At 38.3% G+C, this 144,179-nt stretch overlaps 5 protein-coding genes and 1 pseudogene across 10 annotated transcripts; 2 read left to right on the forward strand and 4 right to left on the reverse strand.

The window, feature by feature from the left end:
• Window positions 1-17,358: 17,358 nt before the first annotated feature.
• Window positions 17,359-18,931, forward strand: BEX4 (brain expressed X-linked 4). Its single transcript, XM_070606547.1, has 3 exons — window positions 17,359-17,494; window positions 17,908-17,988; window positions 18,334-18,931. The coding sequence occupies exon 3, from the start codon at window positions 18,339-18,341 to the stop codon at window positions 18,699-18,701; it is 363 nt and encodes a 120-aa protein (XP_070462648.1). The 5' UTR covers window positions 17,359-17,494; window positions 17,908-17,988; window positions 18,334-18,338; the 3' UTR covers window positions 18,702-18,931.
• Window positions 18,932-48,835: 29,904 nt separating this feature from the next.
• On the reverse strand, window positions 48,836-51,274 carry TCEAL8 (transcription elongation factor A like 8). 2 transcript variants are annotated; one of them, XM_070606546.1, is made up of 3 exons: window positions 50,943-51,274; window positions 50,463-50,534; window positions 48,836-49,843 (listed from the first exon to the last, which is right to left on the reverse strand). In XM_070606546.1, the coding sequence occupies exon 3, from the start codon at window positions 49,799-49,801 to the stop codon at window positions 49,448-49,450; it is 354 nt and encodes a 117-aa protein (XP_070462647.1). In that variant the 5' UTR covers window positions 49,802-49,843; window positions 50,463-50,534; window positions 50,943-51,274; the 3' UTR covers window positions 48,836-49,447. The 2 variants fall into 2 exon arrangements, with proteins under 2 accessions (XP_070462647.1, XP_008509130.1); XM_008510908.2 differs by lacking the exon at window positions 50,463-50,534 and having other exon boundaries at window positions 50,943-51,060.
• A 2,739-nt stretch (window positions 51,275-54,013) lies between these two features.
• LOC103544058 (GMP reductase 1 pseudogene) lies at window positions 54,014-54,911 on the reverse strand (annotated as a pseudogene).
• Window positions 54,912-72,842: 17,931 nt separating this feature from the next.
• TCEAL5 (transcription elongation factor A like 5) lies at window positions 72,843-75,985 on the reverse strand. Of its 2 annotated transcripts, none has more exons than XM_008542620.2 (3): window positions 75,677-75,985; window positions 74,406-74,473; window positions 72,843-73,748 (listed from the first exon to the last, which is right to left on the reverse strand). In XM_008542620.2, exon 3 carries the CDS (start codon window positions 73,719-73,721, stop codon window positions 73,098-73,100), a length of 624 nt encoding a protein of 207 aa, XP_008540842.2. In that variant the 5' UTR covers window positions 73,722-73,748; window positions 74,406-74,473; window positions 75,677-75,985; the 3' UTR covers window positions 72,843-73,097. The 2 variants fall into 2 exon arrangements, with proteins under 2 accessions (XP_008540842.2, XP_070461182.1); XM_070605081.1 differs by lacking the exon at window positions 75,677-75,985 and adding an exon at window positions 75,546-75,647.
• A 23,414-nt stretch (window positions 75,986-99,399) lies between these two features.
• On the reverse strand, window positions 99,400-101,010 carry LOC103566272 (protein BEX1). The gene is made up of 3 exons (XM_070605082.1): window positions 100,876-101,010; window positions 100,384-100,464; window positions 99,400-100,038 (listed from the first exon to the last, which is right to left on the reverse strand). Exon 3 carries the CDS (start codon window positions 100,031-100,033, stop codon window positions 99,647-99,649), a length of 387 nt encoding a protein of 128 aa, XP_070461183.1. The 5' UTR covers window positions 100,034-100,038; window positions 100,384-100,464; window positions 100,876-101,010; the 3' UTR covers window positions 99,400-99,646.
• A 23,481-nt stretch (window positions 101,011-124,491) lies between these two features.
• Window positions 124,492-126,669, forward strand: TCEAL7 (transcription elongation factor A like 7). Of its 4 annotated transcripts, none has more exons than XM_008542613.2 (3): window positions 124,492-124,645; window positions 125,257-125,328; window positions 125,687-126,669. In XM_008542613.2, exon 3 carries the CDS (start codon window positions 125,704-125,706, stop codon window positions 126,004-126,006), a length of 303 nt encoding a protein of 100 aa, XP_008540835.1. In that variant the 5' UTR covers window positions 124,492-124,645; window positions 125,257-125,328; window positions 125,687-125,703; the 3' UTR covers window positions 126,007-126,669. The 4 variants fall into 4 exon arrangements, with proteins under 4 accessions (XP_008540835.1, XP_008540834.1, XP_070459976.1 ...); XM_008542612.2 differs by having other exon boundaries at window positions 125,690-126,669; XM_070603875.1 differs by having other exon boundaries at window positions 124,500-124,645; window positions 125,217-125,328.
• Window positions 126,670-144,179: the final 17,510 nt, after the last annotated feature.

Raw genomic sequence — 144,179 nt, forward strand, 5'->3', positions numbered from 1 at the left:
TAAAAAAAATATTTCGAAACAAATGAAAATGTAAACACAACAAACCAAAACCTATGGGGTGCTGCAAAAGCTGTTTAAAAGGGAAATTTAGAGTGATAAATGCATATATTAAGAAAGTAGAAAGATCTCAAATGTATAACCTAACTTTACATTTCAAGGAACTAGAAAAAGAACAAACTAAGCCCAAAATTGGCAGAAAGAAGGAAATAAGAAAGATTAGAGCAGAAGTAAGTGACATAGAAAAAAATCAATGAAACTAAGCTCGTTTTTTGAAAAGATAAAATTGACAAACCTTTACTTAGACTAACTAAGAAAATAAGAGAGAAGACTCAAATAAATAAAATCAGAAATGGAAGAGGAGACATTACAAGTGATACTACAGAAATACATAGGATCATAAGACTACTATGAAAACTTATACGCCAGCAAATTGGATAACCTAGAAAAAGTGGACGAATTCCTAGAAAAACACAACCTACCAAGACTGAATCATGAAGAAAGAGAAAATCTCAGCAGACTAATAACATGTGAGGAGATTGAATCAGTAATCAAAAACACAAAAAAGCCCAAGACAAGATGGCTTCACTAGTGAATTTTAACAAACATTTAAAAAAGAATTAACACAAGTACTTTTCTACCTTTCAAATTCTTCCCAAAAATTTAAGAGGAAAGAAGACTCCCAAATTCATTTTACCAGGCCAGCATTACCCTGATACCAATGCCAGATAAGGACACTACAAGAAAAAAAAAAAAACTATAGAACAATATCCTGATGAATATAGATGTAAAAATTCTCAACAAAATATTAGCAAGCTTAATTCAATAACACATTAAAAGGATCATACCTTGTGACCAAGTGAGATTTATTCTTAGGATGCAACAATGGTTCCATATATGCAAATCAATAAATGTGATACATTGCATTAATAGAGTAAAGGATAAAAATCATATGACCATCTCAATAGGTGCAGAGAAAGCATTTGACAAAATACAATATCCTTTCATGATAAAAGTCTCAATGAATTGGGTACAGAAGGAACATACCTCAACATAATAAAGGCTATATATGACAAACCCACAGCTAACATCATACTCAGTGGTAAAAGACTGAAAGCACTTCCTCCAAGATTAGGAACAAAACAAGGGTGCCCAATCTCATCATTCTTATTCAGCATAGTACTAGAAGTTCTAGCTAGCGCTATTAGGCAAGAGAAAGAAATAAAAGGCACCCAAATAGGAAAGGAAGTAGTGAAATTTTCTTTATTTGCAGATGATATGGTCTTATGTAAAAAAAATACTAAAGACTCAGCTAACAAACTGTCAGAAGTAATAAATGAACTTAGTAAAGTTGCAGGACATAAAATCAACATACAGAAATCAGTTGCATTTCTATACACTAACAACAAAATATCTAAAAAGAAAGAAAACTATCCTTTTCACAAAAGCATCAAAACAATAAAATACTTACAAATCAATTTATGCAAGGAAGTGAAAGTTCTGTACCATAAAAACTACAAGACTTTGATGAAAGAAACTGAGAAGACACAGCACATGGAAAGATATCCTGCGTTCATGAATCAGAAAAATTAATATTGTTAAAATGTCCATACTACTCAAAGCCATTTATGGATTCAATGCTGTCCCTATCAAAATTCCAATGACAGTTTTTGCTGAAATAGAAAAAACAATCTTAAAACTTGTATGGAACCACAAAAGACTCCAAATAGCAAAAGCAATCCAGGGAAAGAAGAATAAAGCTGGAGACATCACACTTCCTGATTTCAAACTATATGACAAAATTGTAGTAATTAAAACGATATGGTACTGATATAAAAATAGATGCATAGACCAATGGAACAGGCTAGAGAGCTCATAAATAAACCCCTGCATACACGGTCAACTAATATTTGACAAGAGAGCCAAGAACACTCACTGGGAAAAGCATAGTGTCTTTAAGAAATGGTGTTGGGAAAACTGTATAACCGCATGGAGAAAAATGAAATTGAATCCCTTTCTTATGTTGCTGACAAAAATTAACTCAAAATGGATTAAAGACTTAAACATAAGACCTTAAACCATTAAAATCCTAAAAGAAAACATGGGGAAGAAGTTCTTTGATATTGGTCTTGGCAATGATTTTTTGACACCAAAAGTACAAGCAATAAAAGCAAAAATCAACAGTGAGACTACATCAAACTAAAAAGGTTCTGCACAGCAAAAGAAACAGTCAACAATATGAAAAGCCAGCCTACAGAATGGGATAAAATGTTTGCAAACCATATATTAGATAAGGGGTTAGTATCCAAAATATATAAAGAACTCATACAACTCAATAACAAAAAAAAACAGACAATTCAATTAAAAAATGGGCAGAAGTTCTAAATAAACATTTTTCCAAAGAAGACATCTAAATTGTCTAAAGGTACATTAAAAGATGCTCAACACCACAAATCACCAGGAATATGTAATCAAAACCACAATGAGATATCACCTCACACCTGTTAGAATGCCTATTATCAAAAAGACAAGAGATAAGTGCTGGCAAGGGTGTGGAGAAAAGGGATCGCTTGTGTGCTGTTGGTAGGAATGTAAATTGGTTCAGCTACTATGGAAGTCAGTGTAGAGGTTCCTCAAAAAATTAAAAATACATGCGGCCAACCCTGTGGCATAATGGTTAAGTTCAGTGTGTTCCACTTCAGTGGCCCAGGTTTGCAGGTTGGATCCTGGCCACAGATCTACACCACTCGTCAGCCATGCTGTGGCAGTGACCTACATGCAAAATAGAGAAAGATTGGCACAGATGTTAACTCAGGGAGAATCTTCCTCGGCAAAAAAAAAAAAAAAACTTAAAAATACAACTACCATATGATCCAACAATCCTACTCCTGGGTATATATATAAAGGAAATGAAAACAGAATATTGAAAAGATATCTGCACTCCCAATCTGCACTCCCATGTGTACTACAGGATTATTCACAATAGCAAAGATATGGAAACAACCTAAGTGTCCGTCAAAGGATGAATGGATAAAGAAGACGTGAGATATATATTACTCAGCCATGAGAAAAAAGGAAATCATTTGCAACAACATGGATGGACTTTGAGGGCATTGTGCTTAGTGACATAAGCCAGACGGAGAAAGTAAATATTGTACAATATCACTTATATGTGAAACCTAAAAAAGCTGAACTCATAGAAGCAGAGAGTAGCATGGTGCTTACAAGAGGCTGCGTGGTAAAGGAATTGGGGAGATGTTGTTAAAGGGTACAAGCTTGCAACTAGAAGATGAATAAGTTCTGGAGATCTGATGCACAGCATAGTGATTATGTCACCAATATTGTATTATCCTCCAAAATTGCTAAGAGACTAGATCTTAAATGTTCTCACCCCCAAAAAGATGATAATTATGTGACATAATAGAGGTTAGAGCTAAAGCTACGATGGTAATCATACACAATATATAAACATATCAAATCCAAACATTATTCCCCTTAAACTTACACAATGTCGTATATAAATTATATCTCAACTTTAAAAAAAGAATGAATACTTGTATCTTTACTGACATTAACACATATCCAAGACATTTTTTTTTTTGAGGAAGATTAGCCCTGAACTAACTACTGCCAATCCTCCTCTTTTTTGCTGAGGAAGACTGGCCCTGAGCTAACATCCACGCCCATCTTCCTCTACTTTATAGGTGGGACGCCTACCGCAGCATGGCTTTTGCCAAGCGGTGCTGTGTCAGCACCTGGGATCTGAACCAGCGAGCCCTGAGCAGCCAAGAAGCAGAACGTGCGAACTTAACCACTGCACCACTGGGCTGGCCCCCCAAGACATATTTTTTAAAGGGGAAAAAAAGCAAGTGGAAGAGCCGTAGATAGCATATGATTTCATTAAAACATAAATATACAGTGTGTTTTTCTATGTGCATAGAAAATAAGACTCTATACTACACTGCTTTACTTTCGACACTGTTAGTGTTTGTGTTGTTTAAAAGTTTTAAAACAGGCAATTGCTACAGATAATAGCAATAAAATAATATGTAAGGTACATTTTATACGTGAATGTAGATTTAAAGAAATGTTCATTAGGCAGACCAATAAGCATTTGTTTTTAGACCTAAGCCAGTTAGGGTTTCTCTAACTTAACTGATTTTAGAAATTGCCTGGGGTAACTTTTCAAAATGCAGTTTCCCATGCCACACCCCAGACCTATTAAATTAGCAACTCTAGAAAAGGAATCTGTGTTTCTCCTTTTAAAATTGCTCTCAATACATCCTTTTTGCTGCTATTGAATAAACTTACTGGAAATTTCATAAAGTAATAAAGTGGGAAAAAACAGAAGTATCACTAATCCTTCTGAATATCAAAATTCTGAATTACGTTGACGATGAAGAATTTCCCTAAAGCCAGAAGAGAATTCTAACAATGATTTGAAAAGTGTGTACAAATGATTCTGGTCTGCACTCTTGTTTAGGAAGCCCTGGGCCAACATTGCAAGTTTCAGAAGCCCCGTGAGTTTACTGCTCCAAGGACAGAAGGAAACTACCATGCGTCAAAGAAGGGAAAGAGGGAGAAGGGAAACCAGTCAGATGTGTGCCCTGTTGCAGGTGGAGGCCAGAGGTTTACAGCAAGTCTGGGCTAACAGAGAAAAAATGTTTCCATGTGCAAGGTGCCTAACCTCTTGGATCCTCTGTTTCTTCAGCTGGAGAATATAAGTCATATTTCCAAGCTCATAGGAGCACTAAGAGGAAAAAACTGAGACCCCAGAAGTAAAGGGGAGCTCAGTAAAGGTGAGTCATCTTAATTTAATGTAAAGCCTTCTTACGTAGCTATTTTTCCCTGTGTGACATTTTTTATTCTTCCTGATTTCCTGCCATGGTCCACTGGACTTTTAGTAAAGAATAGCAAAGACAGGTGCCATGCACTGAGTTCCTACAATGTATAAATCTTTAATGTCTACATTATGATTGCTAAAGTAGTTGGGGGTAGTAACAAGTTCATTCCCTCATTCCTTCACAATGGGGACAAAAGTATCCTTGTACCCTCTTTGAGGTTCTTGTACCTTTCTCTGACCTCTTTCTCCTCCTACATTTTCCTTCTCTGGTGGCTTTCCTTTTTCCCAGAAGCTGCAAGTGGTGAAATATTCACCCTGCCTCAACATCTATACTGTTGTTACAGAGCAGAAATCTTTAAGCTCTATTTGTAAACAGAAAGAGTTATTTCTCTTCACTGTGGGAGAAACTCAACAACCGGGTATCCAGATTTGTTTCTGGTAAGTGAAAGGGAAGGAATTGAGGAAAGAGTCTCTCAAAACAGTAGCGTGGCTTACTGTTAAGGTTCATTTTGAATGTCAAAAGTTTTGTATTAATTCTTTTTCATTCTTTAAAATTATTTCATAACAATCTTATTTCACTCTAGTCAGATGGAATCATTGGGCTAAGTGGGGAAGAGTGCCATAAAGTTGAAAGGGTACAAGAGAAATGCATAAATTAAATATATATTGAAAACATTACTACCATGATGCTGATAATGTTCTGTTTCTTTATCTGGGTATTATTTGCATGGGTATATTCAGTTGTGAAAAAAAATTTGAATGCTCACTTTACTTGTTATAGTAACATAAATTCCATGTGGATAAAACATATAACTTTTACAGAGGAACCAAGGAAGCTTAAAAAAAGAAAGCTACGTGATAAGTTTCCCATTCTTTTTCCTCCATTTCTTTTCTTCTCTTTCTTTTTCTTCTTTCTGCTTTTTGTAGATAATCTTAGACTAGAGGAGACCTCAGTATAGAAAACAACTTGGAAGCATAAAATAAATGATTGAAAATTATTTACATGAAAAAGTTTTTTTTAAATCTGCAGTTAAAAATAAGCAAAGTCAGAAAAACAACAACTACAGCAGAACAACAAGAAAAACACCCAAGAAAAGATGAAATATGTATTCAATAATTCACTTTGGTCAGTTTTGTGCATTACAGTTAGCATACTAATTAAAAATGTACGGAAAAAATTTTATTATGACATTTGTGTATACACTCCACAATATTGATTGCTGGTATACTTGGGCACAATTTTACCGTATTCAAAATAGCATGAATCTTAAATAAAACTAACATGATTATTAGTAACTTAATCTAGCAAATATTTTTATTGTGATTACATCACGTATGTTGCAAAAGCTCTATCTAAAAGTTACTAAAAATTTATCTGAAACTATTTAAATGAGATTCTTTTAAAAAATAATCGCAAGTGGAAATTTCAGTATTTTTCTTTGCATTTCTATATGTAGCAACTTACAACATTTCCTCGAAACTCGTGGGTAAAACCAAGTAAACAGCTCCTTTACAGCGTTATTTCTTTAAAAGAATTATTTCTGCTTGAATTAGATACACGCCACATAAGCATCAACTGCTCCATTGATCCACCACTTCTCCTTAATGGTAAAAGATCATTTATTGCTGCTAATGCAATGAACCTAGAACATAATAGGAACTCAGAAAATCTATAATAAAATAAATCTACATGGATATAGTTAAACTTAATAATACTTACGTTTACAGAAGTTGGCAATGTTTTGTGGCGCCAAAGAGATGTTTCCTGTACAGTCCTTCAAAAGCCTCAATAGCAGTCACTCTATCCCCTCTTTCCAGCAAACTGGACTTTTGAGGGCAGTGTAAAGACACTACTCAATGGTACTATACAACTCAAAAGATCAAGTGAAAATAAAAAGAGCAAGGGACTTGATTCTCTGAGTTGTACTAAACCTTGATTGCCATGGATCACTAAAATTGTGTCATCACTGGATGTTATTTGTTCACTTGACAGGCACATCTATTCCATTCTCACCAAGATAATTTCCCTCCTGCCCTCTTGCTTTCTCACCCTCTTCTCTCACCCTTATCAAAATTCAACCTATTTTGAAAGTCTCAATTCAAGTCGTGCCTCCTCCTGATTTTAAAACCTCAATGACTTCTCTAGTCAACAGATACTGATTATCACCCCAGCACCTGTTGAGGATATAGTTTAGAGCACATAAATACAAAAGTTGCTTTAAATAACATTTATTTCTTAATATGATTGAGGTTGAGCACTTATTCATATAGTCAAAATAATTCATATTTTTTTCTGTGAGCTATCTGTTCTTGCTCTTTGCCCATTCAAAAAAATTTTGTTGCTCATTTTAAAAAAAAATGTTTGTAGGAGTCTTCCTATGTGGATAAGAACTAGTCCTTCACATATGTGTCTCTACTTTTAGGTTATTGTGAATAACGGTGCCATGAACATTCGTGTAAAAGTTTTTGCATGGATGTATGTTTTCATTTCTCTTGGATATATACATATAAATGGAATTGCTGCATCATATGACTACTCTATATTTAACATTTTGAGGAACTGTCAAATGTTTTCAAAGGTGGCTATACCATCTTAACAATCCCGACAGCATTGTATGAGGGTTCCAATTTCTCCACATTCTTACCACAACTTGTCTACCTTTGTGATTATAGCCACTATTGTTGGTGTCTAATGATGTTCACCATATTTCCATGTGCTTGTTGGCCATTTGTATGTCTTCCTTGGAGAGATGTCTATTTGAATCCTTTGCCCATTCTTTACTTTCCAAGTGCTTTCATTTCTCCCCTGTTTCTGAACACCTGGTAGAATTGCACTTCTTGACCCCCTTGGTTAGGGTGGAGTGAAGGCATAAACTCAATACTTTGTATTAATTATCTCTCCTTTTCTTTTTCACTCCTCCAGTCCCTCCATAGTGTTCCCTGGGATCACTTCCCAAATAAACTACTTGCACACACGTCTTCATGCTAAGATATTTAGGAAATATTATTCATAATCACAATCATAATCAAAATTATAGATACCTTTTAATGAGGACCTTCCATCAACTGTTTACTTTGTATTCAGAGAATGAACAACAGCCCTGGAACAGACAAGTTAATTGGCACTGGGAGAGGTTACATGAAAGGAGTGCTGGAGATTAAGTTTTAAACCCAGATATGTTGGAGCTCCCACTGCCTCTCAACACTGCCTTGTATGAAACACGGTCCAGTAATACTCCAAAGACATCAAGTGTTTAGAAACCCAAAACACTGCACTTCAAATTAATCTTAAAGCAAGGCTGTCAAGCTGCTTCCTAGTGACAACAATAAACACTGCTGTTTACTGAGGGTTTACTATGTGCCAGTCTTTGCGCACTTCTACAATCTCATTTTATCTTCACAATAAAACCATGAGATAAGCCAGGCACTATCGCCCCAGTTTTGTAGATAGGCTATCTGCTCCTACCACACTGCCTGCCAAATAAGACACTTACTACACATTGAATGAATTGAATGGAAATACATTTAGAAGATCACAGATCTATTCCATCCTCCCATTTCCTTTCAGAAAAATGAAGTATGCTCACAGATTTCCCGAGAAAGTGAATTCCATGTTGATTTTTTGCAACATATTCCAAAGCCTCAAAAGAATAGAAAAACATTTTCAAAACACAAGGTAGTATCTTTAAACAGAGCAAAACTGGTTAATTTATTCAAAGAGATTAGTATCATGGAAATACCAGGTTATAGGCAACCTTAGCAAATTTTCTACTTTATAACCTTACCATGAGGTGAAACTCCTGTGTATGCTTAAAGGTTAAGTCTCATTATAACCCGTGAAAATCTAAATCCTCAAATGATAAAATGATTCCCCTGATCCAAAGATAGGCCAGATTGTTTCGATAAGGCAAGAAACATTTTAATGGACCACAATATGAAAAATAAATTAATAGGAGATTTTTCTTTAAAAAAGCTAGGTCAAGGCCAAAGACACCAGGAGAGTTGATTTGCATCAATTTTTTTAAAAAATCTTTGTACCTGGAAACCATGAACCTCAAGTAGAATTAAAGGAAAAAGAAATTTCAAAACTATAAAACCTCTACTACACTAATAAGGCAAATACTTATTTCATAAAAGTGAAGTAAACAATCATAATTACATGTGCATCTTTATTGGATTTGAAAGTATGATATTGTTCAAGAGCCCCTAGATGTAGTGTAAAATGTGAACAAGAAAATGAAGAGAAGAATAATATGTTGAAGCATCTTCTAACGCAGCAAGTGTGGTTTCATATACACTTTTTTTAATTTAGAAACACAAAGATGATGTAGGAAAATTAAAAAACATAGGATTTAATGTGCATACTCCATTATAAACTCCATTTAGATGGGTTTACATGTATCAATTCAAGCCGCCTTCTCCAAAACATTTCAACTACATCCGGCAAAGTACCAAAGGCGTTTTCCTGCTATATCTGGTTTATTAAAGCATATAATCAAGTGTCTTTAATTACTACCAGTGAATGTATTTTGCCAAATGCAATAAAAGTAATTTTTAAAAATGTAATATAATACATTTAAATAAATTAATTTTAACAAGAATGGCTTTGTTGCTATTGTGGATAAATATGCTACTTTTGTTGATAGTTAGCTATATAGTGGCGGTAGAAATGGGCTTTGCCATAATGTGTAAGTATAAACATAGAGCATTATATCCCTGTTGTCACATCATGCCTGGGACCCACCAGCAATTCCAACTCTGCCTCATTGTTTCTTAGACCAGGGCATTGGTGAGTTCAATGTCATGTTTTCCGTATTCCCTGGGACTCTGCCCATTCTGTTTGTGGCCATCTTTAGTTGAGCCACAGACTCAATCAATGGTCAATTCAAGCTTCAGGAAAAAAATCTCTTTTATTGTAAATTCCTAGGACATGCATCTTCTGCAAGCACTACCAAAGCTGATGAAATACAACCTTAGATGATGTTCAGCTATTTCAAGATTCAAGGAATCTTCTAGTCAATTCAAAGGTTGCTTCAAAGGTTGCTGTAGGTCAAATCAATGTGACTACCCTCCCATCTTTGCTGCCTATTAAGGTAAACAGCATTCACTTTATGGGAAAGGAGTGTCCTCTGAGTCCCTAACAGCAGCTGTTTGGTCCACCGACACATTGACTTCAAAGGCATTTCAATTCAAGTGAACACAAGTGATAACCTTGGCAACTCTTTCACCATTGCATGCTATGGAATACTAATATTTCATCCTCTAATGTCAACTGGATCTTTAGTATCTTCAGATCCACCTAGGTCCCACAATCTATCCCAGATCCCGATTTCCTTGAGGGCCCTTTGCCTACAACCAATTTTCATGTCAAGCACTCTAGTAATCAAGGTTCCCACTTGCCAACGCCAGAATTCATTCTAAATATTTTATTAAAACAAGACATCTTTAATGAAATATATTATACAACTTACAAAAACTCTGTGAGGGCCTGGAAAGCAGGCTTGGATGCCGCACAGCTAGGTTAAGCCCATGTACACTATGGGATTTTTATAACTGAAACACCACTGCTGCCTGCACACCACTTGACATGTATGACAGAGACTGAATTCTAGGTGTCGGCTATGGCAGCTCCGCAAAACCCAGAGACCTCTCCCATCACACATAACTAACCACGTCATTGAGCCATATGTGGCTCCCACGTCATTCAGTCACACCTCCAAGTCTCAGGATGGTGCACTTGCTTGATACAACCAAGATCTCATTTGGGACCCTAGCTGTAAGCGACTCTGGTAAATGTGTATGTGTGTGTGTGTAACACACATACTTGTTTACTTTCACGCTTTTAACTCTCCAGTATCTATAGTACAGGAAAGCAATAGAAAAGTTGGAATAGGTTCCAAGTGAGACAACTTATAGTATATTTCACAATACCTTATATTATTTTTGCTATTGTAGACTGTATATTCTCAATGGAAAAGATATTTTTTATTTGTTATGATTGCTTTGTGCATATTAGTCTTACACTCAACAAATTTATCTCTATTTTTAATTATAATTTTTAGTACATTCTCTTTTTAGGTGAAGATAAGAAAACCATATTGACAGTTTTATTTCCTTTCATACACATTTATTTATTTAGGCTTATCGCACTGCCTATGAGTTGAACAGAAGTGCTTATACAAGTCATCCTTCTTTTCTGATTTTAAAGGAAATGCTTTTGACATTTCACTATCAAGTATGGTGTTTTCTGTAGTTTTTTTCTTAAATAAACATTATCAGTTTAAAGAAATATCCTTCCATTCCAAGCTTGCTGAGAGTTGTTATTATTGTCTTTTAATTTCAAATTATTGTTTAATTTTATTGTATACATTTTTTCTGGATCTTTTGAGCTAGTCATCCTTTTCTCCCTCCTTTAATCTATTAATATGTTGAAATACATTATAGATTTCCTAATGTTAAACCAATGCTGCATGCTTAAGAGAAACACAATTTGCTTATGCTGTATTATCTTTTATACCCATCATTGGATTCCATTTGCTATTATTTTATTTAGATTTTTTACATTTATATAACTAATTGAGATTGGCGAATAGTTGTGCCTTTTTATTCACTCCTTTTTCAGAATACTTTTAATAATATTAAGGCTTTCCATTTCTTCTTGAGTCAGTTTGAAAAGTTAAAATTTTTCCTGGAACTTTTCCATTTAGTCTAAGTTTTCAAATAGTTAACACATATTTCATATTATTCTCCATTCTTTTAAACCTTTGCTGTAATTACAATCATGATACCCTCAACCTTCCAGATTTCCAAATTGTACCCCTTTCTAATTTTCTTGATTCATCTTGCGGAATGTTCCTTTTTTATTTTACCTTTTCAAAGCACTGACATCGAACTTTTCTGATTAACTATTTTGATCTGTAATCAATTCCATTAATTTATGCTATTATTTCTAAAATTTCTTTCCTTGACAAGAGTGGAAAGATGTAAGATTGTTCTTCACTAAGTAAATAATAATGGAACAATCTCTTCAACTACCATCTGATTTTATTTTATAATTTTTACTCTGGAATACAAAGGATATCAAATTTTCCAATACCTTTACTTGTTTGTGTTAAAAATGATTACAGGCAATTTAGGCGATACAAAGAAACTGTATTTAACACTCATGAAGTGGGCAGTCTCTGTTTCCAAGAGTCCAGAGAACTGCAAAATGGGGCAGAAGGCAGGAAGCTTCCATAGGATAAAGAATAAGGAACAAGGAAGAGAAAAATAGAAAATGAAAGAGGAACAAGGAAGTAAGAATAGAGCCAAGAGTTGGCTTGGCATTTGGGGATTGGCTGATTGGATAAACTGCCTTTCTGGTCAAGCAGAGCATTTACAGGGACACAAAAGTTATCAAAGTTTTGGCTTGCTGATGTAGCACACTGGGCACTAACAGCTCTATCTTGTACCTAGAAATTTATTTCAACACTTGGAACACATCAGCAGTGATCAATTTTGGAATATCAGATAATTAAGGAAGAGAGAATTACAGCATTGAAGCAAAAATAGTTTCTATTACATATAATCTTCACTTAAGAGAATAGTATACAATGTAGAAAGGAATCAGAGTAGAAAGAAACTTGGACTTTGAAATCATACACATATAGATTCTGGCTCTGTCACCTACTGTCTGTGTGATTGTAGGCAAGTACTTTCTCTCTCTGAGCTTCAATTCCTTCGTGCGGTAATCAGTGCTACTGTTTGCCAAGTGTTTCCATTTCTCCCCTATTCTTATTCTCCCCTAAATCCAAATCCTATAGGATTACACTTCTTGACCTTCTTGTTTTGGGCAGGACCATGTATGTGACTAGTTCACGGCCAATGGCTGTGCATGCGCATAGTTCTGGCCAATGGCCAGAGCACATATTGTTGGTTTGTGCTAAGGACTGAATCGTCTCCCCCTCGAATACGTATGTTGAAGCCCCAAGCTACAATGAGATGGTACTTTGTAGATGTGGTCTTTTCGAGATAATTAGGTTTATACGAGGTCATGAGCGTGGGGCCCTCATGAAGGGGTCACTGCCCCCATAAGAAGAAAGAGCAGAGAGCTTGCTCTTTTTCTGCCACATGAGAACACAGTGAGAAGGTGTTTTAATATGCAAATCCTTCTTTCATTTTTGAGGTTGGTAATTTCTGGATAACTGCAGAGTCTGGCTCGTGGAGCCAACACATTTGTATAACATGCTGGTTTCTGTGTGTGTGGGAGATGTTGCTGTTGCAGCATGGATAGGGATTTTAAATGTTGCCAGGACTAATTCTCTCTTATAATGATATATTTTGGTCATTTTGGATCTTTTATCATATGTCGTTATTTTTTTCACTGATCTTTTTTTCTGGTTACTTTTAAGAGACTCGAGAGAGGGAATGTTTCCTCTCAGCAGATGCAGTAAAAGCACGAGGTAAAAGGGGAGAAAAAGTTTACTAGTAACCTTTTAAATGTAAGAAAATATATTTTGAACAGAAATGATTTTTTAAATTATTTTATTGAGATCATATTGGCTTATAACATTGTGTAAATTTCAGGTGTACACCATTATATTTCAGTTTCTGTATAGACTGCATTGTGCTCACCACCAATGGTATAGTTTTTATCTGTCACCATACATATGTGCCCCTTTACCCCTCTTGTCCTCCTTCCACCCCCTTCCCCTCTAGTAACCACCAACTGTTCTCCTTATCCATGTGCTTGTTTACTTATCTTCCATATATGAGTGAAATCATAAGGTATTTGTCTTTGTCTGATTTATTTCATTTAGCATAATACCCTCAAGGTCATCCATGTTATTGCAAATGGCATTATTTTGTCTTTTTTTTACAGCTGAGTAGTATTCAATTGTGTCTCTCTCTATATATATAGATGCACACACCATATATATATATATATATATATATATATATATACACACACACACATACACACATACACACACACACACACACACACACCCCCACATCTTCTTTATCCATCCATTCATTGACAAGCACTTGGGTTGCTTCCAAGTTTTGGCTTCTGTGCATAATGCTGTGATGAAAGTAGGGTGCATATATCTTTTTGAATTATTGACTTCATGTCCGTTGGAAAAATATCCAGAAGTGGACTAGCTGGATCATATGGTATTTATATTTTTAATTTTTGAGAAATCTCCATACTGTTTGCCATAGTGGTTGTACCAGTTTGCATTCCCTCCAGCAATGTATAAGGGTTCCCTTTTCTCCACATCCTCTCCAACACTTGTTATTTCTTGTCTTGTCTTATTAATTATAGCCTCACAGGTGTGAGGTGATATCTCACTGTAGTTTTGATTTGCAAGAAATGATTTTTTAATTGCATTATTTATAGTTTGTAGAAGCACTCAAACAGTACTCAAATAGTTACTACTCAAAATACTAACAGAATTTACCTTTTGATGTTCAACCGTCATTTTTAACCTTGTATATAACTTTTAAACATATTTAGAAATATGAAATTTCCACAGCTATATTCCAGAAAGCAACTAAAAAAGGATGTTTTTTAGACAGTCAAATATATCAAATTTATTTGTGACAAAGTACCAAACATTATAATTAAGCACATATCCTATTTAAAAATTCCTTAGAGAAAGCAAGCATAATATTGTACTGTTCTATTATAGAGGATAATTTTCAAAAATAACTGTATGCTGCCTTACATTGTAGAAAATTTTAAAAACATACCTAGAGAAGACATCACTAAAAACGGCAAGGTAAGGAACTCAAAGGTTCCATGCCAAAAACTGTCAGAATCAATTTTTGGAGAACTCTAGAATCTAATCAAAAACTTAAAACCACCAGAGCTTTCCAGGAGTGAGTGGCTTTTGCCAAAATCATTTAAAGGCTTGGACATTAGCCACAGCAGCCTGGGGCAAAGGACAACACTCAGGAGAAACAATAAACAGAACGAGACTCCCAGGAGGAAGAGGCTGGGAAAGGAGATGCATGGGGGAATGAGGGCTTTTGAAAGTTCCCCAATATATAGAGGGATTGAGAAGGCCCTCCATATGCCCAGGGTGAGACACGTGTGCTTTAAAATCCTGAGGAGACTCAATGCTTTCACCTCTGGCTCTCCTTCGGACTCTGTGCAAGTAGGAAGTGAAAACTAATGCAGAGTTGCAAATGGCCTAGCCAAGCATTAACTGAGCTCCCCAGCACAGACAAATCTGCAAAGACCAGAAGAGTATTTCTTCTTCTTCTTTTTTTTTTTTTTGAGGAAGATTAGCCCTGTGCTAACATCCACCACCAGTCCTCCTCTTTTTGCTAAGGAAGATAGGCCCCAAGCTAACATTTGTGCCCATCTTCCTCTATTTTATATGTGGGATGCCACCTCAGCATGGCTTGATAAGCAGTGCATAGGTCCGCACCCCAGATCTGAACTGGTGAACCCCATGCTACTGAAGCTGACCGAGCAAGCTTAACCACTACCCCTCCAGGCCAGCCCCCTTATTTTCTTTTACTGGCTCCAGGTATTTAAAGTATCTGTCAAAACACCAGCTGATCACTAAGCTAAGGCAACACAGACTTCAGTGGACACACATGATAAAGAATACAGACTTTACAAAAATAGTTTAGAAAAATCACTAAACAAACAACAACCCACAACATCCAGCAACAACAAATCCTGAGGAGAAGGAAGAATGTGATTCCTAGAGGAAACACATCATAATATTCAAAATGTCCAGTTTCAAAAACAACAACAAAAAAATGAGGCATGCAAGGAAAGTATGGTCTATTCACAGAAAAAAAGAAATTAATAGCAACTGTCTCTGAGGAAGCCCAGATCTTGGACTTACTAGGCCAAGTCTTTAAATCAACTCTCTTTACTATGCTCAAGGAGCTAAAGGAAACCATGGACAAATAACTAAAATAAACCAGGAGAATGATGTCTCAATAAATAGGAAATGTCCAAAAACAGGAAGAAATTATAAAAAAAAAAGAACCAATAGAAATTCTGGAACTGAAAAGTAGAGTAGCTGAAATGAAAACTTCAATAGAAAGGCTCAACATCAGATGTGAACAGGCAGAAGAAAAAATCAAGGAACTTTAAATCAATTGAAATTATCCAGTATGAGGAGCAGAAAGAGAAAACAGAGAAAGGAGCAGATAGATTACTTGAAGAAATGATGGGCCAAACTTTTAAAATTTAAGGAAAGTCACGAATATACACATCCAAGAAGCTCAACAAACTTCAAGTATGATACACTGACCAAGACAAGTTATAGTCAAATTGTCAAAGTCAAAGCCAAAGTGAGTATCTTGAAAGCAGGCATTATCAGCATACTAGGGTATTATTACTCCTTATTTGGATCCTGATCCAAACAAACTGTTTAAAAAAACTATGACAGAATTGGGGATTTAAACAAGGATTGGACATAAAACAGTATTAAGGAATTATTAATTGTTGCGCGTGATAATGGTATTGTGGTTATACTTCAAAAAGAGTCCTTGTAGATATGCACTTTGAATTACTTATGTAGAAAGCGATATTACGTTCGGGATTTGCTTCAAAAATAATCTCTAAGGGCGGGAAGTGGGTAAGGGTATAGATGAAATAAGACTGGCCATGAATTAACTGTGGACGCTGGATGATGAATGCATTGGCTTTCACTACACTATTCCATTTCTGCATGTTTGAGGTTTTCCATAATAAAAGTTAAAGTTAATACAAACTATAAAATGAATGACTTTTTTTTTTTAAAGATTTTATTTTTTTCCTTTTTCTCCCCAAAGCCCCACGGTACATAGTTGTACATTCTTCATTGTGGGTCCTTCTAGTTGTGGCACATGGGACGCCGCGGCAGCGTGGCCTAATGAGCAGTGCCATGTCCGCGCCCAGGATTCGAACCAACGAAACACTGGGCCGCCTGCAGCGGAGCACACGAACCCAACCACTCGGTCACGGGGCCAGCCCCCAAATGAATGACTTTTTAATCAAAAAGGGAACAAAACAGAAAAGTCCTAAGAAGAATTAGAGAAAAAATTCCATCTTCTTGACTCATTTCCTGTCCCCCCATGCATTTTGGTACAGAAAAAATGGTGGGCATCGGTAGCAAGAAGGACCACAGGTTGGGAGTGGGGCGGGTGGGGCGGGTGGGGCACCTTACTCATCATAGATATTCTTCCATTAATTCTGTTTTTAAAAAAATATTGCATTGAAATTCGATTTATCTTCACTACTGAGGTTTTTTGCAGTCCTTTTAATTTGGGGCCTGAGTCCTGGCAGGGGGAGGGGCTTATCCTGGGAGCAGAGGAGGGGAAGAGGCAAGTCCCCAGAGAAGTGGCCATGGCCAACAGGCCCCTGAGAAGACCCTGCCCTTCCAGCCTGGGAGAGGCCCAGGAATTCACAAAGGAGGGAGCGCATCAGGGCATCAAAGCCCAGGCTGGCGCTGTTCGAAGGGACGTGGGGTGCCGGCGAGCTACGCGGACCCGCAGACCCGGCGCGGCCGCTGGGCGGGGCTGCTCCCGGCGACGGAGGCCTCACGTGACCGGCGCCGCCGACTCGCGCGCCTCGCTCCCGCGTCGAGCCCGGCGTCGCTCGCCCCCTTCTCGGTCCCTGCTGCCGGGGGCGGCCACGAAGAGTAGGAGGCGGAGGGGGAGCAGGTAAGGGACCCGCCGGGGTTCCCTGCGGTGGGTGCGGGAGGGCGGCCGCGGCCTGCGGACCCTCTCGGGGTCCAGCTGCCCCAGGCGGAGGTGCGCAGAGCCCGCAGCCCCCACGCCCCCCGCGGCCCCGCGTCGGGCCGCAGACCTTGCGGGGAGGGCTGCGCGGCCCTGAGGCGACAGCCTTCGGAAACCTGCCTCCCGCATCGCCAAAAGCTTTTGCGACACCCCGCCGCCCTTCCTCCTTGCTGTAGAAAATGGTGGTCCGCGTCGGGGTTGGGGGGGGGGCGCAAGGGGGAATGGCTGGCGCGGGTGGCTGGTTGGGGGCCAGGGGGAGGCGGCCGGGGGTGGCGGGGGGCGCCGATGGCTCGACTGCCGCAGCTCCCGCCCCGCTGCCCCCACCCGGCCCTCTGCAGGTCTGCAGCTCTGAGGGTCGCGGCGGCGCACTCGCGGCGAGAATCGGACAGAGGAGGAGACGACGGCAAGGATAGGCCCAGGTCTGTGCGGGCGCGGGCGCGGGGAGCGTGTGGGAAGCCCTGAGACCCCAAGTCCTCCCCTCAACCGCGTCCTCCATTTTGGTGTCGCAGGGGCCTGGGGAGGGATCGGCAGGGAAAATGGTGGGTTTGGGGCGGGGGAGGGGAGAGGAGCGAGAGGGACGGGGGAGAGCTCGGGCTGGGGGCCCCCTAGAGGGCGCAGGGAGCCGCTCAGGTGGGAAAAATGAAATTTCGAAAACTCTTGGGACTCCTGGGCTCTGAATTGCGCAAGGTGCATAGTAGGGCCTCTGTCCTCGGTGCTGATCAGCGCTCAAGAAAATAATCCCTTCTCTTGTCTCCTGCCCCTAGGAGCAATGGCGTCCAAAGAGGAACAAGCAGTAAAAAACCTCAACATGGAAAATGCCCAACAGGAAAACGAAGAAGAGGACCGCGCCCCTGTACAGAGTGGAGAGGAATCATGCCATTCCGGAAAGGGTGAAGGGCACAAGCCTGGAGGAAATGTTAGGCTGGGGCGGGTTAGGCGATTTGTCCCTAATTTTCGATGGGCTGTACCTACCAGGCATATTGATCACAGTGAAGTGGGAGATGATGTAGAAAAGTTCGCAGGGCAGATGATGGAAATCAGAAGAAAGACTAGGGAGCAGCAACTGAAGCATCATATGCCTTTCCAAACTCCTGAACCTGATAATCATTATGAATTTTGCCTCATACCTTGAATGCTAAGGTTTTCCCTGAGGTTAATAATGTGGCCTCTGCTCTACAAGCTTATAGTTTTGTGATTTACTTTTTCTGTAAACTTTTTGGTGTTTCCACTTTCATAACAGTTTCTAGTTGAGTATTGTTTTGTTTCAGTGTAAACCTTTCTGTCCAGCGGGGCAATTTCACCTAGTTTTAGGAAAAATATTCCTTTCATAATATGAGATTAATAAAGCGGTTTAAAAAGCAATCTTTCTTTTCCACCCTAGTCTTTATTTTTGTTAATATTACTTTTCCTCTCAGCTACCTGGGCTCAAAATCTCGATTATCTTTGACTAGTTCTGCTTGCCCCCAACCAATCAGTAAGGAAGGATTGTGCTCATAATTCAACATCTGATACCATTTTAAGAATGCGTGTCCTACTGTTTGTCAAAGAGTGAGAGTCCATCATCTGCATAAAAACACCTTGGCGGGGAGCTTTCTGAGAATGTAGAATCTGTGGCTCTTATCCTCCAGACCAACAGAGTGGGGCTCCAGAATCTCTATTTTTTAGCAAGCTTCCCAGGTAATTCTAATGTATACTGAAGTCTGAGACCACTATAGTGTGTATGTATGTATCTCTTTATGCACATATGTGTGTATATGTCTACATATGTTCTGTGTATCGTGTCATATTAAGTGTAAGCAATAAGGTAGAGTAATATAGGGTGAATATCTGAATTCAATGGGCAAAACCATTAAAAAGGAAAAGTACAAGGCCTTAAAGTTGACTTATTATAAGAGTGGTAGGGGACAAAGGTGGATGAAGGTACTAGAGTTTAGAGATGGTAAGTAGCAAGGCTACCCCTGCTGTATATCTTGGGAGGCAGGGGATCTGGCCTGGGCCATTTTCTATAGGACTTTGCCATCTGTAGATGCAGAATATTTGACTTTTCGTAACTGGTAAGAAGCTGAGGAAGGTCAAAGAGACTCAGCAAGACTGAGGCTGCTTTTTTATGTTTTGCTTTTCTGTACAGTATTTTCATTGCAGACACTTGAATTTTTAGAATAGAGCAGAAAGAAGTCTTGAAAGACCCTCCAGTGTTCTTTAGAATGAGAATTGCCACCCATTATGGTTCTTGAAATCAGTTTTGTGGGTCAAAACAAGCAGTTTTTTTTTTTTAATATTGGCACCTGAGTTAACAAGTGTTACCAGTTTTCTTTTTTATTTTCCTCCCCAAATCTCCCCAGTACATAGTTGTATATTTTACTTGTGGGTCCTTCTAGTTGTGGCATGTGGGACACCACCTCAACATGGCCTGATGAGCAGTGCCATGTCCGCGCCCAGGATCTGAACCAGCGAAGCCCTGGGCTGTCGAAGAGGGGTGCATGAACTTAACCACTCGGCCATGGGGCCAGCCCCACAACAGTCAGTTTAAAAAGGAAAAGGAATAGGACAAAAAACATCAGAGTCCATCACCCATGAGTAGTGTTAAGAATTATTTTGAGAAACTTGTTTTAGTTTTACATGAGGCAATATTGTCGCCTTAGAAAATGAATTTCTAACCGTAGGTCACAGGGTAAAAAACAGTTGAAAGTCACTGCAGTCCAAACTTCATTTCACAGATGAGGAAACTAGGTAGGAAAGTGATTTTGCCAAGGTCACACAGCCAATCAGTGGTAGAGCTGAGACCACAGTTTCCAGTTCCGGGTGATTTTCTCCTCACCGTGCTGCATGATTTGGAAATTTTGGCAGTGTGTACTGATTGCTGGTGGTTTGTGTGAACAAACACATACAACTTAACGCAAAATCACTGTTTACTTGATGTTCACACTTCAGTCATCAGAGTCCTTGCATGTTCAATTGAAAAATATGTTTAAGGAGAAGTCAGCCTCTTAGAACATTTTGGAGCTGGAGTGATCTCTCATCTTTCTGGAGGAAGGGGATGATGGAGAGTCTGATCTGAAAATGAAAGGTGGTGAACTCATAGGCACTTCATAAAGGCTAGCTGATTGAGTGGTGTTCATGAATGGCCTTTTGGTCCCTCTTAAAGTTAATACTGTATCTTCTACACCAATCCTAGATTTCCAAAGGTAGTCTAATTTTTAAAAATCTGGGGGTGGTGGGTGAGATAACTTCACTGGTGGAGAGAGAATTGAAGGAATCTTCCTCACTAAGGTTTTTTGGGGAGGGTGGGGAATGAGGACAGGCTTTCTGGAAGAAATAAGAGTCAATGTTGGAGTTGAGAGTATGGTCTTTTGAAGAACTGAAATAAATTCCCTCCCCTTGGTATTTCTGAGGGAGTGGAATGATGAGGTCAGAACTTTCTGAAAGTGGTGAAGATCAGAGAACATTGTGACCCATCTGAGGGTTTCAATGTGATTGGTTGAAGGAGAACCAAATTAAGTCTCCTCTCCTGGGAGTTTTTTTTTTGGGGGGGGGGGCGGGGCTGAACACAAAACTTTCTAGAAGCAGTGAAGTTAAGGGACCATAATCAGAACATGATTGTTTGAAGGCGAACTGAAGGAAATACCCTCTCCTGGGTGTTTCTGCAAGTAAGGAGTGAGGACAGACCACTCTAGAAAAAGTAAAAGTCCGGAGTCAAGTCAGAAAGAGATTGAAAGAGAACCAAGTTACCACAATGAACATTTCCATTAATTTATATATCCCATGGGAGGATCGACTTTTCCTGATCTTGGTGGGCAGTACATTCTAACTTTTTAAGGTAATAATGGAGAGATGTCAGTGGGAGTATCCTTAAAGAGGCCAGCAAGAAAATAAAATGACTCTTATGAAAACAAGAGTGAATAATCCAAGAACAGTAAAAGGGAATGACACATTCATCCCTATCAATTATTTATACATTCTTGTTTATAAATTTTTAGTTTTTGGAGGAAAATGTATATTTTCATGGATTTTGGAGCTAGGCTTGGGATAGAAGCCTAGTAATTAAGGAGAAAGAGAGCGAGGAGATCTCTTGAGAAGAGAGTCAGCCTTTCAGCAGCATATGCCCTTGTCTTCAAATTAGAGAAAATGGAGATATTACTGTAGGAGTCTTTAAAGAGGCCAGCAAGGAAAAAAATGAACTTACAACAAAAAAAGCAGAAACAAATAAACTAAATATCACAACAATAATATGCCAAAACAGGTTATCACTTTCAGTCCTTTCAGTCTACCTACACGAGTAATTATTTTAGCTTTATTCAGATAAAGTTTTTAAAGTACCTAAAATATTTAAATTGATCTGTTTTACATATATTTAAACCTACGAAACCATAACCACAATCAAAATAGCAAACGCTTCCATCACCTCCGAAACTCTTTCTTCCCATTTGCAATCCGTCGCTCTTTGCACCCCCATTCCCAGGCAACCTCTGACCTGCTTTCTGTCACTATAGTTTTCATTTTATAGTACTTTTTATATAAATTGAATCATAGAGCATGTGCTCTCTCTCATTTTTGTCTGGCTTCATTCAGTAAACATAATGATTTTGCATGTAATAGTGGCACATTCCTTTCTGTTACAGAATAGTATTCCATGATATGGTGAGTGTCTATCCATTCATCTGTTCGTGGGCTTTTAGGTACTTTCCAGTTTCGGGCTTTTACAAATAAAGCTGATGCGAACATGCACATACAAATTTTTGTGTAGGCATGTTTTCACTTTTTTGGGGTATATACCTAGGAATGGAATGGCTATCTTTTATGGAAGTTGTAAGTTTAATTTTTTTAAGAAGCCACCAAACTGTTCTCCAAGGTGGCTTCACTGTCTTATGTTCCCATTAGTAGAGTATCAAAGTTCTAATTTCTCCTCATCCTCGCCAACACTTAGTATAGCTACGGTTTTTTTGTTAATATTTTCAAGTTTTAACCATTGTAAAGGGTGTGTAGTGGTATCTTGTGGTTTTAATTTTCATTTCTCTGGTGACTAATGATGTTAAGCATCTTTTCATGTACTCATTAACTATTCACATATCTTCTTTTGTTAAATAATTTGTTCAAATATTTTGTTCATTTTTCAAACTGGTCATTTGTCCTCTTATTACCGAGTTGCAAGAGTTCTTTATAAATTCTACATTCAATTTCTTTGATGTATATGTTGTGAATTTTTCTCTCAGTCTTGGCTTGCCTTTTCATTTACCTAATGGCTTCTTTCACAGAAGAAAAGTTTTGAATTTTTATAAAGTTCGTTTAATCCACTTTTTCATTTATATGTAATTGTGTTCTATTTAGGAAATGTTCTGCCTAGTTCAAGGTTACCAAGATTGTCTCCTATATTTTCTTCCAATGGTTTTGTGGTTTCAGGCTTTTGACTTTGGTCTGCGAACCATTTCAAGTTAATTTTTGTGTAAGGTGTGAAGTAAACTCTGGTGTTCATTTTGTTCCATGTTAATATCCAGCTAAACAGCACCATTTGTTGAAGAGACTCTACTTTCTCTATTGTATAGCCTTTATACATTTGTCAAAAACCAAGTGCTCCTATATATGTGGGTCTATTTCTGTACTCTCTGTTCTTTTCCATTTATCTATATGTCTGTGTTTTCACATAGACATATATCTATGTTTCAACTGTCTTGATTACTATAGCCTTGTCGTAAGTCTTGAAATTAGGTAGGGAAAGTCCCACAATTTTGTTCTTCTCTATTAAAATTGTTTTCAATATTCTAAGTCCTTTGAATTTTCATATAAATTTTAAAATCAGCTGGTTTTCTACTTTTTTTACCCTGTAGGAATTTTTATTGGAATTGCTTTGATTCTGTAGATCAATTTGGTGAGAACAGCTATATTAATAGAATCATTCAATACATAAACATGATATAACTTCCATTTATTCAGATCTTATTAAATTCCCTCAACAGTGTTTTGTAGTTGTCATTGTGGGGGTCTTGCACATAGTTTGTTAGATTTACTACTAGGTGATTTATGTTTTTTGTTGCAGCTGTAAATGGAATTTTAAAATTTAATTTCCCAATTGTTCACTGCTAGTATATAAGAATCCAATTGATTTTCCTACATTAGCCTTGCATTCTATGACATTGCTAACTTCGTTTATTAGTTCTAGTAGCTGATTGTAGATTCCTTGCAGCTTTCTACATAAGCATTCATATCATCTGCAAATAGGGACAGTGATTTTTGTAAGGAAAAACACAGAGAAAGGAGCATTGTCACAGTACTCAGGGGCAAGGACCAGGCCCCTAGGCTCTTCCATAAATTAAAAGAAACTGAAAACTCTGTGACAGTGTTTCACATAGGGTGTCCTCTCTCTTTTTTTCATTTTTGGAAGTTTCCCACACTCATCACAATTAGTCAAGTATAGCTTCATATAAATAACCTATTCATATCCTGTCTGAAAGGATGCCAGGGCCCAGGAATTGCATTTGGAAGGCAGCAGGACATGTGTGGAGAACAATATAAAACGTGAGTGGCTTCTGATCACTAGGCCAAATATTTCCAAGTAAATAGCATTGTCTAGTTCAGAAGTAAAACAGTCAGGAGGATCAGCTTCTGCAGAAAGGTTAGACAAGAGCAGAACCACGGGGGATGTGCCCCTTAGGCACTTCACACCCACTTGCATGACTGTTATCAAAAAAACAATAACAAGTCTTGATGAGGATATGGAGAATTGTAACCTTCATATATTGCTGGTGAGAATATACGATCATGCCGTTGCCATGGAAAACAGTTTGACAGTCCTTCTGAAAGTTATGCATAGAGCTACCGTGTGACCTAGCAATCCCACTTTTAGGTATATATTCAAGAGAATTGAAAACATATACTCACAAATGTTCATAATAGCATTAGTCATAATAGTGAAAAGTGCCAACAACCCAAATGTCCATCAACTGACAAATCTATAAACAAAATGTGGTGTATCTATGCAATGGAATATTGTGCAGCCATAGAAAGGAATGAAGTCCTGATAAATGCTATAACATGGTTGAATCTTGAAAATATGTTAAGTGAGAGAAGCCAAACACAAAAGAACACATGTTGTATAATCCCGTTTATATGAAATGTCCAGAATAGACAAATCTGTTGAGACAGATAGTACATTAGTGGTAGCTAGGAGCTGGAGGGAATGGGAATGAGGAGTAACTACTAAGGGGTATGGAGTTTCTTTCTGGTGTATTAAAAAGGGGAACATTAATAGCCAGACAGGATAATTTACTATAAATAAATAAAACAGTTTGGTCATCTCCAATAATACAAAAGTATGTAAAGAGTAGAATGGAAAGCATAGACATATTTAAGTATAAGAAGTCTTTTAATATATGATAAAGTTGGTATGTCAAATCTGAAAAGAAGAGCTGTATCATTCAATACATTTTCTGATTTCTTTACATTATGCTAACTTGGGAACCAGGAAATTAGTGAGGCTCCCAGAACTTGGCCTCTCAGCCTAAGAGGGAAGCATTTTATCTCCAGCATCCCTCCCTATTAAGTGGTGTTGCTGAATGAATTCTCATCCCTGCGTGACAAGGCATGGGTACCATATAACAAAAGTGTGTAATAACCAGTCTCATCATCTAAGAATTAGGAATATAAGTTAGAATCCCAGTTCCGTCATTTACTAGGTATGTGATCTTGGAAAACTTTTCTAAGTCTCAGTTTTCTCATCTATCAGTTAGGATCAATAATATTTAACTGTGGCTGCAGGACCTTTGGGGAAGAAGAATATTCACAGTACCTGCTTGTGATGTTATTGCAAGGTCCTTCCTTCCTCAAGGGGCTCTGGGTATAGTATTTGAACTGAATTAAGAGAGAACCTATATAGTTAACAAGACAGGGAACAACGTGTTGGAGAGGATGTGGAGAGAAGGGAACCCTTGTACACTGCTGGTAGGAGTGCCATTCCACTGCTGGGTATTTATCCAAAGAACTTGAAAACACAAAGGCATAAAGATGCTTGCACCCCTATGTTCATTGCAGCATTATACACAATAGCCAAGACTTGGAAGCAACCCAGGTGCCCATCAAGGGGCGAATGGATAAAAAAGATATGGTATATATACACGTAATGGAATAGTACTCAACCATAAGAAATGATGAAATCCGGCCATTTGTGACGACATGGATGGACCTTGAGGGTATTATGCTGGGTGAAGTAAGTCAGAGGGAGAAAGTCAGATACCATGTGATCTCACTCATAAGTAGAAGATAAAAACAATGACAGACAAACACATAGCAACAGAGAGTGGATTGATGGTTACCAGAGGGGAAGGGGGGAGGGAGGAGGGTGAAAGGGATGATTAGGCACACACGTGTGGTGATGGATTATAGTTAATCTTTGGGTGGTGAACATGATGTAATCTACACAGAATTCAAAATATATTACGATGTACACACAAAAAATAAAGTGAAATACATATGAAAAAAAGAGCGCCTAGACTATGTAGCGGCTCGTATTAGGTCTCTGTTTGCCATACTTAGGGTTTTAGGGTAAGCTAAATCAAGTAGAAAATTAGTGGGTCACCTATCCATGTCTCTCCTAGTAATACCTATATGTCAAGATAGGCTAACTGCTTTAAAAATCATTTCCCAAATCTCAGAGGCTTAGCAAACTGAAATTTTATTTCTTTTAACAGTTCAGTGCATGTGGGAATGAGTGGGATCTGTTTGATGCAGTCATTCAGGGACCAAGGTGGCAGGAAGCCTCACCATCTTCAACAACATGTGACTTCCAAGATTGCCTTGGGTGTTTACATCTAACTGAAAGATAGAAGAGAGAGGGCTCATGGGAGGTTATGCTGGAGTTTTCTGCTCACATACCAATGGCCAGAAATCAGTCACCCAACTGGGAAAGGCAGTTCATAAGTGTGAACCTAGGAGGAAACATAACAGAATTTGGTTAACACATATGCCGTCTCTGCCATAATATTACAGGATCGATTAGCTACTGACAAAAACTCCTAACTCAGACTATTCTGTCTACCATGACATTCCTGATGCATGTAAATGTGACTAGGCCTTCCTCGTCTTTGGTGGCTAAATGTAATTTCTTAGTTTATCCTACCCTGAGATCCTGGCATCACTACTGAAATCAAGGGGCCATGCCAACTTTAAGAGTCACTCCCAGCATCCTCAGCCTAAGGCTAATAGCCATTATAAGATTTTTAAAATATGCCTGCCTATTGCGCAATTTTCCATTAAAGATAACATCTTCTGGCTCCTTCTGCAGACATAGTTAGGGAGTAAATGAGTACATAATACATAATAAGCACACGCCAATATTCCCTTTTCCATAATTATTTAGATTGTTTACATCACACTAAGCTATCTCTGGTACACCAACTTCATTTAGTGTGACCCATCAGAAGGCCATATTTCAGTCAACCACCTGAGTGAACAATTAGAATCCAGCTGCATGAGATAACACATTGAATTTAGAATCTCTGCTGTGTGCACAAATATTGATAAATTCAGCTGGATTTAATAATTTAACCAGTTATTGGGCACCTACTACGTATCTGGTGCTGTTCTAGGTATTGGGGAATCACAGCACTGAACGAAACAGAAAAAAAATCTATTTTCATGGAACTTGCGTTCTTGTCGAAGAAACAACAAGAGAAGACTCATGAGGAAACATCTGCAGGAGGTAAAGGAGTGATCCAGGTGGGTATCTGAGGGTAGAGTTTTCCAGGCAGAGGGAATAGCAAATGCAATAGCCCTGAGTTGAAAGCAAACCTAACAAAGGTAGCTAAATTATTTCCCTTCCTACCTTTGTCTAATATTCTCAGAACTTATTCTCATAGATATTCTCGAGATTGTTTCCAATATGGCAAATACATTGAACAAATAGGATTTGTAGGATGCAATAATAAAACAATTTTTTACTTCCTGCTATCCATGCAAACCTGCCCTTTGGCACTAGTTCTTCTCTGGCCCTTGGGTAAAATCTAGGGTATGTCCCATCGCTTTCCTGCTTGCTCTAGTAAAGTGAAAAATCCTCCTGTCAGTTCTAGTCACAAAATAGTTTCCATTCAATGAGGGCAGAGAAAAAGTAAGAAGAAATTAAAGTTTCATGTAACTAGTACTGTTCTGGCCATCTATTATTAGCACTTTCTACACTGGAAAGGTATTTAATGTTGACTCCTTTCCTCGTGTGGTTCTTTTATGGGTCTATAGGGAGTCTCCCGTTGTTGAGAAGCTCTCACCTGCTGTTCTCTTAAAATGGGCAAAGATGTATCCCTGGGCTAGTCACTTTTGACTCCTTCCTTAGCCTTTAAGCTTCCAGCAGTGTATCTCCATGCTGTTTCTGTGACGGTTTCCTTGCTCCCCCAGAAGACCATCATGAGCTAGATCTATGTCATCCTCAAACTAGTTTTATCTCCTGTATGGCCCGTGCTATATCTACGGGAACCGCTCACACATCCTTTGCCCAATTTAACTCTCAAATTCAAGGAGTCCAGTCTGTCCCCAAACTTTCTTCACTCTGGTGTCAAAGTAGCTGGCCAGTCAGTCTCTTGCCTTTTAGATTTCTCAGGGTTGAGTTAGATACCTACTCTGTTACCAAGTTCCAGGGGCTCTGACTAATCCTGTTGAGGCTTTTTGCCTTAGGCTTGAGGAGAGAGAGAGGAAGCCCTAGTCCTCTATGGTGGAAGCACTCATGGAATGCCAGTAGTTCTCATTAGAAATCCTCTTCCAATCTCCAACAATCTTCTTGGCCTCTCAAAAGTCTTTTGCAGGCTGGAAGTGGGTGGTCGTCTAAGGGTATCCAAGTCAGTACTCATCCAAGATTTTGCAAGAGGTTTTCATCACCTTATTCTACACTTTGGAATTTGGCAGTAGTTGACACCTATTGTCTTGGGACCTCAACCAAAAATGAGACTGAAATAGGCAATGTTTTATATCCTATTATAACAATATACATATTTAAAAGCTTGCAATTCATCTGGTGTGTGAACTGTCTATTTGGTTTTTCTAGTTGCAGTATCCTCCTTCCCCTGCTGACACGCTGGGATTTGGTTCTAGTTACAGATTAAGAAAGAATGAACGTGTCTGTGAGGCAATGGGGAGGGAATAGGGACAATTGGTCTCCCTTGCAACGTGCCTTCAGGAAGGTTGTTACAGATCTTCAAATGAAGCAAGAACACTCTCGCCCATACAAGGAATGAGGAGTTAATTGGGCTGGTAAGAAAGACCCAGTAAGGGTTGAAAGTGGGGGCACTGTGTGTTAGAGTTCCGTTTTCCCCTTCCTTCTTTTGGTTTCCTCTTCCTCCTAGATTCTTGTCCTGCTCATTCCTTGAGGCCCAGCTCTGATCACACAACATCTGAGACCATGCTAGCTGGAAGTGATCTCTCCCATCTCTGTCATTGATGCACAGCACATGGGGCCTCAACCCCTCTTATGGTCTTTGACATGGGATTGGCTGTCCCTTTCTGCTTTCCAATGTGTGGGAGGAAGGGCTGTCTTTTCAGGAAATTAGGTGCCAGGGTAGCAGACAAGTGCCCACTCTCATTCTGCTTCAGTGACTTCTGTTAATATTTAAATTGTGTACCTCCAGAAATCTCAAAGGCTTAGAAAAAGTTATTTGCTGCTTGGCTCATGAATATACCTTCTATCTGCCCACATAAAGTTGGGAGCAGAGATTTTATTGACTCCTCCTCTGCTAATTCTGCTCAACTGGGCGTGAAGGTGGTGATCTATTTGTCATCAAGTGCTGTTTTCCGAGCAATTTCACAACACATAAGCTCTATTTACCTTTGAATTTAACTTAAACACAATATATTTTATATTTTTTATCTTGGTAACATATTCACATAGTTCAGTCAAAAAACGGAATTAGGGGCTGGCCAGTGGCACAGCAGTTAAGTTTGCACTTTCTGCTTCTGCGGCCTGGGGTTTGCCGGTTCGGATCCCAGGTGCAGACCTATGCACCACTTATCAAGCCATGCTGTGGCAGGCGTCCCACATATAACGTAGAGGAAGGTGGGCACGGATGTTAGCTCAGGGCCAATCTTTTTTTTTATTTTTTTTTATTTTTTTATTGAGTTATTGATAGGTTACAATCTTGTGAAATTTCAGTTGTACATTAATGTTTGTCAGTCATGTTGTAGGTGCACCACTTCACCCTTTGTGCCCACCCCCCACCCCACCTTTCCCCTGGTATCCACTAAACTGTCCTTAGTCCATAATTTTAAATTCCTCATACGAGTGGAGTCATACACAGATTATCTTTCTCTCGCTGGCTTATTTCACTTAACATAATTCTCTCAAGGTCCATCCATGTTATTGCAAATGGAATGATTTTGTTCTGTTTTGCAGCTGAGTAGTATTCCATTGTATATATGTACCACATCTTCTTTATCCATTCGTCTGTTGCTGGACACTTAGGTTGCTTCCACGTCTTGGCTATTGTAAACAGTGCTGCAATAAACATTGGGGTGCATAGGACTTTTGGTATTGCTGACTTCAAGCTCTTTGCATAAATACCCAGTAGTGGGATGGCTGGATCGTATGGTAGTTCTATTTTTAATTTTTTGAGGAATCTCCATACTGTTTTCCATAGTGGCTGCACCAGTTTGCATTCCCACCAGCAGTGTATGAGGGTTCCTTTTTCTCCGCAACCTCTCCAACATTTGTTGCTGTTAGGTTTAGATATTTTTGTCATTCTAACGGGTGTAAGGTGATATCTTAGTGTAGTTTTGATTTGCATTTCCCTGATGATCAGCGATGATGAGCATCTTTTCACGTGCCTATTGGCCATCCGTATATCTTCTTTGGAGAAATGTCTGTTCATGTCTCCAGCCCATTTTTTGATTGGGTTGTTTGATGTTTTGTTGTTGAGTTGCGAGAGTTCTTTATATATTATGGATATTAAGCCTTTGTCAGATATATGACTTGCAAATATTTTTTCCCAGTTAGTGGGTTGTTTTTTTGTTTCAATCCTGTTTTCATTTGCCTTGAAGAAGCTCTTTAGTCTGATGAAGTCCCATTTGTTTATTCTTTCTATTGTTTCCCTTCTCTGAGAAGGCATGGTGTCCGAAAAGATCCTTTTAATACTGATGTCAAAGAGTGTACTGCCTACGTTTTCTTCCAGAAGCCTTATGGTTTCAGGTCTCACCTTCAGGTCTTTAATCCATTTTGAGTTTATTTTGGTGAATGGTGAAAAAGAATGGTCAATTTTCATTCTTTTACATGTGGCTTTCCAGTTTTTCCAGCACCATTTGTTGAAAAGACTTTCTTTTCTCCATTGTATGCCCTCAGCTCCTTTGTCAAAGATAAGCTGTCCATAGATGTGTGGTTTTATTTCTGGGCTTTCAATTCTGTTCCATTGATCTGTGCACCTGTTTTTGTACCAGTACCATGCTGTTTTGATTACTGTAGCTTTGTAGTATGTTTTGAAGTCATGGATTGTGATGCCTCCCGTTTTGTTCTTTTTTCTCAGGATTGCTTTAGAAATTCGGGGTCTTTTGTTGCCCCATATGAATTTTAGGATTCTTTGTTCTAATTCTGTAAAGAATGTCATTGGGATTCTGATTGGGATGGCGTTGAATCTGTAGATTGCTTTAGGTAGAACGGACATTTTAACTATGTTTATTCTTCCAATCCATGTACATGGCATGTCTTTCCATCTCCTTATGTCGTCATCCAATTCTCTCAGAAAGGCCTTGTAATTTTCATTATATAGGTCTTTCACTTCCTTAGTTAAATTTACCCCAAGGTATTTTATTCTTTTTGTTGCGATTGTGAATGGTATTGTATTCTTGAGTTCTTTTTCTGTTGGTTCATTACTGGAGTATAGAAATGCTACTGATTTATGCAAATTGATTTTATACCCTGCAACTTTGCTGTAGTTGTTGATTACTTCTAACAGTTTTCCAATGGATTCTTTGGGGTTTTCTATATATAAGATCATGTCGTCTGCAAACAGCGAGAGTTTCACTTCTTCCCTCCCTATTTGGATTCCTTTTATTCCTTTTTCTTGCCTGATTGCTCTGGCCAGGACCTCCAGTACTATGTTAAATAAGAGTGGTGATAGAGGGCATCCTTGTCTCGTTCCTGTTTTCAGGGGGAGGGGTTCAGTTTTTGCCCATTGAGTATGATGTTGGCTATGGGTTTGTCGTATATGGCCTTTATTATGTTGAGGTAGTTCCCTTCTATGCCCATTTTGTTCAGAGTTTTTATCATAAATGGCTGTTGGATCTTGTCAAATGCCTTCTCTGCATCTATTGAGATGATCATGTGGTTTTTATTCCTCAGTTTGTTGATGTGGTGTATCACGTTGATTGATTTGCGGATGTTGAACCATCCCTGTGTCCCTGGTATGAATCCCACCTGATCCTGATGTATGATTCTTTTGATGAATTGCTGAATTCTGGTTGCCAAAATTTTGTTTAGAATTTTTGCATCTATGTTTATCAGTGATATTGGCCTGTAGTTCTCTTTTTTCGTGGTGTCCTAGGGCCAATCTTCCTCAGCAAAAAATGATGAGGATTGGCAGCAGATGTCAGCAGATGTCAGCTCAGGGCTAATCTTCCTCAATTAAAAAAAAGTTTAAAAAAAAATTTTGTTTAAAAAAACAGAATTAAAAAGCTATTTGTTTTCCTTTTCCTCATCCCTTCCCTTCTCTTCTCGAACAATTCAGTCCTAACACCATTAGATGGGAAAGAGCAAAATGGGTGCCTTTGCCAGAGGAGAGAAGAGAGCTGTGTCGACCTGTTGTCCGCAGCCACAAAGGGCAAGGAATGACAGTCACCACCAAGGCCACTTGGTTGTTTAAGCAATCAAAGCTTATTGATAAAGGGAAACAGAATGAGGAGCAGGGATAAAGGGGAACAACAAATCGGTACTTAGAACATCCACACCACAATCAGCTGGGGAAGTGCGAACAGTTTGTATAGCGGGCAGAAGTGCCGATTGTCTGGGTCTGAGGCAAACCGTCCTTTCCTCAGTGAGACTTCCAATTGTTCTATGCCTGTAACTACCTTTTATCCTAAGGTTTCTCTAGGTTCTGACTCAGGGTTTCAGACATTTGGATATTTTGAGTTATTTCTTCTTGTTCCCACGGATGGGGTGCTTCTATCTTTTTTGTTCCCACAGATGGGAGGTTTCTAAAGTCTAATCAGGTGCCTGTCGGGGGTGGCCAGCCCAGACAAGGAACATGACGCAGGGCATATTCTTTGTAACTTGTGGCTTAGAGTCAGGGCCGAAGTGGCCATCTTTGGCTCCAAGCCCAGACACATTCCTTCACGTAGGGCCCAGGCCCAGTGTCCTTGGAAGGCAGGGAGGTCAATGAACTCTGTACATGACCTTAGCTGGGTGAGGAAGGCATCCATCCTGGGAGAGTGGCTCCTTGTAGAGACAGTTCCTAGGATGTGTGAGGAGGGCTTCCTGAGGGAGAGACAGCCTGGTGCGTGGTGTTAGGGTTCTATTTGATTTAAGAGAGTCTCCACATAGAGGCAGTGTGTGGTAAAGTGGAGCAGGATTTCAGAGTCTGAGCAGGGTCAGAAGCATGTCCATGCAGAGGGCTGCCAGCAATCTGAGAAGGGCACTTGTATGGCTTTAAATAGATATAGATGTAAATGTGTGAATGCATATATATGTGAGTACCTATGTCTGTGTGTATATGTATATACATACAATACAATACAATACAATACAATATGTACATACAATATTGCCTAATTCATTCCACTGAGACAGCCTGGGAGCTCAGCACCCCGATAGCAATAAGCACACCTAGTGTCCATATCTTGTCTTTTAAATACCATTATTCAATAAAAATAGCAAGGACTCCTTGGAGAAATGGCTGATTACATGGATGGAGCAGGTAAAGAACACAATGAGCCTGGAACATTTTGCTGTACCAGAAAGTAAAGTGCTCGAAAAATGATGGGGGCATACCAAAAGGATACAGAAGCCAGTCTGAGGAGGCTCCTGCAAACCAAATAGAAGACAATGTGCATATCAAAATAAATAATGATAGAACATAGTGTCAAAAAAGGATGAGTCAGTATCTAAATAAATAAATACACAAATAAATATTTACATAGTTTCAAAATACCTTCCCATAAAATACTTAATAATTGCAAAGGGAAAAAGGTCACTGGAATAGCCTGGAAAGCACCATTTTAAACAAGTGTCAAAGAGGACATTGTAAGTAATGGGACATATTGCAATTGTGTACCATCTGATAGGATAGAAAGAGAATACTACAGCAACACTTCTGTGATATTCCTCAAAAGATGCATACCCTGAATCCATTCAAATAGAAATACCAGGCAAACACAAATTGAGGAACACTGTGGAAAGTAACTGGACTATAACATCATGAAAGTCAAAGGAAGACTGAGGGCATATTCTATACTGAAGGATAGTTAAGAGACATAACTAAATGCAGCAGGTGATTCTGAAATGGATCCTTTTGCTATAAAGGACATTGTTAGGATAACTGGTAAAAATCTATTGGGGTCTAAGTTTAGATGGCTGTAATAGATCAAAGTTAATTTTTTTATTTTGATAATGTATTGCAGTTATGTAGGAAAATGTGTTTGTGGGAAATGTGCACTAAAGATGTTTGGGGTTATATTCATTTTCTGCTGCTATGTAAGATATCACCATAAACTTAGCAGCTTAAAACAACATGCATTTATTAGCTCACAGTTCTGTAGGTAAGCAGTCTGGGAGGGCTTGGCTAGTTCTCTGCTTAGGGTCTCATGAGGCTGAAATCAAGACATTGGCTGGCCTGAGCTCTTATGTGGACGATCAGGGGAAGAATCCCCTTCCAAACTCATTCAGGTTGTTGGTAGAACCCAAGTCCTTGCAGCAAAGGACTGATGTCCCCATTTTCTTGCTGGCTTTTGACAAGGGGTTGCTCTCAGCACCTAGAAATTTCTCTCCAGTCTTTGCACTTGGCCCATGCCATTTTCAAAGCCAGCAATGGTGATGCATCCAAGCCTTATCATGCTTTGAATTTCTCTGACTTCCTCTTCTGCCAACAGCCATATAAAACTTTCTCCTTTTAAAGGGCTCATGTGAGGGGCCGGCCCGGTGGTGCAGCGGTTAAGTGCGCACGTTCCACTTCAGCGGCCTGGAGTTCACCGATTCGGATTCTGGGTGCAGACAAGGCACCGCTTGGCAAAAGCCATGCTGTGGTAGCCGTCCCACGTACAAAGTAGAAGAAGATGGGCACGGATGTTAGCTCAGGGCCAGTCTTCCTCAGCAAAAAGAGGAGGATTGACAGCAGTTAGCTCAGGGCTAATCTTCCTCAAAAGATAAAATAAAATAAAATAAAGGGCTCATGTGATTAGATTAGGCCTACCTGGATAATCTCCCTTTGCCACATAATGTAACATAATTGTAGGAGTAACATCAAGAGGTGAAAGTCATAGGGGCCATCTTAAAATTCTGTCTACTATAGGATGGATGGGGCATTAGACTATTAACTTACTCTCAAATAATTCATGGAAAAAATTCTCTGCAGTTCTGGTTCCAAGTAAGATGGAATAAATACATTTTAACTTTCTCTAGCACTGAACACAGCTTTGAAAACCAGACAGAATGCATGGTGCAGCTATTTGAGGTCTCTGTAAATATTAAATAGCAGATATATTGGGGAAGAACACCAAAATTCCAAGTTCCACCAAATTGGTAGATTTAAACAAGACCCAAAATTTCATAACATAATATTCAATGTCCAGTATATAAACCAAAATTAAACAGCATATAAAGAAGCATGAAAATCTCAAAAAGCATGAGAAAAGGCAATCAACAGACACCAGTGATGAGATGACAGATGCTGTAAATATTTGATAGACTTTAAAGTAGGTAGTACAAAATTGCTCAAAAGAGCTATCACTCTTGAAAATCTAATTAAAACTGAAATTGTCAGAAAGTAAATAGAAAATATAAAAAAGAATTTAATGGAAGTTTCAGAACTGAAAAAGTTAATACCTAGATTTTAAAACTCACTTGATGGACTCGGTGGAAAGATGGACATGACAGAAGAAAGAGACAGTTAACTTGAAGATAGATCAATAGATATCGTCCAATTTGAACAACACCCTAGACAAAATCAATAAGCTTAATAGCCCTATAACTATTAAAGAAATTGAGTTCACAAGCTTTAAACCATCCAAAAATAAAACTCTAGGTCCAGATGGTTTCACTGGCATATTCTACCAAACATTTAAAGAAGAAATAGCACCAGTTGTACACACTCTCTTCTAGAAAATAAAACAAGTGGTAGGCAAAATAATGATCCTCCAAAGATCCATGCCCTAATCCCTGGAACCTATGAATATGTTATGCCACATGGCAAAAGCTATCAGCTACATTTGCTGATTTGATTAAGAGTTTGAACCTTGAGATGAAAAGATTGTCCTGGATTATCTAGGTGGGCCCAATCTAATCCTTAAAAGCAGAGAACATTTCCTGGCCTGGTCAGAGAGATGAGATGAAATAAGGAGGAGGAAAGATTCAAAATGTGAGAAGGACTTTACCAGCCATTGCTGGTTTTGAAGATGGAGGAAGAGGGTCATGAGCCAAAAAATGTGAGTGGCCTCTGGAAGGTGGGAATGGCCCTTAGCTGACAGACAGTAAGAAAACATGGATCTCAGTCCTACAACCACAAGGACCTGATTTCTGCCAACACTCTTTGTCAGCAAAGAAACGCATGTTCCCCCTAGAGCCTCCAGAAAGGAATACAGCTCTGCCAACATCTTGATTTTTGGCAAGTGAGATCTATGTTTGACTTATGATCTAGATAATTATAAGATAATATATTTGTATTGTTTAAGGACATAAATTCGTGGTAATTTCTTCCTGCAGCAATAGAAAACAAATAAAGAGGAAGAAGTATGTCCCAGATCATTTTACAATGTCAACATTACTCTGATACCAAACCAAAGAAAATATAGTACAAATAAAGAAAACTAAGGGGGCCAGCCCCATGGCCGAGTGGTTAAGTTTGTGCATTCCATCTTGGTGGCCTGGGGTTCACTGGTTTGGATCCTGGGCACGGACCTACACACCACTCATCATCTATGTGGCAGCATCCCGCATAGAAGAACTAGAAGGACTTACAACTGGGACATACAACTATGTACTGGGGCTTTGGGGAGAAAAAAAAGAGGAAGATTGGCAACAGGTGTTAGCTCAGGGCCAATCTAAAAAGAAAGAGAAAACTAAGACCAATATCCCTCCTATTACCAGATTGAATTTCTTAATATATAAAAAGAATATCTACCACAAGTAGTAGAAGTGGGAGTTTATCCCAAGAATGAAAGTCTAATTCAATATTTGAAAGTCAATCAATGCAATCCACCACATTAAGAATCTAAACAAGAAAAACCACACCAGCATAGCCATAGATGCAGAGAAGTCTTTTGACAAGATAAAACATCTATTAATGATAAAAACTCTCCACAAACTATAAATAGAAGTCAACTTCCACAACCTGATAAAGGGCTTCTACAAAAAACCTCCAGCTAACATATTTAACTGAGAGATCGAATATTTTCTCTCGAGACTGGGAACAAAGCAAAGATACCCACTCTCAGCACTCAGATTCAACATCATAATGGAAGTTTTATCCAGTGCAACAAGGCAAGAAAAAGAAATATAAGGTATACAGATTGGAAAGTAAAAAATAAAAATTTTCCTATTTGTGGATGACATTATTGTCTATGTGGAAAATCCCAAGAAACATATGTCGGAAAAGAAGAAATAAAACCCAAACAATTGGATGTGAATAACCAAAAAAGATGAACTTCAACACATACCTCACAACTTAGAGAAAAATTAACTCAAAATGCAACATGTACATAAATATAAATTTACATTTAATTATATGTAAATGTATTAAATATAAGTGTAAAACATAATGTAAATCATAAAATGTAAATATAAAACATAAAAATATCTTGATAACTTCTAAAAGAAAACATAGGAGAACATCAATGTGATCTTGGCTTTGGCAATGAGATTTCAGGTATGACACCAAAAGAGAAGTTTTCATGTATGAAATCTATATAAGAAAAAAATGATAACTGGACTTTAACAAAATTAAAAGCTAGCTTTTCCTCTGTAAAAGACACTGTTAAGAATGTGAAAAGACAAGCCATACTGGAAGAAAATATTTGCAGATCGCATATCTCATAAAAGATTTATATCCTGAATGTTTAAAACTCACCAAAAGAAAACAAAACACTGGATTAAAAAATTGTCCGTGGGGCTGGCTTGGTGGCGTAGTGGTTAAGTTTGCACACTCTGCTTCAGGGGCCCAGGGTTCAGCAGTTTGGATTCCGGGCATGGACCTATGCACCGCTTATCAAGCCATGTTGTGGAGGCATCCCACATATAAAATAGAGGAAGATGGGCACAGATGTCAGCTCAGGGCCACTCTTCCTCAGCAAAAAGAGGAGGGTTGGCAGCAGGTGTTAGCTCAGGGCTAATCTTCCTCAAAAAAAAAACTGTCAAAATATCTGAACAGTCACTTAACCAAAGAAGATAATCAAATGGCAAATAAGCATATATGAAAATATGTTTGATATTGTTAGTCATTAAGGGAATGCATATTAAAATTACAATGAGGTACTAGTGTACATCCATTAGAATAGATAAAATTGAAAAAAAAAACTCCAAAATTGCAAGAGCTCATGAGGATGTCGAACAAGAGGAACTCTCATTCATTGCTTGTGGGAATGCTAAATGATACAGCTACTTTGGAAAACAGATTGGCAGTTTAATATACAGTTAAATATATACTTATCATATGCCCAGGAATCCCACTTGTATGTATGTGCCCAAGTAAATTTCAAACTTTCAAGGCAAAAAGCATCAAATGGGATAAGGCCACTTCCTGGACTGTGTTTGCTTCCAACACATTACTCGAAATTTATTTCTTAATCTTTTTATCTCTTTCAGACACCTTTCTATCTTATCTCCTGCTCCTCCTCTTAGCCTTATACCACCACCACCAGCACAGAGTTCCTGGTCCAGTTGCCCACAGAGACCTGCTTTGTTCCAGGGAAGTACGTTCCTCCTCCTCTGGACCAGAGGCTAACTGACCTCAACGCAAAATGGAAGTGCTACAGAGAAAAAGACCTGGACAAGAGGGACTTATGTAAACCTTGGCTCTTGGTCATATGAGAGCCTTACATCACCACTGAGCTCGCCCTCCCCTCACAATGAACCCCTGGGGCCCACCCCCCCCCCTCAGTTGGCAGACAGTGCAGCAGGAACCCTCACCATATTCCTGCCACATACACACTCACAAAGACACCCCCCGCCGCCCCTCTGTGCAAGGAGCCCCATCACACACTGCCCTGTCATTCATTCCAGCCCTTGCCAATCTGAGGGGCTATAAGTGACATCACAGCCTTAGGTTGGAGTTTGCCCTTCTCTGGTTACTAGTGAAGGTCTCCATTCGCTCCCCACCCTACTCCCGCCAGACCTTGGCCTTTTCTGCTTTTCTCTTCTCTGCTTCCTGGTTACCTGCCTCTCCTGCCACCTCCCTCCCTCCTTCTACCTTCCGCCCCAGCAACCAACGCCCACTAAGTACCTTGCTTTTGTCATGCAAGGTGGCAGAGATCTAAAGTGTCATTTTTACTAATTCTCAGTGTATTTCTGCATAGTTTCTTTCCCTTTCTTTTTGAATTTCTTTTTTTGAGGAAGAATAGCCCTGAGCTAACATCTGCCGCCAATCCTCCTCTTTTTGCTGAGGAAGACTGGCCCTGAGCTAACATCTGTGCCCATCTTCCTCTCCTTTATATGTGGGATGCCTGCCACAGCATGGCTTGCCAAGCGGTGCCATGTCCACACCGGGATCCGAACTGGCAAGCCCCGGGCCGCCTCAGTGGAACATGTGAACTTAACTGCTGAGCCACCAGGCTGGCCAATGAAATTTTTTTATTTTATTTTATTTTTTTGTGAGGAAGATTGGCCCTGAGCTAACATCTGTTGCCAATCTTTCCCTTTTTGCTTGAGGAAGATTTTGCTGAGCTAACATTTGTGGCAACCTTCTTCTATTTTATGTGGGATGCTGCCACAGCATGGTTTGATGAGCAGTGCTAGGTCAGCACCTGGGATCTGAACCTGCGAACCCCAGGCCACCAAAGCAGAGCGAGTGAACTTAACCACTATGCCACTAGGCGCGCCCCTGCATAGTTTCTTTTTAAATTATAAATACAATAAACGTATTTTCATTTTGGAGGAGACAAGTTTGTTTTTTTTTTTTGAGATCTTCAAGCTTCAGATTCAACTTTATCATTACATTTTTCTCATTTCTTGGTCATTGGTTGTTTTAAATTTTACTTTAGAAACTTCAGGAAGATGCAAGAGATTTGAAAAAGAGTTCAAGTTTATGCTCCTATGAAGAGGTAACATCATTAACATTGTAACCATAATTCACTTCCATGTAAATGATACCTGAAAATTTTAAGGAGATCAGGAAGGAGAGAGATCTTAATAGAGAGTGTGGCATTATTGTCACAGTCATTAAGTAACTATTAAAGTAAAAAAGGGTTTGCTGCCATCGCATATCCTTAACAAGGTGCATTTTGACCTGTTTGTTCCCACAAGTATGTATGCAACACACACATCTACATACAGCAGTCCAGATGGACCCATTCTTCATTAACAGTGCAGACTTTGACACCAAGCTTCCGTATCGTCTCTTACGCTGTTGAATTGAGCTGGACAATCCAATACAACTCCTCTAAAAAAAAATAGCATTCAGTGTTGGTTCATTTCCACATTAAAAAAGTTTATTAACTACACAATAATAGCTGTAGATAATGCTTACACAATGGATCTCCAAAACTGCCATTTATGAAGTACTTGTTATATACCAGGTGCATTAATTGGATATTCACCTTTAATCCTCACAAAAATCCTTTGAGGTAGGCTTTTGTATCATCCCAATTTTACAGATAAACTTAGGTATATAGTTTAAATAACTTGCCCAAAGTCACACAGCTAGTAAGTGTGGAGCTGAATTTGAATCCAGATCTGTTTGGCACCACCACCTGTGGTCATAGTCAATACGCTATATTGGAGGCTCCCAGAAATATTGGGATCCTTCAGAGCTCTTTCATAGACCTTTTTTCCTTCTCAAAATGTTGTATTGCTGCTGTAACAAATTACCACAAGCTTACTGCCTTAAAATAACAGAAATGTTACAGTTCTGGAGGCCAGAACTCTGGATTTTGAATTTTATAGGGCTAAACTCAAGATATTGACAGGACTGGTTCTTTCTGAAGGTTCTAGGGGAGAATCCATCCCTTTCCCCCTCCAGCTTCTGTTGGCTGCCAGCATTCCTTGGCTTGTGGTTGCACCACTACAATTTCTGCTTCCATTATCACATTGCTTTTTCATCTTCTGAAGTCAAATCTCCCTGAGCCTCCCTCTTATGAGGATATTTTCAATTACATTTAGGGCCCATTTGGATAATCCAGGATAATCTCCTCATCTCAAAATCTTTAACTTAATCACATCGGCAAAGTCCCTTTTATCATATAAGGTAAAATTCACCTGTTCTAGGGCTTGAGGACCAGGATATCTTTGGGAAAGATATTCAGCCTACCACAACAACCAAATGGTCTTATGATTTTCACTTTCATATAAGCATTGACTCCCAAATCTGTGCCTCTAGCATATATCTCTCTTTTGGGCTCCATACTGTTTTATCCAACTTACTTTTGGACTTTTACACCTAAACGTCTTACCTCGAACTAAATATGTTTTCTCTCTCAGTTTGTTCTCCACACCCAAAATCTCTCTCTGGAGTCTCTGTCTAAATTAATGACACCAGGATTCAACCAGTTCCCTAAGCCAGACTTTCTTTCTTAGTGTCTACATCCAATCAGTCAGCAAGACCTGCTGTTTATACCTCCCTTAAACTACTGCAACGGCCTCCTTTCTGGTCTCCCAGAGACCTGAAGTATTGCCCTTATCCCGTAAAAGGGTGATTCCAGAATCCCATATAGGAATATGTTACATTCAATAATCCTAAAACAGCCCTGTGAAGTTGGCGTATCTTTGGGAAATCTACATTTCGCTTTTGTGGAATTCTCAAAGACAAGAAGAACCTGACATGTACAGAACATTTTCATGTATTCTCATATCAGCTTTTAGCTATTATTAGAGATGAACTCCACTTGTGGGATGTTTAGAAGATGGAGTAAGATGTGGCTCTTGGGGGGCAACTTTATGTGCTGAGAAACCATTATGCTACATCCCTGATATAGTTTTAGTCTGGATCCAGTTTCTCCTATGGCCTTTGTGTAAATACACATTACATTACTCTTACTTGGATTTTTTTTGCTCTGCTCTCATCCTTGCTACCTCCTCACACCCCCTGATATTCTATTCCTACCATTCCTATGTTTCCTTCCACTCAGTCTCTGGACACTTGCTCTGGGACTGGATCGTAGTTGAATGAGACAGGGCCAACCTCGTTCTCTGTGACTCTTTCTGATACTTCAATTCTTGCAAATTTGCTCACATAGTCTTTCCACATCAAGATCTGATACAATACATTAGGTTTTTCTTATTAAAGTACATTCTTCTTTTTGTCTTAACTCCCTAAGTCTGCTCCCTGTCCACCTTAATTAGATACTTAGATGTTCTCAAGCTCCCTAACTCTCACCCTCCCACAGGAGTCTGATCATATCTATGCTGTGTAGATATTGCTATTTTAACTCTCACAATAGAGTCTTGGTGACATGTGGTGGTCTGTCCCAACAAGTTGGCCCATGGAATGATTTCTTAAACTATTGCCAGAAGCAGAATTCAGCCTGCTGTCCTTGTCTTGGTGTTCCTCTTAAGTTGTTTGTATAATCTATCACCACATGCTTGCAGACAATCAAATTTTTCAATCTTGATTTTAGATTCTCATTCAGTCACCTTTTCTTCTGGAGGGCTGACGAAATATCTCTGCCCTCCCCCCACCCACCGCCCCCACCACCACTACCACCAACTCTCAATTTTGAAAAAATTAAAACCTACAAAATATTTCAAGAATAAAGTGAATACCCATATACTCTTAATTCCTTTATCTAGATTAGATTCACCAATTAATATTTTGCCAATTACTTTCTCTCTCTTGCTATTTATTTATTTGCCTTCTTTTTTCTATTGCTGAACTATTTTAAAGCTAATCATAGACAGTGTAATACTTGCTTCCTAAAAGCAAGCACAGTCTCCTAAACAACCACAATACAATGATCACATTCAGGAAATTTAGCATTGATATATTATTATCTAATCTACAATCCTCATTCAAATATTATGTTTAGTTGCTATGTCTTTTAATCTCTTTTAATCTAGAACAGTTCTCTAGCCTTCTTTCTTTCACAGCATTGACATTTTGGTGAGAATGTGGAGCAAGTGAAATTCTCATACATTGCTGGTATGAGTACAAAATGGTACAACCAATTTGGAAGACTGACAATTTCATACAAAATCAGTCACCTTTCCAATCCTCAGCAATTCTACTCCTAGGTGTTTACCCAAGAGAAATAAGAACATATATGCACAAAAAAATATACAACAACGTTCATAGTAGCTATATTTATAAAAGCTTAAAAAATGGAAACAACTCATATGTCCAAAACATCTGAATAAATAAACAAATTATTGTATGTTCACACTATGGAATAATAATTTAAAAAGAATAAACTGCCAATACACACAACTATAAGGATGAATCTTAAAAGTATTGTATTTTGTGAAATGTGTGAAAGACACTAGACACAAAAGATTACATACTTTATGATTCCATTTATCTGAAATTCTACAACAGATAAAAGTAACATAAATTGATAAAAAATAAGCCGAATGGTATTTGCAGGGAGGAGGGTGGCTGGGAAGAGGACAGGAAAATTTTTGAGTGATGGAAATGTCCTATTTTACACTCATTTAATTGTATACGCTTAAAATCTCACTGTATCCAAATTTTATCTCATTTTTTTTAGAGAGTGTAAATCAGAAGATAAGCACCATGAAGGCAGGAACTTTGTTTTCTTCACTGCTGTGTCTCAAGACCTAGCCAAGGGCCAGGGAACTTAGCAGGGGCTCAATAAACACTGGGTAATAAAGAAGCAGACCTTGGAAATCAGCTACATTAATGATTGTCAAATGTATAATGGAGATTTTAACTCTCAACCCTAGAAAGCATAGGTATGTGTTGTGTTTGAAATGTGATATTATTAATTCACTTCCTGGGTTACTAAGAATCCTTTTAATAAATAACAAGGGCTCTGAAATAAGAAAATGGCTAGTCCAACAAAAGTGTTTCCGACTTTAAACCTACTCTTTTCCTGTGTTTTTCAAAATGCCTCCATTTTCCTTGGTAAGCCTCCAGGATTAATGAATAAACTGCCTAAAAGTGATGAGTACATGTCCATGAAGGGTTATGCCCATATGGCTGGATGACATTTATCTTAGTCCAAGTGGTCAATATCAGCAGGTGGCTTAATATAGTCTTAGGAGAAAAGTCTGGGATGGGTAAATTGATTTTGGCTAGCACCACCTGACACATAGTAGTCATCCAGTACGCATTTGTTGAATGCGTAAATAAATGAAATGTAGATTTGGCAGTCTCCAGCAAATGCAACTGAGGGTATATCCTTCCAGTATTTTTCTATACCTGTGTATTTACTAAAGAGAATTAGGAATCAGTTTTGTAATGTTTTTGAAAGTTATGTTTGTTGCTATTATATTTTTGAAAAATGAATATCAATTTATGGGAGAATATTTAGAAAATAGCTATGAAATGCCACCTTGTGACCAAAGACAGAAATACAGCATAAATTTAGCTGACAAGGGAGAGTGGCAAGGAGGTAGCATAGAGAGGGGAAGCTTCTCAGCCAGGACCCGCAGAGGTCTGACACTTATACCAGGTTCTTCTCAGAAGATGCAACAGAAAGCAAACAAGGAACTAACTGGAAGAGCTAACAGCCCCTACATTAGCTAAAGAGATAAAAGAACAGAATTATACTATTTTGACCTTTATGACTTTTTTCTAATTATAGAAACTCCACATACTCACTGAAAAAGTTAAAACTGGAAATACAGTGAAGGATAAAGATGAAGTTATAAATTTCCCATAATAACACCATCTAGAAATATTCACTTCAAGTATTTTGATATTTATCCTTAACCAGTGTGTGTGTGTGTGTGTGTGTGTGTGTGTATTTGTGTTGCAACTGGCTTTTTCACAAAACGCTATGTCAGGAACAGCTTTCCATGTCAATGATATATTTCTACACTATATTTTGTAATTCATGACAGTAAGATTTTCCTCATGATTTCAGATTTTCTGGCAAGTAACTAAATAAAATGGAAATGTGGAGAGAATTTTTTTTTCTCATCCTACAATACAGAAACAGCACCAGAATGCATAAATGATACAACTGTATAGAGAATTCAATTATTTCTTTTATAATTCCAAATGAATTACAGTTATTCCATTTAGTTCCTGTACTATTTCCTTCTTTCAGGCAAGGGAGGAGGGAGGATGAAAGGAACGAGCCTAGGCTTTTGCTTTCTAAGGGTGGTATAGAGTCAAAGAAGCACTGATTTTTTGAGTTATCTCACCATCACCTAATGGTGAGAATGATGATGATGACGACAATATTGATGATGATGATAATCAAAGATCTAGCATTCTCTGAAGGCATATTATATGCTAGGAATTTCATATAGTGTTCTGCAACTACTTCACAACTACTTACAAGACTGTTGTCTTGTGGGTTAGACTCATTTTACAGATGAATGAACCAGTCTAGCCTCACACTTCTTACAAGCAGAAAATCCAATTCTAGCCAGTGCTTTACCTTTATACTGGGTCCACCCTTTCAGATGATGGGCTTCCAGGGCTTTGCCACTGCTTGTCACAAACCTTCACAGTATGTGGCCTGTGCCCAACAGGGATCCATTGAGTATTCACTCAATACCACCCATTGATCATGATCATGATGATGATAATTATGATGATGATAACAGCAATGACGGTGGTAGAGAGGAAATTTGCTCTTTGGTTCTAAGAGTTTTATATCTGCAGACCCCACGAATGGCCTAGTCTCCAAGATAGTAGGTGTCCTCCAAGAAAGAAAATAAGTGATTTGTGCAAGGTCATATACTGCAAGGGGAAAAGCCGAGATTAGAATCCAGGTTTATGTAGCTCTAAGGCCATATACTTAACCACTTTGCCTTCTTAAACCCAAGAATTTGAATTTCATCTTCACCTTATTGCCCAACTAGTCCTTTAGGATGTCAGAAAAAATGATAATGACTCCTCAGGTGACAGATCTAAAGAACAAGGGTCATTATGGCATTGCTTCCTCCACCATCAATGCCTTCAAAAGCATCTTCACACCAATTCACAGCTTGACTGTCCTGGCCCCCAAGTCGTGGGCTGGGCCTGCAGTGCACAGGGGTGTTCACACATGAGGTGAAACCCCTTTTCTCTTGAGCTGCAGGACCACGTGCCTTTGCAAGCTCCCTTTCCCTGGGGTCTCCTGTGCCTCTGGGCCTGGGCTGGCGCAGACAGCAGAAGCATGCATCAGGCACACACAGAGCTAAAGTCACCGCAGAACCACCCAAACAGGCTGGGGCCCATCTGAGGCCCTTCTGGAAGTCTGAGAAAGGTGGGCGGGAGAGAGATGAGGGAGGTCTTATCTGATATCTATCCCCATTTTCACCCCAATTGTTTTGGGAGCAGCTTCACTGGATTCTGAGAGAAGGGTCAGCCGATTCTGCTTTAACTCCAAGTTACCCAGTCAGACCCATGTCAGACAACTGATTGGCCAAAGACTATCATGACCAATGTTTCCAGTTAGGAATCCTTGGGGCTTTATCTCCTCCCCTACAAAAGGCTCCCAAAAGAGGAAGGGAAAAAGGGGGAAGGGCAAAGGTCTCTGACCTGTGATGGGGACAGTCCCTGTCCTACAGGTATGTCCAGGACAGCCCAGCCATCAGCCTAGGAGGGTCTGTTATGTTTTTCCTGCTGCAGGCTGGAGCAGAGAAACCAAAGTCAGACCTCCCTGCAGAGGAGTGTGGCTTGGGTGAGGCCTTCCAAATTCTACCTGAGCACCACCCCTCAGGGCACCAGGGAGCTGGATTCATCCGTCTTGTAAAACTGCCACAGTGAGCCCCTGGACCTTCACCGCATTCCAGCCAGAATCCAGCCCGACCGGCATCCATCAGGCTGCCATAATCTTGAACACTGGTCTAGAGATGTGAAGATCCCCCAAGATGACATCATACAGTGAAAAAATAAAAACAGACGAAGCCAAAGGGCACAGGGCTGGCTCACTGTTTTGTGAGCTGATCACAAAAAGAGAACTTGGAGATACTTTACTCATATTGGAAGGAGTGAATGCATGGCCAAACGTGGTGTTCAGTCAAGAACATCTTATATTACCTTCCCTCCCTTTGCTTTTTATTTTGTCTTTCTTTGTTAACGGGAATCTTTTAAATTTTATGTATAAATCTGTCAATCTTTTCCTTTGAAAGTTCATACTTAAAAAAAATAAACACTGTTACAGGCTTCTACTTTCTGAATTTCAATAAAAATTCAACAATATTTTCTTCTACTTATTTTATGGTTCATATTTGTAATAATGGAAAGCATACCCTATATGCCGGTTGTCCTCAAGCTTCAGTGTGTATCATAATCACCTGGAGGCGCTTGTTAACTGTAACTTCTACAGTCCACCTCCAGTCAATGGGTCTTAGGTGAGGCTCAAAAATCAGTACAGATGTTCCCCAGGTGATGCTGATGCAGGTGATTATGCAAGACTAATAAAACATTTGGAATGCAACCCACTCCATGCATTGTTTCTTTTCGTAATTGCTTGTCATAATCCTAGAGAAATAAAGAGTTATGGAAGATTGAGTCCATAGCAGAATTCGGAGAAACCTACTGGTTCCTTAGTAATAATCAGTCAAGAAATCAATTAAATATTAAAATATGATGTGTCTGTTAAACACAAGTATGTGGGGATATCAGAAGGAAAAGATAGTCTTTGTTTCCTCTGTAAGGGAAATATAATTCCTAACATTTACATAGTAGCCATTCTACTTCAAGTGCATTTATAAAGTTCTTAGTGCCTTTGCAAGTTTTTTTTTCCCCACATTTCAACTGGAGATGGGATGGGGTGAAGTGGACTATTCCTTTAGATCTATTTCTTGCATCACTCTGTGCAACTTGCACATGCCCCTCAAGTCTTCTGAACCAGTAAGGGAGGGGTGCTAGGAGCCTTCAGAGAGAAATCAACTCACAAGAAAAGGAAGACAGGGGCCACCCTGGTGGCACAGCGGTTAAGTTCGCACGTTCAGCTTTGGCTGCCCCGGGTTCGCCGATTTGGATCCCAGGTGCAGACCTATGCACTACTTGTCAAGCCATGCTGTGGTAGGCGTCCCACACATAAAGTAGAGGAAGATGGGCACGGATGTTAGCTCAGGGCCAGTCTTCCTCGGCAAAACAGAGGAGGATTGGCAGTAGATGTCAGCTCAGGGCTAATCTTCCTCAAAAAAGAGAAAGTCAAGGAAGACAAAACCTGAGTCCTTAGACTTAGAGAGGCAACTCTGACTACAGCATGACATCTTTCAGTCAAACTTGTACCCCCGTCCAACTCCCAAAATGGATTCATCATGCCTGACTCCTATGGAGAGGAGGGTTCCTGCGATTGAAAACGGAAGGGGCCGTTTTGTTAAGAACGCTGAAAAACATTGTGGCTCATGCAATCCTGCAACAGTCCCCACCTGTGTTCAGTGTTACACAACAGCAGAGAGGCTTTAGAAGACAGAGTGGGGATTCAACCCACTAGGGACTCGAGGAAACTCAGTGCATTTTCGCACTCGAGAACTCCAGTGCACCAGCCACAGTGGGGGCCAGCAGAGAGCAAAGGACCCAGCAGGAGAGGCAGCAGTGCTCAGCAGGCATGGCAGGACCCAGGGGAAGAGACAGGGGTGAGGCTCAACAGCAGAGGACTGACAAGGAAGCCCCCACCTCCCTGCCTGTTGGACTTGTTCCTGAGCAGGCTGAGTCAGGCCAGGGCCCTCCCTCAAACAGCTGATGTCCGACAGTGGGTTGGGGTTCAGTATGCACAGCCAGGAGCAAGAGCCCAGCAAGCACAGCTCAGTCACCTTGGTTCTTCCCCTCAGCAGGCCCGTGAAGCAAATGTTTTCCCCACGAAAAGATCAAGTCTTAAGCAAGTGCATCTGTAATAATTGCCAGTTTTATTCCTCTGGCTGAGACATCCAGAGGCAATTTGAGGTTTACATTTTTTAATAGTTCTTTCATCAAGAGTTTAGGTGCCCCCATTGCCCTTATAAGCTGGTTGCAAATTATTTGATTGACTCTTACTTATAAAAAAAATTTTAATTTTTTGTTTGTGTGACACGTGTTCATTAAAAAATACATATAAGCAAAAAGAAAAACTCACACCACACAGAAATAAGCACAGTTAAGTTTTTGATATATGTATGTATGTATGTATGTACACACGCACGCACACACACACACACAATTTGGGATTTTTATCCTACATATGTGAGCTGATACTAAATATGCTGCTTTGTAACCTGTTATGTTTTACTTTACAATATGGAATGAACATATTTTCATGCATATATGTGAAACTTCCCAATTGAAAAACAGACCTAGAGAATGGTTTAAAATACAAAATCCAGTGAGATGCTGGTAACAAAGAAACTACCTAAAACAAAATTCCACCAGATGATTAAAAGTAAAACGAAGGTCAAAGATACATCAGAAAATGCTAACAGAAAGAAAGCAGGGGCCAGATTTTAATATCAGACAAAAAAAGAATTCAAGGCCTAAAGCACACAGGATAAGGACGGCTGCGTGAATGTCTTTGCTTCCAATGCATCATCACAAACTTGTTTCTTACTCTTCTTATCTCTTCCCTAAGCCTTTCCAACTCATCTACTCCTCTAATCATTTCTTCAGGGTCCAAATGCCTAACGGGAGTGTCCTCTTTAAATCCCTGGCCAGGTTGAATCAGCCCTCCTCTAAGGTTTCCTTCTGCCTCCTGGCTTACACCTTCTTCGGAAGGTTGAGGATTTCCTTCTCCCTCCTGTGGTACATCTTCCGAAGGGCGGTCTTCCTCAGCCTTTGGCATGTTCTGTGGTTTTCCTTCATTTTCTTCACAAGACTTTTGCATGTTGATTCTTTTTCTATTATTTCCTTTTTGAATAAATTAATCCTAGAAAACAAGGAAACAAAACGACTAGATGCCAGGCAAACAGACCAGCAGCCAGAGTATAGGTTCCCACAGAGACTGGTCTTTCCTCATTCACGTCACTAATTGTCAAAGTTTTCCAAGTAGAAAAAGGCTAGATCCTCAGGCTCAGAACTCCCCTGACTCCACCCCTTCCTCCACCTCCCTTCCCTCCCCCTCTCGCTCCAGCTCCATCTTCTCTCCTCCGGCTCCAGCCCACCATTTCCCAGCAGGCCCTGCTACAGGCCTCTCCTAGCACAGAAATGGGAGCAGCGCGGAAGCAATTAACCCCTCCCTCGCCGCTGGTGTCCAACACTCCCGCCCTTTCGGGCTTTCCCAAGCCATCCCAACCTCCTGCCTCTCACCTGAGACCGGCTGGTCCAGTCTCTGGCCTCCCCTCCCCTCCCCCTTCCACGTCTCTCCAGCCTCCCCCGCCCCCGCCCCCGCCCCATTTCCGCTGCAGGCTCGGCACAGGCCTCTGGCGCTTAATCCCGATGGGGAGAGGCTGCGGCGACCCCCGGATGTACTTTGGTGTCATCCAAACTCCCACCCCCACCCCTACCCCCACCCCAAGGGCCTAAGGCAATTGCACCCTTACACTGACCTGCAGGGATCCAGGGGATTTTCCTCCCTCTTCCCTCACTCGATTTGTGTCGCGCCCAAAAGACCAAGAGTCCTGCAGACCGACAGGAGTGCTTGGTGAGCAGGCCAGTACCTGAATCACGGGTCCCTTTCACGATTCTAGGCCTTGTTCGTCTAAAGTTTCCCCACGTCCTCATCCTCTCCCTCCTTTTAAGGCAACCCCACCCTCCCTCCCTCCCCAGTGCCCACTGGTTCCCTGCAAGCAGGGAGCGGGAGACGCAAGTTCTTTCCAAATTGTTTCTGTTTCTCTCTCGGGACCCTCAATCGGCTACCTTCTCCCTTTCTACCCCTACCCCCCTCCCACTAAACAACCCAAAATTTCCTGCACAAAAATGGGAGTTCGGCAGAACTGTAGTGTTGGGGAAGCAGTGCCTCCCTTGGTTTCTGCTTTCTGATTCCTAGACCCCAGGGTCCCCAAGGCAGCGCCCACCTTTGTACTGACCTGAAAGGATACGGGGCACTTTTCTCCTTCTCCAGCTATAAGGAGCTGCTACAGGGAAACAGGCCCTGGACTATAAGGACTTCTGCACACGTCGACTCCTGGTCACGTGACGGTCGCGTCATCAATGAGCTCGAGTCCTCAGTTACCCCTCCCATTTAACACTGCAGCCCGCCCCTTACATTCCCTCCACTTGATACTGTCAATCTTTTTTCGTATTTGCCAATCAGAGACAATAAAACCGGTATCTTCTCAGTGCTGTTTCTTTTCGCCTTTCTCGGATTACCAGGGCGATCAGCTTCTTGGCGTTAATCGACCATTTCTCTTTCTTCTTTGGGCAGTCATCTTTCTCTCTCTTGCTTCCAATCCGCCCACCTCGCCTCCTCCCCCAAGACCCTACAGTTCACCATTTCCCCTGGAGTCGTAACTAGCATTAAAATGAGTGAAGGTGGTAGATACGGGAGAGCTAGAAAAGAATCTAGGAATGAGGGTGTGGGATTTTTTTTTTCACTAGTTCTCTTGAATAGTTTCCTGTTTTGTTTGTTTTAAACAATCAGCATACTTTTTAAAAATGATCTTTAAAAAAAGATGCCACATAAGCATTGACACAATATGGAGGACACATTTACTTATATCCATTTTTAAGACTTTGGAAAAGTTTTCTAATGGCTACAAATGAAATGACAGTTTTCACAACAAAGTGATGTATTGGAAAATTTTTTAAAATTCTTAATAAAACAGCCCCTTTAAAAACTGACTCCCAAATTAATCTGTGGAAAGAGGCACAGTTTTCTCTTCTTAGCAATTTGATGAAAGGAATCTACTACTTTTTCTCTTTCTGGCTGAATTCAAGTCATCAAGTATTAGATGTCTGACCTTTTCATTGATGACTGCTGGATGGTTTCCACCTGGGTTTCAAATGGAGGCTTCAGACACACCTCTTATGTCCTCTGTAGGATCCGGTGCCTTGTTAGTCAGATGAGTCCATAGAAAAGCCTGCTTTCCGTGAGCGAACTTTATTTTGGAACTCAAATATGTTAGAAAATAACTCCTACACTCATGAAACACTCAGAAAAGAGAGAGTTCCCTGTATCTCACCATTGGTGTAAGGCTTATTAACAGGTGGAATTTTCATTCATTTATGGCACTCGAGATATTCTGGTATCATTCACTTTGTTCCATTAAAAAGAGAACCATGAACATGCATAATTGTTTTGATCAGATTGCAGAGAGAACAGCATCACTGTAAAAAAATTAGTTAAAGAGGAAACTGATTTCCTTGCAATCCAGAATCCACTGGTACTTGGAGGTATGTTGGTCCTGGGAATGGCAATCTGGCCGGTAGAGCAAGCCGGAGAGTCAGGGGAAGAAGGCAGAGAGAGGCCTCTTGCCTAGGATGGCCACAGTGGGATGTAGAAGCCAGCAACAGAGCCCACTATGGGGAAGGAAATGTTGGAAAAAATTAGTATTTTTGCTGGCTTAATGTGTTATAATTTATATTTAAGCATGAAGAATTTATTCCACAGTTGAGGGATACATTTTCTGTGATTTGAGGGAGAATTTTTAATACGAATATAGCTAGTGAATTATAAACATGTAATCATTAACTATCACAACATGTTTCCATTCTTTCAGATGTTATATTTAATGGAGGACAACTCTAATATATTTTTTAATTACTATCATACAGCAAAATTGACCCTTTTGGGGTGTACAGTTCTATGAAGTTTAGTAAATGTATAGGTTTGTGTAACCACCACGACAAGCAGGATATAGATCAATCACCCCCCAAAACTCCTTCATTCTACCCCTTTGTAGTCGTATCTTACCCCCTTCCCTGAACTCTGGCAACGACAGATCTATTCCCAATTCATATAGTTTTGTCTTTTTCAGAATGTTATATAAATGAAATCTACAATATGTCACATTTAGAGACAGGCTGCTTTCACTCAGCATAACACCCTGGAGATTTAAGTTGTTTCACATATCAATAGTTCATTCTTTCCTTTTTGTTGAGTAGTACTCTGTTATATGGATGTTTCCGTTTATTTTTCCATTTACCTACAGAGGACATTTGGGTTCTCAGCTTTAAGTAATTATGAAAAGAGCTGCTGTAAACATTTGTGTACAGGTTAGGCCCTTGTTGCTTCACACCGGATTATAGAGTAACCCCTTCTCTGACCTATGCGCCTTCAGCACCTCCCTCACCCTTCCAATTTACCTTGCATGTTACCATCAAATTAAACTTCACTCTTCCTTATTTTCAAATTGTCATTCTGCTGCTTGAAGGCCCTAGATGACTACCTCACCATCTGTGAAATAAATCCTACTTTCTTCATCCTGACATTCAGAGTTGATCAGAATTGAGGCTCAGGATGCATGTTCCCAGCCTTGTTATCCACTTCTCTGCCCCATCCAAAAGCAATTCTCATTCACTGTGCCCCACATATGCTTTCTTCTCTCTCTTTGTCCTTTCATGCATTCTCTTCCTCTGATTGCCCTCCTCTTTCTGCTAGATCCTGGCTCTCAGACAAAACTTTCTGCCTGCACAAAAATTGGAGAAGTTTCATTGTCCCTTCCTTTGCTTATTCTGCTCACGTGTAGTCAGAGCAACCCTAACACCATTTTTATGGAGCTATTGACAGAGGATATTGACCCTGTTTTCCTAAATACTCACGAGAGAGATCAGTCAACTCACTGGTGCATATGCGACAAAGAGCCAGGTGATACAAACCTTCAACTTCATCCTTGTCCCTGAGCAATTTCAGTGCATCAATATATCACTCAGCTACCTTTAAAATTAAGTTAATCACAGTACGTTTTAAATGTAAGTTGATTTTTGAAGATAATAGCATTATATTAAAGTAAAAACTATTTACCTTTAGAAAGGAATGAAAAAGGTGCACATACTAATTTTAACAATGAAGACATGAGTTCTGGACAATAAACACCCTGAGCCTCTGACCCGGTCAATGTCTTGTTTTTGTGCACCAAGAGGGCACTAGGGATAGCTCCAAAGCCCCGAGTCCTTCAGATGGTGTGAGGGGAGGAGAAAGGAGGCAGCATTTTACCATTCAAGAGCTCTTATACAAGACTATGATATCCAGAATATTGTTTTTTACATTCCCTTTAGAAGTCACTTCCATGGTTCCATGGTTTTGTGTTCTGGGGCTCTATATTCAGCAACTCCTCCTGCATATTTCTTCATTGCTGTTTCAAAGCTCATCCCATAGAAGAGCTTGAGATGGCTGTTCCTCTCCCTCACTTCTCTAGCATGCTGTGTATGGCGTAAAAACATCACTTCCAATGTGGCAAAATCTACTCCAGATCCAAAAGTTTGGCTGCATAGCGTGGACTCAAGTGGCCGCCATCTGAGATGATTTGCCCCTTCAGAGCGCAAACAGACGCAACACATTCCATCACTCTGCTCAACTTAGGTAGTCCACTCATGTTCTGATGTGAGTGGTGTGCACAGAGCCTAGGCTGATTTCCACTTAGATTGTATCTGCTTCAGAAAGTAATGTCTTTAACCATCCCTCCTGTCACTGCGCATCCTGACATTTGGAAATTTGACATGGATAAGTTTCAAAAGTTCCACAAACTGTTCAGAATACCCATTTGCCATGTCCAAGCAAATGAACTTAGCTTGAAGCGCAACTTCTATGATACTTCTCATCTCTTCCAGATAATTCTACTCACTTCTTGAACTCACAGCTAAATGCTGCACACATTGTGGATTATTGTGGCAAAGAGTTTCTAGTTATCCAGGGCATAATGGTTATGAATTGCTGTGAACCTGAAGTGCTGTGTCATAACCACTGCCATTTTAAATGTCCCCATGGTGTCCAGGTTAGCCACAGTGATAGGAATCCCTGAGTTGATCTGCTTAGACTTTTAATATGTGACAGAATGCTCAAGATCCCCTTCAGCTGGGTTCTTGAGATTGCTTTGCTTAAGCCTTGAGGTCCGCATCTATGCAGAGCATCTTGCTAGGTTGCTGGGAGGCACACTCCAGCTGTACTACAGCTTGGGCCAGGCAACTTTTTCCACTGGCAGAAGCAGAGTTGTTGGGGAGAAAGTGCTGTTGCTGCTGGCCGGATTCTTTTAAAAATTAAATTTATAAGGAAAGAAAGTCTTCGCTGACCTCTTGATTCTGCCCTAGTTGCCTGTGCTACATTATCCTTTAGACCTTGTTTTTACCCATCCTAACACTTGCACCCTGTTCTTTTGGCTTTCTACTTGTATCCCTCACATATCTGAAAGTGCCATAAGGACAAAAACCTTATCTGCTTCAACTTTGTAACCACTCCAATGTTGAAACATCAAGTTGGTAGAAACAATTTAAATTTCCATTAATATGGGAATGGTCACATAAATTATTCATACTGTGGAAATTGTGAAAATATAAAAAGCAATGAAATAATGCACGTATAGTGACATAGAATTATATTAAAATTATATTTTTGAGTGAAGAAAGTGGCCGAACAGTATTTAGAAAGTACTGTTCCAGGCACATACACATAATACATACATATATATGCACACAACTAATTTATTAAGTAGTTCCAATTTTCTGGTATAAACGTGGAATGATTTTGTCCTTTTCAGTAATTGTTGTCAACTGTGGTTTGTCAAATCTTCCCTTTCTCACTGAATAATAAATTCATTTAATGACATTTCAGTTTGTTTCCTCAACTATTCAGTGGCTTTCACTCCTTAAGACAGTTGTATTTTGAGTGCTTGAAACCATCTGGTCTATTTTTTAAACTTTTTGTTTTGAAATAATTTTACTTCTAAAGACATGTAGTGCAAACTTTCTGTATACCCTACACCCATATTTGCCTAATAATTATGATACATTTATAAAAACAAAAAAATAATATTTGTGCAATATTATTAACTAAATTGCAGACTTTATTCAGATTTCTCCAGGTTTTCCACTAATGTCTTTTTTCTGTTCCAGGATTCAATTCAGGATACAATCTTGCATTCAGTTAATGTCTCTTTAGTCTACTCTGTGACAGTTTCTCAGTCTTTCCTTGTTTTTCATGACCTTGACAGCTTTGAAGAGTGAAGTATTTTGTGGACTGTTCCTCAATTTGGGCTTTTCTGATGTTTTCTCATCATTCGATTAGGGTTATTGATTTGGGGGAAGACTAACACAGAGGTTAAGTGCCTTTTTCATCACAATGTCAAGGTTACATGATAACAATGTGACTGAACATTGGTGATGTAACTTTGATCATTTGCTTAAGGTGATGTCTGCCAGGTTTCTCCACTTGTAAAGTTACTATTTTTTGCTTTTCGTACTCTATTCGTTGGAAGCAAGTTACTAAGTCTAGCCCATATTAAAGAGGAGGGAATTAAGCTCTACCTCCTGAAGGGAGGAGTATCAAAGAATTTGTGGATATATCCTTGAAAACAACCACAGTAATTAATAAATATTTGGGGTCAGATAATTTGAGACTATGCAAACATTCTGTGGATTTTGCTTGGAGTAATTATTACTTTGAGGCTCTGATGTTAATTTTTTATATCCCTCATTTCCTTCTACATTTAATATTTCAAATTATTCTGTAAGGAAGATTTCCCCCTACCCCCATTTGTTGATTGATACAATTATTTGTTTCTATCAGTATGACTCACAGATTTTTAAATCTTTGGGGTTATAATCTAATACGATCATTATTTGGTTTTTTGCCCAAGTTGTTCCAACCTTGGCCATTGTCTATTTAAACCTAGTATATAGTTAAAGTAGTTTCAGAATTTCCATTATATACTCTTGTAAGAAACAAATATCCCAACCAGAACACAGCATTTATGTACAGTTCTTTCTGTCTTGAGCCTTATACTATCCAGTTAAAACACTTTTCCAGAGCAACTTAGGTCAGTTCTTTTTTTCCCTACCCTTTCCAGTGAGGTTATGGCATACATCTGTAACACAGTGAGATTCATTTGCCACAGTGTGCTTTCTATTTAGGGTTCCCCCTACATCTTGATTTATATATATTTTTAATTAGCACAGAGCAAAAGTCACACTTTGTGGTGTGCAGTTCTGTGAACTTTGACACATTCATATAGTTATGTATCAACCATGACAGTACCACACAGAAGAATTCTATCACTCTAAAAAATTTCCCTCGTGTGGCCCATTTTGTAGTCAACTGCTCTCCTCATCCCCATCCCTGAAGCCTCTTTTATATCCCTATGGATTAGCCTTTATATAATGTCGTATAAATGGAATCACACGATGTATATCCTTTTGAGTCTGGCTTCTTCCACTTAGCAAAATATATTTGAGATGCATGCACATTGTTGCATGAATCAGAAGTTTGTTTCTTTTCATCACTGAGTAGTATTCTATTGTACAAATGTACCGTAGTTTCTTTATATATTCACAAGTTGTAGAACATCTGGGTTGTCTCCAGCTTTCAGCAATTACGAATAAAGTTCCTATGAACATTTATGCACGGGTTTTTGTGGAACATAAGTTTTAAATTCACTTGAGCAAATACTTCAAAGTAGGATTGCTGGGTTGTATGGTAATTGTATGTTTAACTTTATAAGAAGCTGCCAAAATGTTCTCTAAAATGGCCGTGCCATTTTGCATTCCCACCAGCAGTGAATGAGAATTCCATTTGCTCCCCATGCTCACCAGCATTTGCTATTGCGTTGGGGTCTTTTTGTTCATTTTATGCCATTCTAATAAGTTTATAGTAGTATCTCATTGTAGTTTTAATATGTATTTCCCTATTTACTAATGACATTGATCATCTTTTCATGTGCTTATTTGCTGTCTGCATAAATTCTTTGACAAAGTCTCTGTTCAGATCTTTGCCCCCTCCCTTTTGGGGGGTTATTTTTCTCTTGCTGGATTTTAAGTCTTTTCTATCTTCTGGATGAAAGTTCTTTATCGAATATATGATTTGAAAATATGTTCTTCCAGTCTGTGGCTTGTCTTTTCATTCTCTTAACAGTGTCTCTCACAGAATAAAAACTTTTAATATTTATGATGTCAAATTTTTCACGTTATCTCTTGATATCATACCTGAAAACTCATCATCAAACACAAGATCATGTAGACTTTCTCCTATATTTTCTTCTAGAAATGTTATCATTTTACATTTAGGCCTATGATATGTTTGTTAAATTTTGTGTAAGATATTATGTGTGGATTGAGGTTCATTTTTTTTGCATATGGATATCTGACTTTTCCAGTACAGTTTGTTGAAGAGACCATTCTTTCTCCATTGAATTGCCTTTGTACATTTGTCAAATATCAGTAGACTATATTTGTGTGGGCTTATTTCTTGGCTTTCAATTCTGTTCCATTGACCCATGTATCTATTATTTCTCAGTTACCACACTGTCTTGATTAATGTAGCTTCATAGAAAGTCTTGAAATTGGATAGTGTGAATCATGCGTTTTTACTTCCTTTCATAATATTTTAGTTATTCTAGTTTCTTTGACTTTTCATTTCAATTTTAGTGCTATCACTAAAAACTCTATCAAAAAAAGCTTGCTCTAATTTTCACTGGGATATACACCACATTGAAGAGTTCGACTTCTTAACAACGTGATTTCTTCCAATCCATGAACACGATGTATGTTTCCCTTTTCAATATCTTCTTAAATTTCTTTTGATCAGTGTTTTATTGTTTTCAGCAAGCAGATCCTGCACATATTTTGTTAGATTTACACCTACATGATAAATTTTTTTGGTGATATTGTAAATGGTGTTTTTAAATTTCAAAATCCAATTGTTCATTTCCAGTATATAGGAATATAATTGACAAGTTGACCTTATATCCTGTGACCTTGCTAAGCTTATTTATTAGTTCTAGAATCTTTCAAAAATTCTTTAGGATTTTCTACATAGACAATCGTGTTGCCTGTGAACACAGGCAGTTTTATTTCTTTCATTCCCATCTGTATGCTTTATACTTCTTTTTCTTGCCTTACTGCATAGACTAGGACTTCCAGTACTGTGCTGAATGACGGTGGCGGGAGAGGACACCCATGCCTTGTTGCTCGTTTTAAAGAGTCTCTTGCCGTTCAGTATAAGGGTAGCTCTCCATTTTCTTACAGGTGCCCTTTTTTTAAGTTAAGGATTCCCTTCTATTCCTAGTATGCTAACAGGTTTTATCATGTATAGATGTTGAACTCCGTAAAATGCTTTTTTGGCATTTATTAATGTTATCATATGTTTTTTATTATTTAGTCTAACATGGTGAATTACACTGAGTGATTTTCAAATGTTAATCTAGCCTTACATTCCTGAGATGAACCCGACTTGATCATGATGTATTAATCTTTTTATATATTGCTGGGTTTACTTTGCTAATATTTTGTTAAGTAGTTTTGCATCTAAGTTCATAAGGAATATTGGTCTGTAATTTTCTTATAATATCTTTGTCTGATTTTGGTATTAGGGTTATGTTCGCCTTATAGAATGAGTTAGGAAGTTATCCCTCTTCCATTTTTTGGACGTGATTGTGTACAGCTAGTATTACTTCTTCCTCAAATATTTGTTAAAATTGACCATTGAAATAATCTGAGCCCGGAATTTTCTTGGATAGAAGACTTTTAACTATGAATTTAATTTCTTCAATAGATATATGGCAATTCACATTTTCTATTTCTTCCTGAGTAATTTTTCATATTTTTTGTCTTGTAATTAATTGATCCATTCCATCTAAGTTGTCAAATTCATGGACATAGTGTCTTTTGTAGTATTCCCTTACTGTCCTGTTAATGTCTGTGAGGTCTATAGTAATGTCTAATTTGAGATGTATACATGTTGTTGCATGAATCAGATGTTTGTTTCTTTTAATTACTTATTAATATTCCATTGTACAGAGGTACTATGTTTTCTTTATGTATTTACCAGTTGTAGAAAATCTGGGTTGTGTATGATGTCAGGTAAGGATCCAACATCATTCTTTTGTATGTGGATATCAAGTTGTTCCAGCACAATTTGATGAAGAGACTATTATCTTCCCATTGAATGGTCTTGACAAAAAATCAATTGACAATAGAACCATGGGTTTATTTCTGGACTCTGAATTCTATTCCACTTATCTGTATGTTCATTCTTATGCCAGTACCTCATTGCCTTGATTACTGTTGCTCTATATTAAGTTTTGAAATCACAAATGTGAGTCCTCTTTTTTTTTTCCAAAGACTTGTTGGGATATTTGGGGTTCCTTTCCTTGCAAGTACGTATGAATTTTAGAATCAGCTTATCAAATTCTAAAAAAATGTCCAGCCGGAGTTCTGATAGTGATTGTGTTGAATTTGTAGACCAATGAGGAATATTATCATCTTAGCAATATTAAGTCTTCCAATCCATAAACATGAGTTGTCTCTCCTTTTACTTAGATCTTCTTCAATTTCTTTCAACAGTGCTTTGTAGTTTTCACATTATAAGTTTTGCACTTCTTTTGTTAAATTTACATCTAGCTGTTTTGTTTTTTGATGCTATTGTAAATGGGATTGTTTTCTTAATTTCATTTTTAGTTTGTTCACTGATCCTGTATACAAATACAATTGATTTTTATATATTGGTCTTGTATCCTACAACATTGCTGAACTCATGTTTTAATTTGAATAGTTAATTAGTCTATTCCTTATTGTTTTTCTACGTACAAGATCATGTCATCTCTAAATAGAGATAGTTTTTCTTCTTCCTTTCCCATCTGATTGCCTTCTATTTCAGTTTCTTGCCTAATTGTCCTGGCTAGAACATCTAGTACAATGTTGAATAGTGGTGAGAGCAGACATCCTTGTTTTCTTCCATATCTTAGAGGAAAAGCATCCAATCTTTCACAGCTAAATATGATGTTGGTTCTTCATTTCTTCCAGGCGATTTTAGTTACCTTCTTCGTTCATTTCTTTAGCCCAGTACAGCTTTGCTCCCACCCATCTCCTTTGTGCTTTTACTGGCAAATATATTTATTTTCTCTATGTTACAGGCCCAACAAAACATTAGCAATGTATTGTTTTAAACAGTTGCTTTTTAAAATCAGTTAAAAGAAGGAAAGGGAAGAAATATGCATTTGTACTGCCTTTTATAATTACATAATTACTTTTATGTGTGATTTTTTTTGTGGATTCAAATTACTGTCTGGGGTCATTTGCTTTCAGAACTAGAGAACTTCCTTTAGTATTTCTTGTAAGATGGGTAATGCTAGCAACAGATTCTTTCAGTTTTTGTTTATCTGGGGATGCCTTTATTTTGCCTTCATTTTTGAAAGACAGCTTTGGTAAATACAGGATTCTTGGTTAACAGTTTGCATCTTTGAGCAGTTTGAATATGTTGTCCTGCTTCCTAATGGCATCCATTGTTTTGATTATATTGTTAATCTTATTGGGATTCTCTTGTAAATTAGGAGTCATTTTTCTCTTTCTGCTTTCAACATTGTCTCCATGTCTTTGGCTTTCACCATTTTTACTACGTTGTGTCTGTTTGTTGATCTCTTGCATTTATCTTACTTGAAATCCACTGACCTTTCTGAACATGTAGATGAATGTTTTTCATCAAATTTATGAAGCTTTCAGACATTATTTCTTTGATATTTTTCTGCTCCCTTCTCTCTCTCTCCTCTCATTTTGGTATTTCCATTGTGTATATGTTGGTGCAATTAATGATGTCCCATATTTCTCTGAGACTCTGTTCATTTTTCTTCATTCTTTTTTCTGTCTCTTCTTCAGATTACACAAAATCAATGAATCTTATAGTTCACTAATTCTTCCTCCTAATAGCTAAAATTTAATGTTATGCTCCTGTGGTGAATTTTTCATTTCAATCTTTGTACTTTTCAGAATTTCTACTTGTTTCTTTTTATAATATCTGTCTATTTTTTTTTCTATTTTATTTTTGAGGAAGATTAGCCCTGAGCTAACTATTGCCAATCCTCCTCTTTTTGCTGAGGAAGACTGGCCCTGAGCTAACATCCATGCCCATCTTCCTCTACTTTATACGTGGGATGACTACCACAGGCATGGCTTTTGCCAAGCAGTGCCATGTCCGCACCTGGGATCCGAACTGGTGAACCCCAGGCCGCCAAGAAGCAGAATGTGCGAACTTCACCTCTGTGGCACCGGGCTGGCCCCTGTTTTTTTCTATTTGATGTGACCATAATCAAAGGTCATCAAACCTGCCTTTCCTTCTTTAATCACAGGTGTTGTTTTTTAATTCTTTGAACATATTTATATTGGCTATGTAGGGGAGGAGGAGATTTCCTCTCCCCAGATGTGGGTTCATCTGGCCGGAGAACGAATTAAATTCACATGAGACAGAATAACAAGAGAAAATTAAACAAAGCTTTATGAGGAACCATGGCCCAGGGCCTTTCTTCCCGAAGGAAGAAAGGGCACCAAAGAAGTGGGGTGCACACAGTTATTATATACCCCCAAACAGGGTGTTTCACATGTGATTGAAATGTCCCTTTTACAACAGTCATGAGGCCGCTCTGTCAGCACAGCACTTGATGGAGGCAGATAGGTCTGCTGTCTCACTGAACGCCGCAGGGTGGCAGGTGTGTTGCCTCGGGCTGGGGGGGGGCGGGTCACAGATGAGCGCCGCAATGGGTTCCCAGCCCAAAGAAAGATGCTTAATCTTTAAGGAGACGCCAACGTTGGGAGGGGGAGGGAAGTCAGTTACAGGAGGTTACCAGAGAAGCACAATAAAATGCAGATTTAAGTCCTTGCCTTTGGTATTGATTAAGAGTTTCTAGAGAGAAGGTCATCGCCTTTCTTCTTCCTGGTACAGAGAGGGAGGCACCTTTACAGATAGAGATTTACCCTACAAATGTAAACGTGTCCTAACAAAGGGCAAGTTCCATTCCTCAGAGCCTCCTTCCCTGTCCCAGTTTATCAAAAGCAATCAGCCTCAAATAATCCTGATGCCAAAGAGACATATCTTGGGGTGGCCAATTCCAGGTCCCCACAGCTACTTTGAAGTCTTTGTTAAATTCAACATCTGGTCACTCTTATAGGCAGTTTCTGTTGCCTGCTTTGTTCCTCCTATGTGGGTCATATTTTTCTGTTTCTCTGCATGTTTTGCAATTTTTTAAGATAATATATTTTAGCAACTCTGCGTAGTGGTCCTCTCCTTCTGGGGCTTATTATCCTTATTTGTGTGTTTGTTTAGTTACTGGCTGGATTATTTTAGTGATGTCTATTTCCTCCCTGCTATGTGAAGCCTCTTATGATGCTCCTCAGAGGACACAGCATTGGGTGTACCCACATATTTACTCTGGGATGACAGTGGTTTTGGCAGTTCTCTTTACTCTTTCCCTGAACACACTTGGGAGTTAAGCTCCACTAATAGCTGGTTGATTGCTCTATTGTTTTCAACAATGCACTGGGGCATAAATTGCTCCACACATTCATGGAATTAAATTTGAACTCCTTTTCAGAGATAGTTTTTGAGGTCATTGTTTGACATTTGTTTTAACCCCAAGAGAATTCTACTTAGCTGTCTCTTCCCCTAATTCTCTGGTAAACTAGCTGGCCTAACATTTCGCTTGTATCTCTGCTGAATCTACTGATCTCCTCTTAAATTGATTTTCACTACAGCCTCCATTTTCTTCTTGCACCTTAGCCTTCAACTTCTCCACACTGTGTGACAAATGAAGTCAGTTCCTTGGGAAAGAGATTTGGAGCTCTCTGTGTTAAAGCCCGGCTTTCCCCTTGGGAAAAATCTTTGATACAAGGCTCTGGATGGAGACAGTGGCACAACTCTCTTTGAGTGACGCTTTTGCTTTAAGAGCTGTGCACTTGACTGGAAATGGGCAGTACCTTCAGATCTTTTTGGCTTGCTTCTCCCAGGCAATTAAGGCCCCAGTATTCTTAGAACCCTGTGCTGGGACTAAAGTCTCCTTCCAATGAATGGAGGCTGGGCAGAAGTGAGCCCTACCTTTCAGCTGCACTCACCTAGAACTTAGCCTGAGCAACAGATAACTCAAGGCAGGGGGAGAAGTTCTGTCTCTCCTGGGAAGATACTGTGACCCTCCAAATATGAGCTGGGAGGAGAAGGAGACCTGTGTTCTTGGATGCACCCTTCTGGAGTGGAGTTTCCATCATGCTGAGCTGGGAGAGGGGAGGAACGGAGAGAATCTTGGTTCAAATGCCACAGATTCCTATTGTTCTTATTGTTTTAAAAATGTTTCTGCATTTGCTGTATGCCCTTAAGGCCATTTCCAAAGAATTTAAGTTGTTGTATTTTTTTTAAAACTTGCAACAATTTCATTGGGGAGTGGATCCTCAGAGTTCCTCATGGTGACATGACAAAAGTGGAACATGAGCCATAGTTATTTTAAGTTCCCTGTCTGATAGTTTCAAGATCTGTATGATATCTGATTCTGGTTCTAATTATTGTTTTATCTCTTCAAAATGTTTTATTTTCTTGTCTTTTTGTATATCTCATAACTTTTACTAGAAAACTGGATCTGTATAACACAATAATTACTGAGATAAACAGTTTATGATTGGAGATGAGCATGTCTTTCCTGCTAAGCTTTTAGTGTGGTGGTTTGCTTTAATCTACTTAGAAGTTGGGCTGAGTTTGGTGTTTTCTTCCCTTTCGGCTTTGAGTCTTTCCACTTGGCTTTGCAATTTTCTTTTGTGCTTCTCCACAGAAAGAATCTGTTTCTTGCTGTCCTCCACTGTTATTTCATTTATTATTTATTTATTATTTATTTATTTTTGCTGGGAAAGATTCACCCTGAGCTAACATCTGTTGTCAATATTCCTCTTTTTTTTTTCCCTCCTCAAACCCCAGTACATAGTCGTATATTCTAGTTGTAAGTCCTTCTAGTTCTTCTATGTGAGCTGCCACAGCAAGGCTACTGACAGACAGGTTGTGGGGTTCTGCGCCCAGGAACCGAACCTGGGTTGTCAAAGCAGAGCACACCGAACTTTAACCAGTAGGCCATCAGAGCTAGCTCCACTGTTATTTTTACTCAGTGTTTGTTAGCATGGTGTTAAGGAAGAGGATGGGCATTCTCTGATGTTCTGATCAGATCTTCATCTTAGGCAATCACTGTCAACCTGAGTTTTGGTGGTATAACCTTCACATGTGTTCATGCCTCTCCTCCAGATATAATGCTGAGCCTACCCAACATGCTTGCCCTCTCCCCTCACAGAGCTTTTCGTTTTTCTGTTTCCTTCGCTGGGGTGGGTTTCCTCCAGTGCCTTCAGGGTATGGGTTTTGTTGTCCTTATTCCTGCAGATTAAGTCTTTTGTTTAGCCAACAGACATAGGTCTGATTGGAATTTCGGCAGTGACTGCTAGCTGCCTCTCTTAGCTGGCACCCTGGCACAAACTTTCTCAGATTCTCCTTTATCTTCCCTGAGAACACCTAGTGGGATTTTTGGAGTAAAGCCTAAAAGAGAGTGCAAGCCCCTTTATGTCTGTGGCCCTGAGGGACTTCACACTCATGCTAGCCCTTCCTCAGTCTTTAGCAATTCATTAGTAATTTCTAGCTAAATTTTCTTACTGGTCTACATGGTGTTTGGTGGTGTCTATTCCAGATAAGCAAATACTTAGGCCCTGTTTCTCCCTCCAAAAGTCTCTCTAGATTTTGGAATAATTGTTTGCCCTATGACTTTGAAGCCAGGTACCTGAGGATTACTGTAAGTATTCAATAAGAAGATGGTTACACTTCAGCCTTGTTCCGAACACAGACACAGATGAAAAGAAGTTAATCCATGCGTCATTATAAGCTTAATTTTCTGTTTTCTTGTTTTACCTGAGGGATGACTCAAGAGTCATAAGGATCTATGAGCTTGTTTTGCAGAAGAAAAAGAATGCCTTTAAGGAAGTTATGACCACCAGATAACCAGCCCCCAGCTGCCACTGATGCACAGAAGTCTGGTTACTCAAGGGCTCATCTGGAGGGAAAGAAACACGGATTTCCCCTTTATTTCTCTGAAACTCCTCCTCTCAAGCCCTTTAGCTCTATAAAGACCCCCTGCTTTCTTCTTTCATTAAGACAGATTTGAGGGGCCCCGCCCTGTGGCACAGCGGTTCGCACATTCCACTTCTCAGCAGGACAGTGTTTGCCGGTTCAAATCCCAGGTGCGGACATGGCACTGCTTGGCAAAAGCCATGCTGTGGTAGGTGTCCCATGTATAAAGTAGAGGAAGATGGGCATGGATGTTAGCTCAGGGCCAGTCTTCCTCAGCAAAAAGAGGAGGATTGGCAGTAGTTAGCTCAGGGCTAATCTTCCTCAAAAAAAAAAAAAAAAAAAAAGGACAGCTTTGAGAGAACCTAGCCTTCCACCTTGTGTTTTGGCCAATTTGAATAAACCTTTCTCTACCTCCAAGCACCAGTTCCTCAGTGATTGGTTTACTGCACATCAGACACACAACCGTAAAATTAAGAGGTTTGGTATCAACCTCAGTCCTCTAATGGTTTTTAAAAACTTTGTTATTTTGCAGTTTATCCAACTTTTTTCTGTTGTAAGTGTGAGTGGCATTCTTTTCAGCTCTCCATTTGGAGCTGAAACCAAAAATTATCTTGTTCATTTTACAACTTAAATATAACAATTGATTTAAAGTTCCCCTTGGTTCCCATAACCAGTACAAACTCTTTAGCTCTAGTGACTTGCAGTGGACAGGCAATTGGGGCTTATTCTCTGGAACAAATCTCCTTATCCCAGAAGCATTTCTTGTGTTTGGGAGGATACTAAGGGAGAAGCAAAGTAGATATCTCTTATTATATGACTGTCCTTAGCAACATTGGCCATTGTCTGTTGGCTCAACATGAACAGGTAATAGGTTCAATAGTCCCTATTTACAGGATCTCTCTTTATTGTTAGTCATAAAACTTTGAATTTTTTTCCTGTCCTCTTTCCCTTGGGGTATGACAAACAAAAATGGCAAGTAATAGGATATATTGGAATATATGAGGAAGCCATTTGGTGTAAACCTAATTCGGCCTGACTTTGTTTTTTTTTTTTTTGCAAAAGAAAGGGCCTGACTGGCTATTGAGCATGCATTGCATATCTGCTTAGACATTTCCTATGGCCAGAACAAAGGCCCTTGAGATAAAGGTGCAACTTCCCCCCACATTAGCATTTCCTTAGGGATAAGCATTTTTCCTTAGGCTAGGAACTGATTGCTGCACTCACCTTTGACCACCCAGCTCACCTGTGACCACTCAGCTGGAGACAACAGACTGCCACCCTGCTGTGTTCACTGAGACAGAAGACCCACTACCTGCTGTGTCCATCAAGTGCTGTGCTGACAGGGCAATCTTGTGACTATTGTGGGAGGGACATTTCAATCATATGTGAAACACCCTCTTTGAGGGTATACAACCACCCTTATACCCCCACTTCTTTGGAGTGCTCTGTTCCTTTGTGGAAAGACTCTCCCAGGTTATAATCCTCAGATTTAAGCTCAGAATAAACTCACCCAAATTTTCATTTATAGATTGGTTATGGATTATTTTCGTCGACAGGTTTGAAGGAGTATTTCGTAGGGATGGAAATAAAACTTCATAGCATAAAAATTTAAAGCATTGCTCCCTTTCAGAGCCAACTACAACCTGGGTTTGACCAGATAATTTGGGTTTGAAGTAGAAGAGTGAAACCCTTCTCTCAGAGTCCAGTGAAATATCCCTCAGAACAATAGGGATGGGGATGCAGTTAGGACAATGACTCCAACCAACCCCGCTCAGACTCCCAGAAGGGCCTTGACTGTGCCTGTTCTGGTAACCTTGTGGTGACTTCAGTCCTGTATCTGCCTGGAGCAGTGCTTCTGATGTTTGAGCCAGCCCAGCCCAAAAGTACAAGACCCCAGGCAATGCGAGCTTGCAAAGGAATGTTGTCTTCCAACTCAGGAGAAAATGGATGTTATCATCTGTCTGAATACCCACATGCACTGTAGGCACCGCCCATGATTTTGAAGCCAAGGCAGTCAAGCTATGAACTAGCATGAAATGCCTTTTTAAAGCATTAATGGTGCAGGAAGCAATGCCACCGTGAGCCTTGCTCTTTGGATCTGTCATCTGAAGAACCATTGCCAGTATTCTAACATCCTAAAGGATTGGTTGGGCAATAAGGTGCAGATAAAATTAAAATCCTTGAGTTTAGGAAAGCAAATTAGTTAAGGATTATTGTCTTAGAGCCAGATAAACCTAGGCTCCAATCTATGTTCTTCCGCTCACCTATATGTGACCTTGCATAAATCACACTCTTTGAGCCTCAGTGCAGTCAACTATATAAAGGACATAATAACAACTCTCTCAGAATTGCTTGTCAGAATTAAAAGAGACAGAAATGAAAAAAAGGACTGTGAACAGCAGTGATTTATGCCACTTCTAGACTACAGTGTAGAAAAATGAGTGTGAGATCTCCAAAGACTCTTTTTCTCTGCTGCAGTGGTATTGATGCGGGATCGGTGAGCCGAGGAGTCGAAAGAAAGATTTCTTAGACTCTCAAGATCTGGCAGTAGTGCTCTTTTATTTAGAAAATAGTGTGGAATAGCATGGGGACAGGACCCATGGGCAGTCAGAGCTTCTGCTGCTGCCGCTTCTGCTGCCCCCGCTGGCATGGGGACAGAGCCCATGGGCAGGCAGAGCTGGTGCGTGGGGACAGGACCCACGGGCAGTCAGAGCTCCTGCTGCTGCCGCTTCTGCTGCCCCCGCTGGCATGGGGACAGAGCCCATGGGCAGGCAGAGCTGGTGCGTGGGGACAGGACCCACGGGCAGTCAGAGCTCCTGCTGCTGCCGCTTCTGCTGCCCCCGCTGGCATGGGGACAGAGCCCATGGGCAGGCAGAGCTGGTGCGTGGGGACAGGACCCACGGGCAGTCAGAGCTCCTGCTGCTGCCGCTTCTGCTGCCCCCGCTGGCATGGGGACAGAGCCCATGGGCAGGCAGAGCTGGTGCGTGGGGACAGGACCCACGGGCAGTCAGAGCTCCTGCTGCTGCCGCTTCTGCTGCCCCCGCTGGCATGGGGACAGAGCCCATGGGCAGGCAGAGCTGGTGCGTGGGGACAGGACCCACGGGCAGTCAGAGCTCCTGCTGCTGCCCCGAGTTGAGGGTTAGGGCTAATTTTATAAGGCATAGGTATATGATTCATCTCTTTACAAGACAAAGGAAAGAACATGAAAAAAAGTTAAAATGGTATCAGTGCGGGTGGGGTCTGGTCATTGCGTGATCCCATGACTTTTAGACAAGAATCAAATCGGATTAAGTAAAGGTTAGAAAGGTTAGACACCACCACCCTAAACCAGTTACATGAGATTGCCAGACAGCAACCAACTTAAGTTCTTGCCTCTGGCATTGACCAAGAGCCTCTAGAGATAAGACCATCCCCCCCCTCTTCCTGGCACAGAGAGGGAGGCATCTTCACAGATAGAGGTTTCCCTTAGAAATGTAAATGTTTCCCAACAAAGGGGCAAACAAAGTCCACTCCTTGGAGCCTGAATCTCATCTGTAGTTTTAAAACTAACCAGCCTAAAAATCCTCATCATAAGCCATTTTAAAATTAAGCAGCCTAAAAATCCTCATCAGTATCATGATTAGTCTGGATCTCTGGGAAACTAGGGGGAGCAGAACCTCTCCATCCCCAATCCTCATGAAGTTTGAGAAATAAACTTGTTGTGTTAAGCACTGATATTTTGGAGGCGGTAGCTATCTTAGCACAAGCTTAGCCTAACCTGACAAATGCACAAATGATCCTCAGAGTTAAGCAACAGAATCACCAGAATGCTTGTTAAAATACACATTATATGTGGTAAAGCTATATTGAGGGGCAGGCAATGGATAGTGGGAGTGACAAAAGAGAGAACTACTCAATTATCATATCATAAAGTCAGTAAATAATGACTAACGTTAACAAGTCAAGAAATCACAGTTGCAAGTCATGCATCTGATAAAGGACTTGTGTTCAGAATAAACAAAGAATTCTTACAACTCAACAATAAAAAGATAACCAACTCAATTTGAAAATGTTTAACAGATTTGACTACACATTTCTCTAAACATATATAAATGGCCCAAAAGCACATGAAAAGATGCTCAACATCATTTGCCTTTAGGGAAAGGCAAATGAAAACCACAACAGGATTCCACTTCATACCCACTAAGATGGCTATAATAAAAAACACAGTCAATGACAAGTGCTCGTGAGGATGTGAAGTTGAAAACCTCATACACTGCTGATGGGATTGTCAAATGCCACAGTTGCTTTGGAAAACAGTTTGGCAGTTCCTCAAAAAGTTAAACATAGAGCTACCATAGGACCCAGCAACTCCACTCCTAGGCATATCCCCAAGAAAACTGAAAACATATTTACATGCAAAAAGCTAACACTGCTGTATGATATATGTGAAATTTGTCAACAGAGTAAATCCTGAGTTCTCACCACAAGGAGAAAAATATTTTTTTCTTTTTCTTTTTATTGTATCTCTATGAGAAGATGGGTGTTAACTAAACTTCTTGCAGTAATCGTTTCACAATATACATAGGTCAAACCATTATGCTGTTCACCTTAAACTTATGCAGTGATTTTTGTCAATTGTATCTCGATAAAACTGGAAACAAATTTTTAATCAAAAGAAAGAAAAATTGAAAAAAGTTTTCTTTTCTTCTTCCAGCAGAAATGATTAACTAGTGGTATAGTGAGTTATGGTATAATCTGTCTCCTGCTGTGTTCCTTTTGGAGTGGCAAGTGTCAGTGGCTAAAGAATGACATTACATGCTCAAGGCTATGTATTCAATCAGGGACAGAACCTGAGCCAAGAATTAAGGCCTTCTAACTTGATAATCTGACTTGATAACTAGTGTATAAAATATTACACACCTGTGTTTTCTTTAAACCAGACATGAAACAAATACATTAAATTTAGAGTGCCTCTATATAAAAGGAATCGAAGCATTCAAGTGAAGTTAAAGCAACTTTGGACACAAACATTAGCATACTCTGATGTTATCTACATAATAAACTAAGGCAGAACCATCATTTCTGTACATGTAAATTTTACAGTTTGAATTTTCAATAAAGTTTATGTTAAAAGGCAATAAAAAACCCAAACATATACATGAATGTTCAGTACTGATGCATGCTAGAGTATGGATGAACCTTGAAAACATTATGCTACATGAGGAAGCCAGACACAAGAGGCCATATATTGTAAGATTCCATTTATATGAAATGTCTAGAATAGGCAAATCCATAGAGAAAGAAAGTAGATCAGTGTTTGCCATGTGCTAGGGGAGGAGAGAATGGGAAGACTGTCATGTGCAAATGGCTATGGAGTTTCTTTTTAGGGTGATGAAAATGTCCTGGAACCAGAAAATGGTGATGGTTTCAGAACTCTCTTAATATACTAAAAACTGAATTGTACACTTTAAAATGGTGAATTTTGTGTTATGTGAATTACATTTCAATAAAGCTGTTAAAAAAGTAGCAGCATAAGCATATTATTCAGAAATATCAAGGTAAATACCAGAAGAAAGCAAAAGACATCTACGGTAGTTGCCTCTGGAGAGTGGGAATGTGGAATAGCAAGGAAGACTGCAGTTTTTAATAATAATTCTTTTGCACTATTGGACTTTTAAATTTTGTACATATATCCATTTTGTACATGTATCCAAAAATAAAAATGAGCTAAAAAAGGACACACACACACAGACAAGTCAAAAGGGACTCCAATACAGTGAATCTGAGGTGGGATCCAGGATTGTGCATTTTCAACAAGATTGCTGGGTGATTTTGATGCAAGTGGTCTACCAGTAGCTAACAAACTTGAGAAACACTACTATAGCCAATGTTACAATCGTTTAGCAATGAATTGTAGTATAATCCCTCTCCTGCTGTGTTCCTTTTGGAGTGGCAAGTTTCAGTTGCTAAAGAATGACATTACATGCTCAAGGCTATGTATTCAATCAGGGACAGAACCTGAGCCAAGAACTAAGGCCTTCTGACTTGATAATTAATGTATTGATTTTTTAAGCTTCTATTATGTGTTCTAAGTACCAAAATGAGTAAGATAAATTCTTTGCTTTGAAAAGGGCAAGTCTAGTGGGGTAATTATGACGCCTGGAAAATATATTAAGATTTTACAAAGCATTTTTCTACCTTTCCTGTCAGGATTAATAAAATTTGACTTGAGTGGAGGGACCTTTTCCACAGTTCAGTAGGGAAGATAGCGGGGATTCAACTCACCAGGGACTCCAGAGAAACCAAAGAGACTTTGTTACTTTAAGGATTCCAGCCAACCAGCAACAGTGGGGCCCTCAGGAGGGTGCAGAGCCCATGAGAAGAGGCACAGTGCCCATCAGTCATGGTATTACCCAGGGGAGAGTGACACCCACCTTTCTTCCTGGACACAGGTGAGAGCTCCCTCAGCTCTTCCCCAAACATCTGATGGAGTTCTGGTCCTGCAAGTGCAGGGGAGAGGGCAGGAGCCAGCCCGACACAGTTCACACACTCAGGACCTCATCTGATCCTCTCCATAGCCTTGCAAGGAAAGTTTTATCCCCATTTCACAGATGACAAGACTGTTCCTTACAGCAGCGGATCTGTAATAACCACCAGATGGATTCCTCTAGCTTTGAGTCCCAGAGGTGATGTGAGTTTTATACATCATTTTACATCCTGACACCAAGAATGTGTCGCCACCGCCTTCATAAGCTCACTGAACAGTTATTTTGATTGCTTGGTATGTATTTTTCTATTTTTTAATCTTTTTAAATTTATTTTATGACAAAAGTCATCTGTGCTTTTTAGGGAAAAAAGTACAGATCAGAGAAAGGATAATCTCCTCCAATGCCAGCACACAGAGAAAACCATCATTTCTCTTTTAGTCTACTCAGTTTCATAGTTTTCCCTGTGCATGGATGTATTATGCAACTTTTTTTTTCCAAAAATGGGCTGATGCTGTACATGCGGTTCTGAAAACTGTTTTTTCTTTATTGTTATTTTACAGTGTACCACGAACAACTCTTCCATGCACATGGGTGAAAATCCCCCACTGACAGACAGAGCACTGTATTTGGATCAAAAGGCTGCTGGTAACAAGAGTGACACCTAAAGCAAAGTATCAGCTTAAGGTTAAAGCACATAGCCTGGCAAATGCCTGCCAGGGAAAGCAGGGTTGGCAATATTCCCATCAGAGAAATCAGAATCAAGGCCACAGGCATTAAACATATGGAACGTCTTCTAAGTCCTTCTGGCCCCGACCTCCACCCCTCACTCCCCTGACACCTCGTTGGCCCCTTGGGGCGAATGGATCCTGTACATCTCTTTGCATCCAATGAAAACCACCCATTTTCTGCTTTTTCCTTAGCTCTTCCTGAGCCCTTGACATATCTCCACATTCTCTCATCATCTCCTCACTGCCCAAATGCCTTTCCTGTAGGTCCTCCTGATAGTCCTTGGGGGAGTCGTCCGTCCCCCTGTCGGTTTTCCTTTTTGCTTTCCGGGGCACATAATCTTCAGCCGGGCGCTTTTCGGCAGCCCGCCGCTCGCTCTCTGGCTTTGCCTGGGATTCTCGCTTGCCCTCGCCGCCCTGTGGTTTTCCCTCATCTTCGGACTTGCCCTGCTTGTCCTGCTTTCCCTCATCTTCTGGTTGTGCCTCATCATCTGGCTGTCCCTCATTCTGGGGCTTTCCCTGGTGCCCTGGCTGCCCCTCCACTGCCGGCTTTCCTTCCTCATCTGACTTTCCTTCATCTTCTGTATCTACTTCATCTTCTGGCTTTCCCTCATTTTCTGAGTTTCCTTGATTTTCTGGCTTTCCTTCATTTTCTTTGTCGACCCTTTCCATGTTGAAATTTTCCCTCCTTTGCCTGACCTAGGAGACAAAGAGGAAACAAAAGAGATTGAGGACTTAGGTGGTAGAATACGGGTCCTGATAGTACTTGCCTTTATGATTTGAGGTTTTCCCCACTCTTTCCCAACTTCCAAGTGCACTCCCACCCATACATTTTTTTCTTTCCTTTTCACACATGTTTACATGAGCTAACCTTGCAGAAACTTCCACAGATGCTTCTCCCTACATTTAAGTGGGGTGTGCTGAGAAGTGTATAAGAGTAGATTTGTCCCTAAACTTTGCTCTGACCTTGTCTATGCCCATAACAATTTTAACTGAGTAGTCTCAACTTACACTGACCTACAGGAACCCTGGCCAGTTCCTTTTTTCCCTTGCCTGCAGTTGTAAGACTTATCGAACTGCAGACACAGCAGAACAATGGTCAGTTCTCAGATTTTAGGGCTACTCTAATATCCTCAAGAGGCTTCACAGAGTCTCTCACTTCTTTGTTCTCCCCTCTATCCTCACCAGCCATCAAGCACCATGTTTCCTTAGCATCTAGACAGAGGCCATGTATTCTGAGACTGCAATAGAGAGGCTTGGAGGAGGGGTGGCAGCTAGTGGCCTCTCCATCTTCTGCTCAGGCGTAAGTCACTCCTACTCCTAGGGATCCTCGGGCAGTTGCCCTCTCCCACTGACCTGCGCTGATCCTGCAGGTCTTTCCTTTTCTTGTCTGGGTTGGTGCCTACAACCACAGACCCGAAGACCTGTAGAGAGACGGGAAACATAGTCAATGAAGGACTGAGATGTGAATGAGTGGCAACTGGGACACTGATTCTTTTCGGACTCTAGTTGTCAAAACAGCCTCCATTTTTCTACCACTGGGCAATGGCAGAGAAAGATTATTTCCAAAGTGTTTCTAAATCCTCCTTCCAAATTTCTATCTCGCTTTTGCTTGCACTAAAATGAGTGAGGTTCAGGACAGGGATGTTCAGAAAGCACAACCCCCTACCCCCACCTCAGGGTGCCCAGATTGCACAAAGCCTATCCCTTCTCTTAAAATGGTGATGGTAGAGTCAGGGGCCAGGGCAGAAATGTCCAGAGCATTCCTGCCACCCCCTCCCTCTCCATATACACAGAAAGACCACATTTTTCTGCAACACAACAGACAAATTATTTCCAAACAGTAAAATTTTTTGGTCCATGTTACCTTGTCTCAACCCTCCCTAGTTCAGAAGCCACTTTTCCACAATAGGGAACTGATCTCCAGACAGAACCTCTGCCCCCCTCCTTCGCCCTTCCTCCCTCCACTCCTCTGCCCCCCACCCACCCCCCAGCCCACCATTTCCAGCTCCAAAATGGATGGAAGGTGGAAAAGAGATATAGAGAATACAGGCCTAGCCAGGGGTCTCCCCTCTCCATCCCAGGCTCACAGGCTGTGCCCTCCTTCTGCCGCCCTGCAGGGATCAGGCCATGTCCTCACCATCCCCCGCCCCGGGGCCCTCTCTCTCCATCAGACATCCCGATAGCCTGCCTGCCTCCTAGGAGATCCCAGCTGGTACCCATTCTCAGCCTCTGGCCCCTCTCCATCTTCTCCCACAAAATCCTTCATTTCTTGCACCAAAAGGATGGGCATTGGAGAAGGGGTAGAGAGAACCCACTCCTGGATCTGCTCTAGTCTTTTCTCTCTGCCACCCCCACCCCAGGGGTCCGCAGGCGGTGGTGGATTTGTAGCCATCCTGGGGAGATGCTTCCTTTTCCTCACATTTCTTTCCGCCGTAAGCCTGCACTTATCCAGGGAAATAAGAGATGGTACCCAGATCTTTCCCCAACACTCACGCAATTTTCTGCGCCAAAATGAATGGGGATGGGAAAGGGATGGCATCTGGAAAGCAGACCAAATTCTGTGTAGCCTCTGGCTGTTACCACCACTAACCCAGGTGTCCCCGCCCCCTCCGGCTTGCACCAACCTGCAGGGCTATAGGGCAGTTGCCCCCTCAGTCTCTCAGTCCGAAATCTATCTTCCTCCACGGAAATACGGAGCTGGTACCTGGAGGAGAGGGACTTGTGCACACGTCGGCTCCTGATCACGTGAGGGAAACGTCACCAGTGGGCTCGGGTCCCTAGTTCCCCTCCCGCCCGTAGAAAGTGCGTCAGGAGCCAGCCCACTTCTTCCCTTCACTAGCCCCCTTCCGCCTCGCCCCCCTTCCGCCCTCTCCCCTCACTGCCTGAGGCTCTGTCACTCATTTTGGTTTTTGCAAATAGCAAAGGTCAAATGTGGCCCCTTCTCCCTGTGGTATGTATTTGTTCTGTCTTATCAGGGAGGTGCTGCACCTTTTCCTGGGATTACTGGTCATTGGTACGTTCTCAGAAATGTTTTTCTTTCTCACCTTTGATCTCAAAGCACCTATCCCCTCAATCTACTTCTCCGCTCAGCCACTGCTCTTACCTCCTGTCCTGCATACCTTCACATAATAAGTGTAGGGTGGATTATCAGGTAGGAAAGCAGGGTAGTTGAAATAGGGATTTTATTTTCTTCTAAATAATTTTTTTTTCAGTTTTATTTAATTTTCTCCCCTCAGCATGGGTTATTCTTATAAGCAAAAAACTAAAGCTATTTCCATTTGAGAGACAGACTGTGTTTAAGATAGAGGAAAAAACCAAGATTCCCAAATTCTGAGACCAAATTAAGTTAATAACATTAAATTTTACTGTATAGAAAGTGGATTCAATTGGCTACATAAAAAAGAAATTATTTTTTAATTTTCATAAATAGCTGGTTCTGTCATGTTCTACTAAAAACCATGTATTTAATGTTCCCAAACAATTGCTTAGTGCTGAGCAGACTTACTGGAATTTGATGGCTGACACAATATCAGTCCTGAAAATTTGGCCATGGCTATTTTCATTCAGAGATTTAGCTGTAGACAAAGGCAGCTGAAGATCTGAGGGATGCAGACATGGTCTGATCTTCCCTGCCCTGTCAAGAGGAGAGGAATATGCTGTTTCCTGACCCCTTCTCACTTTCCAGAGCCTCTCATCCTTTGCGTTCAAGCACCTGACTGTTGCTCACTCCAAAAATATACATGGAGAGGTGACCAAGTTGGTGACCTGAGTAAATGCCTTTGGCTCCTTCCCTCCCTCTCGCAAATTCCCACAGGGGTAACTCAACCCCAACTGAGATAGGAATACTGTTCTGACAACTGGAAACCAGAACGGATCCTCTCCAGACCCCTGCAGCAGTGGGTTTCCATAGAGCCTGGAGAAGTGGTTGTTGAAAAGAGAGCCTCCAGACCTGCCGGCCCTCTGCCCTTAATTCACAGTGCCTAGTGGAAGCTTCCTTGACCTTACCTGCAGCCTACCACCTGACATAGGAGGTGCAGCCTGCTGGGTGTCTCAACTGCCTGTCCACACCCACCCTCATGGCCTCACAGCCAGATTTAGGCCAGTGTCTAAGGAACTCTTACATGCTGACGATACTGATTGACCTAGACCAGGTATTCTCAATTGAAGAAGTCTGTGGACCACCTGAAATGGTATGCAAGATTGCATACATTTAAGAGATAGTAGAGTGTGTACACTAATGAAAAGAAGATCTGCAGCCTTGGAATCTGGGAAACACTGATATCATGAAGAAGCAGAAGCTACCAGGTAGAGAAAAGACAGAGAGGAGAAGGAGAGGAAGCTGCTTGGAAATGAGACTGGAAGGGGAAGAGACAAATAGCAGCTGAGCTATGTTAAAAAGAGAGCACTTACTTCTTGAATCAGGCATTCTTAACCAAAGAAACCTATGGATCCCCTGGAATTATGTTCAAAATGTGCGTGTGTGTGCTGGGGGAGGGATAGGATATGTACATTTTTACTGAGTGCGTACATTTACCTGGGATAAGATCCGTTGCTTTCATGAGATGCTCAAAGGGGCATGAAATATTAAAAAAAATGGAAGGCCAAATGGCCTGGAGAATGTACTTTTATATACATCTTTTTTCAACTAGGACTATATTTTTTTGGAGAAATTAACATAACGTAGAAATTAACCATTTTAAAGTGCACAACTCAGTGGCACATAGTACATTCACATTGTTGTGAAACCATCACCTCTACCTAGTTCCAAAACATTTCATTAACTCCAGAGGAGACCCTGTATCCATTAAGCAGTCGCTTTCAGTTCTTCCCTTCCCCCAGTCCCTAGCAATAACTAATCTGCTTTCTGTCTCTATGGAATTATCTATTTTGGATATTTCTTATAAATGGAACCCTACAATATGTAACCTTTTGTGTCTGGCTTTTTTCACTTGGCATAATGTCTTCAGGGTTCATCCACATTGTAACATGTACAGTATTTCATTCATTTTTACAGATGCATAATATTTCATTGTATTTCTATATCATATTTGGAGTTTATTCATTCAAACATTGATGAATACTTGGGTTGTTTCCACCTTTTGACCGTTGTGAATAGTGCTGCCTTAAACATTTGTGTGTAAGTTTTTGTGTTGGTGTATGTTTTCTTTTCTCTTGGATAAATATGTAGGAATGGAATTGCTGGGTTACATGCTAATTCTATGTTTAAGTTTCTGATGAACTGCCAACCGTGTTCCACAGTGGCTGCAAAATTTTGCATTCTTACTAGCAACGTATGAATGTTCTAATTTCTCCACATTCTTGAAAACAATGGCTAATTTCTTTTTTTTTTTTTTTTTGTAATTCTGTTGGGTGAGAAGTGGTTTTGATTTACATTTTTCTACTGACTAATGATATTGAGTACCTTTTCATGTGCTTATTGGATATTTATATATCTTCTTTGAAGAAATATCTATTCAAGTCTTTTGCCCATTTTTGAATTGGGTTGTTGTTTTGTTACTGTTGAGTTGTAGAATTTCTTTATATATTCTGGATATTAATCCCTTATCATATATATAATTTGTAAATATTTTCTCCCATTCCATGGGTTGCCTTTTCACTCTTTGGATAATATCCTTTGGTGAACAAAAGTTCAGTTTTGACGAAGTCTAATTTGTCTATTTGGGTATTTTTGTTGCCTGTGCTTTTGGTGGCATATCCAAGAAATCATTTCCAAATTTAATGTCATGAAGCTTTCCTCTTATGTTTTCTTCTAAGAGTTTTCTATTTTTAGCTCTTGCATTTAGCTCTTTGGTTCATTTTGAGTTAATTTTTGTATATAGTGTAAGGTAAGAATACAACATTATTCTTTTGCATGTGGATATCCAGTTTTCTCAGCACCATTTGTTGAAGAGACTATCCTTTCCCCATTGAATGGTCTTGGCATCCGTATCAAAAAACATTGGATCATATATGTGAGGGGTTGTTTCTGGGATCTCAATTTCATTCCATTGGTTTATATATCTGCCTTTATGCCAGTACCACATTGTCTTTATTACTGTAGGTGTTACGGAAAGAATGTTTATGTCCTTTGAAAATTCATATACTGAAGGCCTAAACTCCACTGTGGCTGTATTTGAAGTAAATAAATAATTGAGGTTAAGTGAGGTCATAAGAGGGGGCCTTGATCTGATAGGCTTAGTGTCCTTATAAAAAGAGACATGAAAGAGCCCTCTCTTTCTCTCCCTCTCTCTGCATGAGCACAAAGTTATGTGAGCACATAGTGAGAAGGTGAACATCTGCAACCCAAAAGGAGAAGGCCTCACAGACATCAATCCTGCTGGCACCTTGATTTGGGATTTCCAGTCTCCAGAAATGTGATAAAATATATTTCTGTTGTTTAAGTCAACCACCCTAAGGTTATAGGGAGTACCATTTTTAAATTTAGTGGGATTCCTAGAAATAACTGTCATTTGAACCCCAGTATAGATTAAATCCATGAAGCTTTGTCAATTGATCCATTTTGCCAAATGTTAAAGTTAATTCAGAACCTGTGTTGTAGATGGACAAAGGCAAATCTGTGCACTTTTAACCTTTTTGTTAAAGGTTCTGCGTCTTCACACAGGGAAAGGGCACGGGAGCTCTCTGGGCCCTCTTTTATAAGGGCACTAATCCCATCATTAGGGCTCTACTCTCATGACTTAATCATCTCTCAAACACCCCACCTCCAAATACCATCACATTGGAGATTAAGTTTCAACATATGAATTTTGGGGAAATACAAACATTAAGTCTACAGCAATATAGCTATATATATATATAGTATTATTTACTTATTTACTTAATTTCTTCCTCCTACATTTAGGGTTTTTTATTCTTTTTTTTTTTTACCTTCTCTCCTTTCTTTTTTCCCTCCCTCTCTTCCTTCCTTCCTTTCTTTCTTTGGTTTTGGGCTTCTAACTGTCCAAAGCCATGGTTTTTAGTTTTTGCATCTGTCTGATAACTCATAATGAAGAACTTCTAGAAGTTACAAGGAATGGGAGGAGGGGCCTGCTGGCCTGCCTCATAGGCAGCTGTTTCTCCTTCCAAGGCTTCCTAGTCTACCTCCCAGGGATTAGGGTTTAAACCTAGAGAACTGTACCTTGGGACATCGCAGTTAGCCCTCCTTTCTTTAGTATCAGTTTCTTTGCATGTTGATATGCACCAGCGCTTACTAAGTTCCAAGCACACTGGCTAGGGGTCTGACATTATTTAAGCAATTGAGTAACTTCTGCAGGTGTTCTAGATATGTGTGTAGGTATGACGTATTTGTTCCCTTCTCCCAGAGAACCCTTTGGATTAAACATTGAGCTACTGTCTCCATGGATAGAGCCCATGATACCCCTGAGGGTCTAAAGAGCTTGAAGTTCACTGGTAATAGCAGTGAGTTATGCAGCAGCAAAGGAGACAGGTAGGCTGCTAACCCCTTTGAGCAACATTGACATTGTGACCAGGCTGCCATTTCTCTACTGTAGGGGAGACCAACCTACACCTTATTCCACAAGGGTTGCCTAAAACACACAGGCAAACTAGGGTTCTGTCCCAAATAATAAGCACTATTATCAAAGAAGTGATGAGACCCTGCAACAAGCCTCTGCCAAAAACAGGCTATGACTGGAAACACACTGGAACACCTGATCCCAGAAAGTGTAGCTCAAGTGGCCTATCACTCCTGTCGTCCTAGGTTAGGCCCCCACCCAGGGTAATATCCAGTCCCTGAGTTTAGCCAATTAGCAGGGTTTGTTTTAGAAACTCTGATGCTGAGGAAATTTGGGTAAGGAGAGATGTGGCAACCACCCACAGACGCAGCAGCAAGCAACAAATCTAAAGTGCATGCTTGCCAACAGGCAGCAGTTCCATTCCTTATGCCAGTACCACACTTGCTTTGGTCACTGAAGCTTTGTAGTATATTTTGAAATCAGGAATTGTGAGTACTCCAACTTTATTCTTCTACAACATTGTTTTGGCTATTCCAGGTCCCTTGCAATTCCACATGAATTTTAGTATTGGCTTTTCTATTTCTGCAAAAAAGGCCATTGGGATTTTAATGGGGATCGCCTTGAATTTGTAGATCGATTTGGAGAGTATCACCATCTTGATGATATTAAGTCTTCTAATTCATGAATATAGGAGGTCTTTCCATTTGTTTAGGGTTTCTTTAATATCTTCCAGAAATCTTTTGTAGTTCAGTGTATAAGTCTTGCACCTCTTTGGCTAAATTTGTTCCTAAGTATTTTATTCTTTTTGATGCTTTTGTAAATGGAAGTGCTATTTTTTTATTGAGATATAATTGACACATAACATTATATTGGTTTCACGTGTACAACATAATGATTTGATATTTGTATATATTGTGAAATGATGACCACAATAAGTCTGGTTAACATCCATCACCATACACAGTTAAAAAAATTTTCTTTTCTTGTGATGAGAACTTTTAAGATCTACTCTTTAAGCAACTTTCAAATATGCAATACAACATTATTAACTATTATCAACATGCTGTACATTCCATCCCCATGACTTATGTATTTTATAACTGGAAGTTTGTACCTTTGACTCCCTTCACCCATTTTGCCCATCTCCTACCCCCTGCCTCTGGCAACCAACAATCTGTTCCCTATAATTATGAGCTTGGTTTTCTTTTTTCTTTTTTTAAGATTCCATATATAAGTGAGATCTATGGTATTTATCTTTCTCTGTCTGACTTATTTCACATAGCATAATGCCCTCAAGGTTCATCCTTGCTGTAGCAAATGGCAAGATTTTCTTCTCTTCTATGGCTGAATAATATTCTATTGTATATATATATATACCACATCTTTATTCATTCATCCATTGATAGGTTGTTTCCAAGTCTTGGCTATTGTAAATAGTGCTGCAGTGAACATGGAGGGGCATATATCTTTTCAGGTTAGTGTTTTCATTTTCTTCAGATACATACTTGGAAGTGGAATAGCTGGATCATATGGTAGTTCTATCTTTAATTTTTTGAGGAACCTCAATACTTTTTTCCATAGTGTTTGTATCAATTTATATTCCCACTAGCAGTGTATGAGGGTTCCCTTTCATCTACATCCTCACCAATACTTGTTATTTCTTGTCTTTTCGATAATAGTCATTCTAACAGATGTCAGGCGGTATCTCATTGTGGTTTTTATTTACATTTCCCTGATGATTAGTGATGTTGAGCACTTTTTCATGAACATAATGGCCATCTGTATGTCTTCTTTGGAAAAATGTTTATTCAGATCCTCTTCCAATTTTTTAACCAGATTGCTTTTTTGCTGTTCAGTTGTGTGAGTTCTTTACATATTTTAGATATTAGCCCCTTATCAGATATATGATTTCAAATATTTTCTCCCATTCAGAAGGTTGCCTTTCCATCTTGTTGATGGTTTCCTTTGCTGTGCAGAAGCTTTTTAGTTAGATGTTGTCCCACTTGTTTATTTTTTCTTTGTTGCCTTTGCATTTGATGTCAGATCCAAAAACAATCATTGCCAAGACTAATGTCAAGGAACTTACATGTTTTCTTCTAGGAGTTTCATGGTTTCAGGTCTTATGTTCAAGGCCATTTCAGGTCTTACACTCAGTCCATTTTGAGTTAGCTTTTGTGTATGGTATTGGTGGTCCAGTTTCATTCTTTTGCCTGTGGCTGTCCAGTTTTCTCAGCACCATTTATTGAAGAGACTGTCCTTTCCCCATTGCATATTCTTGTCACAGATTAATTGACCATATATGTGTGGGTTTATTCCTGGACTCTCTACTCTGTTCCAATGATCTCTGTGTCTGTTTTTATGCCAATACCATACTGTTTTGATTACTACATATTTGTAATACAGTTTGAGATCAGGGAGCATGATGCCTCCAGCTTTGTTCTTCTTTCTCAAGATCGTTTTGGTTATTTGGTTTTTTAATGATTCCATACAAATTTTAGGATTGTTTGTTCTATTTCTGTGAAAAGTGCCATTGGAAGTTTGATAGGAATTGCATTGAATCTGTAGATTTCTTTGGGTAGTATGGGCATATGGGCATTTTAATATATTAATTCTTCTAATCCATGTGCATGGAATAGCTTTCCCTTTATTTGTGTCTTCTTCAATTGCTTTCATCAATGCATTAGAGTTTTTAGTGTACAAGTCTTTCACCCCCTTGGTTAAATTTATTCCTAGATATTTTATTCTTTTTGATGCAATTGTAAATGAGATTATTTTCTTAATTTCTTGTTCTAATAGTTCATTATTAGTGTTTAGAAATGCAACAGATTTTTGTATATCGATTTTGTATCCTGTAACTTTACTGAATTCTTTTATTCTAGCAGTTTTTTGGTGGAGTCTTTAAGGTTTTCTTTATGCAATATCATGTCACCTGCAAATAGTGACAGTTTTACTTCTTCTTTTCTGATTTGGATGCCTTTTATTTCCTTTTCTTGCCTAATTGCTCTGGCTAAGAATTCCAATACTATGTTGAATAAAATTTGTGAGAGTGGGCATCTTTGTCTTTTTCCTGATCATAAAGGAAAAGCTTTCATCTTTTCAGCATTGAGCATGCTGTTAGCTGTAGGCTTGTCATATTTGGCTTCTACTATGCTGAGGTATGTTCCCTCTATACCCACTTTGTTGAGAGTTTTTATCATAAATAAATGTTGAATTTTGTCAAGTCCTTTTTCTTCATCTATTGAGATAATATAATTTTTATTCTTTATTTTGTTAATGTGGTGTATCACATTGATTGATTTGCAGATGTTAAACCATTCTTGCATTCCCAGAATAAATCTCACTTGATCATGGTGTGTGATCCTTTTAATTTATTGTTGAATTTGGTTTCTTAATATTTTTTGAGGATATTTGCATCGATATTCATCAGGGATATTGCCTGTAATTTTATTTTCTTGTGATGTCCTTGTCTGGTTTTGGTATCAGGGTATGCTGGTCTCGTAGAAGGAGCTTGGAAATGTTCTCTCTTCTACTTTTTTGGAAGAGTTTGAGAAGGATTGTTGTTAATTCTTCTTTAAATGTTTAATAGAATTCACCAGTGAAGCCATCTGGTACTGAACTTTTGTTTGTTTGAGGGAGCCTTTGATTACTTATTCAATCTCCTTACTAGTAATCTATCTGTTCGGATTTTCTCTTTCTTCATGATTTAGTCTTGGTAGGTTTCATATTCCAGAAAATGGAATTTATCCATTTTCTCTAGGTTGTCCAATTTGTTGGCATATAAATATTCATAGTATTGTCTTATTATCCTCTGCAATTCTGTGATATCAGTTGTAACATCTCCTCTTTCATTTCTGATTTTATTTATTTGAGCTCTTTTTTTTCTGAGTGAATCTAGCTAAAGGTTTGTCAATTTCATTTATCTTTAAAAAAAAAAGCTCAGTTTCACTGATCATTTCTGTTGCCTTTTTAGTCTTTATTTCATTTATTTCTGCTCCGATCATTGTTATTTCCTTCCTTCTACTAAATTTGGGCTTCTTTTTTTTCTAGTTCCTTGATTTGTAAAGCTAGGTTGTTTATTTGAGATTTTTCATGTTTCTTGATGTAGGCATTTATCACTATGAACTTCCATCTTATAGCTGCTTTTGCTGCATCCCATGAATTTTGGTATGTTGTATTTCCATTTTCATTTGTCTCAAGGTATTTTTTTATTTATTCTTTGACACATTTGTTGTTCATAGAATGTTGTTTAATCTCCATATTTTTGTGGATTTTGCAGTTTTCTTCTTGTACAGTCATGTCCTGCATGATGACGTTTTGGTCAATGACAGACTGCATATACAATGGTCCAATAAGATTAGCACCATATAACTTAGGTGTATAGAAGGCTATACCATCTAGGTTTGTGTAAGTACACTCTATGATGTTCATACAGTGATGAAATCTCTTAATGATGCATTTCTCAGAACATATCCCCATCATTAAATGATGCATGACTGTAATTGATTTCTAGTTTCATACCACTGTGGTCAGAAAAGATACTTGATATGATTTCAATCTTTAAATTTATTAAGATTTGTTTTGTAGCCTAACATATGATCTATCAAAGTATCTTTTCTTATTACAATGGCATGAAACTAGAAATCAATGGCAGAAAGAAAATTGGAAAATTCACAAAAATGTAGAAGTTAAATTTTAAAACACCAATCGGTCAAAGAAGAAATCATAAAGGAACTTAGAAAATATCTGAGACAAATGGAAATGAAGACACAATGTACCAAAACTTATGGGAGGCAATGAAAGCAATGCTTAGAGGGAAACTTATACCAATAAACACATTAAAAAAGATCTCACACCAGCAAGCTAACTCTGCACATAAAAGAAGTAGAAAAAGAAGAATAAATTAAACCTAAAGCTAGCAAAATGAAGGAAATAATAAAGATTAGAGTAGATAAATGTAATAAAGAATAGAAAAGCAATAGAGACAAATCAATGAAACCAAGAGTTGGCTTTTCAAAAAGATCAACAGAATTGACAAACCTTTAGTTAGGTTGACTAGGGAAAAAAGAGAAGATCTACATACCTAAAATCAAAATGAAAGAGAGGACATTACCACTAGTTTTACATATATAAAAAGGATTATAAGAGAGGATTATGAACAGTTGTATGCCAACACTTTGGATAACCTGGATGAAATGGACAAATTCCTAGAAACATAACCTACAAAGACTGAATAAGGAAGAAATAGAAAATATGAACATAGCGATAATGAGTAAGGTGATTGAATCAACAATCAAAAATCTCTTAACAAAGAAAAGCCAAGGACTAGATGGTGTCATTGGTAAATTATATTAAACATTTAAAGAAAAATTAACACCAATCTTTCTCAAATGCTTCTGAAAAATTAAAGAGGAAGGAACACTTCATAACTCATTCTATCAGGCCAGCTATAACCTAATACTAAAGCTAGACAAAGACACAACAAGGATTGAAAACTATAAACCAATATCCCATATGAATATTAATTCAAAAATACTAGCAAATTGAATTCAACAGCACCTTAAAAGGATTATACACCATGACCAAGTGGGCTTTGTTCCTGGATGTAAGAATTGTTTAACATACAAAAATCAATCAATGTAATAAAGCACATTAACAAAATGAAGGGGGAAAATACATGATTATCTCAATGGATGCAAGAAAAACATTTGACAAAATTCAACCCTCTTTCATGATAAAAACACTCAACAAACTAGGAATAGTAGGAAACTACCTCAACATAATAGATGCCATATATGAAAAGCCCACAACTAACATCGTACTCAGTAGTGAAAGACTGAAAGCTTTTCCTTTAAGATCAGAAGCAAGAGAAGGGTGTTACCTTGACCACTTCTACTCAACATAGAACTGGAAGGCTTAGCCCAAGTAGTTAGGCATAAAAAAGCATCCATATGGAAAGGAAGAAGTAAATATTTTTTTTCACAGATAATGTGAACCTTATAGGTTGGAAACCCTAAAGAATCCTCAATAAAACTGTTAGAACTAATAAATAAATTCAGCAAAGTTACAGGATACAAAATCAACCCATAAAAATTGGTTGTGTTTCCAGGGAAAAGTGGGGGTGGGGGGACGGCACTAAGGGTGAAGTGGTGTACCTACAACATGACTAATAATGATGTACAACTGTAATTTCACAAGGTTATTAACTATCATAATCTTAATTTAAAAAATTGGTTGTGTTTCTATACACCAATGTGAACAATCTTGGGAAAAAAAATTAAGAGAACAATTTCTTAACAATAGCTTCAAAAACAATAAAATATTTTGGTATAAATGTAACCAAAGTCACAAAACACTTTTACACTGAAAACTACAAAACATTGCTGAAAGAAATGAAAGAAGCCAAATAAATGGAAAGGCATCTTGTGTTCATGGCATGGAAGACTATTGTTAAGATGTCAATACCCAAAGCAATTTACAGATTCAACTTGGTATCAAAATCCCAATGAAGTTTTTTGCAGGTATAGAAAAATCCATCTTAAAATTCATATGGAATCTCCAGGGACTCAAAATATCCGAAACAACCTTGAAATAGAAGACCAAATTTGGAAGACTCACACTTTCTGATTTCAAAACTTGCTACAAAGCTACAGTAATCAAACAGTGTGGTACTGGCATAAAGACAGACATATAGACCAATGGAATGGCATGGAGAGCCCAGAAATAAACTCTTGCACATAAGCCAAATGAATTTTGACAAGGGTGCCAAGACCATTCAATGGGGAGAGGGCAGTCTTTTCAACAAATAGTGTTGAGAAATCTGAATATCGAATACAAAAGAATGAAGTTGGCACCTTACTTGACACCATGTACAAAAATTAACTCAAAATGGACTAAAGATCTAGACATCAGATCTAAAATTATAAAATTTTTAGAAGAAAACATAAGGAGAAAGGTTCACATCATTGGATTTGACAGTGGTTTCTTGTATATGCCACCAAAAGCACAGGTAACCAGAAAAATGGATAAATTGGACATCATCAAAAGTGAAAACTTTCTGCATCAAAAGACACTATCGATATATATCAAAAAAGCAACTCATGGAGTGAGAGAAGATATTTACAAATCATACACATAATAAAAGATTAATATCTAGAATATAAAGAAATCCTTCAACTCAAAAGCAAAAAAACAAACAACGCAATTCAAAAATGAGGAAAGGATTGGAATAGATAGTTATCCAAAGAAGATGTACAAATGGCCAATAAGCACATGAAAAGTGCTCAACTTCACTAGTCATTAGGGAAATCCATTCAAAACCACAATGAGATATAACTTTGCACTACTATTATAAAATAAATAAATAACAAAAAATAACAAGTGTTGGCCAGGGTGTGGTAAAATTGGGACCCTTGTGCTTTGCTAGTAAGAATATAATATGGAGTAGCCACTGTGGAAAACAACATGAGGGCTCCTCAAAAATAGTTATGTATAAAATTACCATATGATCCAGTAATTCCACCTCCAGGTATATTCCCCAAAAACTTGAAAACAGAGACTCAGATATTTGTACACCAATATTCATAACAGCATTATTCACAATACCCAAAATGTGGAAACAATACAAATGTCCATCGACAGATGAATGGATAAAGAAAATGTGGTATACACATGCAATGAGATATTATTCAGCCTTAAAAAGGAATAAGAGTCTTACACATGCTTCAACATGGATGGACCTTGAAGATATTATGCTAAGTGAAATAAGTCAGGCACAAAAAAAAACAAATATTATATGATTTCTCTTATATGGGGTACTTAGAATAGTCAAATTCATAGATACAGAAAATAGAATAGTGATTACTAGGGGCTTGGGGTAAGTAAGACTGGAGAGCTATTTGATGGGTACAGAATTTTAGTTTGGAATGATGAAAAAGATGTGGAGATAGATAATGGTGATGGTTGCACAACAATGTGAATGTACCTAATGGCACTGAACTATACACCTAAAAATAGTTAAAATGGTAATCAAATTATGTTATGTATGTTTTACCACAGTAAAAAGCAAAAATAAAAAAACGTTCAAAGCATCCTAATAGTCAATTCTAAAAAGAAGATATGCAAATGGGCAATAAGCCCATCAAAAATAGCTCGACTTTATTAATCATCAGTAAAATGCATAGCAAAACCATGAGGAGATGCAACTTCACATATCCTAGGATAACTATAATAAAAAAAAGTCAGATAATAGCAAATGTTGACCAGGATGTGGAAAAATCAGAGCCCTCATAGAATGATGGTAAAATGTAAATATCAGATGTAAAATGTTAAAGCCGCTTCGGAAAATGGTCTGGCCATTCCTTATAACTTTAGACACAGAATTACCGTTTGACCTAGCAATTCCACTCTTCGCTATCTACCCAGGAAAAATGAAAATAGGTGTCCACACAAAAACTTGTATATGAATGTTTTTACCAACACTGTTCATAATAACCAAAATGTGAAACAATCCAAATGTCCTTTAACTGATAAGTGGATAAACAATATGTGCTATAGCCATACAATTAAATATTATTCAGCTATTAAAAGAAATGAAGTACTGTACATGCTACAATAAAGATAACCTTGAGCTAAGTGCAAAAGGTCAATCACAAAGACCACACATTATATGATTCCATGCATATGAAATGTTCAGAATTGGCAAATCCATAGAGACATGAAGAAAATTAGTGGTTGGTTAGAACTTCAGGAGGTGAGGGTATAGGAATCACAGTTAAGTAGTAAGACGTTTTTATTGAGGTGATGAAAATGCTTTAAAATTTATGGTGATTTTGGTTGTACATACCTGTGAATATGTAAAACGTTTTGAATTCTACACTTTAAATGGGTGAATTTTGTTGTATATGTGTTATATCTTAATAAAGCTGTTATTAAAACAAAAATGAATACCATAGAGATCCCTTGTACCATTTGCCCAGTTTCCCCCAATGGTAATGTTTGCATAACTATAGTAACAATGCCACAACCAGGAAACTGACATAGCTATAATCAGTTGACCTTATTCAGATTTCACCACTTCCACATGAACTCACTTGCGTGTGTGTGTGTTTATGTATTTAGTTCTATGCAAGTTTGTCACATGTGTAGATTTGTATGACTACCACTACAGGCAAGATACATGAGTGATCCCTGATTCTACCCTTTTATAGCCACAGTCACCTCTTTCCCTCCTCCCCTCCTAACCTCTGGCAACCACTAAACTCCATCTCTATAACTGCTGTTTAAGAATGTTATATAATTGGATGTACCATTTGAGAGGGTTTTTTTTTGGACAGCACAATTTCCTTAAGATCTGTCCAATTGTTATGTACATCAATAGTTCATTCATTTTTATCGCTGAGTAGTATTCCATGATATGGATGTACCACAGACTGTTTAATCAATCACCTGTTGGAGAACATTTGGGTTGTTTTCACCTTTTGGTTATTAAATATAAACTTGTTTTGAACATTTGTGCACAGGTTTTGTTACCGAACCAGGTTGGTTTTCACCCATCGCCCAGAAAGCCAAACACTGAGACAAGACTGCAGCACAGAGAGAGTTTAATCACAAGGCAGCCAAGTGAGGAAATTGGAGAGTGAATCTCAAATCCGCCTCCCCGAAAATGGGGACTCAGGGATATTTATGGGGTGGGGGGCAAGGTGGTCCGAAATGTGGAGATAGACGATTGCAGGTGAGAAGAGGTGAGGTAATCGATGATCTGCGCAAGTGTAGTCAGACTTCGTGCCTCTTCATAAGACATGTTCACAAAATGGTGGCGTTAGCATGATCGGAGGGTGGAGTTTTTAGCCTCTTGATGTCGAAAGGTCACTTGTCGGACATCTGCATGGGCCCAGTTGATGGGTTGGTGGTCTCAACCAGCCTGAAGTGGACAAGGGGTTCTAATTCCTGAAAAACAGCTCAAACACCCATTACCATGGTGACCCAGGCATCAGGGAGACATTATCTATAGGAACCTAGTGGGAGTCAGATAGCATAGTGCCTAAACAGCACAGTTAAAAATGGGTGGGTAAACAACTAAAAGCTATAATCAGTAATTGCAAAAAAACGTTAGTTACTAGCTACTTAATCATCAGTGGCTAACTGTTTACCGTTTTCAGTCTGAATATATGCTGGACACTTTGGTTATTATGGGACTGTGGAGCCTATTTGATCATATTTCTCACAGGCAGGTCCCCTGTTGAGGTGTAGCATCAGCACTGGGAGGGTGTGTATGTTTAGCTTCACCCTGGGTCCTGCTGACCTCACCGCAGCAAAAATTCAGGGCTGGTTCACACTGCATCATTGCAGATGTGTGGCACGGAAGTTCAGCTTCCCCTTTGGCCCTGCTGACACTTTCTTGGCAAAAGTGGGGCATCCAACTCAATACAGGGTAATTCTTTTTTTTTAGTGGATTTTTTGTTTCGGGTGAGCAAGATTGGCCCTGAGCTAACATGTTACCATCAACTGTGGGCATCAACTGTCACCATCTCCTTAGCCTCCAAGTAGGGATATAAGATGAGCTCTCTGCTGGGCTCAGTTTCCACCAAGGATGGTGCTACGAGAGGGCTAACTGACACCGGCTGATTGCTGCAGGGTGGCTCAACTTCCTGTTTGATATTGCTCACACCAAGGGAGGAGAAGGGGAAAGCTGGGTGCCAACCAACTCCACCTCCCACCCCTTGAATGACTCCTTGATGCCAGGTGGAGGTACAGACTCAGCTTCCCACTAGATCCTGTGGAACTGAGGAGGAGATGAAACCTAGTGGTGACTGGCCCAACCTTGCATAGCCTCATTAAATCTTGTTGCTGTTGGGTAGGAGTAGAGGCTCAGTTCGCCATTGGACCCATCTGACACTACTCTGGAAAGGTAGTCAGGGCACCGTCTGCGTCCTCCTGGCAGAGGTTAACTAGCTCTTTCAGTTCTGCCAACAGTATCTGGGCTGGAGAATCAGAGAGACGTTACCTGCTTCCACATGGTAGGTAGTGGAATGAGATGAAAGATCAGCTCTCTCTTGCCCCTGCCCCCAGCCCCCAGAAAAACTGCAAGATTGGGAAGGAGTCAGTTTTTCTTTTGGCATTTTTCTAGAATATGGTACTTATTGCCAAAAATGTTTTCTCTTCTCTTAACCATTTTCTTGGTCTGTGGTATGGGAAACAAGTTTTTCTCGGAGCTTTTATTGCCCGTGACTGTTGGATGTTTTTGATTGGAGGCTTTTTCAGTGAGTGCCATGTCCAGGATATATGGGAGATAATAAGGAAACTAAAGGGATTCGCTGCTCTGTCGTTCAAGCAAGCCTAAAGGTCTCTAGGCAGTCCGTCTTTGTCTTTCTGTCTTCCAGTGTCTGCGTATACTTATTTGTTGTCTTGTGTCTACAGTTTTTCAGTTGTAAGAAGAAAGGCATGGAAGGGATGAGGTTGCTCCATCTTGTCCAGAGCTGAAAGTCTGCAGGTCAGATTTTTGCTGTTTGATAAATTCAGATACAGCTCAGGTCTGGTTGTGGCCCTGAAGCTTCTCAGCTGTGTGGCTTTCAGGCAAGACACTTGTACTCTCTTAGCATGTGTACTTATTTATTGTTGGAAATAGGAGTCTTGAGATTTCTGCCAACTTGTCTCTATCCATCTCTGATAATCAAAAGTGTCTTTCTTTCTTTCTTTCTTTCTTTCTTTCTTTCTTTCTTTCTTTCTTTCTTTCTTTCTTTCTTTTTTTGGTGAGGAAGATTCGCCCTGAGCTAACATCCATTGCCAATCTTCCTCTTTTTTTGCTTGAGGAAGATTAACACTGAGCTAACGTCTATGCCAATCTTCCTCTATTTTGTCTGTAGGATGCCACCACAGCATGGCTGATGAGTGGAGTAGGTCTGTGCCCAGGATCTGAACCCAGAGAACCTGGGCTGTGGAAGCAGAGCGCACAGAACTTTAACCACTTGGCCACGGGGCTGACCCTCTCAAAAGTGTCTTTTGAAGAGAAAAAAGGCTACATTTTGATAAAATCCAGTATATTGATTTGCTTTCTGTTAGTTGTGTGTTTGGGTTCTAATTTAAAAATTTTTTGCCACCTTAAGGTCTCTAAGAGTTTCTTCTATGTTTTCTTCTAGAAATTTTGTTTTACCTCTTACATTTAGGTCTATGATACAGTTTGACTCAACCCTTGTATATGATGTAAGATACAGTTCTTCTAATTATGATGATGATGATGATGATCATTGAGAAAGGATCAACTGGAACCAATTACTCCAACACCAATTGCTGAAAAGAGTGTTTATTCTTCCATTGAACTGCCTTGGAATCTTTGTCAAAAGCATATATGTATTTCTATTTCTTGACTCTCTATTCTATTCCATTGATCAGTTTATCTATTTTACACCAATACCACACTGTTTTGATTACTGTACCTTTAAAGTAAGTCCTTCAAAAGGTTCCTCTTTTCAAAGTTGTTTCTGCTATTCTCAGTTCTTTGGACTTTTTAATATAAATTTTAGAATCAGATTGTCAATTTCTATAAAAAATACTGGGATTTATTTTATGTCAATGTTTTGTGGTTTTCAGTGTGCAAGTTTTGAACCTCTTTTGTCAAATTTATCCCTAATTATTTCATATTTCTGATGCTGTTGTAAATGATATTGTTTTAAATTTTAATCTGGCTGTTCATTGCTCATAGAAGGCTGAATATTTTCTCCTAAAATTCATGTTCGCCCAGCACCTCAGAATGTGACCTTATTTGTAAATAGAGTCTTTACAGATGTAATTAGTTAAGAATTGAGATGAGATCATACTGTATTAGGGTGGGCCCTAAATTCAATGAGTATATCCTTTGAAGAGCTAGAAAGCACACACAAAGAGTCACACAGAGAAGCAGAAATTGGAGTTATGCTTCCACATGCCAAGGAATGCCTAGGGCCACCAGAAGCTGGAAGAGGTAGGGAAGGATTCTTCCCTAGAGCCTTCAGAGAAAACATAGCACTGCTGATACCATGATTTGGACTTCTGACCTACAGAACTATGAGAGAATAAATGTATGGGTTCTTTTGAGTCACCAGGTTTATGGTAATTGTTTACAGCAGTCTCAAAAAACAAGAAATACAACTAAATTTGTATATTGATCTTGTATCCTGCAACCTTTCTAAACTCACTTATTAGCTCTAGTAGCTTTTTGTATGTTACATAGGATGTTCTACATAGACAATTATGTTTTTTATAAAAAGAGATTGTTCTATTTCTTCCTTTGTAATCTGTATGACTTTTCTTCCTTTTCCTATCTTATTGTACTGGCTAGAACCTTTAATACAATGTTGAATCTAATTTGTTCAGTTTTTGCCTTGTTTCTCATCTTAGGCGGAAAACATTTAATCTTCAGGCACACATAATTATGTATGCTTTTTGTAAATGAATCTTATTAGGTTGAGGAAGGTCTCTTCTATACCTGATTGCTGAGTATTTTAATTGGTAATGGATTTTTTAATTTTAGCAAACTTTTTGTTCTCCATTGAGATGATCATATCGTTTTTCTCTTTCATGTTAATGTGGTGAATTACAATGATTTTCAAATGTTAACCATACCTTGAATCCTTGGGATAAACCTTACTTGGTCATGGCACATTGTATTTTTCATATATATTTGGATTCAGTTTTACTAAAGTTTTTTTAAGAATTTTTACATATCTATCCATTAAGAAGATTGGTTTGTAGTTAACTTTTCTTGTAATATAATTGTCTGGTTAGATATCTGGGTAATTCTAGCCTTGTAGGGTGAGTTGGGAACCATTCCCTTCTCTTAAATTTTCTGAAACAGTTTGCATAGAATGGGTGTTAGGTCATTCTTTTCTTTTTTTTCTGAGGAAGATTAGCCCTGAGCCAACTACGGCCAGTCCTCCTCTTTTTGCTGAGGAAGCCTGGCCCTGAGCTCACATCCGTACCCATCTTCCTCTACTTTATATGTGGGACGCCTACCACAGCATGGTGTGCCAAGCGGTGCCATGTCCGCACCTGGGATGCGAACCGGTGAACCCCAGGCCGCTGAGAAGCGGAGTGTGCACACTTAACCGCTGCGCCACTGGGCCAGCCCTATGTCATTCTTAAATGTTTGGTAGAATTACCAATAAAGCAATCTCAACCTAGAGTTGTCTTTTGAGTAAGTGTTTTGAATAAACATTTCATTTATTTAATAGCTATAGGGCTTTCTTCAATTCTAATATATATATTTAGTGCTATACATTTCCCCTTGAGAACTTCTTTTGCCACATCTCACAAATTATCGTATTTTGAATTTTCATTTTCACTCAGTTCAAAGTACCTTACAATTTCTGTTTTGATTTCTCTTTTGGGTTATTTAGACATGTGTTATTTGATGTTAATTTAAATATTTGGGTATTTTCCGGAGATCTTTCTGTTATTAGTTTCTCATTTAATTTTATTGTGCTCAGAGAACATGAATTTTATGATTTGAATCCTGTTAACATCTTTGAGACTTATTTTATGGCCCTAAATATGGACTATCTTGGTAAATGTTCCATGTGCATGTGGAGCAAATGTACATTCTACTGTTGTTGGTGACAAGTTCCACAACTGTCAACTAGATAATTTGGTTCATAGTGTTGTTCAAGCCTTATATGTACTTGCTGATTTTCTGTCTACTTGTTCTATCAATTTTTTAGAGAAGGTACTGAAATCTCTGAGTGGTAATTGTAGTTTTGTCTGTTTCTCCTTGCAGTTCTATCAGTTTTTGCTTCATGTATTTTGAAGCACTGTAATATGTGAATGCTTAGGATTGTTCTATGCTCTTGACAAACTCACCATTTAAGATTATGTAATGACTTTCTATAATCATAATATCCCTGGTATTATTATTTGCTATGAAGTTTATTGTATCTGACATTGATCTAGTCACTCAAGTTTTGTTTTGAGTGATGTTAAGATTATCTTTTTCGGGGCTGGCCCCGTGGCTGAGTGGTTAAGTTCACACGCTCCACTGCAGGCGGCCCAGTGTTTCGTTGGTTCCAATCCTGGGCGCCGACAGGGCACTGCTCATCAAGCCACGCTCAGGCAGCGTCCCACATGCCACAACTAGAAGGACCCACAAGAAGAATATACAGCTATGTACTGGGGGGCTTTGGGGAGAAAAAGGAAAAAAAAATAAAATCTAAAAAAAAAAAAGATTATCTTTTTCCATTCTTTTACCTGTAATCAATTTGTATCTTTAAATTTAAAATAGCATTCTTATAGGCAGCATGTATTTGTGTCTTCCCTTTCTATACAATCTGACAATCTCTGCTTTATAATTGAAGTGTTTAAACCATTTAGATTAATGTGATTATTGATATTGATAGGTTTGGGTTTAAATCAACCATTTTGCTGTTTGTTTCCATTTGTCTCATCTATTCTTTGTTCTCTTTTTCCTCTAACATGTTTTGATTGAGTATTTTGAAGATTCCATTTTATCTCATATGTTGGCATATTAGCTACGACTTCTTTCATGGTTGTTTTAAGGTTTATAATATACATTTCAGAATCTACCTTCAAGTGATATCAATATGTAGACGAAGAACTTTAAAATTGCGTCCTTCCATTCCCTCTCACCTGGCCTTTGTGCTATTATTGATACACATTTTGCTTCCACATGTTATAAATCCTAAAAGACACAGTGAGCTGGGGGCAATCAGAAGGCTCATGTATTTGTTTCCCTTTCTCAGGGAACTTTGCCCTCCACTGTCTGATGTTCAATAACTGAAAACTGTTGTTTCATATATTTTGTCCAAGTTTTAGTTGTTTCAGTTAGGGAGGTAAATCCAGTCTCTGTTACTCCATTTTCATTTGAAGCATAAATGTGGCTTGATGTTTTAAATGATGATTCATCATGAAGGTTTTATTTCACTTCTAACCAAAGTGCATTTCCTATGCCACCTGGACTTCCTGGAAAAGTCCAGTGTCTGTGTACTCTCCATGCTCTGCCTCTGACTAGAAAGTTCAAACTGCACTGTTTTCTTTGGTCACAAAGTGGCCCTTAAGTTTATTTTCTGAATTTCCTTCAATGGACTTGAATTTTTTAAGAAAAAAAGCTAATTATTTTTATTCAAAATCATGAGATATTATCTGAATTATCTCAATTTTGTTAGAAATACATAAGAATTCAAATATGTATATTTGTTAATCATTTGCTGAATACCACTAGATCCATACTTATCTTATTCAGTTTTTCATTCACTAATTATCTACTAGATGAACATGATATGCCAAAGTTCCAATGGTCCAATCCATAGCTACAGCTCAAACCTCTTTCTTGAACATCCTTTTTCTTTGACAAGCAGGGCACACCCCCTTATCTCATTGCCTTCTCTTTGCTCGACTTTTAGGTATTTATGGGAGGAATTTGTCTATCCTTTTGTGGAGAATGGCTATTCTGAGGAAGAAAAGGAGGCTCACCCCTAACATATAGAAATGACATAAATATGCAAATGCAGCCAGAACCAAAAATATGGCTGCTCCCCCCAAGGGAATCTCATGCCCTGTTCCCTTACTGACTTTTGTTCACATTATGCTGGTTGCTTTTTGCCTGCGCATTTTACGTGGAGCCTGACCACTTGCATACTACTCCCTCAGATGCCTTTTCAGATCCAAACATTCTGTTAAGAACCAAGGGAAGCCGGTTAGTAGAAGGCTTTCTCTCCAGAAGCTAGAATCCTAAACCCATCCTTCTCTGAGGTTGACAGGGCAACTTGGATCAGCCTAGACTCAAGAGATGTACATTTTTCAGGGCATATGCATGTCTAATCTTCTATCACGATATGCCACGGATTCACATGTGACCTTCCAGTTTCTCTTCATGAAGGAACTGCTAAATGTCCTTAGGCCAATGAAGCCAGAATACTTCTGTTTTCCATAGAAACTGGTGCTAACACTGGCAGTTGAGAGTAAGAAGTATGGTAGGGCATAAGCTTCTCTGTTCATCTGTTTTCCTGCCTTTTCAACTTCAGCCTTTCTCTTTACAAACCTTTGTTTTGCATGAATGTGCCTTGTGTCTCAAGCACCTAGAGGAGGGAGGGCTTTGGAATTGCTTAGGCATTTTATTCATGATATCTGGAGTTTGCTGTGTTACATGATGTTTTCACCTGCCTATCCGCTTTTCCCTTTGGTTTCCTAAGTGCTATTGTGATGTTATAGTCTAGAACAGGGGTTGGCAAATTTTTTGTTAGGGCCAGAAAATAAATATGTAGGCTTTGCAGGTGGGCCATACTGTTTCTTTCACAACTACTCAACTCTGCCATTGCAGTGCAAAACCAGCCATAAATATTATGTAAATTAATAAGTATGGCTGTATTCCAATAAAACTTTATTTATGGACACCAAAATTTGAATTTCATATAATTTTTACATTTCACAAAATATTCTTCAGTTTTTCAACCATTAAAAATGTAAAATTTATTCTTAGCTCATTGGCCAATAAAATAATCAGTAGTTTAGTTTTGGTTCATGGGCTGTCGTTGGCAAATTTTGTTCTAGAATCCTAACTTCTAAGTTTATTTCTACAAAAAACTGTCTTCATACATGACATTTATTTCACCTACTTAGCACACTCCAAGGCAACTTTATTTCCCAAGTTCTAGTGGGACACTTAAACCCAATAGTCCTCCCATGGACTTCTCATAAATCTCTCTATATCTGAGTATCCACTGAATTCACTGACATGATCTTCTGGCATCCAACTCAATACAGGGTACTTCTTTTTTCTTTTTTAGTGGATTTTTTTGTGCGTGTGAGGCAGATTGGCCCTGAGCTAACATGTTACCAATCTTCCTCTTTTTTTCCCTCTCCCCAAAGGCCCAGTACATAGTTGTATATTCTAGTTGTAAGTCCTTCTAGCTCTTCTATGTGGGATGCTGTCACAGCATGGCTTGATGAGTGGTGTGCAAGTCCACACCCAGAATCCAAACCAGCAAACCCCGGGCACCAAAGCAGAGCAAGTGAACTTAACCACTATGCCACTGGTCCAGCCCCTTGGGTAATTCTTTACATTCACAGGTTTCAGGGGGCTGGTGTGAGGTGAGACTTTCTCAGATTGAAAGTGAGCTGTGTTCCTCACACATCTTGTCTAGTCTAACGAACCAGGGAGGTTTCTTGGAAGAGAACTACACCTAAGGAAAGAGAGAACCAGAGAGACAAGGTCTCTCCATGAAGCTAAACAGGGAGAGGGGGTTTATCCACACTTTTATAAAAGAGAGTAAAGATTCAGTTTATTGGGAGTTCCAGAGAAATCAGTGAGACTTTCCTCACCTTGAGGATTCCTGAACATCAATACCTGGGGTAGGATGGGAATGGGGCACAGCAACAGACGAATGCAAGTACCTACTCCTTAGCCTACTGGACTTGTGAGCATAGGGAAGACCTGGCTTTGGGAACTTCCCCAAATAGCTGACGGGAATATCTGAAGGGTTGGGTCATGCATATGCCAGTAGGAACAAGAGTTTGGTGAAAGCTCACAAACCTAGTGCCTCAAGCACACACAGTGACCCTGGGAGGTAATTATTATCTTAATCTTGCTAATAGATACGATTTTTAAAGAGATTTGTCTCTTAACATTAGGTTTATACTTTTAAATAAGAGACCCAGGAGAAAGCTAAAAAGGAGATTCTGTCACAGTGTTTGGTAAGTGCTCACATTACTGTTATCAGGTGATCAAGCTCCTTCATTAAATAATGTGTTCAGTTTTGAAAAAGAAAATATAAGTCAAAATTATTCATCTTACTATCATAAAGAGATGAACACTTTAACTTTATGCTTTATATACTCTTACACTGTGTCCATATATAGAATATATAAGACGAAGTAAAGAATACAGAGAATGTTTTTTTTAAACTGCTTTATTAACTTCACAATATATAATGAGCATCTTTCCATGCAATAGGTAAAACTTCCCTGCTGACAGAAACTTACAGACTGGGTCAAAAACACAACATTCAGTTAGAAGCTGGTAATAGGAGACCCACCAGAAATGAATGACACCAAAAGGTTTACAACAAAGGTACATCACGAACATGTAAGTTTAGGAAGCAGGTGTCTCCCTATTAACGTCAGGGAAAACATCAGGATTCAAGGCATAAGGCAAAACTCATCATGATGGTCATGGTGAGGGGGGTCAATGCTAACTGCCCGCAAACTATGACTCAACTGCTTTTCCCTCAGCTTTTCCCTCAGCTGTCTCACCTCCTCCCCAATTCTTTCCATATTCTCTTCTCTCATCCTTGCCTGTGGCTCTCCAAGCCTCTGGGTCATGTCCCATCTATATTGCAGGATGGGCTGCCTAACACGGAACCGTCTACGATTTCCTCTAGGCACACAGCATTCACCAGCTTCCAAAGGGAGGGCCAAGGGCTCTCCTTTACTAGCATCGTGTTCCTTTTCATCCTTTTTTTCATTTTCCTGGTTGGCATTTTCCATGTTGAGGTTTTTTACTGCTTGTTCCTCTTTGGACGCCATTGCTCCTAGGGGCAGGAGACAAGAGAAGGGATTATTTTCTTGAGCGCTGATCAGCACCGAGGACAGAGGCCCTACTATGCACCTTTCGCGATTCAGAGCCCAGGAGTTCAGAGAGTTCTCCAAATTTCATTTTTCCCACCTGAGCGGCTCCCTGCGCCCTCTAGGGGGCCCCCAGCCCGAGCTCTCCCCCGTCCCTCTCGCTCCTCTCCCCTCCCCCGCCCCAAACCCACCATTTTCCCTGCCGATCCCTCCCCAGGCCCCTGCGACACCAAAATGGAGGACGCGGTTGAGGGGAGGACTTGGGGTCTCAGGGCTTCCCACAGGCTCCCCGCGCCCGCGCCCGCACCGACCTGGGCCTATCCTTGCCGTCGTCTCCTCCTCTGTCCGATTCTCGCCGCGAGTGCGCCGCCGCGACCCTCAGAGCTGCAGACCTGCAGAGGGCCGGGTGGGGGCAGCGGGGCGGGAGCTGCGGCAGTCGAGCCATCGGCGCCCCCCGCCACCCCCGGCCGCTTCCCCTGGCCCCCAACCAGCCACCCGCGCCAGCCATTCCCCCTTGCGCCCCCCCCCAACCCCGACGCGGACCACCATTTTCTACAGCAAGGAGGAAGGGCGGCGGGGTGTCGCAAAAGCTTTTGGCGACGCGGGAGGCAGGTTTCCGAAGGCTGTCGCCTCAGGGCCGCGCAGCCCTCCCCGCAAGGTCTGCGGCCCAACGCGGGGCCGCGGGGGGCGTGGGGGCTGCGGGCTCTGCGCACCTCCGCCTGGGGCAGCTGGACCCCGAGAGGGTCCGCAGGCCGCGGCCGCCCTCCCGCACCCACCGCAGGGAACCCCGGCGGGTCCCTTACCTGCTCCCCCTCCGCCTCCTACTCTTCGTGGCCGCCCCCGGCAGCAGGGACCGAGAAGGGGGCGAGAGACGCCGGGCTCGACGCGGGAGCGAGGCGCGCGAGTCGGCGGCGCCGGTCACGTGAGGCCTCCGTCGCCGGGAGCAGCCCCGCCCAGCGGCCGCGCCGGGTCTGCGGGTCCGCGTAGCTCGCCGGCACCCCAAGTCCCTTCGAACAGCGCCAGCCTGGGCTTTGATGCCCTGATGCGCTCCCTCCTTTGTGAATTCCTGGGCCTCTCCCAGGCTGGAAGGGCAGGGTCTTCTCAGGGGCCTGTTGGCCATGGCCACTTCTCTGGGGACTTGCCTCTTCCCCTCCTCTGCTCCCAGGATAAGCCTCCTTCCACCTGCTGTCTTTTCTGCTACGAATGACCTCCATTTTCCTTCCACTGAAATGCATAGTTGTGATCTAGTGGTTGAGATTTCACACGCTGGATTCCACGGTGCCCGCCAGTTCTTTCCCGGTCAGGGAACCACATCACCCGTTTGCCCTCTGTTGGTTGGCGTACTGTGGCACTGGGTGTTGCAGTGATGCTGAAAGCTATGCCATCGGTGTTTCAAGTGCCACCGGGGTCACTCATCTTGGACAGATTTCGGGAGAGCTTCTAGACTAAGCCAGACTAGGAAGAAGTCATCCACTTCCGAAAATATTGGCCACGGAAAACCCAATGAATAGCAGCAGAGCATTGTCTGCTACAGTGCCAGAAGGTGAGAGGATGGCTCAAAAAGCCCTGACAGGGTTCAGCTCTGTTGTACACAGGGTCTTCGCGAGTCAGAATAGACCCCATGGCACTAGCAACAACAAACATGTGTAGGAGATATGTGTCAGAAAAAGAGCCCAGGAGAGTGTATTTTTAATAATATGTCTCTTTTGTTCCTTTCACATTAAACCAAAAAAAATCAATGTACTTTTTTAAAAATGAAAAAAGAAAGTTATTTTTATTTTAAAAACAAGATTATAGTTGGGAAAAAAACCCAACCACCTGTCTCTTCTAATAAGTCATTATATAAATATAGACTCTACAGGCAGCTACGTTTTTAGAACTTGGGAAAGGACAGGGCAGCTGATGGCTTCTCTTCGGAGGGGCCCTCAGATTCACGAGGCCCTTCCAGGAGGTGAGCCGGTGAGTGTGAGGCGCAGCAGAGCCTTGTTGGATTTTCCGAACTAAAAGAACAAAAACTCCGTCACAACTTTCTGGTTCAAAAAGCAATAAGTATGTCTTTATTTGCAGATAGCATGATCATGTATTTAGAAAATCCTAAGAGATCTACAATAAACTTGTAGAACTAAGAATTTAATTTAGCAGGGTTGCAATTATAGATATATATACAAAAACTCAATTGTATTCATGTATGCTAGTAATGACTAATTGGAAATTCAAATTGTGTGTATATAAATATGTGTACATAATTTATGATAGTTTCCAAAAACATGAAATACTTGGGAATAAATTTAAGAAAATATGTAGAAAACATATATAGTGAAAACTACAAAACACTGCTGAAAGAAACTAAAGATCAAAATAAATGTAAAGATAAACCATGGTCCTGTATCAGGAAATCCAGTACTTTAGGATATCAATTCTCCTCAAGTTGATCTATCAATTCAGTGCAGTCAAAATCAAAATTGTAGCAAGCATCTTGCATAACTTGACAAACATACCCCCAAACTTATGTGGAAATACATAGGATCTAAAACAGAGCAAACATTTTTGAAAAAAACCCCAACAAATATAGAGAATTGCATTATCTGATTTCCAGAATAAAGATGTAGTGGCGGAGTAGTGAAGCACACGTAGATATTGGACATACCAAAATTAAAATCTTAGGCTCCTTGAGAGATATGGTTAAGAAAATGAAGTGGGAAACTTGGAGAAAATATTTACAATATGTGTAACGGAAAAAGGTTTGTATCCAGAAGATATATAAAGAATTCTTAAAATTTAAAATAAGAAAGCAAACAATGCAATAAAAATGATCAAAAGATTTGAACAAACATTCACAAAAGTATGCATACAAATTGCTAATGAGCTCATGGAAAAATGCTCAGTCTCATTAGTCATCAGGGAAATGTAAAAAAAACAGAATGAAATACCACTACACACCCCTCAGAACTGCTAAAATTAAAAAGTCTGACAATCTCAAGTATTTTTGAGGATATGGAACAACTGGAATGGTCCCATTTGTTGTTGGTGAAAAGGCAATCACTTTGAAAGACTTTCTGACAGTTTCTTGAAAAGTTAAAATTATACTTACCACATGTCCCAGAAATTCCACTCTTAGGAATTTTCCCAAACAGAATTCAAAACACATTTCCTCAAAAAGATTTGTCCAGGAATGTTCATAGTAATTTCGTTTATAATAGACCCAAGGTGGATACAATACAACTGTCCATCAACAAGTGAATGAATGAAAAACTTGTGATGTATTCATACATTAGAGTACTACTAAGCAATAAAGACGAACAAACTACTGGTACAAGCAATAACACAGATGAATCTCAAAAAATATTATATTCAGGGAAAGCTAGTACATACAAAAGAGTGCATTCTGTATGATTCCATTTATAAAATTCTAGAAGAGGCAAAACTAATTTATATTGATATAAATTGGATCAAATGAGTGTTTGCCTCACTTGAAGGCTGAGATTTTTCTGACTATAAAAGGGGCATAACAGAACTTACTCAGCTGAGGGAAATGTTCTGTATCTTGATGGGGTGGTGTCTCCTCTGGCGAATACATTTGTTGAAATCATTGAATTACATAGTTAAAATGTATGTACCTTTTTATATGTAAATTATACCCCAATAAAGTTGATTAAAAATTAATTATCTAGGAATAAGTCCAATTAAATACTTTCAAGACCTACACTGAAAATTATAAAATAATTTTGGGAAACATTAAAAAAGACCTAAATAAGTGTAGAGATATACTGTGCTCATAGATTGAAAGACTCAATATTTTAAAGTTGTCAATTATTCCCCAATTGATCTATAAATTCAATGCAATCCATATACAAATCTCAACAGGTTATTCTTTGTTGGCAAGCAGATTCCAACTATATATATTAAAATGCAAAGAGCCGGATATAGCCAAGAGAACCTTGAAAAAAAGGAGAGCACCAATACTTCCACTACTAGATACCAAACTTAATACAATGCTACAGTGAGTAAATAGTGAATAAATAGTATGATATTGTCTCAAAGGTTAACATACATGTGTACACATTACATGTATATGGATCTGTGAAACATACCTACACATACTGTCACCTGATTTATGACAAAGATGACAGTGCAGTGAACTGGGGAAAATATATTTTTTCCAAAAAGTAGTAGCAGATCAGTTGGATGTCCATATGTGAAAAATGCATGTTGACTCCACCTTAAATAATAAAAAAAAACAAACTCCCAGTAGATTGCAGATCTAAATGGGAAAGGTGAAAATGTCATTCTAAAGCAAAATACACAGGAGATCATCTCCGTGACTTTGGAGGTAGTATTCTTAAAGAGGACATAAAAAGCACTAATTATGAGGGACAAAAAAGAATATAAATTGCACTTAATATCAAAAACTTCTGTTCGTGAAAAGATACCATTAAAAGAATAAGAAAGCAAGCCACAAACTAGAAGGTATTTGGAGCACATATATTTGACAAATGATTCATATCTATAATGTATAAAGAACTGTTACAAATGAATAAGCAATGAAAAGAAAAAGACAGACAATCCAATCGAAAAATGGGCAAACACCTTAAAACAGACCTCCAAAAAGCAGAATATCAAACTTCCTAATAAGTTTGTGAAAATATGCTTGTTTATTAGTTTGCAGAAAAATGCAAATTAAAACCAAAATGTGATACCACTATACACCTCCTAGATTGTCTAAAATAATAGAGACAGCAACATCAAGTGTTTTACGAGGATGTGGTACAACTAGAACTGGTACTACCACTTTGGAAACTGTCTGGCAGAATACATAAAGGTAAACATATGTATACTCTATGGCCCACCAATCTCACTCTACATGTACTCATAATAAAAGTGTGTGCATTGGTTTACCAAACATTTACACATGCAGGCATACCTCAGAGATACTGCAGGTTTAGTTCCAGACCACTGCAATAAAGCGAATATCACAATAAAGGAAGTCACGTGAATTTTTTGTTTTCCTAGTGCACATAAAAGTTATGTTTACATTATACTGTAGTCTACTGTGTGCAATAACATTGTGTCTAAAAAAATAGTGTAAATATCTTACTTAAAATATACCTTTTTGTTAAAGAAAATGCTAAGCATCATCTGAGCCTTCAGCGAGTTGTAATCTTTTCGCTGGTGGAGGGTCTTGTAAAAAATGCAACGTCTGCGAAACACAATAAAACGAGGTGTGTCTGGATAAGTTCATAATAGCACTTTGTAAAAAGCCAAAAATTAGCAAATATCCAAAAGTTCCTCATCAGAAAAATGTATAAGTAAATTGTATATTTACACAGTGGAATATTATTCAGCAATAAAAATGTACAAATTACAACTACATACAGTGTGGATGGATCTTACAAACATAATGTGGAGATAAAGAAGCCAGAGTGAAAAAGAGTATGTATATGAGTTTATATGAGTTCAAACACAGGGAAAACTATCTATGATGTTGCAAGGGAGCGGCAGCCTAGGGTAGTGACTGGAATGAAGTTTCTACAGTTTTGGTGATGTTCTGGGGTTTGGCTTGGTTTGGCTTTGAGTGCTGGGTAAATGGTTTTAGTTTGCAAAATTTCATTGAGCTACGTACTTATGATTTAGACACTTTTACATATGTATTTTATACTTTATTAAAAAGTTCCCTAAATGCAAAACAAACTGACATCATTCTTCTCATAGTCAATTGTTAAACTTTAAAAAAAATTCTCACACTATTGGTGGATATGTAATTTGGTACATTCTTTCTGGAGGGCTATTTGATAGTAATTATTAAAAGTCTTAGAAAGAGTCATACTGTTTGATATAGTCATTTAATTTTTTCCGTTCTATTCTACAGAAAAAAATCGTAAATGTTTGGAAAGATTTAGTCATAAAGGTATTCATTGTAGTAAAACAAACATAAGCAGAACAATGGAAAAACCAAAATATGCAAATATAGATTGACTTAAAGAAATTATTGCCTATTCATATAATTGAGTCTTGTAAAACAATGAAAATATGCTGTAAAGGGGTATTTAATGATGAAAACTTTTCATGACTTACACTTTAAATAATAGAAAAGTAGATTAGAAACAGTATGCTCAATGAGATTCTAATACACATCTATATGCATATATACACATATAAACATAGAATGTAATAGATAAAATATAATCAATTCTTATTTTTGAATATACTTGTATAATCAATATTAAAACAAGCTATTTATATACATAAAACCACCAGAAACAAAAATAGCAAATAGCAAACTAGGAAACGTGCACAACATATATCTTGAACTCATTTTAAGCTAATTTTCCCACATCAGAAAAAAGTGACGTAGAAAAATTCTTCCTTTCCCTTTATTTAGGATACAGGATAAGCCACTATAACATAGAGTCCCCAAAAATACAATGGTTCAAACAAAAGAAAAATGTATTTCTCTCATACAAATTAGTCCAGAGATAGAAAGGGACTTTGGAGGAGGTGGATCTGTCTGCTGTATGAAGCCAGGTGCCTTCTGTTTCGTTGACTGCTATCTCCTAGAGTGTTGTCCTTACACTTGGTCGGAATTCTAGGACACAGGAAGGAGGAAAGGGAGAGTAGTGGTAGGCAAACTGTTCCCTTTTAAAAAGTGATACAGAAATTGCACGCTCTGCATCTGCTCATATTCCATTGCAGAGAACTTATAGAGATGCAATTTACATACAATAAAATGTGCACGTATCAAGAGTATATTTCAAAGGAGTGGTGAACGTTGCCTAGTGCACACTCCCAAATAATCATCACTGCATTTAAGATATGGAACATTTACGTTACCCCAGAAAGTCATGCCTTTTTGCAGTCAAGACCCCAACAAATTTCATTCCAGTAAACCACTAATCTGATTTCTATCACTATAGATAAGTTTTACCTGTTCAAGAATGTTGTATAAATGGAATCATATTGTATACATTATTTTGTGCCTGGCTTCATCCATGTTATTGCCTGCATCAATAGTTTGTTCTTTTTTATTATTCGACTGTATGTGTTTAGTTATCTATTGCTGCATAACAAATTACCCTAATACTTAGTGACTTAAAACAACAAACATTTATTATCTCACAGTTTCTATGGGTCAAGAAATGAGGCACAGCTTAGCTGTGTGGCTCTCCCACAAGGTCTTTCACAAGGCTACAATCAAGGTGTTGACCAGGGCCACAGTCTCATTTTATAGCTCAACTGAGAGAGTGTCCACTTCCTAATTCATAAGGTTGTTGGCAGGATTTAGTTTCTAGAGGGCTTTTGGACTGAGGGTCTCATTTCTTCTGCAGCTGTTCACATGTTGATGGATTGTGTCCAATAATAGGCTTTTATAAACAAAATTGCAATGAAAATTCATGTACAAATATTTTTGTGGAAGTATGTTTTCATTTATTGTAAGTAAATACCTAAGAGTAGAATGACTGAATCTTATAGCAAGCATATGTTTAGAATTTTAAGAAACTACCAAATAGTTTTCCAGAATGGTTGAATTTTGGAAATTAATACAGATAAGTGTAAAAAAAATTCCCACCAGCAAAATTTGAATTCCAGTTGCTCCAGATCCTCCACAATGCTTGACATTATTAGTCTTTGTAATTTTAATCATTCTGTTAGGTGTGGAGTGGCATCTCAACATGGTTTTATTTTGTATTTGCCTGAGGACTAACAATGTTGGGCATCTTTTCAGGTGCTTATTGGCAGTTTGCATATCTACTTTTGTGAAATTTGTATACAAATATTTTGTCCATTTTTTATTGCATTGTTTATCTTATTCTTTTGAGCTTTAGGAGTTCTTTATATATGTTCTGGATACAAGCTAGTTGTCAACTATAAGCATTGTGAATATTTTAACCCAGTCATTAGCTTGCTATTTTATTTTCTTAATGGTGTTCAAAAATCAGAAGTTTTAAATTTGTTCAAGGCCAATTATGAAATTGTTTTCTTCTGTGATCTGATCTCTTTTTTTGTCTAACCTAAGAAATCTTTGCCTACCCCAAGGTTGTAAAGATTTTCTGCTATGTTTTATTTTAGAAGTTTCATAGTTTCAAATTTTATATTCGTGTCTATGATCCATTTCAAATTATTTTTTGTGTATGATGTGAGGGAAGGATCAAGGATCCCCAGTGAGATACCTTGGTACCTGTGTTGAAAATCAATTGACCACATATGTTTTGGTCTATTTCTGGACTACGGATTCTGTTCCATTGATCTACATATCAATTCCATACCCTACTATTGCTGTCGTGGTCACTGTAGCTATATCATATCATAAAATAATTTGAGTCCTCCAGACTTATTCTTTATTTTCACAATTGTTTTAGCTATTCTAAACCCATATAAATTTGAGAGTCACCTTGTCAATTTCTACAAAAATGCCTGCTTGGATTTTGATTGTGATCGCGTTAAACCTATAAATCACTTAGGAAAGGAGGATTGACATCTTAACAATATTGTCTCTTAATCCATGAACATGATATATGTCTATATTCATTTAGATTTTTTTTCGTTTCCCTCAACAGTGTCTTGTAGTTTTTAATGTACATTTTCTATGCACATTTTGTTAACCCCATCTCCAAGACTCACAAGCTATTATAAATTAGGTTGATTTTATTTTAATTACAATTTTCAGTTATAATTTCAATTGTTCACTACTGGTATATAGAAATACAATTGTTTTTTGCATATTGACCTTGCATCCCACAATGATGATAAACTCAATTAGTTCTAGCAGCTTTTTTGTAGGTTCCTTAGAATTTTATTCATGAAAAATCAGGTCGTCTGCAAATGAAGCACAATGTTTAATAGGAGTGATGAGTGTAAACATCCAGCCCTTATTCTCAATCTTAGGGGGAAAATGTACACTATTTCACCACTAAGTATACTCTCTGTAAGTTTATCATTGATTCCCTTTATCACTGGGGAAGTTTGCCAAGATTTTTTTTAAATCATGAATGAGTGTTAACTTTTGTCAGATATTTTTATGCATCTATTAAAATGATAATATGTATTTTTCTCTTTTATTCTGATATTAAATGGAATGCATTACTTGATTTTTGAATGTTAAACCAGCTTTACATTCCTGGGGTAAACTCCGCTTGGTCCTCATCCTTTTTATATATTTATGGATATAATGTGCTAGTAATTTGATGAGCATTTTTGCATGTGTGTTCACTAAGGTATTAGTCTATAATTGTTTTCCTGTAAAATCTATATCAGGTTTTGGTGTCAAGGTTATTCTGGGCTCTTAAAATGAGTTGCAGAGTGTTTTTGTATCCTCCAATTTTGGAAGGATTTTGTATAATGTACGTGTTACTTCTTTCTAAAATGATTGATAGATTTCACCAGTACAACCTTTTCTGAAAGATTCTTTTTTGGTTATGAATTTATTTATTTTATAGATACAGATCTGCTCAAAATTTGTTTCTTCTTTAATTAGTTTGGAAAGTTTTATTTTTCAATAAATCTATCCATTTCATCTATGTCATTGACTTTATTGGCATAAAGTCATTCATAATTATTTCCTTACTATGTATTAATGTCTGTACATTCTGTGATGATGTCCCCTATTTCAGCCCTGATGTTAGTAATTTGTGATTTCTTTATTTTTTTCTTGATTCATTTATTAGAAGTGTAATGACCTTATAATATTTTCAAAGAACCAATATTTGTCTTTGTTAATCTTTCCTGCTTTTTTTAAAAATCAGTTTTCTATTTCATTGGTTTCTACCTTTATTGTTACTATTTCTTTCTTTCCATTTACGTTGAGTACAATATCCTTTTTTTCTTTAACTTCCATACATGGAAATTTAGATCATTGATTTTAAATTTCTCTCCTTTTCTAATATAAGCATTTAAAACTACAGATTTTCCTCTAAACACTGTTTTAACAACATCCTCCAAATTTGATATGTTGTCATTGAGTTTGAAATATTTCTACTTCGCCTTGTAGTTTCTTTTTTGACCTATGGATTACTTATAAGTGTTACTTAAAACACAGGTGTTAACTTAACCACTCAGCCAAGCTAAAAAAAAAAAAAAAAAACCACTGGTGTTTTTTTCTAGATATTTTGTGTTTCTCATTTCTAATTAATTAATTTTTTGTAGTCAGAGAACATACCCTGCAAGTGTTATTCACACAAGTTCAAGTAACATAGAAAATGCACTCTGGTTAGAGCAGGAATAAGGCCTTCATATCAAAATATTAAGCCAACAAAACTATTTTTTCTCATTGTTCCTTCCCCACGGTAGGCTCCACTTTTGAACGAGACGTTATTCTTAACGTTTCTGTGAGAGTGTTTTGGGGTGAGATTAACCTGTAAATTGGGGGACTTTGAGCAAAGCAAATTGTGCTCAATAATGTGGGTGGGCCTCACCTAATCAGTCATAGGCCTGAATAGAACAAACACTGACCTCCCCCAAGCAAGAGGGAATTCTGCCAGCAGATGGCCTTCAGACTTGAACTGCAATGTTGGCTCTTCTTGGACCTCCACTCTGCCAGCCCACCTTGCAGATTTTGGACTTGTCAGCCTTCATAATTGCATGAGCCAATTCTTCAAAATAAATGAATGAACAAATAAATAAATCTCCTATTGGTCCTGCTTCTCTGGAGAACTCTGACTAATACGGGCATGTATTTGTGACTACCCCAGACAAGAGGGCCCCTCTGCCCCCTTCTTATGATTCTCAAAATGGTTCCCGTGGCCAACCTTAAGATATTTTTTTAAATATTTATATATAATTCAACTTAAAATATTGCAATTCAAGTTCTATCAGGAACCCCAGGCTTTCATGTACTCATGGGTACTCACTCACTCAGTATCTATTTTCTTATATGGTTGGTGACCATCAAGGAGCTATTAAGAAGCCCAGATATGGGCTCCACAGGAACCAGCTGATAATTGAGGCAAATGGGCATGGAGGAAAGAACACAGGCAGGTGAACTGTTCTTTAATCATGGACAAGCATCAGATTCCTTATGTGTAAAATGTAAGAAACAATCTTTACTTCACAGGCTGGCAAGAAGTCACATGGGATAGCCTACTGGCCTACACTAGCTTTGGGCACTGTGTTTGGCACATAGCAGAAAATCATCAAAGGTGAAGTTCTCAGAAACCTCTAGAGGGCAAATACCATGTCCTTGTGGTTGGCTTTTACATTCTCTCCACCTGCCCATCCACTTCCAAACTGACACATGCCAGTAGACATACAATAAATCATCGTGACTGCCTTTCACTGAGTTCTGAAGGTATAAGGACCCATCATTCCTCTAATTCCATTACCCAGGGGTAAACATGGTTGACAGTATGGTATATATTTTTACATTTTCGCATATTTTGTGTTCTTTTATAGCCTTTTTACTGTTAACAATGTATCTTGGCAAAATTTCACTTTAGTATGTATTAGATCTACCTGATCCTTTTTAATGCCTACATACTATTCTATTGTATGGATAACTAGGTTTTATTGGCTATTGATGAACATTTTGGTTGTTTACAGGTTGTTGGTTTTTCTATTCTAAAGTAAGCTTACTTTTCACCAACAAAGCTTGTGTAAAGAAATTTTTAAAAATTGTAGTGAGTAATCTTACACTATTGTTTTTTAACATGTTCCCTATTGTTTACTTAGTTAAATTCTTAGCTGTGCTAGATTTGACTTCAGAGTCATTGTACCATTTTATATCCCCAGCAACAGTACAGGAAACTTCCTATTCATCCACACTTGCATAAAACTTGAATTTTCATGTTCATACCATCTAGTTGTTGAATACCTTTTCTTGCCTTGTCAGTCCTTATTGATATGTTTTTTAAAGTTTTCTTAATTCCGCAAGTATATTTAAGTTAACTTTTCCTTTATTACTTATTCCTAGACTTTTGTTGCTTCGTTTTTTTTACATCTAAAGGTTTAATTCATCTGTATCTCTTTAGGATTAGGAAAATTCATACTATCCTAAAGTGTTAACCAGCTATCTCAACAGCATTTCCCTTAATCATTAAATTGTGAACTATAGCACATCTATAGAAGTGCATAAATCATAAATGAATAATTATAAAATAAAAACCCATGTGACGTGTAACCAAATCCAGGTCAAAAAATAGAATTTTGCAAGCACCTGTGCCCCCTCAGGTGATTTTTTACTAATCACAAAAATCCTCTCTTCTTATCAAAGGTAACCACTGTCCTAAATTTTACAGTAATTATTTCCTTGCTTCTCTTTATAGTTTTATCGCCTATATGGGCACCCCTAACCATTCACTTTTGCTCGTGGTTTAACTTTACATAAATTTAATCATAGTGCTTTTACTCATTTGGTCTTTGTTTTTCTTCCTCTTCTTTTTTCTTTTTTTTTTTTTTTTGAGGAAGATTAGCCCTGAGCCAGCGTCTGCTGCCAATCCTCCTCTTTTTGCTGAGGAAGACTGGCCCTGAGCTAACATCCGTGCCCATCTTCCTCCACTTTACATGTGGGATGCCTGCCACAGCATGGCTTGCCAAGCGGTGCCATGTCTGCACCTAGGATCCGAACTGGCGAACCCCGGGCCACCAAAGCAGAACATGCACACTTAATCACCGCGCCACCGGGCCAGCCCCTGGTTTTTCTTATAGCACTCAAATTATGTTAGTAAACCCCATCTATGTTTTCATGTATGGATTTGATTAATTCAATCTTATTGCATATATTAAACCATTGCATGAATATGATAAAATGCATTTGTTCATTTTCATCTTTATGGGTATTGTTTCCCAATTTTTGGCTACTTACAAATAATGCTTCCATTAACATCCATGTACATCTCTGATGCATATACATTAGAAGTGGAATAACTGAGTCATGGGTATCCGTACTTTCACCTTTAGTAGATAATGCCAAAATGTTTTCCAAAGTGATTGCATCAATTTACACTCCTATCAGCATATTTTATCTGGATATGAGTTCTTCATGATTTATATGAGTGGCAAATACCTCTCCCACTCTATGGCTTGATTTTTAAATTTTGTCATAGAATTTTTGAAAACTTTTTATTATGGAATATTGCAAATATATTCAAAAGTAGATTAGAAAAATATAATGTATTTTTCCTCATGTACCCACCACTAAGCTACGATAATTTTCAATTCATGGTCAATCTGTTTCTATTCCTACCCAGTCCTTTCCTATCATATTATTTTGAAGCAAATTCCAGACAGCATATAATTTCATGTTCATATTTCAGTACACATCTCTAAAAGATAGCTTTTTAAACCTAATCACAATATCATTATTACTCCTAAAATAATAACTGTTTAATTAAATATCTATTCAGTGTTCAAATTTTCATTTGCCCCATTTGTTTGAATGAGGACCCACTAACGCACACACGTTATCTTTGTTTGATATGTCTCTTAGATCTCTTTTAATCCAAAGGTTTACCAATCATTGCTTTTTAAAATATTTTTTGTTATGGTAAATATATATACATAACATAGTATTTACCATTTTAACCATTTTTAAGTGTACAGTTCAGTGACGTTAAGTACATTCACATTGTTGTGCAACCATCACCACCATCCATCTCCAGAACTGTTTCATCATGCCAAACTCAAGCTCTGTACTTGTTAAACAATAACACCACTCCTCCCTTCCCCCAGCCCCTGGCAACCACTATTTTACTTTCTGTCTCTATGAAATTGCCTGTTCTAGGTATCTCATAAAAGTGGAAACACACAATATTTGTTCTTTGTGCCTGGCTTATTTCACTTAGCATAATGTCTTCAAGGTTCATCCATGCGGTAGCATGTGTCAGAATTTCATTCCTTTTTAAGACTGAATAAGATCCTATTGTATGTATATACCACATGTGTTTATCCATTCATCTGGGGATGGACATTTCGTGTTCTGAAATCTACTTTGCCAATATTAATCTAATCACCCCTGCTTTCTTATGATTAGTCTTTTCATACTATTTCTTTTTCCATTTCTTAACCCATCTGTGTCTTTATATTTAAAGAGTGCTGGCATTTTTATCCAATCTGTCAATCTCTCATTTTTACTCGGAGTGCTTAAAAGATTAATGGTTGATGTAAGTATTAATATGATTGGGTTTAAACCTATTTGCTTTCATATTCCCATCTTTTCATCGTTAGATTTTACCCTCTTTCTCTGCTTTAAAAAAATTGTCAATTTTTTACTATTTATTTTATTTCCACGTTTGGCTTATTAGCTATAACGTTTGGATTTATTTTTAGTACTTGCTCTAGAGTTTACAATATGCATCTTTAACTTATTGCCGCTTATTGCCAAATAATACTATTCAGGTAAGAATTAATTCATGTAAGAACTGTACAATGGCATACTTCTATCTTCCACTTCCTGCCCTGTCCTGTGTACCTTGTGTCGATGTTATAAACTCCATAATACATTGTTATTACTGTTCTTTTGCACAGTCTACTGTCTTTAAAATTGCTTAAATGTCAAAAAAACCCATGTATATACTCACATATGTGCCACTTTCTGTGCTCGTCTTTCTTTTGTGTAGATCCACATTTCCACCAAGTGTCATTTTTCCTCCATCACAAGAACTTTCTTTACTATTTCTTGTAGTACAAGTGTTATGGTGGCAAATACATTGACCTTTTGTTTGTTGGAAAAAGCTTTTATTCATCTTGGTTATTAAAGGATATTTTCACTGAATATAGAATTCTCAGTTAACAATTTTTTTCTTTCAGCTCTTTAAGGATGTCATTTCATTGTCTTCTTTCTTGTAAATTCTGATGCTATGTGCAATCATTCTTACATTTATACCTTTGTATATAACATGTCCTTTTTCTGTGGCTGCTATTCAGATTTTCTCTTAATAACTGCTTCTTAGGATTTATTATAACGTACTTTGATGTGGCATTCTTTTTTTAATTAAGATATAACTGACATAACGTTATATTAGTTTCAGGTGTACAATGTAACGATTGGATATGTGTATACATTGCTAAATGGTCACCACAATGTCTAGTTAACATCCATCACCACACATAGTTACAAATTTTTCCTTGTAATGAAAACTTTTAAGATTTACTCTCTTAGCAATTTGCAAATATACAATAATTATAATATAGTCACCATGCTGTACATTACATTCCTACAACTTACTTATTTTATAATCGGAAGTTTCTACCTTTTGACTCCCTTCACTCATTTTGCTCACCCTCATCCCTTTCCTCTGGCAACCGCCAATCTGTTCTCTGTATCCATGAGTTTGTTTGCTTGTTTTTCATATTCCACATATAAGTGAGATCATACCGTATTTGTCTTCTTCTGCCTGATTTATTTCACTTAGCATAACGCTCTCAAGCTCCATCCATGTTGTCACAAATGGCAGCATTTCCTTCTTTTTTATGGCTTAATAATATTCCATTGTGTTTTTTATATATATAGAGAGAGAGAGACACCACATTTTCTTTATCCATTCATCTATTGATGGATATTTAGGTTGTCTCCATATCTTGGCTACTGTAAATAATTCTGCAATGAACATGGGGGTGATGTGACATTCTTTTTGTTTATCTTGCTGAAATTTCATTGTGTTTCTCGAGTCTGTGATTTTATAATATTCAAAGTCTAGAATTACTTCAGCCGTTATATTTTCAAATATACTTTTTGTCTCACACTCTTTCTTTTTTTGTCTGGGAGTCATATTACTAGTTATACTGCTTTACATTGATCCACAGGTCACCGAGGCTCTCTCCACTTATTTTTCTCTGTGATTCACCTTCAGTAGTTTCTATTGCTATGTGTTCACTGATTTTTTTTATAACTTTATTGAGATATAGTTCACATATCATTTAATTCTCCAATTTAAAGTGTATAAGTAAATTGGATTTTTTTTTAGTATATTCACAGAATAGTGCAACCATTACTACCATCAGTGTTAGAATGTTTTAATTACCCTTAAAGGATACCTACTAGAAGTATCTCCCTATTTCCCCCTCAAGCTCCCAAGCTTAAGCAACCAGCAATCTAATTTCTATCTCTGTAGATTTGTCTATTCTGGACATTTCATACAAATGAAATCATACAAAATGTGGGGTTCTTTCACTTACTATACTGCTTTCAAGGTTCATCCATATTGTAGCATGTATGAGTACTTCATTTCTTTTTATTGTCAAATAACATACCATTGTATCAACATACCACATTGTATTTATCCATTCATCACTTGATGAACATTTGAGTTGTTTTCAACTTTTGGCGATTATGAATAAGGCTACTGTAAACATTCATGTACAAGTCTTTATGTGGACATATGTTTTAATTTCTCTGTATATATATCTAGGAGTGGAATTGCTGGGTCATATAGTAATTCTATATTTAACTTTTGAGGAACTGCCAAGATGTTTTCCAGAGCATCTGTACCATTCTATATTCTCATAAGCAATGAATGAGAGTCCCAAATTTTCCACATCCTAATCAACATTGGTTATCATCTGTCTTTTTGATTATAGTTATCCTAGTGGGTGTGAAGTGATATTTCATTGTGACTTTGATTTGCATTTTCCTAATGGCTAACGATGTTGAGCATCGTTTCATGTGCTTATCAGACGTATGTATACCTTCTTTGGAGATATGTCTATTCAGATCATTTGCTCATTTTTAATTGGGTGATTTGTCTTTTTATTATCCAGTATAATAACTCTTTATATATTTTGGATACAAGTTTCTTATCAGATATATTATTTGCAATTTTTTAAATATTCTGTTGAGTGTCTTTTCATTTTCTTGATGATATCCTTTGAGGCATGAAAGTTTTTAATTTTGAAGATGTCTGATTTATCTATTTTTTCTTTTCTTTCTTGTGCTTTTGGTGCCATATATGAGAAACCATTGTCTGATTCAAGGTCACAAAGATTTATGCTTATGTTCTCTAAGGACTTTAGAGTTTTATTTTCTACATTTAGATCTGTGATTCATTTAGAGTTAATTTTTGTATATGATGAGAGGTAGGAGTTGAGCTTTATTCTCTTGCATGTGGTTATCCAGTTCTCCCAGTACCATTTGTTAAAAACTCTATTTTTCCCCCATTGAATTATCTTGGCACCATTGTCAAAAATCAAATGACCTTAGTATATGGGCTTATTTCTGGAGTCTCAATTCTATTGGATTGATCTATATGTCTATATGCCAGTACCACACTGTTTTGATTATTGTAGCTTTGCAGTAAGATTTGAAATCAGGAAATGTGACTCCTCCATCTTTGTTCTTCTTTGGCAAGATTGCTTTGGCTATTTGTTCCAAGCTCCTTGCAATTCCTTGTGCATTTGAAAATCTATTCTTTTATTTCTGCAAAAAAAGGTCACTATAATTTTGATAGGGATTGCACTGAATCTGTAGATGTCTTTGAGGAGAGTTGCCATTTTAACAATTTAAGTCCTACAATCTGTGAACATGGGGTGTCTTTCTACTTATTTAGGTCTTTATTTCAACAATGCTTTGTCATTTTCAGAGCATAAATCTTGCACTTCTTTATTAAATGTCTTCCTAAGTATTTTATTATTTTCAATGCTGTTGTAAATTGAATTGTTTCCTTAATTTCTTTTTCGGATTTTTCATCACAGTTGTATATAAACACAACTGGTTTTGTGTGTTGATCTTATACTCTGCCATTTGCTAAATTTATTAGTTCTGGTAGCTTTCTTGTGGATTCTTTAGGATTTTCTACATATAAGATCATGTCATCTGCAAACAGAGATAGAATTACTTTTCCCTTTCCAATCTGGATGCTTTTGATTTCATTTTCTTGCCTAATTGCCCTGTCAAGAACCTCCAGTACAGTGTTGACTAGAAATGGCGACAGCAGACAACTTTGTCTTGTTCCTGATCATAGGAGAAAAGCATCTAGTCTTTCACCACTTAGTATGATGTTAGCTGTGGGCTTTTCTTATATTCTTTTCATCAGGTTGAGGATATTCCCTCTATTCCTAGTCTTTTGAGCTTATCATTATTATTATTATTATTATTATGAAAAGCTGTTGTATTTTTTCAAAATTGTGTGCAGTTCATTGAAATAAATTGATGAAATGAAATGATGATATGGTCTTTTATTCTATTAATACAGAGCATACATTTATCGACTTTCTTGACATTAACTCCTTTCCGTCATGGTGTGTAATTCTTATTATATGTTGCAAAATTCAGCTTGCTAGCATTTTGTTGTGGATATTTGCACCTATATCATAAAAGGTATTGATCTATAGTTTTCTTGTGATGTCTTTGTCTGGTTTTGGTACTAGGGTAATATTAGCCACTTAGAATGAGTTGGAAAGTGTCCTCTCCTTTTCTACTTTTTGGAAGAATTAGTATTATTTCTTTTCAAATGTGTGGTAGAATTCACAAATGAAGCCATCTGGGATTGGTCTACTCTTATTGGGAAGCTTTTAAATTATCAGTTCAATCTCTTTACTCATTACCAATCTGTTCAGGTTTTCTATTTCTTCTTGGGTTTGTGTCTTTCTAGGAATTTGATCATTTCATCTAATTTATTTAACTAACTGGCATACAATTGTTCATAATATTCTCTTACAATCCTTTTTAAAAATTTCTGTAAAGCCAGTGGTAGTGGCTGGTCTTGCATTCCTGATTTTAGAAGTCATCTTCATCTTTTTCTTAATTAGTCTAACCAAAAATCTGTCAATTCTGTTGATCTTTTCCAAGAAATAATTTTTTATCTTGTTGAATTGCTCTATTTTTTTTCTTCTCTATTTCATTAACTTCTACTCTAATCTTCCTTATTGTCTTCCTTCTGGTTGCTTTGGCTTTACTATTCTCTTCTTTTTCTCATTTCATAAGGTAGAAGGTTATTGTTTTGAGATCTCTCTTTCTTTTAATGTATGTGCTTGCAAATATAAATTTCACTTTAAACATTACACGAATCTCATAAGTTTTGATATGTTGTGTGTTAATTTTCATTTATGTCAAAGTATTTCCAGATCTTGTGATTTTCTGTCACATTCACTATTTTAAACTATGTTGTTTAATTTCTACATATTTTCAATTTCCCGTTTCTTTCTATTATCAATTTCTAATTTCACTCCATTGTGATCACAGAATATACTTTGTACAATGTCAATCTATTTAAATTTATTGAGGCTTTTTAATTGCTTAGCATATGGCATATATATGGTTAGGTCCAGTTGGTGGGTTCTCATTTAAATTTGCCTACTTATTCTATTATTGAAAGTGATGTGTTGAAATTTCTGACTATTGTTGTGTATTTATCCCTTCAATTTGGTCAGTTTTTGGATTAGTTATTTTGAGCATCTCTTGTTAAGTGCATGCATGTATATAATTGGTATAGCTTCCTGGTGGATTTATTCCTTTATCATTATAAAATCTCTCTCTTTATGTTTGGAAAATGTTTTGTTTTAAAGCTGCTTTTGTCTTATGTTAGTATAGCCACTCCAGTTTTCTTGTGGCTGCTGTTTGCATGATTTATCTTTTTCCATCCTTTCACTTTTAACTTATTTGTACCTTTGAGTATAAAGTGTGTTTCCTGTAGACAGCATATTGATGGATATTGTTTTTACATCCAGGCTTACAATCTCTATCTTAGATTGGATTATTTAATCAATTCACATTTATGTTATTATTGATAAAAGTGGATTTACATCTGCCATATTCCATTTTGCTTTATATGTCTCAAGATTTTTTGTTACCCTTTTGTACTTTACTGCTTCATTTTTTGCATTGAGTATATTTTTTAGTGTAACATTTTTATTCCTTTAGTGTTTTTTGCTATATATTTTTTAGTTATTTTCTTAGTAATTGCTAGTCTTACCATATACGACTTATCAAGATCTACTTCATGATTATATTAACTTAATTCCAGTGTAATATAGATATATTACTTCTATATAGCTCTATTCTCTCTTCTTTTTTTTTACAATTATGGTTATACATCATACATCTATATATGTTAGAAAATATATTGTTATAAGTATTACTTAGCATAATTTTATGTCTATTAAAGAAGCTGAGAAAACAAAGGAAAACAAGTACATGTCCATAGAGTTTCCTATATTGATCTTGTTATTTCCCACTTCTGATTGTCTTCATTTGTTCCTGTGGGTTCAAGTTACCACATGGTCTCATTTACTTAACCCAATACAAGTTTCCTCCCACTCACCTCATCTGTACTGTTATTGTCAGATATATTACATTTCTATATGTTATAGGACCAACAATAAAATGATATAATGTTGCTTTACACAATCACTTTAACAATCAGTTAAAGAAAAAAAGGGAAGGAAATGTGTTTTTAAACAGTCTTTTATAATTATATAGTTATCTTTACTGGTACTCTTTGCGTCTTGTGTGTGTTTGAATTGCTGCCTGAAGTCACTTGCTTTTGCCTTAAAGAACTCTTTTTCATATTTCTTGTAAGGTATGTCTACCAAAAATGGATTCTCTCAGGTCTTGTTCATCTGGGAACATCTTCATTTCACCTTCATTATTTTTTATTGATGTAAATATTACATAACATAATGCACCATTGTAACCATTTTAAACTGTAGAATTCAGTGCCTTTTAGTACATTCACAGTGTTGTGCAGGTATCAACACTATCTAGCTCCAGAATATTTTCATTATCCCAAAAGGAAACCCCAAACCCTTAGGCATTCACTTCCCCATTCTCCCCTCTCTTAGCCCTTGGAAACCATTAACTTGCTTTCTATCTCTATGAGTTTGCTTATTATGGATACTTAATATAAATGTGATCATACAATATGTGGCCTTTTATGTCTGGCTTGTAACTCGCTTATCATGCTTTGCCCAGCCTCATGAAGTTTCACTTTATATGTGTGTGATTTAATATATAGCAACAGACTTAAAGGAAACTCTATGAAGATTTTTAGAGAATGTTTTTCTGCACTAATCCCTGATCTCTGGTACTCTTTCCCACACACTACAGCCACCTCCACCTCACAGAACTCCAATCTTTGTCTTATCAACTCAGGACGGCAAACTTGCTTCTCTTCTCTGTGCCACCATCCATAAGGTCTCTTTACTCAAAATCCAAAGCAATTATAAGGCTCACCTTGATTGTTTCTCTTTTCTCAGGGACCACACTCTTGTGCTGCCCGTTGTCCAGAGTCTGAAAACAGTTGTATTTGTTTGATATATTTGTCCAATTATCTAGTTCTTCGAGGCAGGAGGATATACCTGATCCTAGTTTGTCCATCATTTTTGTCATTTGGTTTATTTTGGCATCTTTTGTACAATTCTAGAACGGCTGGCTTATAGAACCCCTCACCTTGTGTGAAGCCATATTGGAACAGAAACCAACAATTCAGCCTGGTGTCCACCTAACCCACAGGAAAGCTCACCTATGCTTGCCATACCAAAGGTGAGAGTACACTATGTCTCTATCTTCACCCTGCCATCTCTTTTGGATGAACAGGACAGCAGTGATCTAACTGGGGACTGAACACCAGTACCCCCTTCTTGCAGACCTCTCTCTGTATGTGATTCTCCTAGAGTCTCCACTTTTACTTGGTTTAAGAGAGGGAAGAACTGCACTTTTCTTTTCATCCATGAGAAAGGGATAGAATTGACTTTCACCATGTCCCAACCCTGGAATCAGAGTACCTTAGGTAAAATTCTGTCTCCACTGTTTACTGTATGACTTTGGACAAGGTACTAAACCTCTGTACTCCTTAGTTTCCTAATAATAGTACTATGAGTATTAATATATTTAGTATATATAAAGTGCTTAGGAGAGTGCCTGGTACATAAAAAGTATTATATAAGTGATAGGTATTATTGGTGGTGGTGGTGTTGTTGTCATTATAATGAACAACAGTCAACTCCCCACAAGGTCGATGGCTCCCAAAATGCTTTACATTTTACCCTTTCTTGTCTCCTCATACTGACTTGGGGGAGGAAAAGGCTGGGGTGACTTTTGTAGGTAGTAGAGCTGGCTTAGATACCTTTTAGTAAGTTCTTATGAAAGTATCTGGTCCCAATTGTTGGAGTTTCTTTTCTTGAAAAATAATGTCTCTTTGTCCTCACCTATGAGTCCCATCAGCCAATACTAGGGAAACAAGTCAAATCTAATTCAATATCTTACTTTGCTTACATTTGAATGTTTACATTTGTACATTTCAAATGTTACATTTGAAGTTTAGTGTGATAAGTGACTAAATGTGGTCAGTTTCTGTGTTTTCATACCAGCTTTTACTGTAAATGGGGATGTATTCTGTTAAATGTTTAGAAGATCAACTAAAATGTAAAGATGCCCCATCTAGTAGGATTGTTGGAGGATGAAGTAAAATAATGCAGAGTAGTGATATGATCATATATGTTGTTTGAAATCATCATTCTATTGGAAGTTTGCAAGATGTAAAACAAAGAGACCAGTAAATGTTGTTGTAGTGGTCCAGGAGTTTATGGATGCTTGCACTGGAGGAGCGGCAGTGGAGCCAGAGTGGGAACTGGAAGGATTCCCAAGATCCTTAGAAGGTAATCATTGAGACCTGTCATTTATTGGAGCACTTGGTATTTGTCAGTCATGTATTAAATGCCTTATATAAATTATATCATCTAATCATGACAACTTTATGAAGTACTTAGAACTATTAGCCTCATTTAATAGATGAGGCATAGGGGAGTTTTAACACCCAAGTTTTAGATCTAAAGTTATACAACAGGTAAGTAAATGCAATTAATTCAAACTCAGATCTGTTCAAAGCCATGCTACTTACTACAATGCGAAAATCTTCAGCTGGATCCTTCCAGCCATTTGAAAACTGTATGTCCAACCATCTGCATGAAAAGCTGTTCACAGAGGACTCAGGAATTCCCCACCCCACCAACAAATCTTTTGCCTCTATCACAACTAACCATTCTTTAATAGCTAACCATTCTTTAATAGCTATGACAACAATGCTCCACTCTTTTTTTTTTTAAAGATTTTATTTTTTTTCCTTTTTCTCCCCAAAGCCTCCTGGTACATAGTTGTATATTCTTTGTTGTGGCTCCTTCTAGTTGTGGCATGTGGGACATGCTAGTTGTGGCATGTGGGACACTGCCTCAGCGTGGTTTGATGAGCAGTGCCATGTCCGCGCCCAGGATTCGAACCAATGAAACACTGGGCCGCCTGCAGCAGAGCTCGCAAACTTAACCACTCAGCCACGGGGCCAGCCCCAATGCTCCACTCTTTTTAAGATGTCTTCTCTTTCTTTTTTTAAGTATTTTATGGAACCATTTACATTAAACTGGTTAGTGGCAATTTTACATTCATAATGAGCCACAGTCTTCCTAAAAACAAATTTTAAGAACACATCCCTCTTTCTGTTGCATATATTTCAAGGTAACAAATCAACAACAACAAAGCCACTTAGATTAGTACCAAAATCCTTAGCAACAAAAAGTTTAGTGTGATAAGTGACTAAATGTGGTCAGTTTCTGTTTAGTGCTTCTAATACCCCAGTGTGTCTGAATAAGGTCTAAGGAAACATAAATAAGATGGAGATGTCTGGGAGAAATGAAATACTATTTGATTCTGAATAAGACTGATGAGGAAAGGTGGGATCTTTTGAACATAGTATTGAAGGAAATAAAAGGGCATAGTACAAACTGGGATACTGAGATCAAACTAGTAACATTTTATAACTGACTTTCGAGATCTGAAAATCTGAGGGCAAGGTGCCGTGGGATTATGGCCTTAGTAGCTCACCTAATGAAGGGGATTCACATGCCCAGGAGCATCTCAAAAGGGTAGCCTCCAGCTGCCCTGTACATTTTAAACTTCCAAAAATGTGTCTGCTTGGAGAATCTATATTTATCTTATGACTCAGCAGCAGAAACAGGTGGCTGGGTCTTTTCATCCTCCTATCTTAAATCTTTTTCCAAATGTACATATCGTTATCTTATTTCTGATTATTAAAAGAATATAAGTCGTCTATGGAAAAATGGAAAAGAATAGGAAATTATCAGAACAAAAGTAAAAAACACAATCCCGATCACTACTTCCTTTCCTAATTTACCCCACTCCCCCCAATTTGGTTTCAAGAATTGAGCTGCAAAGGAAAAGGTGGCTATTAGTGACTGGGGAGAGAGTGGGTGGAGGGAAGACTGTTACCTTTCTGTTCTTGTAGCTTAGAAGAGGATGAGTAATCCTCTCTCTTCACCCAACCACTAACAAAGTAACAATGGTTAATACGGACTATGGGAAGATGCAACCATTCTCTGGTAATAAGAGAAAGGCAAATTCCAACCACATGGGAAAAAAGGCCACTTTTGACCTCTGAAATTAGCAATGACAAAAATGAGTGACAGGGCCTGGTGTGGTGGGGGGTGCGAGATTGGTAAGCCGTTCCACTTCTGCAGCACAGCTGGTGGGAGGGGAAAGTGGGGACCAGAGTTAGAGGATGACATAATCCTCACGTGACCAGGAGCTGACGTGAAGTCCTTATATTCCCGGGCTTCTTTCTCCTCTGGGTACCAGCTACTTACTGCCCTGAAGCGTTGTGCTTGTAGCCAGGAGAAGGAGGACATAAATTCCTTAAATTCCAGCAGGTTGGTATGATGGAAGCGCTGGGACCCCTGGGGTGGTAGTGGATGAATCTAGTGACTGGAATACGTCCAGGCTTACTTTCCCCAAACCCCTGCAAATTCGTCGGAGATAACTGTATTTTTGAAGGGGACGGGGGCTGGAGTAGGTGGAAGCCTTGTGAGAGACACCCAGAGATTGAGTGATACTTAGAGAAATAATTAGCTTCTCTCAGATTGGCAAGCTTTCCCTTTATCCTTCTCCTTCTCCAATTCTGTTGGAGGAAATGAGGTGTAGGCGGGTGTGTGGAGAACGGTTGGAATCCTGGGGTGGAGACAGAGAAATTTAGAGATAATCTGAAAATAGTTCATCTCATTTAATGCTTGCCTGCGAGGGATTGGGGGTGTGGGGAGGGAGAGAACAGTGGGCCTTGCAAGGACTAGGCCTGAGGGTGAGGGGTGGGGCACAGGGATCCAAGAAGTAGGGATAGGGACAGGGGGAACCAAGAGGTAGGAAATTTTGCGATATGACGATTATGAGGATCTCGGATTCAAGATAATAACGTATGTCTTGTCTCTGGGGCTGGTGGATCAACAGAGAACGCCCTCCTCCCCTCCCCCTTCTTTTCTATCTGCAGGTCCGAGGGTCTGTGTTCACAGACATTTGAAGGCAAAACAAAAGAGGAAGAAACTATCCTGAATCGTCACAGGTCAGTGTGAAGGAGGCACTTAGACTCCGGTCTCTGAGGGTGGGAGCTGGGAAGGACGAGCGCTGGGTAAAATTTGCGTCCTCGCAGCTCAACTCCCGATGTGCGCCCCTTCTCCCGCCCATCGAGAGGCCATTAGCTTCTGCTGGAGGAATGGTGGGTTGCAGAGGGAGGGGAAAGGAGGTGGAGAGAGGCGGGGAGGGAGTCAGAGGGGGAAGGGGCGGCATCTTGAACTTCTGAGGGCGGACCAGTGTAGCTGGGGTGGGAGATTAGTCAAGCATCTTGCTTCAAAGAGAAATTGACAATCTTGAATCAAAAGAAACGAAACAATCTTACTCAACATTTTCTTCGTGGACTTAAGCAGGAAACAACAACATCATGCAAAAACACTGCAAAGAAAATGAAGGAAAGCCCAAGTGCAGCGTGCCAAAGAGAGAGGAAGAACGCCCCTATGGAGAATTTGAACGCCAACAAACAGAAGGGAATTTTAGGCAAAGGCTGCTTCAGTCTCTCGAGGAATTTAAAGAGGACATAGACTATAGGCATTTTAAGGATGAAGAAATGACAAGAGAGGGAGATGAGATGGAAAGGTGTTTGGAAGAGATAAGGGGTCTGAGAAAGAAATTTAGGGCTCTGCATTCTAACCATAGGCATTCTCGAGACCGTCCTTATCCCATTTAATGCGTTTCTGCCGAATTCAGCTATTTTCTTTTATTAATATTGCCACCATTGGTTTCTTTTTGTCTGCATTTTCCTGCTAAATATTTGCTACCATTTTACTCCAAATCTTCAATGTTCCTTTAATTTACATATGATTCTTGTTACCAACATCTCATCTTTTGACTCAGCCTCATATGTAATAGGAATGCTTCATTCATTTCTATAGGAAGATGCTCATTGTATATTGTAAAGTGAAAATACATGGCAAAACGGGGTGTATATATATATATATATATAATATATATATATATATATATACTCTCACACACACACCTTTTATGTACATTTATATGACATAATGTCAAAGAAAACATCTGAATTATTATACACCAAAAGGTTAACAGTGCATCTGTGTGATCTGTGTATTATTTCTTTATTTTTTTGACTATTTTCACCTTCTGATTTTCCAAAAAACAAATATAGTTGTGTGTGTATGTGTGTGTATTGCTTGTCTCACAAAGAAACTAAAATAAATCGGCACAATAAAAGAACTTCTCAATCATCTTTGAATGGGAGTGAAACACTTAATAAACTCTTGACAATAAAATTATAAAAAAGAAATGCAAACCTCAAATTACCTCTGGATCTCAAAGCCAGAGGAATAAACCTGGCAATTATTACAGATGCACTTGCTTAAGACTTGATCTTTTCGTGGGGAAAACATTTGCTTCACGGGCCTGCTGAGGGGAAGAACCAAGGTGACTGAGCTGTGCTTGCTGGGCTCTTGCTCCTGGCTGTGCATACTGAACCCCAACCCACTGTCGGACATCAGCTGTTTGAGGGAGGGCCCTGGCCTGACTCAGCCTGCTCAGGAACAAGTCCAACAGGCAGGGAGGTGGGGGCTTCCTTGTCAGTCCTCTGCTGTTGAGCCTCACCCCTGTCTCTTCCCCTGGGTCCTGCCATGCCTGCTGAGCACTGCTGCCTCTCCTGCTGGGTCCTTTGCTCTCTGCTGGCCCCCACTGTGGCTGGTGCACTGGAGTTCTCGAGTGCGAAAATGCACTGAGTTTCCTCGAGTCCCTAGTGGGTTGAATCCCCACTCTGTCTTCTAAAGGCTCTCTGCTGTTGTGTAACACTGAACACAGGTGGGGACTGTTGCAGGATTGCATGAGCCACAATGTTTTGCAGAGTTCTTAACAAAACGGCCCCTTCCGTTTTCAATCCCAGGACCCCTCCTCTCCATAGGAATCAGGGACGATGAATCCATTTTGGCAGTTGGACGGGGGTACAAGTTTGAGTGAAAGATGTCATTCTGTAGTCAGAGTTGCTGCTCTAAGCCTAAGGACTAAGGTCTTGTCTTTCTTCTCTTATGAGATGGTCTGTCCCAGAAGGCTCCTAGCAGGCCTCCCTTGCTGGTTCAGAAGACTCTCGAGGGACGTGTGCAAGTTGCACGGAGTGATGCAGAAGATAGAACTAAGGGAACAATCCTCTTCTCTCCATCTCTTCCCCTCCTGAAACATGTGTAAAAATTATTTGTAAGATTATTATATATATATGTACCAGATATTATATATAGAAATATATATGCATATATAGAAATATATGTATATATACTTTTTAGTGTATATATGTACATATAAGTACTATATATATATTTAGTGTACATAATTATGTATATATATTTTCAGTCTTACAAAGGATATATATATATATATGCACACACACATACGTATATATACACTTAAGTGTTATTTCCTAATTGGACTTTTTGCATTTTGCATCTCAAAGTAAAGACTATGTCGTATACTTCATTATATTTCTGTTATTAGTGCTGTGACTTACATATACTGGGTACTTAATAAATATTTACTTAATTAGAATTCTAGTGTTCTTGGCCAAGTTTTACTTCTGATTGCATAAAATTGGCAATAATCTATTTCTCTAGAAACTATAACTAAGATTTTTTAAAGGAACCCAACAGGAAAGAGATTAATCCCCAAATTCAATCTATAAAATTATTATAACATTTTATAACTGATGTCTCTCCAAAAGTCAGCTCCTTACATTATAATCATCTGAAATGCTTATTAAAAATGCAAAATTCTGACACATATCTCTCCATACAAATTCATACTTTAACAAACACACTGAGTCAAAATCTCCATGCAGTTGGCCTTGGAATCTCCATTTTGGGCTTTCCGTGAAATCGTGGTCTCCATTACCGCTTCATAAACCCTCACCATAGACTTTATTTCAGCTGAGCAGTGAAGAAGGAATCTCCTTATAGTCAAAGAACCTAACGGTTTATAATTCATAATTAAGGGCTCCTGAAAGTCAAAATGGTGATTATCATAGCCTTAAAATTCAAAGTATCCACCAAGTACATCTATGTGGAGAATAAACATTATTCGGTCTTTGTAGGAGGCAAAAAGACAAATGAAAAATAAATAAAATAAAAACAACAAGTTGTTAACCACCTATAAAATAAGCAAATATTCCCTTTTATAATATTCAATTTTATTGAGGATGTAGGCATTCTCATGCTCAAGGAAAGAGTAAATTACTCCCTCATACTCAATGATAAAGTTTTAAAAAATCCATTTCTTTGCTACTATTCACAATTAGTACCAAAAGCTGTATATTGTGCATACTTCATGACCTAAGAATTCTACTGCTTGGAATTTATCCTAAGGAAGTAATCACAGTAGTAAGCAATTGTTTAGCTATGAGCATTTTTATTTAAGGATTTCACATATTTGTAAGGATTTTTTTTAATCCAAGAATCAAGTACATACACTATCCACTAAGAAGAAAATGAATATATATTCCTACTCACCACATGCACAAAAATATATCCCCAGTGGATTAAAGATGAAAATGTCGAAAACAAAAATAAAATATTGCAATGAAAATTAACTAAGAAAAAATTGTGTAATCTTGTAATGTGATTGTCTTCTTAAGCATGAAAGAAAATCCAGAAGTTATAAAGGAAAAGATATAAAAGGTCCAAAGACAAAAAATAGCCCTTGAGAAAATATTTACAATATCATGACAGATAATGGGAAAATATCTCAAATACCCCAATAGCTTTTACAAATGGAAAAGAAAAAGATAAACAAATCGGTAAAAATATGTGCATGTCACATGACCCAGCACTTCCACTTCTTTGTGTTACCGTAGAGATACAAGTACACACATGCACAGGAAAGCGTAGATGGATGTTTATTGCAGCATTGTTTCTAAGAACCAAAATATTAGGAATATCCTAAATCATCAAAAGGGAAAGATAAAATAAATTGTGGTATGTCTATAACAAGAAAACTACATGGTAGCTTAAAAGAATGAGATTCTTATACTGAAGCATCTTTGCAAATACTTTTAAGACATTATATATCTTTGTTACTATTGTCGCAAATAATGAATTACCTAGTCCATCTTAATATACTGCTTTAACTAAACCTCCAAGTTCAATCTCCTCCCCACAATTAAACATTTATTACGTTGATGGCTATCCATCTAGAAATTTATATATTTCTCTTTTGCGTTTTAACTAAATATTATAATATTACATTATGACTTTCAGGAGCCCTTAATTATGAATTATAAACCGTTAGGTTCTTTGATTACAAGGAGACTCCTTCTGCATAGCTTAGCTGAAGCAGAGTCTATGGTGAGTGTGCGTATTAACATAGCTTTATAATTGTTGTTTTATGCATTTGTCTTTTAAGTCACAGAGAAAAAGAACAGGAGTTATAAACCAAATATGCAAAACTACCTTCTTTATATTTACCTATGTAGCTACCTTTACCGTTGTTGTCTGCTTCTTCATATAACTTTGAGTTACTTAGCTTGTGTCTCTTTATTTCAGTTTGGAAGTCTTATAGGACTTTCCAGAGGTCAGTAAATACAAATGCAAATAAATCTACTTTTTATAGTATGAATGTACCTTACGTTTTTCAAACCATTCCCCTGTTAATTAACATTCAAATTATTTCTATGTTTTGCCCACTAAAAGCAATGCCACCAGCAATGAACATGCTTATATACATATTCAAATTACTGGAGCTTTTATTTCTGTAGAATAGATTCTAGAAAGTAAGATTGCTTAATCAAAAAGTATGTGTTCTCTTACATTTTACAGCCTCAGTTGTGCATATGTTGGGACCATCAAATGTAACGTAAGACACTTCTAAGGTTTATAAGCAATGCTGAGTGAGCTCTCCACTCTCTTTTCAGTAACCTTGGAAACCATGTGTGCCATCTGGAACACATGACTGTGAGATGAATGCAGGCTTGATACCCAAATAATCAATGGAACAGAGCAATGCAGAGGAGCCAGTAACTCTCATTGAGCTATGACATGAAGGAGAAATAAGCGATTTTAAAGCCACCGAGAAAGCCTAGTTCATCTTAATATATTGCTTTAACCACTCCTCCAATTTCAATCCTCTCCCTGCAATTAAACACTTATCAGTTTGATGAATATTTATCTAGAAATTTATATATTTCTGTTTTACCTTTTAACTAAATATTATAATATTACATCTACTATCTTACTGTTTTTACTTAACGATATTCCTAGAGATGCTTCAATATAAGAATCTCATTTTTTAAAACTACTGTGTAGTTTTCTTGGTATAGATAGACCACAGTTTATTTGACCTTTCCCTTTTGATGACTTAGGCTATTTCCAATATTTTGGCTCTTACAAACAATGTCTCAATAAACATCCATCTATGCTTTCTTGTGCACATGTGTACCTATATCTCTATGGTAATACAAAGCAGTGGAAGTGCTGGGTCACATGGTATGTATATACTTTTACTGGTTTGTTTATTTACCACAATGTATACCACAAACACATCCATCCCCTCCAAAGTCCTGATGAATATTGATGCAAAAATCCTCAACAAAATACTATTAAACTAAGTCAGCAGCATATTAAAGGGATTTTACATCATGATGATTCGGGGTTTATCCACAAAATGCAGGGGTGATCAACGTAGGAAAATCAAACAATGTAATGTATATTACATTAATATAAGAAAGGGAAAAAATTATCATCTCAATTGATGCAGAAAAAAGCATTTGGCAAAATCCAACACCCTTTCATGAAAAAAACATTCAGCAAACTATACTATAAGAGGAATTGTCTCAATATGATAAAAGGCATTTCTAAAAAATTCAATGATAAATTATACTCAATGGTGAAAGATTGAAAGCTTTCCATGTAAGATCAGGAACAAGACAAGGATGCCTGCTTTCACCAATATTGTACTGGAAGTTCTAGCCAGAGAAATTAAGCAAGAAAAAAATTAATCGGATCCAAATTGGAAAGGAAGAAGTAAAATTATCTTTATTTGCAGATGGCATGATCTTAGGTACAGAAAATCCAAAAGAACATGCAAGAAGACTCCTAGAGCTAATAAATGAACTTGGCAAAATTGCGGGAGACAAGACAAGCCATCCAAAATTGGTTGTATTTCTATACACTAGCAATGAGCAACCCAAAAATGAAATTAAGAAAACAATTCTATGTACAAAAGCACGCAAAAGAATAGAATACTTAAGAGTAAATTTTGGGGGCCGGCCCTGTACCCAAGTGGTTAAGTTCGCGCGCTCCGCTACAGCAGCCCAGGGTTTCGCTGGTATGGATCCTGGGCATGGACATGGCACCGCTCCTCAGGCCACGTTGAGGCAGCGTCCCACATGCCACGACTAGAAGGACCTGTAACTAAGATATACAACTATGTACTGGGGGTATTTGGGGAGATAAAGCAGAAAAAAAAAGATTGACAACAGTTGTTAGCTCAGGTGCCAATCTTTAAAAAGAAAGAATAAATTTAACCAAAGCAGCTCAAGACTTGTACACTGAAAATTACAAAACTACTGAAAATAATTAAACAAATGGAAATATATGCCATGTTCAGGGACTGGAAGACTTATTATTGCTAAGATGGCAATAATTCCCAAAGGTTGTGAGCACTATGCAGTCTATACAGACACTGTTATACAATAATGGACACCTGAAATTACACCCTGTTAGAAACCAATGACATCACTAAAATAATTTTTTTTAAAAAGAAGAAACCTTTGCACCCCTTAGTCATAATACACCAAATGGCCTCAGCCCTAGGAAACCACTGAAATACTTTCTGTCTCTATAGATTTGCCTATTCTGAACATTTCAATGAATGTAATAATATAAAATGTGGTCTTTTGTGACTGGCTTCTTTCACTTAGCATCATAATTTCAAGGTTCATCCATTTTGTAGCATATATCGGAACTTCATTCCTTTTTATTGACAAGTAGCATTCCATTCTATGACTATTCCACATTTATCTGTTGATGGACATTTGAGTTGTTTGCAGTTTTTAGCTATTATGGACAATGTTGCTATGGACATTCATTTACAAGACTTTCTGTGGATATGTTTTTATTTATCTTATATAGATAACTAGGAGTGGAATTGCTGGATCTTATGGTAACTCTATGTTTAACTATTTGAGGAACTGCCATGCTGTTTCACACGCTGTCTGTCTTAGTCCATTTGGGCTGCTATAACAAAATGCCATGGACTGGTTGGCTTAAGCAACAGAAATTTCTGTCTCACAGTTCTGGGAGTTAGGAAGCCTAAGGTCAAGGCATGGCAGATTTGGTGTCTGGTCAGGGCCTGCTTCCTCGTCGATGGCTATCTTCTCACTGTAACCTCAAATGTTAGAAAGAGTGAGTGATCTTTTTGGGGCATTTTTTTTATAAGGTCACTACTCGCATTCATGAGAGGTCTGCTCTCATGAACTAATCACTTCCTAATGGCTCCACCTCCAAATACCATCAAATTGGGGATTAGATTTCAACACATGAATTTTGCAGGGACACAGACATTCAATCCATAGTATTGACTGAACCATTTTACATTCCCACTAACAGAGTACACGGGCTCTGCTTTCTCCATATTTTTCACAACTGTTTTTATTGTGTGCCCCTTCACTGTCCTAGCGAGGATAAAGTGGTGTCTCAATGGGGTTTGGATTTGCATTTCCCTAATGGCTATGTGTTGAGCATCTTTTCATGTATTTATTGACCATTTGTATATCTTCCTTGGAGAAATATCTATTCAAATCTTTTTCCCATTTTCAATTGGGTTATTTGACTTTTTATTATTGAGTTGTAATTGCTCCTAATACATTCTAGATACAAGTCCCTATCAGTTACAAGTTTTTCAAAAAAATTTCTCTCATTCTGTAGGTGGTCTATTCACTTTCTGACTGTTTTGAAACACAAAAGTTTTTAATTTTGATGATGTCCTGTTTGCCTATTTTTTCATTTGTTGCTTGTGCTTTAGGTCTCATAGCTAAGAAACTATTGCCTAGACCAAGGTTACAAAGATTTACACCATTGTTTTCTTCTAAGAGTTTTATTGTTTCAGCTTTTCCATTTAGGCCTTTGATCTGTGTTGAGCTAATTAATGTAAATAGTGTGAGTGGCTCCAGCTTCGTCTTTCTAGATATCCAGTTCTTCAAGCACTGTTTGTTGAAAAGACTATTTTTCCCCCATTGAATGGTCCTGGCACCCTTATTGAAAATCAATTGGCCAGAGACGTACCAGTTTATTTCTGGATCTTCGGTTCTGTTCCATAGATCTTTATGTCTGTCCTTATGCTAATATCACACTGTCTTGATTACTATAGTTTTGTAGTGAGTTTTGAAATTATGAAATGTGAGTCCTCCTACTTTGCTCTTCTTTTTCAAGACTGTTTTGGTTGCTTTAGATCCCTTTCATTTCCATATGTATTTTCTGTTCAGCTTATCAATTTATGCAAAATGGCAGCAGGATGTTGATAGGGATTGTATCGAAATTTCTTTCAAAAATATTTTGTAGTTTTCAGAATATAAGTTTGCACCTCCTTTGTCAAATTTATTCCTACATATTTTATTCTTTTTGATGTTATTTTAAATGGATTTTTTCTTAATTTTATTTTCAGTGTGCTCAATATAAATAGAAATATAATTGATTTTTGTTTCAAGTAAAATGAAAATCCAATCATACTGTATTCTTATTTAAAACAGACATTCACTGCTTACTTCAATCTTTTCTAAGAAATAAGCACAAATTAAGTAAGGCAATTAAGAGTGAGCTACAGGCCAAAAGAGAATACAAACAAGGTTCAATCAAGGGTGAATACTGAGAGAAGCAACATAATAACAACAGATTTTCAGATCATGTCAACTCTGCAGTCTTTGCTTTTTATTTTGGTAAAACATACATATGTATAATAAAACTTTCCATTTAAACCATTTTAAGTGTACAAATCAGTGGCATTAATTACATTTACAATGTTGTGCAATCATCACTCCTATCTATTGCTAAAACTATTTCATCAACTCAAGCAGAAACATGTACTCATTAAGCAATAACTCCCATTTCTACTCCCTAGCTCCTCCCAGTCCCTGGTAACCTCCAATCTACTATCTGACTCTATTAATTTGCTTAGTTTAGATATTTTATATAAGTGGAATTATACAATATTGTCCTTTTGTGTCTGGCCTATTGCATTCAGCATAGTATTTTGAAGGTTGATTCATGTAGCATGTTTCAGAACTTCATCCATTTTTATGGAAATTATATGTATATTCAATTGTATGTATATACTACATTTTGTTTCTGCATTCATCTGTTGATGGGAACTTGGATTTTCCCCCCTTTTACCTATTGTGAATAATGTTGCAATGAACATTCATGTACAAGTATATATTTGTGTCCCTGTTTTCAATTTTCTTAGGTATATACCTAGGAATGGAATTGCTGGATCATATGGTAATTCTATGTTTAACTTTTTGAGGAAGTACCAAAGTGTTTTCCACAATGGCTTCACCATTTTACATTCTCACCAGGAAGGTACAAGTGTTCCAGTTCTCCACATCCTTGTCAACATTTGTTATTTTCCTATTTTTGATTATAGCTATTCTAGTGAGTGTGAAGTGGTATCTCATTGTGCTTTTACTTTGCATTTTGCCAATTATAAATGATGTTGAACACCTTTTCATGTGCTTGTTGATCATTAGTATATCTTCTTTGGCGCTCCAAGTCTTTTTATCATTTTCAATTTGCTTGTTTGTATTCTGGTTCAGTTGTAGAATTTCTTTTTATATTCTGAATACCAAATCATTCAATTGTGGTCAGAGAAGATACTTTGTATTACTCTAACCTTTTCAAATGTATTGAGACTTGCTTTGTTGCCTAAATTATGTTCTAGCCTGGAGAAATGTGCCGTGTGCACTTAAGAAGAATGTTTATTCTGCTGTTGTTGTACAGCATGTTTTACATATGTCTGTTAGGTCTAGTTTGTTTATAGTATTATTCAAGTCCTCTATCCTTATTGGTCTTTTGTTCAGATGTTCTATCCTCTACTGAAACTGGAATGTTGAAGTCTCTGAGAACTGCCTGTTTCTCCCTTCGATTCTGTCATTGGCTTCATATATTCTGGTGCTCTGTTGTTTTGTGCATGTATGTTTACAATTGTCATATCTTATTGATGAACTTTTTATTAATATATCCTTGTTTGCCTGTTGCAGCATTTTTTAACTTAAAGTCTATTTTGTCTAATAATATAGACACCACAGATCTCTTTTTGTTACTAGTTGCATGAAATATGTTTTACCATCCTTTCACTTTCAATTTGTATGTCTTTGATTCTAGTGGAATCTTCAGGGTTTTCTAGATATAAAATCATGTTGTCTGCAAAGAGTGACAGTTTCACTTCTTCTTTTCCAATGTGGATCCCTTTTATTTCTTTTTCCTGCCTGATTGCTCTGGCTAGGACTTCCAATACTATGTTAAATAAGAGGGGTGACAGTGGGCATCCTTGTCTGGTTCCTGTTCTTAGAGGGATAGCTTTCAGTTTTTTTCATAGGTCTTTGATTCTAAAGTGAGTCTCTTACGGACAGCATATAAGTTAGATTTTGATTTATATCCATCCTGCCAATCTCCACCTTTGGGTTGGAGAGTTTAAGCCATTTACTTTTCAATTAATTACTGATAAGGAAGGACCTACTTCTACCATTTCTGTCTGTATGTCTTATACTTTTTTTGGCCCTCATTTCCTCCATTACTTCCTCCTTTCTGTTTAGTTGATTTTTTTTCTTTTTGGTGATAAACTATTTTGATTGCCTTCTCATTTCCTTTTGTGTATATTTTTAGATATTTTCTTTGTGGTTACCATGGAGAATTGCATTTAATATCCTAAATCTATAACAATCTAGTTTAAATTGATACCAACTTAATTTCAATAGCATATAAAATCTGTGCGCCTATGCAGTTCTATCTACCTTCTTTATGTTGTCACAATTATGCCTTTATGCATATGTATCAAATAACATAGATTCATAATTATTTTTATGCATTTGTCTTTTAGATCAAGCAGGCAATAAAAAGTGGAGTTACAAACCAAAAATACAATAATTCAGGCTTTTATATTTGCCCATATAGTTACCTTTACTAGAGATCTTTATTTCTTCATATGACTTTGAATTACTGTCTAGTGTCCTTTCATTTCAACTTGATGGACATCCTTTAGTGTTTCCTGTAGGGCAGGTTCCTTGGTAAAAAAAAAAAAAAAACTCCCTCAGTTTTTGTTTTTCTGAGAATGTCTTAATTTATCCCTCACTTTAAAAGGACAATTTTACGAGATATAGAATTCTCGGTATGCATTTTCTTTTTTCTTACAACAATTTAAATATGTGATTGCACTGCCCTCTGGTCTCCATGGTTTCTGATGAGACATTGGATGACAATCTTATTGAGTATCCTTTATACATGATAAGTCACTGTTCTTGTTGCCTTCAAGATTCTCTCTTTGTCTTTCAACAGTTCAATTATAATATGTCTTGGTGTGAATATCCTTTTGTCTATCTTACTTGGAGTTTGTTGAGCTTCTTTGATGTGTAGATTCATGTTTTTCATAAAATTTGGTTAGTTTTTGGCCATTATTTCTATTTCATCTTGAGTCAGTTGCAGTAGTTCATGTCTTTCATACGAATGTGTCCATTTAATCTAAGCTATCACTTTGTTAGCATACAGTTGTCCATAATATTCCCTTATAATCCATTTCTATTTCAATAAAGTTGGTGGTATTGTCCCCTCTTTCATTCTTGATTTTAGTATTTGTCTTTTCTCTTTTTTTAAATCCAGTTAAGTTTTGTCAAGTTCATTCTTCAAAGAACCAATTTTTGGTAATGTTAATTTTCTCTATATTTCTCTTCTCTGTATTTCGTTAATTTCTTCTGTAATCCTTATAATATTCTCCCTTCTGGTTGCTTTCAGTTTAGTTTGCTCTTCTTTTTCTACATTCTTTTAGCAAATTTGGGAAGTTTTCAGCCATTTTTTCTTTGTTCATTTTTTGTTGTTTAGCTGTATGAGTTCTTTGTATATTTTTGATATATTTTTATATATATTATTCTATATATTATTTGCAAATATTTTCTCCCAGTTGGTGGGTTGTCTTTTCGTTTTGTTCATGGTTTCCTTTGCCTTGCAGAAACTTTTTAGTCTGATGTAGTCTCATTGGTTTATTTTTTATTTTGTTTCCCTTGCCTAAGGAGGCATGATATTCAAAAAGATACTGCTAAGACCAATGTGAAAGAGCATATTGTCTATGTTTTCTTCTAGGAATTTACTGTTTCAGGTCTTACATTCAAGTCTTTAATCCATTTTGAGTTAACTTTTGTGTATGGTGTAAGATAATGGTCTGCTTTCGTTGTTTTGCATGTGGCTGTTCAGGTTTCCCAATGCCTTTTATTGAAGAGATTTTCCTTTCTCCATTATATATTTTTGGCTCCTTTGTTGAAAATTAGCTGTTCATACACATGTGGGTTTATAGCTGAACTCTCAAATCTGTTCCATTGATCTATGTGTCTGTTTTTCTGCCAGTACCATGCTGTTTTTATTACTGTGGTTTTGTAGTATATTTTGAAATCAGGGAATGTGATACCTCCAGTTTTGTTCTTTTTTCTCAAGATTTCTTTGGCCATTTGGGGTCTTTTGTTGTTCCATATAAATTTTAGGATTCTTTGTTCTAGTTCCATGAAAAATGTCATTGGGATTCTGATTGAGAGTGCATTGAATTTGTAGATTGCTTTAGGTAATATGAACATTTTAACTATGTTAATTCTTCCAATTTGTGAACAAAATATCTTACCGTTTCTTTGTGTCGTCTTCAATTTCTTCAGTAATGTCTTATAGTTTTCGGTGTATATGTCTTTCACCCTTGGTTAAATTTATTCCTAGGTATTTTATTCCTTTTGTTGCAATTGTAAATGGGATTGTATTCTTGGTTTCTCTTTCTGCTAGTTTGTTGTTAGTGTATAGAAATGTGACTGATTTTTATATGTTGATTTTGTACCTTGCAACTTTCCTGCATTTGTTAATTGTTTCTAATAGTTTTTTTGAGAATTCTTTAGTGTTTTCTATATGTAAAATTATGTCATCCACAAATACTGACAGTTTTACTTCTTCCTTTCCAATTTGGATAACTTTTCTGTCCTTTTCTTGCCTAATTGCTCTGGCTAGGAGTTTCAATACTATGCTGAATAAGAATGGCAAGAGTGGGCATCACTGTCTTGTTCCTGTTCTTAGAGAAATAGCTTTCAGTTTTTCATTGTTGACTATGATACTTCCTGTGCATTTGCCATATATGGCCTTTATTATTTTGAGGTACTTTCCTTCTATATCCATTTTATTGAGAGTTTTTATTGTAAATGGATGTTGGATCTTGCCAAATGCTTTCTCTGCATCTATTGAGCTGATCATGTGATTTTTACTCTTCATTTTCTTAATACAGCATATAACATTGATTGTTTTGTAGATGTTGAACCATCCCTGCATCCCTGGAATAAATCCCAACTGATCATGGTATATGATCCTTTTAATGGATTGTTTTATTCAATTTGCTAATATTTTGTTGAAGAGTTTTGCATCTATGTTCATCAGCGACATCAGCTTGTAATTTGTCTTTTTTGTGCTGTCTTTGGTTTTTGTATCAGGGTAATGTTGGCCTCATAAAATGAGTTAGGAAGTGTCTTGTCATCTTCAATTTTTTGGAAGAGTTTGAGAAGAATGGGTAGTAAATCTTCTTTGAATGTTTGGTACAGTTCAACAGAGAAGCCATCTGGTCCTGGACTTTTGTTTTCTGGTAGGTTTTTGATTACTGTTTCAGTTTCTTTACTTCTGATCGGTTATTCAGATTCTCTATTTCTTCTTGATTTAGTTTTTGGAAGTTGTATGATTCTAAGAATTTACCCATTTCTTCTAGATTATCCAATTTGTGGCATATAGTTTTTCATAGTATTCTTTCATAATCCTTTGTATTTCTGTGGTATCCATTGTAAATTCTACTCTTTCATTTCTGATTCTATCTATTTGAGCCTTCTCTCTTATTTTCTTAGTGATTCCTGCTAAGGGTTTGTCAATTTTATTTATTTTTCCAAAGAACCAGCTCTTAGTTTCATTGATGTTTTCTATTGTCTTTTAAGTCTTTATTTCATTTATTTCTACTCTGGTTTTTATTATTTCATTCCTTCTACTGACTTTGGGCTTCATTTATTCTTCTTTTTCTAGTTCTTCTAGGGATACTGTTAGATTGTTTGTTTGAGATTTTTCTTGTTTCTTCGGGTAGGCCTGTATTGTTTTTTTTTTTTTTTCATTTTGAAATGTACCTTTTATTTTATTTATTTATTTTTTTTAATTGCAGTAACATTGGATTATAGCATGATATAGCTTTTGGTTGTACATCATAATATATTTCAAATTCTGTGTAGATTACATCATGTTTACCACCCAAAAACTAATTATAGTCCATCCCCTCACATGTGAGCCTAATCACCCGTTTTTCCCTCCCCCGCTTCCCCCGAGAGTAACCACCAATCCAATCTCCATTGCTATGTGTTTTTTTATCATTGTTTTTATCTTCTACTTATGAGATCATACGGTATTTGACTTTCTCCCTCTGACTAATTTCATTCAGCCTAATACCCTCAAGGACCATCCATATTGTCACAAATGGCCAGATTTCATCATTTCTTATGGCTGAGTAGTAGTCCATTGTGAATATATACCACATCTTCTTTATCCATTCGTCCCTTGATGGGCACCTGGGTTGTTTCCAAGTCTTGGCTATTGTGTATAATGCTGCAATGAACATAGGGGTGCATGTATCTTTATGCCTTTGCGTTTTCAAGTTCTTTGGATAAATACCCAGCAGTGGGATAGCTGGATCACATGGTAAATCTATTCTTAATTTTCTGAGGATACTCCATACTGCTTTCCACAGTGGCTGCACCAGTTTGCACTCCCACCAGCGGTATACGACGACGGTTCCCTTCTTTCCACATCCTCTCCAACATTTGTTGTTTCCTGTCTTGTTAATTAGAGCCATTCTGACCGGAGTGAGGTGATACCTCATTGTAGTTTTGATTTGCATTTCCCTGACAGCTAATAATGTTGAGCATCTTTTCATATCCCTGTTGGCTATCCGTATATCTTTTTTGGAGAAATCTCTGTTCAGATCTTTTGCTCATTTTTTAATTGGGTTATTGGTTTTTTGTTGTTGAGCTGTATGACTTCTTTGCAGATTTTGGATATTAACCCCTTACCTGATATATGGTTTGCAAATATCTTCTCCCAATTGTTAGGTTGTCTTTTCGTTTTGTCGATGGTTTCCTTTGCTGTGCAGAAGCTTTTTAATTTGATGTAGTCCCATTTGTTCACTTTTTCTTTTGTTTCCCTTGCCCAGTCAGACATGCTACTTGAACATATGCTGCTAAGACCGATGTCAAAGAGCATACTGCCTATGTTTTCTTCTAGAAGTTTCATGGTTTCAGGTCTTACATTCAAGTCTTGAATCCATTTTGAGTTGATTTTTGTGCATGGTGTAAGATAATGGTCTTCTTTCATCCTTTTGCATGTGGCTGTCCAGTTTTCCCAACACCATTTATTGAAGAGACTCTCCCTTCTCCATTGTATGCTCTTGGCTGCCTTGTCAAATATTAGTTGTCCATAAATGTGTGGGTTTATTTCTGGGTTCTCGATTCTGTTCCATTGATCTGTGTGTCTGTTTTTGTGCTAGTACCATGCTGTTTTGGTTACTATGGCTTTGTAGTATATTTTGAAATCAGGGAGTGTGATACCTCCAGCTTTGTCCTTTTTTCTCTGGAATCCTCTGGCTATTTGGGGTCTTTGTTGTTCCATATAAATTTTAGGATTCTTTGTTCTATTTCTGTGAAAAATGTTGTTGGATCTTTGAAAGGGATTGTATTGAATCTATAGATTGCTTTAGGAAGTATGGACATTTTAACGATGTTAATTCTTCCAATCCAAGAGCATGGAATATCTTTCCATTTCTTTGTGTCTTCTTCAATTCTTTCAACAATGTTTTATAGTTTTCAGTGTACAGATCTTTCATAGGTAGGCCTGTGTTATTATAAATTCCCTCTTAGTAATGCTTTTGCTGAATCCCATAGATTTTGGTATGTTGTGTTTTCATTTTCATTTGTCTCCAGGTATTTCTTTTATTTCTCTTTTGATTTCTTCATTGATCCAATAGTTGTTCAGTAGCATGTTATTTAGTCTCTGCATACTTATGACATTTCCCATATTTCTTCTTCTAGTTTATTTCTAGTTACATACCATTGAGGTTGGAAAAGATGCTTGATATCATTTCGATCTTCTTAAGTTTGTTGAGGCTTGCTTTGTTTCCCAACGTATGGTCTATCTTTGAAAATGTTCATGTGCACTTGAAAAGAATGACTATTCTGCTGTTATAGGATGGAATCTTCTAATTTCATTTAAGGCCACTGTTTCTTTGTTGATTTTCTATCTAGATGACCTATCCATTGATGTAAGTGGAGTGTTAAAGTCCCCTACTATTATTGTGTTGCTGTCAATTTCTCCTTTTAGGACTGTTAATAGTTGCCTTATATACTTTAGTGCCCCTGTGTTAAGTGCATATATATTCATAAGTGTTATGTCTTCTTGGTGGAATGTCCCCTTTATCATTATATAACTGCCCCTCTTTATCTCTCAGTGTCTTTTTTATCTTGAAGTTTGCTTTGTCTGATATAAGTATGGCAACACCTGCTTTCTTTTGGTTGCATCTTCTTTGAGTGTCATCTTCCATCCCTCCATTCTGAGCCTACATTTGTCTTTAGAATTTAGATGAGTCTCCTGGAGGCAGCATATTGTTGTGTCTTGGCTTTTAATCCATCCAGCCACTCTGTACCTTTTGATTGATAAATTCAGTCCATTTACATTTAGAGTGATTATTGATATATGAGAGCTTAATACTGCCATTTTATTTTCTGTTTTCTGGTTTTTCTATATTTCCATTGTTTCTTTTTCCTTGTATTTCTGTCTGCCATTTCAGTTTGGTGGTTTTCTGAGATGTGTTTCTCAGTCTTCTCTTTTTTTGTGTTTCATGACTCTGCTCTGAATTTTTGTTTATGGTTACCATGAGGTTTGTATATAAGATCTCATAGATGAGATAGTCTTTTTTCATTAATTTTATTCCTGAGCTCATCAAACTGTCTTTCTGAGTTTTCTTGTAATTCACCGAGTCCCTTCATGACAGCTATTTTGAGTTCTCTATCAGTTAGATTGCAATCTTCCATGACTTCATTTACTTTCTGTAGAGTTGTCATTTTCTTTCTGTGCTACTGTGTTACTGTAATTCTTCGTGGTACTTGATGATTTGTTCCTCTGCTGGTGCATTTTTGGAAGTAGACACCTTCCTTATTTGGATAGAGCTTTGGTTACTCTGATTCTGAACTACTTCTGGTTGTATTTAAGAGGCTACACTTCCATCCTTCACTGCCTCTGGCAGAGGCATTGTCAGTGCCCTCCTTGTGCTGCTTCTGCCTCAGAGGTTGCTGGTGCCTTGCTGCTTATGATGTCACTGCAGTCATTGGTGTCACCACTGGTGTCACCAGGCTGCAAGCACCTCTGCTGCTTCCAGGATCACCTACGTCTTGTGTTCCGTCATTGGCTCTCCATGTGCTCTCCATGGGCTTGGGTGCTGCTGCCACATGCACCACACCACATGCACTGCTGCCCCCAGGTTATCTGGGCATGCTGGCAGTGCTGCTGCCAGGGGCAATGGGTTCGTGGGTGTCATTGCTGCTGTCAGTGGCCCAGGGACTTGCATGCAGCCCCCACTGCTGGTAGGCCAGTGTCAGGGCTACTGCCACTACAGGCTAGGTTACAAGTACTGCTATAGCTCATGAAGCCTCAGGCAGCAGGTGCCACCCACCACTGCTGGGGGAGGGGAGACCTGAGCTGCCAGAGTCATTGCTGTTCCTGCAGATTCTGGTCTCCTGAAGCCTCATGTCATGGACACCACTGCTACTGCTGGGGGTATCTGAATTTTGGGTGTAGCCCCTGCTGCTGGAAGAGCTCGTGTTGGAGGCTCCACCACCAGGGTGGGGAGAAGGGACTGGGTCACAGGTATCTCACAGTTCCCAGAGTCTCTGGTCATAGGCCAGCAGTGATTCCTGGCACTTCTTGGAGTAAGGGCTGCCTGGATACTTGAGGCCTCCATTCTTGAGTGTTACTTCAGTTCCTGGGGTCATTGTTCGCAGGTGTGGCCACAGTTCCTGGAACCTCTGGTCTCAGGAGCTGTTGCCACTGCTCCCCTCTTTCCACTGCCTCCAGAAGGTCTAGTCCACCCACTTTTAGAAGCATAGATGTATGGATCTCTCAAGCATTCTGGTGTGCTGTGCAGAGAGTCCTTTGTTGATCAGTGAATGTCCTACTGGTTGTAACTTAGAGAGGAGAGACAACTCACTCTGCCAAGATGTTGATGTCTCCTATTTTACCTACTGTATAGACTACATCACGTTCCCCCTCCAAAAGTCTAGTTGCCATCTGTCACTGTACACATGTGTCTCTTTATTCTTTTAGCCCTCCTCCATCTCTCTTCCCTTCTGGTAACCCTCCATCTGTTCTCTGTATCTATGTGTTTGTTTGTTTATCTTCCACATATGAGTGAAATCATGTGGTATTTATTTTTCTCCACCTGACTTATTTCGCTCAACATGATACCCTCAAGGTCCAGCCATGTTGTCACAAAGGGTAAGATTTCATCTTTTTTATGGCTGAGTAGTATTTCATTGTATGTGTGTGTGTGTGTGTGTGTGTGTATCTATAT

Source organism: Equus przewalskii, chromosome X, assembly GCF_037783145.1.
Source record: "Equus przewalskii isolate Varuska chromosome X, EquPr2, whole genome shotgun sequence".
NCBI classification, from domain to species: Eukaryota; Metazoa; Chordata; class Mammalia; order Perissodactyla; family Equidae; genus Equus; species Equus przewalskii.

Coding starts and splice junctions, on each gene's coding strand:
- LOC103566272 (XM_070605082.1), bottom strand. CDS start 100,033: ATGGCGTCCAAAGAGGAACAAGCAGTAAAAAACCTCAACATGGAAAAT.
- BEX4 (XM_070606547.1), top strand. CDS start 18,339: ATGGCGTCCAAAGAGGAACAAGCAGTAAAAAACCTCAACATGGAAAAT.
- TCEAL5 (XM_070605081.1), bottom strand. CDS start 75,591: ATGCCATCCCTTTCCCATCCCCATTCATTTTGGCGCAGAAAATTGC. Junction 74,474..75,545: donor ATTTTGGCGCAGAAAATTGC/GTGAGTGTTGGG, acceptor GTCTCTCTACAG/GTCTTCGGGTCTGTGGTTGT. Junction 73,749..74,405: donor GACCTGCAGGATCAGCGCAG/GTCAGTGGGAGA, acceptor TTTGTCTCCTAG/GTCAGGCAAAGGAGGGAAAA.
- TCEAL8 (XM_070606546.1), bottom strand. CDS start 49,801: ATGCAAAAGTCTTGTGAAGAAAATGAAGGAAAACCACAGAACATGCCA.
- TCEAL7 (XM_008542613.2), top strand. CDS start 125,704: ATGCAAAAACACTGCAAAGAAAATGAAGGAAAGCCCAAGTGCAGCGTG.